This window comes from Dermacentor variabilis, chromosome 5, assembly GCF_050947875.1.
Source record: "Dermacentor variabilis isolate Ectoservices chromosome 5, ASM5094787v1, whole genome shotgun sequence".
In the NCBI taxonomy this organism is placed as follows: Eukaryota; Metazoa; Arthropoda; class Arachnida; order Ixodida; family Ixodidae; genus Dermacentor; species Dermacentor variabilis.
Window position 1 is genome coordinate 75776871 of NC_134572.1, and position 111863 is coordinate 75888733.

The 111863-nt window shown below is 47.2% G+C and overlaps 3 protein-coding genes and 1 long non-coding RNA gene across 5 annotated transcripts; 2 read left to right on the forward strand and 2 right to left on the reverse strand.

Moving 5' to 3' along the window:
* Positions 1-20066: 20066 nt before the first annotated feature.
* Positions 20067-84335, reverse strand: LOC142582825 (uncharacterized). Of its 2 annotated transcripts, none has more exons than XR_012828495.1 (3): positions 84107-84335; positions 68142-68287; positions 20067-20248 (listed from the first exon to the last, which is right to left on the reverse strand). It is a non-coding gene; the product is annotated as an uncharacterized LOC142582825 (long non-coding RNA). The 2 variants fall into 2 exon arrangements; XR_012828494.1 differs by lacking the exon at positions 20067-20248 and adding an exon at positions 50250-50368 and having other exon boundaries at positions 84107-84332.
* On the reverse strand, positions 37198-50211 carry LOC142582090 (neprilysin-1-like). The gene is made up of 5 exons (XM_075691500.1): positions 50089-50211; positions 48448-48555; positions 44381-44485; positions 41092-41507; positions 37198-38959 (listed from the first exon to the last, which is right to left on the reverse strand). Exons 1-5 carry the CDS (start codon positions 50182-50184, stop codon positions 37198-37200), a joined length of 2487 nt encoding a protein of 828 aa, XP_075547615.1. The 5' UTR covers positions 50185-50211.
* LOC142582823 (neprilysin-1-like) lies at positions 72302-79290 on the forward strand. Its single transcript, XM_075692883.1, has 2 exons — positions 72302-72905; positions 76789-79290. The coding sequence occupies exons 1-2, from the start codon at positions 72694-72696 to the stop codon at positions 78515-78517; spliced, it is 1941 nt and encodes a 646-aa protein (XP_075548998.1). The 5' UTR covers positions 72302-72693; the 3' UTR covers positions 78518-79290.
* Positions 84336-85143: 808 nt separating the features above from the next.
* On the forward strand, positions 85144-91390 carry LOC142582824 (uncharacterized). Its single transcript, XM_075692884.1, has 2 exons — positions 85144-85388; positions 89791-91390. The coding sequence occupies exons 1-2, from the start codon at positions 85314-85316 to the stop codon at positions 90247-90249; spliced, it is 534 nt and encodes a 177-aa protein (XP_075548999.1). The 5' UTR covers positions 85144-85313; the 3' UTR covers positions 90250-91390.
* The last annotated feature ends 20473 nt before the right edge of the window (positions 91391-111863 follow it).

Here is a 111863-nt window from a genome sequence, read left to right on the forward strand (position 1 = left end):
CCAGCCCGCCAATTAACGACTACTGCTATTGGCATGTTTGGCGGCAGTGGTGGCGTAGTGAAACTCGTCGTGAAATTGGTTTATGGGAGTTCAATAGAAGTGACAGGAACCACTCAGGGGTTCATGTTATACTGGGTAGTTCACGTAACTTAAGCAATCTTTGAAGAATACGAAATAGATGGATGTGTCTGTGTTTATATTGTTTGCAATTGTTCTCTGCAATTCAATGTATCTTTCCAGTGCCAATATTTAGCTAACTATAGGTTTGTTCTATCATGCAAATTTGTAGGTGCTTGTTTTATAAATACATTTTGTCATCATCATCATCATGGCATAAACGGTTTTATTTTGTAGCTGTTTATTGATCAACCGCGCTGGATTAGCGGCTGTAGTGTTGCGCTGGTTAAGCACTAGATCGCCGTTTGTAATCTCGGCCGCGGCAGCCGTATGTCCGTGGGGGTCTAAATGTGAAAACGCCCGTGTCCCGTGCTTTGGGGGCCCATTAAAGGTCAAAGGTCCGCTGGTGGTCACAATTACACTGGAGTCCTCCACTACGCCGCAACTCATCACCAAACCGCTATTTTGGCACTTAAAATCCCAGAATTCAATATGGCAGTTGAAAAGTTGCGGGCTCGTACCCGAACACCTAACGAACCTGTTTTTTTTTTTGCGTTTTCAATGAAATTGCTTCCGCGTTAACGTTTTTGCTGCGCTTACTTCTATTGACTCCGACGAACAAGCGCCACATATGAAAAGAGTGACACTACGGCGCTGTGCCTGGCGCACCTAGATTGCACCGCTTTCAATTGGCTTTCCAACGGGCGAATCCCACATGCTTGTAGAAAACTTCCATCGGCCCCGGCGTCAAGTGTAAGTCATTCAGTCATGTCAGCGTCTTACTTGGAAAGCTGGAAGGTTGCCGCGGTCGAAAATTATAAGCTATAGTTAGATGCTAAACCCCACTGGGTACATTTGTGGTCGGTTTCAAGATGCTATAGCATTTATTTGGGTACCTCGCAGGCAGAATGTCGTCTTCTCGCACAACGCTGCTCTGGTTTTGCACTAATAAACGAAGGAGTGTAAAAAGTTTTTGCGTGCTAAAACCCCGGAACTTTACTAACTTTGATTTAATCATCGTGGAAGTAAATAATTAAGAGATTTCTCAATATACTAGTCTGCGTCTGCATTGAAGGTATTGCTTTGAAATCAATAATTCAGTTAGCTAATTCTTTTATGAAACAATGACCTAAGCTCAAAGCATAATAAAAATGATCAGCCCTTCCCCTCTGTGAAGGACGAGCAGCGAAAGAGGAGGAGGAATAAACTTCTGTGGTGTTTTTACCTCAAACGGTGAATATATGCATATATAGGTATTATTATTATTATTATTATTATTATTATTATTATTATTATTATTATTATTATTATTATTATTATTATTATTATTATTATTATTATTATTATTATTATTATTATTATTGAAGGACACAAACAACCAAAATATATTTTGACTGCGAAGTTTTTTTTTTTATGAAGTCAGCTGGGCAAGTACCGCCGCATGGCCAGGCGGGAATCGCACAACATTTACAACTTCATTGTGAGGTACGTAATTATTCGAAGTTTATGAAATTCGGCGTGATGTTAGAGTCGTCTTAGCGGCTAATTGCCATGCAATTTGTTTCGCGATAGTTCCGATAAAACAAGTGTTATAGCCGCTTTCTGTAACCATACTCTCTCCGTAGACGGCCATGCATTGACTGCAGACAGGAATTCTGTAATGTTCACAAATTCACTATGAACTAACTAATAACGGCAAGTAAATCAGGTTCGGCGTAATGATAGAGTAGTCTTAGCGGCATAGGCGTAGCTGTAGTCTGACACCCTGGAATACTTCAATCAGCAACTTTCTACACAGGCTGTGATGAATCTACGCAGAATAAACATTTATCGCTTCAGTGAGAACATTGATTCACACTTAGAATAAATATGAGCACCGTGCCCGTTATGCAGATATATATTGCCGAGGATACCGAGGCAAAACAAGTAAATGCCGAGTATAACACGGAAAGATAGGGAAAAAGTGTCCCAAGAGAAATCTGCGTTTCACATATTTTATACTTTGAAGGCAGCATTTCAATTGTTAACGTTTCCGACTTATTCAGAAGCACTAAGAATGATTATTGAACCACCCTCATCTTTTTTAGTTTTTTTTCCCTTCTTTATGCATGGTTTTTCGTGCGTTTCGCCTGCTACCCTAACTGAAATAAAGGCGGCAGATTCGTTTTGATCGGTGACTCTAACGACAAGGTAATGGGTGAAGAGTAGGTGAACATGAACTTTAAAATACATGTGTAGTTGCAGCTTTCGCAATAAATTACGTATGCAAGCACTCTAGATTGTTATGAGCGTGCCTAACGAGCAGGAGAGAATTGAGCCCGCTGTCCTGGCAGAACTATAAGAGCAACCAAGACCAAATTTAGCGAAAATTTGTGATATGCTATGGAAACTCTCTGTACGAAGTTAAGTATGGTTTCATCATGCACAGCCATCGTAAAAAAATTCTTATTTAAGTGTTGGAGCATGTGATATGACTGCAAGCAGCTATGCTTGACAGTATCCACACACAGCTCTAATTTACAACAGGTTTATGCTTTGTGAAAAGCAGACGGGAGACATGGTAACTGCAATGCGCGACAAAATTTTTATGTTCCTGTTCCAGTTAGAAGCGTTGCAAATATTACTGAGCCGTCGTTTTTCTTTCCTTATTTTCAGGCATCATAACATGATCTGACAGAATTTCAGCGATGCCCTCGGTGAACTAAACGAAGCATTTTATTTATAATTGGCGAAAATAAAGGGCGCGCTTTGGACGATACGCAGGTAAGCTTCAAAGACGAGGGGACTAATTATGGCATTTGCAATAAGTTACCTAAGGACCTTAGGGAACCGGAATTTTATGAAGGTGTTTTGCGAACAGAGAATTTATGTCACCGCCCTGGGAGAACTGTGAACTCAACCGATATCAAATCTAGCCGAAATTGAGTTGGGGGGAGGGGGACAAGGAGGGAGGGAGGACACCATGGTAAATGTTACGGTGAAGTAACATGTGTGTTGATAAATTACTGGATTTTAAAAATTTTTGAACGAGTGCACCAAAGCATTACTTGTGGGCAAGATTTAAAATGAAATAATCATATATAAACGGGCAACTGTGATACAACTGTTCGAGAGAAACAGCTTCACTGGAAATCGGGTTGTAGTTCTCTCAAGGTCGCACACGTCTGCTGCCTTTAAGAACGCAGCTCTTTGGCGCCCGTTCCCGAGTTTCGCGTCGCCGTCGGATTCGCCGTCGTGCCTCGTCGTAACCGAGGTCATCGTACGCGCGCTGCTCTATCTGCGCGCGCTCCTGCAGCCATTTTTCGCGCACGGTGCGAGTCTTGCTCTCCCCTTGTTTTAGGGTTTCATGCAATAATTACTAGAAGGAACTCTGGCACTAGTGCCTACGGGAGCTGCAATGGGAGCGCTTGTACCAGCATGGGAATTATGGGAAGTACACGGATTTGCCTAAATTTCATCCTTGTGGCTTCAAACGGCTTTGTGACTTTGTACACTGATTTTCAACTATGTAGTGTGTAATAAGTATTTAGGTAACCATCATTAAAACTGTCCGACGGCAGGATTTGAACACAGGACCCCTAACACAGAGGTCGGATATTGAAAATATTGAGCCACGGACGCATGCATCAACAAGCGCTGTGAAACACCCTTATGGATTTATCGCGGGCATCAGACGCCTTGAGATGCTTGGCGCGTTTCGATTTAGCCACCTCGACAAGATGTCGTTGCAATCAGTAGCGATTGTGCATGTTCGTGGCGTCTTCTGCACTTCGAAGAGTATAGATTGCTCTGAAATTTACGACAATAAGTTTTATATAGCGTAACTTACAAAGCCACAAGAATGTCTGAACCCACAAGCATGAAGATCAGACAAATCCATGTACTTCCCATCATTCCCATGGTAGGACAACGACCGCAGCGCCAGATTTATCTCTAGTATATTGTTGGAAACTCCATGCCCCTTGTCCTCCAAAGTCGGATCGCGTGTTCTCGCCTATCCTCTCGCCCGCTTCCTCCGCGCAGCGCCGTGCGGTGACTCTCGTCGCTAGCGTCCACTCCGCCCTCGCCGTCCCTTCTCCCGCTGTTGCGGCACTGCCACCGTGCCGGCGGCGGGCACTCCTTAGGGTCCATACATGGTCAATCCGCCCATCCGATCTGCCCTCGTCCGCCCGTGTGCTGATGGCTCTCTAGTGGTGAGCGAGGAGCGGTCGCAACTTTCCCATCCGCACACCCCCTCGTCTCTCATTGGCTGGTAAGAGGCGGACTGTGTCGGCTGTCGTCACAGCAAACATGGCGCGTGCTCGAAGCAAAGCGAAAAGCGGGGACGCAAGGCCTAAGCTACAGCCGCGTCAGAAAGAGTCTATTTTTTTCTCCTTTTTGTGATTTTTACTAGATATATCTGGCACCCACAGAGAGCCATCGAAAAGAGCAAGCTGGTGTACCCTTCCAGACCTCATCAGTGCGTGCGATCGCGAACAGAAACAGACGGAGCGCAGGAAGTGTGTGTTGTGTTTACGAAAGCGTCGGAAGAAATATTTGAAGCCGTCGACTTCGTGGTTTCTTGTGGCTCACCGCTCCTCCGTCTCCGCGTCGCGTGGCTGTACGGCTCTTGTCTCTCGCTTCCCCGTTTGCGGGGCGCGTTTCCACACTGGCATTTGTCGCCTCTGGCAGTGCTTGCGCCTGGCTGTCCTTCTCCCGCCTCCGCTCTGGCCCTATGCCTACGCTTACCTTGCACAGTGGTGCCGCACGCTGCGGTGACTCGAAAAGGGTTTTGGCGTTTCGTCCCCTTACCTCTACTTCCCACGCCAACCTTGTGCGTCCACATTGATGCCTGTCTGGGAGTGAATGAGTGTGTGACCTCTACTCAATACCCCTGTTCTCCACCCGTATCCTCATCGCACCTCAGAAGAAACGTTAAATAATAATTGCAACCCCCCCCCTCTCCGTGTCGGTGACCCACTATAAGAAGGCGCGATGGCGCGTCGCCGGAGCGCCGGCTCGATAGCGGCGCATCGTGGTGTGTGCTGCCCAATGCGAAACGCAGAACCGCCTCCGTTCGGCACTGCCTGTTCTGTATGCGGTTGCCTGTGGTTGAAATAAGGCAGCAGCTGCGCTCAAAGATCGCATCACTAAGAAGCGTAATCGTCGGCCAATTTTTTTTCTTGCGAATATTGCAGGTGGAGCTTGGAACAAGGGGCACTCCACAGGGCTCGGTGATCTCGCCCACTTTGTTTAACCTGACCATGATCGGCCTTTCCAGAACACTCTCACGAGTCGAGGACATCAGGCATACCATCTATGCGGATGACATTACCATTTGGTGTGTGGGAGGAAGTGACGGACAGGTTGAGAGTGTGTTACAGGAGGTCACGGAGGGCTATCTTCGACCCACGGGATTAAACTGTTCGGCTAAGAAGTCAGACCTTTTACTCTACCGCCCCTTAAGAAGAGGTCGTAAGCCCATGGGCTGGAGACCACTGTCTGACAGCACCATTTGTCTTCGCACGGGCAAGGGATACAAGATTCCTAGGGTCGACGCAATAAGAATACTCGGCATGGTAGTCGAATCTACTGGCTCTAACGCGCAAACGATGATCAAGCTCACGACCAAGACGGACAACGCAGTACGTCTCATCCGAAGGGTGGCTAACCACCATCATGGCCTTACAGAAGACAATCTGTTACGGTTGATTAACGCCTTTGTGCTTTGCCACTTTGCCTACGTGGCGGCTATGCACAGATTACAAAGAGCAGAGAGGAACAAACTCAACATGTTGCTCAGGAAAATAACTAAGCGAGCCCTGGGTATACCGATCTTCACCAACACCAATCGCCTCCTCCAGCTAGGTGTGCAGAACACTATGGAGGAGATTGCAGAGGCCCAGGAAAGAGCGCAACTTGCCAGACTCTCCACGACCGCCGCCGTAGGAGGATATTACAAGAGCTCGGCTACCCACCATCTGCAGGAGCACCAAGAAAATGCCAGTTACCACGGGACATACGAGATTTGATCTCGGTATCGCCGATACCAAGAAATGCACACCCTGAATATAACAAGGGTAGAAGGAAAGCAAGAGCTTCAACCATACTCAAACAGATCCAGACAGAGGGGCGTAGAGCCTGCTTTGTTGACGCGGCCGCATATCGGAAGGGGTGTTCCTTTTCTGCAGTAGTGGTGGATTCCAAACAGCGACTCACGAACTGTGTATCTGTACGAACCGGAGATCCGGCGATAGCCGAGCAGGTGGCCATTGCCTTGGCGATGCTTGATGACAGCAGCGACGTCATCTACAGTGACTCACGGTTGGCCATTAGGACATTTCAGTGTGGAGTGATCTCAGAACAGGCTTTTCGGCTGCTTCGTAAGGCAGGTCCGGATAGAATCAAGTATCACTTGCTTACTTGGTTCCCAGCCCACGTTGGGCACATGGCGGGTGTCCCCACGAACCTGAATGAGATGGCCCACGCTGCCACGCGCACACTGACTGACCGTGCTGGCGCTGTAACGGCCGAAGAGAGAGTTACGCATGGTAGGCACGCGCCTGCCATTTATAATGAACTTCTTAAACACTTCTATCTCTCGCGGCAACAATACCCTCCTCGTCTCCCCAAGCTCACTAGGCCTCAGGCACTGACATTCAGACTGTTTCAGACGGAAACCTATCCCAACCTGTTCACGTTACATGCGATATATCCGGAGATTTACACTGATGACGCGTGCCCTGCTTGCGGGGATAGATCAACACTTTCGCACATGCTCTGGGGATGTATCTCTATAGCAAGCCCTAACCTCAGCTCAGCTAGGTGGGAGGCGGCCCTCCGCAACCCACTCCTGGCTGAGCAACGTTGGGATGCCCAGCAGGCCCACGATGCGGCTGGCAGGCTAGGCCTGTCGGTCCCGACGTGGGAGCGGCCCGCGACGTGCTAATACGCGTTCTGCAGGACTGTAAAATAAAGGTTACTCAATCAATCAATCAATCAGTCAATCAATCAATCAATTGCAGGTAATTTATGTTGATTGTACTTCACTGCGTATAATTTCGACAATACACTTACGTAAACTAGCGATACATTAATGATGTAGACTTAGACATCGCTACAATTCTTTGTTTAATTATTAAAATTGTTTGTATCAAATGCGCATTTCTTATGTGCACTGTACGGCAGCTACTTGGCGGGATCCAGGACCTCTGTGAGGCACTAAATGCCTTTAGTCCATGCATTATCTTGAGATTTTACATAGTTGCAAGGAATAGATGCAAATTCAAATAATTTTTCGGGCCCCCATGGTTCATTACGTGTGTATATATATATATATATATATATATATATATATATATATATATATATATATGGAGAGAGAGAGAGTTAGAGGTCAGATAGTTTGCGGATTGCCTCCCCCCCAATCGAGAAACAGTTGGTACGCCACTGCTTAGCGGCGAATTTCAGTATGATTTTTCAGAGCTGCAGAGCATTTGCAAGAAGCTGGAGACGAAAACGCAGATGGCGTCTTTCGCGGACAGTCGAGGGGAAAATTCGAGTTTTGTGTCGACACACGGACACGACCCTGGAGGAAGCAGCCGTTAACAGCTTCGCTGTAAAAATACTTGGAGTTGCCAGAAAGGGAACGATACTTAGTTGGTTGCTTTCCCGTGGCGCACACCTGATTAATTTATTTATTGCAACCTAGTTAGCCAATACACCCGGTGTTCGAACTTACATGAATTGCGTATATAAATTATGAACTTCTTGCGACACACCTTATGTACACATGCGCTTTCTCAGTTATTCCTTCCTCGGATTGCTTAAATGATATTGCGCGACATAAAAACGACACGGACGTGAAAGAAGACGACACACCAAGCGCAAACTTTCAACTAAGTTTATTGTGCCACTGCGTCATTTTATACATGGCAGGCAACGTAGATCGCGCATGCGCTTACACGGAAATGAAGTGCGAAGTCATGTAACATGGTTACGTGTCATGTGACGCCGCGTCCAAGTAACGTAATTCTTTTTCTGTGAGAGCCAGAGACGGGAAGCTAACACACGCATCACCCAATTTCGCGATCATCTGCGCTTCAGATATCTCACGGATGAGCTGCGTTCTGCCACGGGAAACAATTGTGCATTGATCCTCAAGAGGCTTGCACCCATGATCGCGACAGTGGATCGCCAAGAAACCACCCGAGCCGTTTTTTACATTGTTGCAGTGTTCGCGGAGCCGATCAATCAACAATAAACAATCAAAAACGGCTCGGGTGGTTTCTTGGCGATCCACTGTCGCGATCATGGGTGCAAGCCTCTTGAGGATCAATGCACGATTGTTTCCCGTGGCAGAACGCAGCTCATCCGTGAGATATCTGAAGCGCACATGATCGCGAAATTGGATGATGCGTGTGTTAGCTTCCCGTCTCTGGCTCTCACAGAAAAAGAATTACGTTACTTGGACGCGGCGTCACATGACACGTAACCATGTTACATGACTTCGCACTTCATTTCTGTGTAAGCGCATGCGCGATCTACGTTGCCTGCCATGTATAAAATGACGCAGTGGCACAATAAACTTAGTTGAAAGTTTGCGCTTGGTGTGTCGTCTTCTTTCACGTCCGTGTCGTTTTTATGTCGCGCAATATCATTTAAGCAATGGATTACCAACTTGCCCGGAATGCTGCTCTCATTAACTTCCTCGGATGTCAACCACAGTGAAACCACCTCGCCCTCGATCTCACGAAGGCATTCGACACCGTCTCGCACCGCTTCATATTGGAGTCTGTGGCAGGCCTCGGCCTCTGGCAGAGATTTCAGGAGTACGTGCGCTCCTTCCTAAAAGACAGAGAAGCCCGACTGCGAGTCTCACAACTTAAGTCGGACCGCTATACGCTGGGCTCTGTCGGAACACCGCAAGGCTCCGCCATCTCTCCATTACTATTTAACATAGTGATGAAGGGACTCGCCGACAAACTACGAGACATCCCGAACGTTAATTGCGCTCTATATGCAGATGACATCACCATCTGGAGCCCGGGAGGCTCCCTTGCAGACATGGAGCAGGCATTACAGTCTGCCTTAGATGCCACGGAGGAGTACCTACTAGACACAGGGATGAAACTATCCTCCAAGAAATCGGAACTCTTACTATATCGCAAGTCTTGACAAGGAGTCCGATACCTAACTCCTCTAGACGAACTTCCGATCGCGCTACACACAAGAGACGGACAACAGATTCCGCGAGTCGACCACATACGCATTCTTGGGCTCCTAATCGAAGCCACCGGATGCCACGGACACACGATAAAACACTTAACTGCGAAAACCGAAAACATGATCAGACTCATCCACAGAGTCTCAGGGTGCCGAAAGGGTCTCTGCGAAGATAACCTTCTGCGCGTATACCACGCGTTCCTTATGAGCCATATTAATTACGTCGCCTCTGCCCACAATTGGACAAGAACAGAAAAGACGAAACTAAACACACTCATGCGCAAGAGGATCAAACAGGTCTTGGGCATTCAGCAAAGAGCAAGTACAGCAAAGGTTGATCAGCTAGGCATGCACAACAACATCGACGAAGTGATCGAGGCTCAGACTATGGCGCAAATACTCCGCCTATCCTCGTCCAAAGCCGGTAGACTAATTCTAAGCGCAGCTAATGTCTCCCCATTTCCCTATCTCGAGCATGCTGTTACCCTACCGAGTGAAATTAGAGACAACTACAGAGTCTCACCGTTTCCCAGGAACGTTCACCCACTATACAACGTGGGTAGGCGCCGGGCCCGCGCCCGCGCGATTCTCGACCGCTCCGACGCGGATCGTGAAGCCACCGCATTTGTGGACGCGGCCCAGTACGGCAATACATCAACTTTCGCGATAGCAGTTGTGAACGGTAACGGAACGTTACGATCATCGGCATCGGTTAAATCGACCACCAGCGCTCAAGCAGAACAGATAACCGTAGCCATCGCCATGGCAGACCCCACATTTACCCATGTCTTCACGGATTCGCGTGCTGCAATTCGGGCTTATGAAAGCGGCACCGTATCGAAAGAGGTAGCGCATATGCTACTAGCAAGCTCAAAAGAGTGCAAACGATGCCTCTCCTGGTTCCCCGCTCACATGGGGAAAGACATTCACCCGCAAAAACCCAACCTCAATGAAACGGCCCACGACCGTGCGCGAGAACTTGCCCGCCGCGACGGTCCCACGGCCTCCGAGGGGCTGGACATTCAGTTTAATGACCCGCTACTCACTTACCAAGAAATCACCTCACACTATCGAAAAGGCAGAATGAAATACCCGATTCCGCACGCCAAACTCGAGCGCGCGCAGGCAGCCGCGTTTCGAATGCTGCAAACGGACTCGTATCCGTCACGAGGCCTATTAAGCCACTACAATTCAGAAATCCCGGCAAATTGCCCAGACTGCCCAGAACTCTATTGCCCACTCTCGCACATGCTTTGGCAATGTACCGCGTTACGAGAGGGCCCTCTCTCCAGTGAGCCCGAATGGGAAGAAGCCCTCAAAAGCCCGGACCTCACACTCCAACTCAAGGCCGTCCAGAGGGCCCAAGAACTGGCGGAGCGTCACCACGTTCCCGTCGCGACTTGGGTGTCGCCTACCGTTTCGGCCCAAGGAGCTCCCCGCGTGCGATCTCCAACGGCTTAAACCCCCTCAGGACCTCAATAAAGTTCTTGACTGACTGACAAGTAACTGCTATTTCTGTGACGTATTAGCCAACAGTCCTTAGAAGAGGGTAATTTTATTTACTGATACATCACTTAGTGTTCTCTGCAATAGTTATTCTTGAGGTACTCAATGAGAGAGGGAAAGAAAGAAAGACAGACGGGGACGCTTCGTAGAAGTCTACAACTTACTACCCTACAAGTGCAGAGGGTTAGTGAAGTAGACAGAGAAGACGGGAGTTCAGGTCAATCACGTGCCCACAGTTCGTACCTAAGTGCCCAGTGTATATACCCGCTTTTATTCCTGATTAGTTTGTTACTTTTCTTCTTGTAATTCTTGCTCTCTATCTCTAGCACCTTGAAAAATGTCAAGAATAAATAAATAAATAAATAAATAAATAAATAAATAAACATTTCGATCAATTATTTAGGCTTATGTTGCATTGTAGACCGGACGAACACGCATTTTTCATACAGCGCAGCAGCGAACGCCACCGTGATGGTTAAATGCCTTCGCAAAATATATACCTTTGCCAGAACAGACCACCGAATTTGCAGATTGCATTAGCTCGTTAATTTTTTCTGCGTCACTGATTTGCAAAGAGAATTGTAATAATAGACCAAAGAATTGATTATGAGATTTAGAAACATTAAATAAAAACAAACAGGCAAATACAGCAGTGAATATCAACGGCACACACAACATGATAGTTAACGTTTTAATATATGTGCTGCGCATTACTCTCATGTAATAGGGCAGTGGGGTTGGGGATGTTGCGTCGGTACTTACTGTTACAGTTAGTCCCGCAAAAATAAAACAATTTCAGATTTCTTTCACGTAATTTGTACCCCCACGAACGCGATCATAATGCAACGATGGGCGCAGTTGCTGGGAAGTGTTGTCAATGGCTTCTATAATAATAGTAAAGAATAGAAGGCAAAATGAGGGTAAGTGTAACTCCGAGCCTCCCCCCCCCCCCCCAAAGGAAAGTAAATAAATAAAAGCCACTCACACTTAGGCCAGTCAATAAAACAGCAAAAAATAGAGAGGAACAATACTAACAGGGCACTCGGTATTACTACATGCAAAGGTTTTGTTTGTCCAATCACCTATGAGAAAGCTAAAAAATACTCACGAGGGCAAGTTCTTTTTCTACGCTTGTGGAACAATACTCGCACAGCAGTAGAAACTGCAACTGGCACAGAGCAATCGCTGCAGGGCTCGTTATGCAGTTACTGCTTTATAGCTCAGCACGCCATCGGGCCTCGTACACGTCACACCTGTGCTCGTAAAAACAACCTTGCGACAAGCGATGCACATAGATATAACTGCTGGCTTTTGAATGAAATTCGGAAAAAGGAAGAGCGCATTAGCCCAATCATGTATCCAGCTAGCGATCCTGCTCAGATTAGCGAGGACGCAAAGATAAGGCCTTGTGTCTGCAGTTCGCAGAATTGCAATGTCATGTGTAAAAGCGGAGCGGCGCCCTTTAGTGCCCCATGTGAAAAATATAGTATAATCAAAGTAAACCACTTGTACAGGTTTGGTATATTAAGTTTATTCGTTTCTGCATCAAATACAATGAAAAACATTTTAATATCTCTCTCATCTCTGACACCTAAGGATGCTGATTGGCGTTGTCAGGATTGGGGGCTCATTCCCATCGCTCGTGATCCGTTGTCAAGATTGGAGTCCGGCATGAATTCGAAGGTAGCTGGCCCATGCCGCCGTCCAACTTATCCCCGCTGAGGACGTTGATGAAGGGAAGTACTGCTTCTCATCGAAAACGAGGAATATGGGTTTATTTACAGTATTTATATCAGTCTAACATGACTGTTTGAGAAAGTACATCAGCCTAACATGACTGCTTCAGAGAGAGTGTCAAGCATCCGCACAACAGCAGTTTTTAAACACTCGGTCCTCCCGCGATCCAAGGTGACGCGAACGTTCGTTTAGTCATCGCAAACTAGCCGCCTCTCCGCAGGACGGTTTACAAACACGCATGCACACACACACGTGTTCACGGTCCGAAACCGACACCACACTAATTTCGTAGAACTCGGAGCCGTTCCGGGTAGCGCGTTGTCTTGCGTCTTGGTCGGTGCGTGGGAAGGAGCCTCCGTCGGCGTTCCCGCGGCCACTCCCCCGCGTAGGAGATCAGGTCCGCGTTGTCGTGTTGCTCACAAAGCCTGCTTCGTCGAACTCCTTCAGTCACAACGCATCCTAGCTGAAGCGACGGAGAGTGGAGGATGCGCGTATTGTTATCGACACAAAGTCGACTAAGCCACGCCGTGGCTAGAAGTTGGCGGCGGCATACCAAGATGAGGTTGCCACCGCTGGCGTAACAGGCTGGCAAACTTGCACTGCAGCTGGCCGTTCTTAACAGCGCCTCCATGGCCTGGGAAATCTCGACTGTCTAGCGCAGATAACCGCTGGGCAGGAAGAGAACGGCTGGAGGCCAGGGGGTGATGTCTTGGCTCGTAGTAACCACTTGTGCAATGATGTCACCGCCCGAAAACATCCAACAAGGACAGACAACTGCAAAATGAACCCCACAACACGACTCTGCGCCGAGATTACGTACCTTGGCTCTCACTTTAGACCCGCTAGGCTTCAAAAAAATAACATAAGTGCAGGAACAAAAAGAAATGCTGCATTTCGCTATGCCAATTTCAGAAGCAATTTCGTGCTGACAAATTCAGCAATCATGGAGGGAATCCTGCTAAATGAGAGGGGATCTCCTTGACTTAATAAAATTAACACTAGTAACCTTAAAATTTAGGCCGGACCCTCAAACGCAGAATTCAAATTAGCCTGCTCAAACCATCCGCATTGCTATGCAACTTTCCCTTCTTATATCTAACGGAGAAGTTGTACTCTTGGAGAGTGAGGCTCCATCGGAGCAAGTGGCCATTTTTTTGTGACATTTCATTGAGCCACATCAGAGGACAGTGGTCGGTCTCGAAGATGAACTTCGCTCCGTACATGTAACACGACAACTTCTGGGTGGCCCAAACTAAACAAGCGCATTCCTTTTCTGCAGCGCTGTAGGCTTCCTCTCTTACATTTAGTTTACGGCTGGCATAGAGGACAGGATGTTCCTCGTTATCGTCGGCGACCTGACTAAGTACCACGCCCATACCTCTGTCGCTTGCGTCGCATTGAACTATGAATTCCTTTGTGTAGTCTGGCGCGCGAAGCACAGGACGAGAAACCAATAGCGTTTTCAAACTTTGGAAAGCGTTCACTTTGTCCTTATCCCAGTGTACGTTATTGGGTGCTCCCTTTCGGAGGGCGTCCGTTAATGGACTTGCCATTTGCGAGTAATTCGGAATGTACCTTTGATAGTACCACACAAGTCCCAAAAATGAACGAAGGTCTGTTTTTGTGCGTGGGTGAGAAAATTCTCCAATCGTAGCTATTTTCAGCTCCGCCGGCCATCTCATGCCGTGGCCACAACATGGCCCAGATCAGTAACCTGTGAGCAACCAAACCTACACTTTTCCTATTTCATCCTTAAGCCGGCTTCCCTCAACCGTGAGAACATCTGTTTGAGGTGCGATACGTGTAGTTCCCCGCTGTTCGAAAAAATTGCTACATCATCAGGATAGAGCAAGGCGAACTCCTGCAAGTCTTTTAGAACAATATCCATTAACTTTAAACGGCGCGTTCTTCAGCCCGAAGCTGAGTGCGAGAGGGCGAAAAGTGCCTACAGGTGAGATGAATGCGGCATAGCGGCTGGCACTTTCTGAAAGGGGAACTTGCCAGTACCCCCGCACGAGATCTATAGTTGAAATGTATTTAGCAGCGCCAACTCTTTCAATTCGTTCCTCAATGTTGGATATCGAGTACAGCTGATCCATAGTGCTGCATTTAACTTCCTGTAGTCAACGCACGGACGAGGGTCCTTGTTAGGGGTTTCTACCAGTATTAGCGGTGACGTGTAGTCACTCTAAGCGGGCTCAATGACTCCCAACTCTAGCATGTGCTGTATCTCTGCCTCCATAATCTCTCTCTATCTTGGAGACACCCTGTAAGGCTTTGATCTTACTGGTTCGGCTGATGTCAGCTCTATTTCAGGCGTTATCAGTTCGGCTCTACCTGGCCGATCGCTGAATCTGTCGAAATATTCCCCTAATACCTCTTTTAGCTCATCTAGCTGCACGGGTCTTAGAGCGTGCGAGCGTACCGAGTGTTCTACTACTTCTTCTAGGCCGATTTCAGAGTTGGAGGTCGCCCTATACTCCTTAAACTTGGTACTAGTGCCATCCCGCTCTTTGATGGTATAGTTAGCAACTCCGCTCCGCTCTACATACGGCTTCATCAAATTACAGTGATATATCTTCACTTCCTTCCTGCGACCGGGCATTTTCAGAGCATAGTTAGTATCTGAAAGTTTGTGCAACGCTTTAACGGGCCCGTCCCAGTGAACTTCAAGCTTGTTCTTTCTTGAAGGTTTGAGGGTCATTACCTGGTCTCCGGCGTTAACTGTACGAAGCCTCGCATTTTGTCGTAATAGAATTTGGCGTTCTTTTGAGCCGCTCCCATGTTCTTTTCGACTAGTTCTTGAGTTGCGCTTAGCCGTTCCAGCAAATTTGGCACGTATTCAATCACTGTTGGACTCTCTCCTCTTTCTACCCACATCTCTCTTAACATTCTCAGTGGAGAACGGAGTGTCCTCCCATACACTAGTTCTGCTGGTGAGAACCCTGTCGCTTCATGTGGAACCGTTCGCAAAGCAAACAAAGTTGCCGGCAGACAGTTCTCCCAGTCCTCCTTGTGCTCGTAACAGAGCGCACGCAAAACTCGCTTAAGCACTGAATGCCACCTCTATACACTGTTTGACTGAGGGTGATAGACGGAACTTTGTATTAACTTTATCCCGCACATTTGCAAGAATGTGGAAGTCAGTTCGCTGGTAAATACTGACCCTTTATCCGCCTGAATTTCGGCTGGAAACCCAACTCGTGCAAACACTGTCAAAAGCGCGTCTTATACTTCGGTGGAGCTGAGCTCTTTCAGAGGGATTGCTTCTGGAAACTTGTAGCTGGACACAGCATGGTAAACAAGTACCTGTAACCTGATTTTGTTTTTGGTAGAGGCCCTACCGTGTCTATTTTAAGTCGTCTGAAAGGCTCTGTTGTTAAGGGCACTACCTTTAGTGGAGCTTTCCATGTCTCTCCTGGTTTACCAGAACGCTGGCAGGCGTCGCATGATCTTACTAAGTTTTCTACGTCTTTGAAACAGCCAGGTCAGTAGTATTCCATCAGCAATCTTTCCTTTGATTTTTTTATGCCTAGGTGGCCGGACCACCCATTTCCTTGACAGAGACTCAAAAGGTCCTCCCTATACTTAGTAGGTACGACTAACTGTTCTAAAATCCTACCCTTTCGATCTCTGTAGTGCCGATACAACAATCCTCATCTCTTATGTATCGTCACGTTGCGCCTAGCAATCCCTTCTTTAGCTGTGTCATGTAATTTAGCTAAGCTCTCATCATTCTTTTGCTCGGCTGCCAATGACTCTCTATCCACACGTAAGAGCTGATCAAAGTTCATTGAGGCCGGTGATAATAACGACCCTGTCTCACTTGTGAATGCGTCAGCTTGCTCTTCCTGCAGGCTTGAACTTTGACACTCTAGTGCTACGCTCTCATTGAACTTGTCAGCTGGCAGGCTTTCCTCAACTGTTTTTTCATCACTCGAGCCTAGCTCGGATTCGGTTATTGCAGTTATCTCCTTTGCTACTTCCGCTGGAGCAGCTTGTGCATTTTCGGCCGAAAGCGACGCGATTTTACGAGCTTGGCCTCGCGTCAATGCCTGTACTACGCCCTCTCCCAGTTTAAGCCCTTTTTCACGCAGTAACTGATTTGAACGATTCGAAAAGATGTAAAGGTACTGCAGTGACAAAAACTTGGAAACTGCAGCCTCAGTCTTTATCTCCCCGAATGGTCCACTGATATTGACTTTGGCCATGGGCAGACACACGCTGTGTTCTTCTACAACCTGTTTGATCCATGCTACTTCTCCAGTAAAGTCACCTACCGTCACGTAAGACGGATGGACAGTGTCCATCGTGGCGGCGCTGTCTCTCAGCCCTCGGCATGGTTTGCCATTAACTTGCAGGTTGTGAAGATATGGACTTAAAAGTTCCATATTCTCGTCTTTTCCCTCTACGTAGGAGAAAACTACGCTAGGCTTCCCGCAGTTTACAGCTATATATCCCAGTTTGTGGCATTTGTAGCAGCGAATTGGTCTAAAAGATTCGAATTTTCTTTTCTGTTCTTTTCGTGCGGTTTCTCCGTTAAGTTTCTCCTCGCTCTTGTCTGCGGGCTTTTCCTCCATGTCTACGGGATCCGATCGTTTAGTCTGCGAACCCCTTTTGGATGGAAAGGGTTTCCGCGGTCCATTTCGACCGTCCCAGTTTCCGTCTTCGGCGTTCAACTTTGTACGCGTTGCGTACTGTTCGGCTAATTCAGCCGCCCTTTCCACAGTGTCTACATTTCCTCTGTCTTGCACCCACAGTTTCACAGCTTGGGGGATGGTTTTGTAAAACTGCTCTAGACACATGCATTCAATGATCATGTCTGTGCTGTCGTACGCTTCCGCGCTTTTAAGCCACTCGACTAGGTTGGCCTTTAAGCTATATGGAAACTCCGGATATCCCTCGCTATCTTTCTTTCTTGTGCTCCTAAACCTTTACCGAAAAGCTTCGGCTGAAAGTCGGTATTTCTTCAGGAGGCTAGCCTTAACTTTTGCATAATCATATGCATCCTGTGCACTCAGTCTGGCGATTACTTCCGCTGCCTCCCACGGCAACATAGACAGCAACCGCTGTGGCCATGTACTCGGGCCGAAGTTCATCTTCTCGCAAGTGCTTTCAAAATTGCTTAGGAACAAGCTTATGGCGGTCCCGACCTCAAATGGCTTTAATAGCCTGTCCATGCGGTACGATTCTGCCTCACTTGATCGTCCCAGAGCGCCTTCACTTCCTTGAGACAACTCCAAACGTTTGCTTTCAAGTTCCAGTTGCATTTTTCTTAACTGGCGATCTTTATCGCGTTCATCTCTCTCTCGTTTTTCTCTGTCCCGTTCTTCTCTTTCTCTTTCCCGTTTCTCTCTCTTCTTTAGAAGTTACAATCCCATTTCAATTTCTTCCTCACTGGCCTGATGGGAAATTAGCTCCAATAACTCCGATTTTAGCATTTCCTTCCGTACATCTAGGCCCAGTTCCTCACCAACAATCAACAACTCGTCTCTCAGCAGTGTCCTTAACTCCATGATTGCTGCTTTACTGCCTTGATCCTGCTCTCTAAATCTAGCTAGGAAAACACAACCTAGCTAACGCTCAACAGTCTTGCTTCCCTACTGTTCTAAACAGAAGAACCACAAAATGAAGCCTAGAGAGTCAAAGCAAGAACCAAGCACTCACCGCAGTCAGAGCACCTCGTCGCAAAGTCCGTCTCACCGCTGTCAGCCAGTTGTCAGGATTGGGGGCTCAATCCCATCGCTCGTGATCCGTTGTCAAGTTTGGAGTCCGGCATGAATTCGAAGGTAGCTGGCCCATGCCGCCGTCCAACTTATCCATGCTGAGGACGTTGATGAAGGGAAGTACTGCTTCTCATCGAGAACGAGGAATATGGGTTTATTTACAGTATTTATATCAGTTTAACATGACTGTTTGAGAAAGTACATCAGTCTAACATGACTGCTTCAGAGAGAGTGTCTACCATCCGCACAACAGCAGTTTTTAAACACTCGGTCCTTCCGCGATCCAAGGGGACGCGAACGTTCGTTTAGTCATAGCAAACTAGCCGCCTCTCCGCAGGACGGTTTACACACACACATGCACACACACACGTGTTCACGGTCCGAAACCGACACCACACGAATTTCGTAGAACTCGGAGCCGTTCCGGGTAGCGCGTTGTCTTGCGTCTTGGTCGGTGCGTGGGAAGGAGCCTCCGTCGGCGTTCCCGCGGCCACTCCCCCGCGTAGGAGATCAGGTCTGCGTTGTCGTGTTTGCTCACAAAGCCTGCTTCGTCGAACTCCTTCAGTCACAACGCATCCTAGCTGAAGCGACGGAGAGTGGAGGATGCGCGTTTTGTTATCGACACAAAGTCGACTTAGCCGCGCCGTGGCTAGAGGTTGGAGGCGGCATTCCAAGATGAGGTTGCCACCGCTGGCGTAACAGGCTGGCAAACTTGCACTGCAGCTGGCCGTTCTTAACAGCGTTCACGCAGCACAGAACAATGGTTGGTGCCGCGATTCCGAACTAACTATAAGTTTCAGGCTCTACACTTTAATATTCGGGCCATTCTAAATGAAGATACACATACACGTGAATTTTCACGAAAAATGTTGCGGCAATATTTTGTGAATATGTATGTTGCTACACATTCGCTCTTATGTGCTGTTGTTTTTATTTATTTTGGTGTTGCCCTTGTTTTATGTCTGCTTTCGACTTTAACATTGTTTTTTATTATTCCTATTCATACGAATTGTTAATTTTTGCATGTAGAGTCCTTGTATAACGTTTTGAATTCTGCTGATCTTTTGTATAAATTACGTTGCAATGGCTCTTCCTTGTTATTTTATAAGAGTGACGTAACTATTATGTTCTTGAACCTTGCCACGTCAAGGCTTCCGGGCCCATGTCAAGCTGCCTAGTGCAGGTTTTAGCCTGGAAGATCTTCCAGTTTCCCTGGAGAAAATAAACATTATTATTATTTTTATTTAAAAAAATTGGCTCCAATCCACGCTGTGAATGTGGTTGGCAAGCGAAGCTGCGGCATCACCTCATCCGACAGACCAACATGACGTAGCTTGGTACACTTGAGCAATGCACTGCATAAAATGATTGACAGCAAGACTATTGAATGCACTGTACCTAACTAAAAGGTAAAGTGTAAAAGGCATAGCAACCGTACGTGGCTGCGTTGGGCAGGAACCGCTGCGTCCGGCTTAGCCTGAGTACGATGCCGTTGTACATATTAACGTTGCTGTTCCCTTCGCCGCTCATTGAGTTCACGCTGTTCTTCAGGAGTCCTAACTGTGCGTGGTCTTCCCATAGCATTGTCACAACACAAACGAAATCAGTTACAAGGCGGGTTCGTCTATTCCATATGAATGTGTAGTGACGCCGCTGCCTACTTCGTATGCCACAGTTGCCGCTTCCCGACGAACTGCAGCTTATGTAACCGTAATCTTCACCGGCAAATCTTCACGCTACGTGCTTCGCATTGTTCGAACGCGCCTTATCCTATATTATGTGGTATTGACACTTGTTTTCTGCTCTTCTTTATTGAAACGAATACTGGGGTCTGTCTTGCATGCGTTATTCCAATGGAGATAGGAACTGTTCGCTTCTATTTCTGGAATGGTTTTCTTGTCGACTGTTCTGCCGACGGAGACGAAGAAATCCCGGGATCCGAGCCGTGCGCAGCTTCGCTGTAAAAAAGCACGGGATCCACATCACATATATATCCATCATCATCATCATCATCATCATCATCATCATCATCATCATCATCATCATCATCATCATCATCATCAGCATCATCATCATCATCATCATCATCATCATCATCATCATATCATTATATATAATCATATCATGTATCCATATCATCACATATAATCCTGTGCAGATCAGCGCTGGCGAGAAGGCCAATCCATTTAACTACAGCTCGCAGAATCGCGTTATCGCGCGTGCAAGTGTTACGAAGTCTGCCTGCAGGCTCCTTGCAAATGCTTGAGAAGGCTGTCGACAAGTAGCTGATGATACCATGCCTTAAATAATTTTATATTCGCGGCCCAATAACCCCCGACGTTTGAAAGCAGCCTCTGATAGCAGTATGTCTGATATGTTATGCGCTCTATTGCAGAATGCTATGCCGAATAACAGGCAGCTGTTCTCACTAACCTAAAATGTCCGCTAATACTAACGATGCCGGTGTATGGCTTTGGCAATGAGATTCTGTTAAAGCAATATCAAGCGAAATTCATAGAACGCTTGTCATTTTCAGTTAGCTGTAGTACGAGTGCCAGAAAGCGATAAAAGCTTTATGCAAAATATCATCGCTGTGATTCCGTCAAAGGAGTGTTTAGAGAATTTTCAAGATTAGTTTATTACATAGTAGCACCAAGCGCTAATATGAACGTTTAACATTATTGGTTCAGCTCAAGCAAAGCACGGAAACGGTTACGTTATTTATTGACTTTAATTTAGCAGCCAGACAAAAGTGATCGACTACGTGAACCGATTTCAGATCTGTATTAATATAAACAATCTTATGGATTCTCGCAGATTTCTTTATTAAGTTCTTATTGGAAATTACTGCCTGTTTATTTTTTATGTCGGTAAAATTTTCCCAAATCTCAATGCAGACAGTTGCAGTAAAGATTTTGGAACGAGCGTTGTCTGCCGCATCCAGTCGCAGACGCAGCTTCGCTGTAAAAAAGACATGTCTTCCATCTTTTCCTGTGGCATAATTTCTCATGCAGTGTGCAACAAGTCTATATACATAAAAAAAAACGCGATACCCAAGAAGTCGGCGCATTTCTTCGTTTTTTATGTTAATCAGTATTTGTTTAGTACAGTTTTCATCATTCATAGCGCCTTAGCTTCTATAGCATGAGGGAAAAGAGAGAAGCAAAAGGCGCATACTTCGAACCTCTCCAACTGATCCCTCAGCTAAAACTACATCGTGTTAAAATTTCGGTACGTAGCTAGCCTAACAGGACGATTTTTCGTGCTCGCCCGTAATCTACAGCTAATCTACCTGTCCAAGGTGAATGGCTCGTCCAGTGGTGTGTCAGGTATTTTCCCTATTTTGTGCTCATGTTTATGGTTCTCAACAAAAGTTGTTTTTGCTCTTTGCGTCGTCCTTGGTGGCTACAGTTCTAAAGTTGAAAGTTCCAATGAGGCTGCTAAATGTTTCACGCAGTGCGTTAAGTCTGACATCGATAGCTTGCGTAAATCAGTAGACTGGCGCTGTTAATCTTCTTCTTTGTTTCACCTTCTTTGCTCAGCAATTTTTAGTATAGCGGTTCCACGACTAAAGACTACAGCTGTGCTTCAATACTCGCGGGAGATAGCAAACAGCCCGCTACGGGGACAGCGGTCACCTCGTCCGATTTCTGACGAACTGGCATAATTTAGGCACAGCTTCGCGAAGCGAGTCCCGATGCCAAAAAGCAATACAGGCTACTTTGCTGTTCAAACAAGATGACATCAGGGCCGGAGGCTTGAAAACTCGACGTGAAGGTCGTCTGCTCAAAGGAAAACGTAGTCACGTACGCTTCCATATGAGATTAATGTAAGCTACGTTGTTTTTTCTTAGGTCCGCATACGCAAAGCGGTAAGTTACAGTGATATTATGAGCCCTTAGCTTTTTCTTGTCAACGCGAGGTGGCGTTACGTCCCGGAGACGTCCTCAGATTGTTCCAGATGTGTTAAGTTATTTGTGCTCAAAACTGTCCTCTTAGCTGTTAACGTATACGCTGACTCCGATGCTGGCTAGAACTGGAACACAGCCTATATATTTTGCAGCGTATAACGTTATAAAGATACAACCCAGTGACTTGTAGAGAATACATGTTGCACGATGTGGACTGTTAACCCAGGTGCACTTTTCCTCTTCTTACTATTTTACTCCTTTTTAGTCTTTTACTCTTTTTACTCTTTTTTCTACCATTATGCGAAGAAGTTTATCGTTCTTTCCCAAATATCTCTTTGGATCCGAAAGCGTAGCGACAGGACGTTTAACGATGCGTGATCATAGAGGCTTTTGTGACAAAGTTAGGCAGCGTTTGATTAGCGTGAAATTTAAACTTCACTCGCATCAAGTAGCACTTTATGAGATGCGGGAGGACCAGCAATATAGCCGTCACGAATGAGAGCGTCATGAAGCCGTGGGCTCCGATGCACTGGCAGAGAAGTTGAGGGCAAAGAAAGGAAGAAAAAAGGAAGTCAGGATACAAGTTGGTCATTCTACATGGTGTCATTGTACATAATCTCAGGATGAATATCTTAAACAACGAATTGCGAATCGAAATTGGGCGCACGCCAAAAAACAGGTAGCATAAATCAAAATAGAAATGTAGGTAACCCAAATCAATACCACACACCAATGAGCATATAAGTGTGATGTAAGAATGTGATACACGAGAGGTAAGAAATGTAACGTAGGGACCCAAGTAATAAAAATAAGTATCACACAGCAAACGGTATACGAGGGAAAAAAAGGAATACAAATAGTACAAGCAAACACAAGAAAACGAAAAGTAAATGGTGCAGTAGTTATCGATGATACCAAAGGCAGACCATTTATAGTAATTGACAAAATTTTACGCAGTTCTTGAAAAATCAGTTTCAATGTATATTTCTCTATATGAACGCGGTTTAACTCATCGATCAGGGGCCTCAAAGAAGTGCGTCGTAATGCTAAAGCACTTCTCTCGCATTGACCGCAAAATCGCCGCTGAGTTTTTTAATGAGATAAGGTATTATGCAAATGTGTCCATTTAAAAATTAGAACACGCAGTTGCTCATACTAAGATGAAAGCTCTATTGGAGCGGTGAACAGGACACTTAAATCACCTAAGGGTGTTTCTTAGAATCCTTCATGCCGACACATTTTATCTCCTCATTAATTCAAGAATTTTTAACTCAGTTTTTACGTCACGCACTTGCCAGTGAAAGACCAAGCGCAGATGAGCTAAACGAAATACTCTCAGCCGTTTGTTTGTGAATCGGATCCACCACGAATGAAGTTCGTCCGAAGCGACCAGCGGCAAACGTATTACTTTCTCTGTAGAATATAGCCCGCCTCTAAGTCAACAGGTAATGACAGTTCGCACCTGTGCGTGGGGCTCCACACCGCCTAACTGACTCTTGCTATACACAGAAAAACATACTAACCCACCTAACCCACCAACCTAACCCACCTGACAATTACCAACGCTGCACTCTCTGGGCTTTATTTTTAACCTAGCGTCTCGGTTGCTCCACTAATCGCAGATAATTTTAGCCTCTAACTGGCGCACTCTATGTGGAGGAAATTTCCCCACCATGAAGCATAGATGACGCTTGCGAACGCCGAGTTTTCGTAATTCTCGCGAACAGAAATCAGAGGACTGGTCTGGGTCCAGCGACCGCGAACGTAGGTCGCATAAACAAGGTAACGACAACAACGAAAGAGATGGTCGTTACATGTATATAAAAACACCTGTAGAGATACACAAAAGTACAAAATATATACAGAAAGGCGTGTAGGAAACGCAAGGTTTGTCGACAGGAATCGTAAACATTCCTGCAACATCCTGCCGCCTGCTTTGTAGCGTTCTGTAATTGAGGCTCTACGCAGCTCGCTGCAGCGTATGGTTCATAGCGTATACGGTTACGATTTCCGCTCGCGAGTCCAACCAGACGAGAGTGCAGCGCTAGATCATTATTTTTTACGCTGTAAAATCAGTGACAGGTGAGGGCTGAATTTGCGATCACCTTTCCATTATTACCACGAACAGTGGAAGCGAAACTGAAAGAAAAAAGATAACTCACTGCCGGTGCTAGCCAAACCTGCAACCTGCGCAAATGCATGTGTTGCTCTACTAGCTAAGCTAAAGCAGTCCCTCCGTCCCATATCTAGCGTTATTATATATCAGTACTTATTCGTAACGTAGCCTTGGGTGTGTCAGCCAGCGCCACTCTCGACCGTAGTGGTGGATATGGAACATCCGTTAAACCACATGCATCATTTAGTACATGAAATAATAGGAACGGGAAACTTGCCAATAAACACTCGTATGATGCCTCAAAGCTCCATTGTAGCGGTAAACGGGAGGCTTAAATAACATAAGGGTGTTTCTTAAAATCCTTCATGCCCACACATTTTTCATGTTCTCATTAATTCAAGGATTTTGAACTCAATTTTTACGTTGCTGATCTGCCAGCATGAGACTAAAGGCAGATGAGGTAAACGTAATAGCCTCTTAGCCGTTTCTTGTGAATCGAATCCACCACGAAAGAAGTTCTTCCGAAACGACCAGCGGCAAACGTATTCCTTTCTGTGGAGCATACAGTCAGCCTACAAGTCAACCAATAACGAAAGTTCGCCTCTCTAAATGAGGCTCCACGCTGTCTAACTGACTCTTGCTATATCCAGAAAAACACACTCTCGCGCATAACGCACCTGACAATTACCAATGCTGCACTCGTTGGCCTTCATTTTTTACCTTGCGTGTGGGGTACTCCATTCATTGCAGATAATTTTAGCCTCCAACTGGCGCACTCTATGTGGTAAAAATTTCCCCACCATGACGCATAGACGACTCCCGCGAACGCAAGGTTTTCATAGTCCTCGCGAGGAGAAATCTGACTGGCGTGGGTCCAGCGACCGCGAACGTAGGTCGCTTAAACAAGTTGAAGATATCAAGGACGATAACAACTCTAAAGGAGAAGAAAGAGATAATCGTTATAAAAAAAAACTGTTGAGATAGACAAAAGTACAAAAGACATGCAGAAGGACGTTTAGGAAACGCAAGTTTTGTCCAAAGAAAACGTGGTGTACTCAAGCTAACTTTGTGAGTCAGAGAGTCTAAACATTCCTGGAACTTCCTGCCGCCTGCTTTGGAGCGTTCTGTAATCGAGGCTCTATGCAGCTGGCTGCAGCGTATGGTTCAGACTATGAACTATGAATATGGTTGCGATTTGAATGCGGTTACGATTTAGACTGCGAATTAGTTACACTATGAATATGGTTATACTGTGAATATGGCTTGACTATAAATATGTTGACGATATTTGCGCTCGGGAGTTAAACAAAATAAAAACGCCGTGGTAGATCACTGTTTTTAAGCTGTAAAATCAGTGACAGTTGAGGGCTGAATTTGCGATCACCTTTCCATTATTACAACGGACAGTGGAAGCGAAAGTGAAAGAAGAAAATAACTCACTGCCAGTGCGAGCCAACCCTACAACTTATACGCAAATACATGCGTTGCTCTACTAGTTAAGCTAAAGCAGTTACGGTCCCTCCGTCTACTTTCTGGTGTATTTAGATATCAGTACTTATTCGGTAACGTAGCCTAGGATGTGTTAGCCAGCGCCACTCTCGACCCTGGTGGCTGATATGGAAGATCGATTAAACCGCATGCATCGTTTAGTACATGAACCTATAGGAACGGGACACTTGCCAATAAACACTCGTATGATACCTCAAAGCAGCAAGGCGGCCACAGTCGTTACCCTCGTTGTAGAATGAACCGGACGAATTCGGTGAACCGTGGACCTCAACTTTCAGCAGCAACCACATAAAACCAACGTACGACGTGTAGTAGGTTATTCGCAGTTTTCTTTGCTTGGTGACAGCGTCTACTGGCTTTATGTGATTGTTACGTGGCGAAAAGACGAGCGCTCTCGGTTTTATTTCATTGCTCCTAACACCCGTTCCCCTGTATAGGTCTACGAGCAGGCCACCCTTTTTTCTAATAGAAGCTCTCTGTTGATATTTAAAATATGTTAATTTTCAATGAAGTGGCCAATATTTAATCATTAGGAGGCAGAATCGACTACCGCATCATATCGCAGCTTCAGAGTAGGGGAAATTTTTCGTCTAAAGCAGAGTTCTTGTGCTTTTTCCAATATGGGCATTCTTCCAGTGGGTAATGGGAAACTACTCTTCCCAATATCAGTTGCAAATCTCCTTCGATATACGCTTCGAGCAAACACCGCTCGGGTCCAGCTTATTCAAGGACATATAAAATGCGCTTTACTCAGCCAGGAAGGTCGCAATATATACTTCTGCGAAAATTTTCGCAGATGTACGAAGAAAACCTTGAGTCCCCTGTTATGTGTAGAAAATGAAGGTATTATTCAATAAGCGTTACTCATAGTGACTAATTATTCACTATAGTTACTCATAGTGAATAACAACCAGATCGTTCTTATAAATAATAAACATATTAGTTACTTGAATATCGCAGCAGTCAAGTGGCCAGTAAACCTCCGTACGCTAATTCACTGACATCAAGGTTTCCAGAGCAAGACCCCCTAAAGAAAACTTCTATTCAGTACTTATAAAAAAAAGGCCCCAGGCTCGCCTTTTTCTCGGGCATTGCATAACAATGGTCTAGGCTCTGTTATTCTCGATGCCGCGAGGTTAGCACTCGCAAGTTTACTGGCCAGTTTCCTGATTCTAAGATAAATTACTGCGGGATGCCTATGGTTTAACGGATGTCCGTAAAGGTCCCTGGTTTGTACCTGGGTTTCGGTACTACTTTGAAGGGACGGACGCATTCGGTGGTGGAATTAAGAAGTTTGTTGAGGAAAAGAAGTCGTGCTGATCTTCAGTTATAGGTCAAGCCGATTGGCGGATAGCATACGTTGTTGTTGTTGTCGTTGCCTTAAACACGATACATGTACCCATGATAAGCGGGGGAGGGGGGGGGAGGATTGGCGAAAGTTCGCAACTTCGAGCGCCAGCGAGCGACAACTTCTTCTTTGTCAGAAATCGCAACATGTTCCACATTCACCACCAAGGCTACGAGGGGTGCTGTCGAACACCCCCAGGCAGGGAGCCTACATTTTCTTGCACGTAGGCTGCTTGCTGCCAGGCTATGCTGTGTATACGTGGATATAAATGACACGGAAAGCATACGCAGGGACAGCTGCGACCTTAGCTTATTAGGGGAGGCAGTGATCTAGCGCGTCACGAGGAGGGTGTGGGTTCGGTATCCACAGGCAGTAGAAGTCATTTCTTTTGCTTCAATTCATATTTTCATTTATTAGGAATGTGTACTCTACCGCGAATTTATATGCGTGTACAAATAATTATAAGTTTAACGCTTACAGCAACAGCAAGAGCAACAAAAACCGCAACAAAAACCGCAACAAAAACTAATACTTTTATGCTTCCCTTGACTTCGCTATCGGTTGCTTTCCCATGGCTGTCACTAGAGGTCGAGCCCATTGGTTTCCTTTCTTCTTCCCTCTAAGCTTTCTTTAGTTCCTCTATGTGTTTGAGAATTTCAGTAGCTTGTTGTAGTTCCCTATTTCTGCTCTTTATAATTCGGTAGTTGTACACCATTTAGGTTTAAAATCACTGGTTCTTGGTCGCTTGCAACGCAGCCGGTACCAAAATGCCTGCCGTTAGACGAGTGCTGAAACAAACAATAATCAAATTGAGATCGGTAAATGAACCGTTTGGAGCGCTTCAGCATATCTTCTGCAACAAGAACGTCCAGTAGCGCGGGAAAGTGCAGCTGACGGACAAGCATGCTTATTTTTCGCACACTTCATCAGGAAACTACAACTTCAACGATGTCATTGCCACGACGTAATCCAGTTTTCCTAGCCATCGGACTATCAAGGAAACGTATACATACCGTCACCCGTTTACAAAACGAGGCGGCCATTTTCCCCATTCTAGCTGCTTCAAAAGGCCTAACGAAGAATGTGAAAGAAAAGGGGAGTAAAAGAAAAATTCATGAAACTGTTGCACCACATTGTTTCGCACTTTCGGACTCCTGCGATTCTTGCTATTTAGGGAAAAATATTATACTGCGCAAAACAGAACAAGGACGTGGAGTCACAGGCACTGACTATAACGGGAACCAGAATTCAATTGTCTGCGCAGTAAAGTATCCCGCATACCACAGCGGGCTCGGAGCTTCGGGTATCAACGAGGAGAACGAGAGTGTTGTTGCACGTCCCCATCGGACTTGGTATACAGACGTTGTTGCGACTAATAACTGGCGCCATGCAGCAGCTTGTGCCTCGCTCGAATCGACACCTGTGGCGAGAACAGCCGTGCACAGTGCGCAAGCCACAGATGTTTTTTTCTGGCGGCTCCCCAGTAGCCTATACCCCTCTCTGCCACGGTGGATGTGCTGTGAAGCATACAAGTTCGGGTTGCACACGAACATTGTGTACCAGCACGTGTTCCATACCTGGAACGTGTGTGCATCTGCTATTATCATCGCCACCACCACCACCACCATCATCATCATCATACCACCTTCGTTTTCCTACCATATCTTTGTCGTTCCTCCACACCCATTCCCCTGCGTCTAGCAGCAGGCCGAACTAACATGCCTCAGGCTGACCACTCCACCTTTCCGTCATTAAAGTTTCTGTCTCTTCCAGAGAACACTAGAAACACTAGAACACTACACTAGAAACACTCAACACTAGAAAATGGGGTCCACTAAATGGCCTACTGAAATTTTCCAAGGAGTCAGCGCTTGCGTAAATTTTACGGTAAGCGACAGTCTTCGTTCGCTTCTTGCGTATCCATTTTCCCTACTGTGGCTCTGAAAAATGACGAGTGCAATATTGTCTGTTTTGCAAGATTAATCTACATGTTTGCGGGCTGATGCACTGTTTGGTGCGGAAGGAGGCGATGGCGATATGCCGGCAGATTATGAGGAAATAGGATGACGAAAAAGAAAACGTATCTGTGGCCACGTTACGCAGCAGCAGAACATTCATGCAAAATTGAAATATTATCGACAATACAAATAAGCGTGCGCAATGATGATAATTTGATAGACCTCTTATACGAAAAATTGTCTTTTTATAACCATGTTCTTGTGTGTAATCAGTCATAGGTAAAGCCGCAGTTCCATGGTATTCAACCACAGAAAATCCCACGGTTTGCCAACACGCTTTTTGGATGCTCATGTCATTGCAGTATTCAAATCCTGAAATGCACACCATTTCGGAAACACCCAACTGCTCAGGACAGCATACGCATATGGTACCCCTGCATCAGTTACCAGAGGTTGTTTCATTGCCTTTGTATTCACTCGAAGGGATTTATACTCACAATAAGACTCTTCCGATGGACAAAGAATATATTTTTTCTTGCTTTTTGATTTGAAATATTTAAAACCTTTGGTACCTTTGGCAACGGTAGACTACGGAATCAACGGCCGAACATTTGCTTCTCTGGACATCACCGTAGGGCATAAATACAAGGACAATTTGCAATGCATGCATACAGAACGTGCACTGGCGTGTACTGAACAATGTCATTATGGCGAATTCGTTCATAGCCTACGCGGACCAGCTGTATAACTAGGATGCAGATTTTGAAACCGAAGACTTGCACCTTCGGTTTCAAAAATTCGCTTTATTTTTTTAACGCCTTTGACTCTGAAGGATGTCTCACGAAGGCTGTTTCAAGCACCATGCCGTAAGGTCTAAGAAAGATGAGTATGTCGTAGGCGAAAGAAACTAGCGGTACAGTGGTGGGCGTTCTCTGGAGGAAGTCAACTCTCTCTTCGCTTGTGATGCGCCTCAACAGCATAGTGATTAAGATAGTGTAGGCATTTTAGATGCTGACTTGAACGCTGAAGTACACACACACACACACACACACACACACACATATATATATATATATATATATATATATATATATATATATATATATGTATATATATAGGTCCTACATTACATTTCCGGAGAGAGCTTCAGAGACCCAGGCTTCAGAGATGCAGATGATAAAAGCTTCAATAAGCTTTCCTTAGCAATTTACAGGTTTTATCAATCCTTATAGCTATTTAGAACTATGCTGTTGATGCAGGGTGCGTGGTCAATGCTAGATATCATTGCTCGTCACTTCCTAGCACCCATATTTAAGACTTAGTTTATTGACTTCAATCCTGAAAGTGTTTCACCGTATATGGTTGGTACACGCATTTTACATAAACGCTGAATTTGCTTAACGTATATAGATAAAATAACTATGCAAGTCATAGCGTGTTGTAAACACGTCCATTGGATACTTTTGTTTTCTCTCCGTCAGCCTGCATATAAGACTTATGCACTGCAAATAACAATGAAAGTGCCCGTAATCAGTCGTATTGGAAAGGCTGGTTAGTCGCAATACAAAAAATACACGCCTTTCTCGAGGCCATTTCCAAGAACGCGCCTTCGGTCGCATAACATATTATGACATACCACCGTAGCACATTTCTTTGAGAGTTTAACCAGAGTTTTGTGAGTTAGTTTAGAAGCATATGGCGCTATGTTTTTTTTAACCAAGGTGCAAGTGCTAAAACGTAACAGAATCTGGCACCTGCTCCAAGGTGAATGTGCAGGGAAAGAGTGAAACGAGAAAGAAGTTCGTGCGGCGGGCACAAATGACTCGAAGCGATTGTGTCACCAGGCCTTGCTCGTCAACACCGCTAATAAAGGAAATCAACTAATTGCACATGATGATCACGCACACGTTCACATGGACAGGCTTAACGCGTCTACTGAACAGGCAGCAGGCGTGATTTCTGCTTCGGGAAAGGTATTGCCGAACTGGGAACAGCTGCGACGAAATCAAGTTTGGCGTGCCCTACATCACTCTTGCGCCTTTCTAATTGTCGCTATCGCAGGCATTGCACGGGCGTTGCGCTACAATATTAAGTAATGAGAAAACTTGGTTGAGCGCGCTTGCTGGGCTGCGATTTTCGCCTCCTTCACCCTGTTACGCGATTGCAGCTCAAGTTGCGTGTTTGAGGAAGGCGTAACGAGTTTCACGTGCTCCGACTTCAATGATATGCTGTACTTGTCGTATCTACTCGTCTCACCCCCTTTTTTTCCGGGTTCCTTTTTTTTTTTAGAGTCGCGCCACTTATTTTCTTTCTCTATGGTCGCACGCTGCACGGGCACTGATGTGGCGCAATCGCCGCGAGGGGTGCCTCTCTAGCGCCATCGCGCTCCTTCTTTCACTGCGCCTAATGTCGTCACGCATCGAAGCTATCAGCCACGAAGCAACAAAGCCGGTTCGCGGAAGTCGCGGCCTCTCCAATTTAATAGCCCTCGCGCTTAGCTGGACGTAGGCACAAGGATGTGACGGAAAGCTCTTGCGAAACAGACAAAACGGAGCCTGGGACACACCGCGCTCCCAAGCGCCGTCGCGTCTTTCTTTGTTCATTAATTGTTGTAACGTCTGTTTGCGTAGCAGCACCAGGAAAGCTCAGGTTGGTGCAGCTACAGCTGCCGATCGATAAAGCGGACGCTGGTGTTGCTCGCATATCAATAAAGTCACGCCCAGGTCAGGATCCGTGGCGTTCAAGGTGGGCCAGTGCAACACTTCTCATCGGCGAGAACGTGATAACCTGTAAGATTGCGCTGCAGCTTCACTTGGTTCCGTTTATCGCCGACTAACTCAGGGCAGCATTCCGACACTCCGTGCGTGGATTATCCTCCTCCTACTTAAAGGGGACGAATAGGTCCTGCTTGAGAGAACAGGCGCCAGACTCAGAGCAGCCCAGCTCGTTTACCAGGATTGCTGACTTGAGAGAAGAAAGCTAACCACAGCGTGGAAAGATGCGCGCGTTCCTTATATCTATTGTCGCCCTGGCCATACTCGTCTTTGCCTTAGTTTGTGGCAAAGCGCGGGCAGTACCGAACCCTGAAAGAGAAGAGACAGCTGTGGCTGAATCACCGCTCGGCGTACGACGTGCACTGGACCGGGGCATCGACATCCTGGACAAGCTCAACGTGAAGCTCCTCAAGGGGATCGGTGGCACGAAGCTCGGCATCGACGGGCCGTCAAACTTTCAACTTCAGCTGAACAAAGCGACGCCAGTCGGGCTGCTGAGTAGGCTGTTCGGCAATTCCAGCAGCCAGCCTGAACGTGTTTGATGGCTCTTGTCACGTTGGGAGAGGAGCGCGTCTTCGAGGATGCACCATGATTGGACCGATGGCGCAGTTCGTATGAAGCGCCAATTCTTACTAGATTTATTATCATTTCTTTTGCTACTGATTTGACCTTTTATTGAACGTTGGCAGAAAGCCACAGAAAATGGACGAAAGAGACGGCGGAATGTGAGCGAATGTTTTTGTACAGAAGGTGTACCCTGTCGCCGAGATAAAAAAAAAAAAATCAAGCTTATCTGTGCTGAGAGCTGTAACAAGGGTGTTCGTTTTGGATATTTATATTTGTCTTTCAGTGTGCTGTAGCTGTACATAAAACATGGGAGCTTGAAACTCGACTTTAACTAGGCTTCTTTAGACAAGCTTTATGTATAGACAACTTTGGGGAAGCGTCACCGAGGAAGATGCTTTAGTTCGGGAACAACTAAGATTTCTCTGTTCAAAAGCTATAGCTAAATATTTAAATATTAAGAACTCGTGCACACAGACGCTTAGTTTCGGGCCCGACTGTTTTCTACACGTACTTCCGAACGTCCGTAAGTTAAAGACAATTTGAAGCACGAAGCTACCACTTTGTAACTCTGCCTCAATAACAGGTAACACAATTCTGTAAGCCGTGTATATTAGATTGCATGTGATCGTAGAGACATGTGATAAACTTGTTTACAGATTTCGGGAAATTGTCACGTTGTTTACCTAAGATTTGCAACCCACATAATCACAAACTATTGTTGTAATTCAGAGTGCTGAAAATAAATCACCTTTGTCCACTTTAGGGGTTCAAATATGTGTTGTTTACAGAACTCTGTGACATCGTTTTTAATGCAGAATTTCACCGTTTAAAACTTGACCATTTCGCAAAAATTTTTCTGACTCTCGGCAATTTGTTAAAAACATAATTGGACTAAATAGGAAAGTGCGCTTCGAGTGGTAAGCACATTAAATTTTTATGGATATTGTAAACCTAATAAAAAGCAGTTAAGCCGAAGAAAGTGTTTTGCTGATTTTCATAAATTTCAATAAATGTAAAGAAAATACCGAGAGAGAGAGAGAGAGTGAGAGAAAGAGAAAGGGAATAAGCATCTTAACAGCTACTTGGGTGCCTCTGCCTGACGTTCCTCGTAACGTAGCTGAGTCACAATTTATATGGGATGCGGGTGATTTATAAGCATCGGAACGGTCGTACAGATGCGTTGGGTGTTTTGCAAATTCGCTAGCTCGACGACTTCTCGCAAAAGAAATATCGCTTTTTTCCGTATAGGAAATATATGTAAGCATTAAATGGTTCTATATATATCATCAGCTCAGTGTATGTGCTTTAATCTACTTCTGTAGTGATATGTGATGATATCAATACCTGCACGCGCGAGAGGCGTTTGCGCAGCACTCGATTTGGAGGGTTGCCCTGTATTGTTAATGACTTTCTGTTGGATTGACACTGGACTTTATATCAATATTATTTTTTTGTAACAAAGGGTTCTGTTGAGGGATTCCGCAGGATCGTGGATTCTCGCTCTCAAGTCGGCCCCAACGAAAGGAAAAAACATGTAACGCCTATAATTGAACCTGTTTGCGCTACAACCGATTGTGAGAGCGCAGCTGAAACCCAAATGCTTGAGTGTAGGAGCTTTCAACACAAAATAGATCATCATGTAATTCAATGAAAAAAAAAAAAGGCTGATGCTGTCAAAACTTGCAGGTAGTACACGCAGAGCGTGCAGCCCGCCGACGATCACCTGAAATGATGTTGCGACACAGATACGTAAAAAAAGAAAGAAACAAAGCAAGTGAAAGACAGGCAAAGTCCAGTAGCTGCCCGGGTTTCACCGCACTGGCAAACGTCGCCATCGGTTTTCATATCTGTGGCGAGAAAGGCTTGCGGATTGCACTCACTACGCGGTTGCTAGGGGCTTCGCGCTGGCGCGTTTCTTCTTTCTTCGGCCGGGATGATTCACGCCCAGGCACACCTTCGACGACCAGCGCGGTGATTCCTCGTATTTTGGTGTATCGTTCTCGGACTCTTTTTTTTTTTCTCCGTATATCGCTGGTCAGCGGGGGGTGCTACTCGATGTGACGTCAATTGCGCTCCACACTCTCTGCTTCCCTCGAGTGCCTCCAGGTCCTTCGTTGTAGTAATCGTTTTCCCCAAGGTCGGGTGTCGTCATTTGCCTTTCGCGCTGCGCACTTATTTAAGGCATGGCTGTTCGGTGCGCGTGTGTGCCGACCACTCTGTTGCCGGCAGAACGTAGCGTCTCTTCGGAGCTCTCTGACTTGAGAAAATTTCTCGTGCTCCAAGAGTTTGCTAAACGCGCCGGGAAAGGTGCACTCACTCGCAATGCGCGGCGTCGTTGTGACCGTCTTGCTCGTCGCCTTTGCTTTCGCCGCCGTTTTGTCGGCTCCGGCACCTCAGGACGACGTCGTACCTGCCGACGGACCTGTGCGTGGACTTAAGGATCCGTTCGACCTGGGCATCAACATTCCGGATATCTTCAACTTGAAGCTGCTCACCGGACGTAGCCGTGGCACTGACCTCGGCATCGATATCCCGTCCATCCTCAACCTTAACCTGGACCGCAGCCGCGGTAGACCAGGCGGCCTGTTACTCAACTTGTTCGGAGCCTCTGGTAGGTCTGGAGGAGGCCGATCTCTCTTCAGGCCGTCTGAAGCTGAGAGCACATCTCCTGACGAGGCCTCCTAGGACTTGTGACCGAACCTAACACGCAGTTCGAAAGAGGAACCCAGCTTTCCTGTCGCTCGAATGTGTGGACTGAAGCATGCCTGTGATGATTGCTGTGACTCAGGTGGTTAGTTTTGTTTTTTGTATTTTGTTATCATGCAATGCGTTGGTAGCAGAAAGCCGATCTCCCAAATTACCTGAAGGAGCATGCCATAACGAACAAATCGCAGTTGTTGAATTAAACGTCTTTCTATCGTGAAGACGAGCTGATTGTCTTTGTTATAGTGGTGTCCTGCGTTCGGCAACAGCAAAATATCAGTTTGTTTGGCTAAGGCATGAGAACATTTTCACACGCTGAAGGTCGTGTTGTCTATGTGATGTTACCACTGCTAGCATGGTTTTCTTATATGCAGCGTTCATAGACCCGTTATTTTGGGTAGATTGCACCGCATTCCTTTATTACAGGGTTATGTTATTCAGAATTTCACGGGAGTATCAGTGCGACATCGGTAGCACTAAATAGTCATGGAAAAAGATGAAGTTCTATGGTTTCACAATAGCATCCCATATATAAAAAATATTTCTATATCTGCCACGTAAATCTATATTAGTTAACATGAACGTTATACTTCACCCGATTTAATTTTACGTTGAAGTTTTTCTCTCCCCTTCCCTTTAGCTTTTAACCGCCGGCTTCTTGGCCAATCCCCCGTAGTGGGTAAGCGCTACAATTGAGGAACAAGCAAGCAAGCAAGCATCTCATTCTATTATTATTGGAGGTGGAGAGGGGTTTGCTTCTTTAAAGCAAGAGTGTTGTTTACTTGCGTAGCTACGGGCACTTCCCGCTATAATGAGCGATATTTAAGTTTTTTTTTCGTGCCTTGGGGCATATCTTTGAAATTATTATCGGCGATTCGCTGTTTTCAAAGCCCTGGCTCTAAATATATTGAAAAGATGCCTTTCAGAGACAGGAAATTGTTCAGTGATTTAACAGTTAAGTACAAGCGCTTGGTTGGTCAAAGGCAGGGAAAGGAAGCCGATTACACGACATATGTAATGGCAACTTGAACACCGAAACAGCAACTGGTGAATATCAGAGCCAAACGCCGCACATATATCCCATGACGGTAAACGGAAATGACGTTAAACTAAGTGCATACTCTATTTATTTTGTTCCTGTCATATGAACAAATGTAAAACGAGAATTGCAGTTCAACGTCTGTTAATTATGCTAATGTTTTCCGATGGACTACTTGTAGTGGGCAGCACAATTAAAGAAAAGCCTTCCTTGCACCACGCAGACTACACTGCAGAAATATATAAAAGAGGGTACATAACATTGGGCGTGAAATGCGGCGCCTTTTCATGACTGCAAATTGTGCACGAGAAAAAATATCAAGAACGCATAACAAACTTCACTCAATAAGCGCGCCAATTCAGCACCATGGTTTCGAGAAGGCACAGGTCGAAAGAGAGAAAACAGAAAGCTGAGAGGTCTGCCTGCTGCTCAGGATTGAGAAAAGGAAGTCACAAACATGTACATGTTAAAATAAAGGGGAGTGCTGACGTTTTTTACGCCCCACAACACTCTTCTGGAAAGTACGACCATTAAAAACTCCTGAAATTATTATTCTTTATATAAGCCTGTGGTCCAGCGATATTGAGCGGCGGAAGAAACAGGTGTGATAAAAGATAAATTTGAATGTGAAGCATAAGAGTGCAGACACGCCATGCATTGCTCAAAGCGATATTTATACTATAAAAAAAACACAAATTTCAACACTTAAAAGCTAGGCGTGAAAGCGAGTTCCAGGCTAACTGCTTATAACATATTCATACATGCCAAGCAGAAAACATGTTTACATGTCGCTCCATGCCCGCGTTTCCAGAATCTGCGTCTAGGAAACGGTAAAATCTCTTGTCACTGAACACCATCACTCCACATGCAATAAATTTCATATGAACTGGTTCAATTCTATACTGACAAGTAAACGGACCACAAATAAATTTCTTCCTGCGATAAAAACGCGACAAACATGCAGCTGTAGTATGGCAGAGGTTCTAGTCACACTCGCGCCTTTTCGTTTTCCTAAAGGCGCTGTTACACTCGAACAGATCGCACTGTTGGCTCGATGCCATGGCGCTTCCTTTTTCGCAGTGGAACGCTGCCGCAAAGCGGTCGAATCCCCTGAGGACCTCGTTACACATGGTAGCCGCGACGTCCGTGTCGCACTGAATGAGACACCAGAAGAAAAAGAACATCTGAACGTCCGTCATTTCGGCGCGGCTGCTGAGGTGCAAAGGGGCAGTTTTCTGAATGTCCAGGTGCGTGAACGCCTCGTAAAGCAACCGCACGGACGTTGCCCTTCGTAGAAGCAGCAGTTTGCCAGAGTCTATCTGGTGACCACTGCCGTTGCCAGGCTGATATTTTTCGGCTACGCACGGGATATCCGCCGCTCGCCAAGGAAAGTTCTCGTCGAGCTCGGCGATTCGCGCGAAGATCAGCGACGACAGTTCGTCCGCGATTTGGCCACCGAGCGCTCCGTACTTCACTCCTTGAAAGGACGGCCCGTGGAGGAAGAATGGCATCTCGAACATCAGAGGAAGGAGCACCACGTGACCTGCAGGGTCGACGTAGAGGAAGCGCACGTTGTTATGGGCCATAATACGGGGCATTCTCGTGTCGACTGGCGTGCGGCGACGGCCCTGCGTGGCCAGCACGATGTTTGTGCATAGCGAGTCGGTCATGTCGGGAAACAACCGGTATGCGTCATCTAGCTTGGCGGGATCACTCTTCTCAAAGATCCAGCGCGATGCGTCGATACTGTCCGCCTTACTTGCACTCTTCAGGACACTCATAGCATCAGGCCACTTAGAGAGAGCGAGCCTTGCCTGTGCTTTTTCTTGGATGTTCGCAAGCATATGGGACAACTCGTCGGTCATACCTTGCGTGACTTGGTCCCTTATGTAGCCAGCGTAGAAGGCAAGACCCATATATCCGTGCGTCGTTGATGCGCAGTGCAGCGCGCTGCCTCGTCTGTAGTCAGCGTCACGAATAAAAAACAGCTTGGCCAGATCGACGTCTACAATCACAGACAGGGCCTGGATCACTGCCCAGCCATGGTAGTAGGCCATCCTCGCCTCGCCAAGTTCTTTTACGAGCTGGAAGAAGGCGGCGAAAAACTCGACGTTTTCAAACAACACCACTCGCACTGTGTCCACCGTAGTGTTCAAGTGCCTTTGAAGAACGCTGTCCCAGGTGAGGCGGCCAATGGCATTCTTGGCTGCATCGATAACGGTTCTCATGCTCTGGTTGCGAATGTTCGTCGGCGTCGGGAGCGCGAGTGAATTGTTCAGGCTATTGATGGCTACGCTTTCAAGCGCGAGAAGGTCGCGGTATGCGAGCGGCTCTTTGTCTTTGTTAAATGTGCGCACCATTCTGTGGAAGTAGTCCTCGTACGTAGTCTTCGCTCCTGTCCGTACTTCGAGCATGATGCGCCTCCTGCGCAGCGTTTCGGCGTAGAAGTTCGCGGGTCGTATAGTGAGAAGGCCAGGCTGGTCCATGATGAAGTAGATTATGGCACCCCAGTTCAAAGTAGCCGTTATCGAGAACATAGTGTCGAGCAGGTTGGAGGCGTTCGTAAGCGCTGGCCAATGAACGCCGAACTGTGACAGCATGGATTTTACCGTGTCCATTTCGCTGACCTGTCCGGAGCTGACCGCGTTGCACGACTGGAAGAACTGGGCCCCTTTCTGTATGGCGCTCTGTCCACTGTCGGGCACTGTCGTCTTGAGAGCACTCGAAGCCACTTTCATTATAAACCTGGAACGCGATGAGAAATAACGAAGTTCTAAGCGCCTCATTCTTCGCTCTAATGTCAGAGACAGCGTATGTGTGTGCTTGATACTAATGCTTCCTACATTGTATCGCGAACATGATTTCACCACTGGTCATCTAAAGGAGTGTTACGGCACCTAAAACATCGCTGGTTCGTCCGCCATGTCTAGCCTAGAGTAAACGCAGCGAATATGTCAAAGTGAAAAAAAAGTTAGTAGACTTGGCTGTTCGTTTATAGGTAAACGTTCATGTAGTCACGCCAAAACATTCTTATCAAATCGTTAACAAATGCTCATTTGTTGATTAACACATGCTAATTAGAAAAGACGGTTATCATAGGATGCTGAGCGCATGCCTGTTAACACGTGAGCGAACACTCCTGTGTTCTAATGTGCATGCCCTAAAATCCGTGTAAGGTGCGAACACATATAAAATATTGTTTTGTATGTTCCGGATATTTTTATCTGCTCAACTTGAACTGACACCAGTGGTGCTATGTCATTGCACAGCATCCTGCTATTATACGCAATTGTTCTTTGTGACAATGATCAATTTGTTTCAAGGTATGAACATTGCATTTTTGGAAGAAACGAAACAACTTCTTTAGTAGTTAAAGAAAAGTCACCGGCATTACGCTTCACACGGGTGACTATAATGCGCTAGTATTGTGAAATACTTCCATTTGAAGATTATTTATCGACATTTGCATGTCTTTTACGGGATGGTCGTCCCCACGGTGGTCGTCCCTGTGAGCTTACGCGATTTGAATCTATTTTTTGCCTGCTCTTGTGTACAACTCAACGTCACCTTTGATCAACCAAAGCACAACAGTGCGGCAGAGTTTTGTTTGTTTCATTTAACTGTATAGTATAAACCACAGTTATCTATGTAACATAGACCATGCAGGCAGCCTTCACTATAGTACTGTGGCTGTATAACCGCACACATTATGCGGAGCACAGTTATCGCTTTGTGAACAACATCAACACAGAACATTGCGGCAGGGAGCATTCCGCATCCCAGAGCGGCCGCCGCACACACTCACGTAAGCACAACCTGTTCCTTCTGTTACGTGCTTCTGCACGTCATATGACTCCGCTACTCCTATGTCACTCTTATGCCGCCGGTTGTTCTAAGGAGGTCATACCGCCATTCATCGTCGAAGGCCATCTTTTTATCTGTACACATTGACCAGATCAAAACGTGTACACGATACGCATCAGTACACATAAGGCATACTGATACATATCGTGTTCACGTTTTGATCTCCTGGCTGAATTCAGAGCGCGAACTGCTGGAACACAAGCTAAGGAACAAGAGAATACAGGACACGTCGTTTTGATCTCGTCATTGTGCAGATACATATGTCGCGTACCAACGCTTATTACACTGCTTCTGGGATCGGCCCACCTCAAAACCTGCTTATCCAGCGCCCATCACTAAATCTTGATCTGTATTAAAATGTTAAGATTTGCGAAATCCATAACTCAATATTTCAAAAGTTCATCGATACCTGTTTCTCACAATAATCCCAACGAAGAACTTGCAATATTGGGAAAGATGTCAACTAGTCATTAAAACAAATACCATACCCTCTAAACATCATCGGTTCGTCCGCACTTTCGGGGTAGAGTAACGCATCGAATACGTCAAAGTGAGTGGATACGTCCGAGCGCGCTGACGATGTCAGTGTTAGCAATGTCGATGCGTCTATGCGTCTAACGATGTTAGTTTTCTTTTCTTTTGCGTAGCGAAGCTCGATATTTGTGCCGACACCGAAATATATATGGCTAATGTTAAAATCGGGGTGCAGACGAAGACGAACGAGTGTTGTGGTTCAGCCTCGTTGGCAAGACACACATGTATGTTTGAGCGCCATGTCATACGGTGTTCAAGCAAGCTGTCACTGCGTCTGAACATCCCTAAGTACGAAAGCGAGTGGCAGAACTCAGACCGCTGACCACAAACTAGAAATTGGTGGTACTGCTAACCGTGCTGCCATCGTGCCCAATTTTTTTTATGCTCTCCGCTAAAGCTTTCAGCAAACACGATGTTACGAGAGCGGCCGGGCCACTTCGAAATTTTTATCCCACGTCGGAAGGCGCTCCCTCACTTACTCCTCGTACAGGGCTTGCTTGACCGAGCGCCAGTCGCGAGACACCCAGCGAGAACAGACGTGCGTGTAAAAGTCTTGGCACGGGTCGACCGACGTGTTCGCGATGTCGTCGAGGTACTGGCTGTAGTAACGGCACTCGAGCGTGTCACAGTGCAGGTTGGTTCGGTCGCTGTAGGCGCTGCTCAGCCAGAACACCAGAGTGAGAAGCAGCATGATGGCGCCGGCAGCGCCGAACATGGACACGAGCGGTCGCTCCGCGCACAGGTCCTGCGCCCGATTGCGGGCGTTGATGACACTGCTGGCGGCTCCTGCACCCTTGACTCGGGAAGAGGGCGAGCTGGAGGCCGGCGTGTGCAGGGTACTCAGGAGGTTCTGGAGACCCCTGTCGTCGAGCCGCTGCCGGGGCTCTTGAGAGTGCTGGCGAGGGAAACAGTGCGCGAGATAATCACTAGGATTTAACTGTCGTCCGAGCCACCGACAGGTGGCGTCCAAAAGCCGATATCTATGACGGGCTTGCAGCTGCACCAATCGCTTCCGCCGCATGCAGTCAGTAAAAGCATAGTCTTCGAGATTCACATTTTGAACTCGGAGAGCACCACCACTGCGGCGTGCTTTTGGACAACATACGTTACAGCGAAATTCAGAAATCACTTTTTGAAAAAGCGGCATAACCCATTATATTTCGGTCGGTTGGTGTATGGAAAACAGTAGCAACAGGCCTAAGAGTGCAACGGCACTGGATGGGTTGCTCGTCCTACTCTTTTCTTGCAGCTGGCGCCGCCTAAGCGCTGTTGCTTCGGGTTGGAATAGGATGGACGGACGGACAGAAAATTTGGACACTTCACATCATCTAGCCTGTGTATGGTCATTCTCTGACTGTGCTGTGCAGGCTTCCGGCACGCATTTCCGTCAGTGCTGTGCACCATTCCTGCATGCATTCCAGCCTCGTAAATGTAGCTGTAATATCTTGTGTAATGAACTCCATGAATATATAAGCGAAATAATTTGTTCACGAGGCTTAACGACTATAAACAGCTGGGATATGAGGGACGACATCGTGGTTGAATTTTCACCATATGGTATTTGTCCATCGTGCGCCTAAAATGTAAAAATAAAGGAAGAAAAACGCAGTTTCAACGCACACGTTGGAATCTATGCGAAGCGAAGCGTATTCAAGTGGAGCCTATTCAATCCAATTAACGTCGATACGCGCAATTGTGTTGAGTTTTATCCTATGTCGCGTGAAACCGCGTGAAATGTTTGTCTTCCCACCTCAGAAGTCACAAGCTTCATCTCATGCAATTTTTGCGCTTATGCAATACGCCACTGACAAGCTCTGCTGAAATAAAGGCACCAATCAGGCGGACGCGCAGTGAGACGTCTACGAGGACGCCATGTACGATGTTTCTCGTGGAAATAATGGTGATAACAGGAGCATAACAGAGAAGTGCGACACGCAACTAGCTACATATAAGGATTCTGTAATTCTTACGCTACAGAGGCACATACCAAGTCTGCAGCATTGGCCTATATGGGGCACACACCAAGGGGCATATGCCGAATGGCTAGATCATTCAGAACCAAATCAAAGAATCGGTGCAATATATCGCTCTATTTCACGAGGACGTCCGTGTGCTTTAAAGATTCCTACAGGCGACACTAATGTGTTCAGGTTATTATGCAATAATTTAAGTGTCTTGTTTTATTACACGCAACATCGGTGACTGTATAAGTCAGCATACTGAGGTTTTATAAGCTAGTTCGCTTGCACGTAGGGTACTAAATAAATAAAGACTGACGCTGATGTTCTGAAATATTAAAATTATTCATCGGTAATTTTAGCCCTTTCTGTATGTTCCCCGGTAAGAAATGTACTCGTCCTGCCTTTTCTACCAAGCTTAGATAGCGTGACTATGAAGCCATATTTTGACACCTATACTTAAAAATCGCGTCCGATGTCTTAACTATACCTTGTTTTATGTCAAAGCAATGTCCCTGCTTATCGTGAGGTACATAAAGGACCCCAAGAGTGCCACATCTGAACTGTAAAATGGTTAAGTGGATTGTTGAAATGCTTCGTAGGCCGGCAAAAAAAGAACTACATTGCTTTAAGATGAAACAGGACATGCAATCAGTCGTAGAAATGCATCGGAGGCGATTTTTAAGTAGGTTCCAAACGATGGCCTGACTCTTGTTATTCAGGCGTGGTAGAAATGATGCGACGAGCGCATTTCACTTACCGGGGAGCATGCAGGAAGGGATACCCAAATAATAATTTTCAAAGATTAAGATTTGAAAGCACCAGTCTCGCTCTTTATTGAACAAGCTATATATATAAGCTGGCTATCGGCACAGCGCGTATCATTCGTGTATATATAATATATACAAATGGCTGCAGTAGAAGCCATTCCAAACCCTGGATGGTAAACAATAAAAAAAAGCTTCTCTTCAATAACGCTTTTGCATTCGTACCCAATCGAAGCGGGGCCTCACGGTCGCCAATCGAACCTGCGACCACGTACTTTGTTGCAGAACGCCATTGTCACAGAGCCACCGTAGCGGGCGAGCTGCAACTTTCCCGTTTTATAATATCTAACATAGATCGCATTTTGCCTCCTTTTTGTAAAATTATCATCCTGAATTATTGATGAGCTTGCTGGTTGAACCGAAGAGGCATTGTTGTGCGCCACCGGGACGAAACGTTAGGAAGAGTCCAGTTCTTCAACGTTAAGGAATGGGGCTGCTATCTGCCAGCAATAGTACCATGGCGCTGCGGTATTTCTTACTTGCTTCACTAAACTCATGTTGGTCTGTTGCGTCACCATTCCACTCGTTAATATAGCTACTTTTCTCGTTACAGCATACAATAACTATTAGTTCCAACAACATCAAAACCAAAGCGACAAAGATAGTAGATTTTTGAATCTGATCGAACGCAGTAACAAGCAGAAAATGGAACCTGAGTTTCTTGTACTATGTTTATTGGAGCAGTTCACTCAATTTCCTCCACAATTCTCGAATTTTTCTGTAATGATTTGACGAATTTGACGACAGGTTTCTTTTCAACTACATTACAAGAAATCACAAGAAATCAAGACTGGCGTGAAGACATGGTTTTTAAGCGGACTGACTGACTGACTGAACGAATGAATGACTTGTCCCCCGCAAAGCGATAGCCATAGCCAAGCCAAGCCAAGCCAAACCAAACCGGTCGCTGGGTCAGCTAGCTTAACCACAGCTCCACGCTCTTCTTAATAAACCGCAGCAAAACTTATAAAAGTTATTATTACCGAGCCGGAAAGTGGGAATCTTCGTTTCTCAACTTCAGTAGCTGTCACAGTCAGCCTGACGGGTGCCGGCGACGGCGTCAATCTGGCGAAAAAGTCCGCGAACACCTGCAATGCGTTGGGGCAACAAAAACGCACGATAAAGCTGACATTATCGAGGAACCTGACTCACAGCTTCGGCTTTGGTCGCTAAGAATGCGCCCAGATTAGTAGCTGTTAATAAGCTGCTTGTTATGGGCCAAATGCTGACCGCGGATTCATTTTTTACAATGTTTAGTTTTTCTCCATATTTGCACATGCTTGCTTTTGTTCTCGCCGTTTTCCTATTGCTGATGTTTAAGACTCCCTTCACTACAAACGCGCATGGACCACGAAAATGTGTGTGCTTTGTCGATCTTCATCTTCAGAGGACTGACTATAGAGGGCTGACTATAACGCGGCGAAATATTCTTTACATGAGGACACTGAATGAAACAGCATTAAAATAAAAAAGCACATACGCGCACTCACACACACACGGGCGCACACACACGCACACCTGGTTTATTCAGTCACGTGCTTTTACTTCATATTTCGCGCGCTTTCTTTAAACGCACAAAAAGAAAAATCACCATGCAGCATGTACGCCGCCACAAAAAATTGCATCGGTCGTTCTAGAATGCCCTCCACAACGTAACAAAGCGCACTTGACCCTAAAGTGAATGTGAAATTTTTTGCAAGCATGATCTTAGTTAACTAATTAAGCGCAATATAAAAAAATATAAGAAAGGCCACATGACGGCAAAACCATAAGTCGTTGGTTTCATTCATTTGCGGTTGACCAATTATTTAATATCCTTGGTTCATGTTACGTGAAGCAGCCTGTATACATAAAGCATATATTGCTTTCCGCACAACTGAAAGTATTGTTTTGCACACTTTTGTTTGGTTCTAGGTAGTCTGCAATCTCTGCCTGTTGCCACTGCACAAATTAGTGTATTTTAAAAGTTTTCATCTAACCTAAAAATTGATTTAAAAACTTGCGGTGCCTTCATGTTGCTGTAACGACATTGCGCTGGGCTGGACTATTGAGGGCATCGTGGGATGCGTCAAATTAAAACATCACGTTTTCTCGTAATTCGTGGACAGTGTCATGAACCCATATGGCCAAAGCCATCATTATCATGCTATAAAGAAGCCTAGAGAGGAGACGTTGACTTAGTGTGCTCCTCCGACGACCAATAAAAAGACGTTACTTACTTTCACTTTTAATTCGTACTTATGTTGCAGTTATCAGCACCTTCGCGCGCCTTTATTGTAGTTACTTTCCCGCGCACCACTGGCCTCCTCGTTTTGTAGGCGGAGATTACGTCCGCCCATCCCGCTCTGCTCTCAGAGACAGCGTAAAACGCTTTCGCTCCAAGTCCGACAGGGCGGAGGTCCACGACCTCCGAGATTTGGGTGGCGCGAATTGCGGAGACCTTTGTAACGTCGCAGGTGTTTGGCGTGTCTGCCAAGCGCCACTGCTCTCGCAAGCGTAACCATTAGAGTAGCGCTGCACCGAGTCCTAGGTCTTCACAGTTACTTCAGAACTTTGGGTTTATCGAACGGCATATAAGTGGCGGTTCCCATTAAGTGGTTATCACTTTTACTGCGAACGCAAGTATATGTACACTGCAGGCAAATTCTCGCCGTTAACGTCATGTTCCGCAGACACTTAGGTAAGACTATGGCCTATATATTTACCAATGCCCTGTATACAAGATAGATGATATACTGCTAAACCGCCAAACTTGCTGAAACAAGGTCTATGTTCTTTACTGATTACTTCCTGTCTCTCTCTCTCTCTCTCTCTCTCTCTCTCTCTCTCTCTCTCTCTATATATATATATATATATATATATATATATATATATATATATATATATATATATATATATATATATATATATATATATATATATTTGTTAGGATTGCAGCGCGCAAGCAAAAGTCTTGACACATTTCATCCACAGCGCATGCATTTTAGCCTAAATATCTCGACCATTAAAACGCAAAAAGAAAGCAAAAAAAAAACTTCAATGTCGCTATTCTAGCTATTACTACTGGCACCGTGGTGACACCTGTGCGAGGCCATTACAGACTCTATGCACAGCGTGTTGAAGCTTTTAAGGGCGCCATAAATTTTGGCGGACCCGCGTATGTCGCATCCGCTTAGTCGCAGCAGTGCATTGCTAGAACACCGCCCGAAGGGTTGAAGAGCAGCGCTAAACTACGCTATCGCTGTCAGTTCTTCGCGCTTTGGGTGAAATTGCCATTTTTCTTTCCTTTACAGCTATCTCGATGGGAAACCAACCAAACGATCGGGGATTGTTAGCCTGTGCTCAGATTTAACTCAATGGAATGCACTTTAAAGGAAAATTACTTTATTTACCCTTGTGACTGCACCTGCAAAGTCTATACAGCCACAGTAATTCCACAATTTACGTGCATGTATATATAATATATATAGGGAATCAGTGTCGTTATTCGAAACCTAATACTTTTCGACAACCATATCAATTTTGTACTGTAGAAGTCGGTTGAGCTATCCCACAGACTTTTGGACAGAAACTCACTTTCCGATATGGCCGCGCCCAGCCTGCGTGCTTCAGCTTAAACAAGTTGCGATTTGTAATCCATTGAGCCCCTTCGCGGGGAGGGAAGACTTTCCAATCCCTTCCTTTCATCTGGCCCTGGTAACAATGTGCGGGCTTTTTTTTTTATTCCTTTTTGGGCGATTTTCTTGGTGGTTCTCAATACCGAAGAATAAAGGCCTTGCTTGAAGTAACGTACAAGCACCTATTTTAATGGCTCGAATTTGTGCCGCTTCAGGCAGCACAAATTAGCCTTACAAGCTTTTGTTCGCTCCCTGCATTTGGTACTTCGAAATGTTTGAAACGCTGATTTGAAACGCTGATTGGCACATAGAAACACGCGGAAGAGGCAGAGCGCTTAACTGTAATAGACGCAGTGGCAAGAAGCTAACGTGGACGCAAGGCAGTGTATGTGTCTGTGTTCCGTTATTTCGTCCCATTGCACATGTTATAGATATGCACCAATTATACGCCAAGCTGCAGTACTAATTGTAAAACTTTAGCCACGGAGCTTCGGAACACGTGAATGGTTATGACCGTTACGGCTCTCTTTCAATCGTGGTATAGCTCGCTCTCTAATGCGATTAACATTTCTCATTAATTACAGTTATTAAAAAAATCGAAGCGTTCTTTGACGCTCACAAATGCACGAACGCGTCAGAATGCTTCTACAGACATTTTCCACTCATAATCAACGATTTGGCAATGAATCGGCCCTATCCACGCAAGTGTCAGTTTCAGTTCTCGATATCTGATTTTGTAAGCTAGAAGGTGGAACCCTGTTCGGTGATGTCTCACGACGATCCGGGATGAATCTCTCGTGAAAAAAACGTTGCGTAAATGGCAAAAAGCATGACCTATGGTGACTTTATACATACATACATACATACATACATACATACATACATACATACATACATACATACATACATACATACATACATACATACATACATACATACATACATACATACATACATACATACATACATACATACACACACACACATACATACATACATACATACATACACACACACATACACACACACATACATACATACATACATACATACATACATACATACATACATACATACATACATACATACATACATACATACATACATACATGTCCCACCGGACAGATTTCGGCGGAATGGTGGGAGAAAGCGTCAGACCTTCGAAACCTTCGATGCCCCGCCTAATTGAGCCCATCCGCCGAACGCACGATGCACACAAGCAGACTCTCTAGCAGTTCGTTCTATTCGTTCCTGGAGTGGCAGCCAATCTGAGCTTCTGCATGGTGTCTCAATAGTTTGGCTTGAAAATCCAATAAACCTAAAATTCCCGAAACTAGTTGGCCACAGCAGGAAACAGTGTCTGTGTGCGATCAGTTATAGGCCGCAAATGTATGTATCGCGTACATTAAGTATAGGTAACAAACAACGCTTACCGATGGCTTCCTTATCACTCTCCCCGCTCGGTGCCTGTGCCTGTAAGGCGACTGTCGGCCGAAGGGCGTCGAGGCGCCAGAGTTGTCCGCCGTCGGGGCATCCACTTCCTGGCGAAATCAAGCGAATCAAAGAGGATTAAAACCAGTGGCTGATACCATTAAGTATATACACAACTCAAGCTTCCTGTCTGTAAAAAAGAAACCTGTGACGTCATTATCACGCAGGTGCATGGACAGTATTGAGCAAATTTTTTTTTGTTTGTGTTATTTCTAGTCGAGCTCCTCCAATTCGTAGGCGCAATGACGTGCGCCTTCCTGCACGTACGACGATTAAAGGCTCGGGACCAAAAGAATCATATGTGTATCGTGCGCCTACCAGAACCGGCAGAGTCGAAATAGAGTCGAGGTACGCAATAGTACGCCGCCATATTGATGACGTCATGGTCTTGAGCTGGTCTATATCTGTGCGTGGAAGCTCGACAGACTTTGCACCCACGTGGCTTTTTAGATTATCGGTGATTGTTTAAATACGTGTATTCGACATTTTTTTTCTTTTTTCTTTGTTGGATCAGTTCGGCATGTTTTCCCTGCTAACTTTGCTTTGTTGCAGGTTTCTGTTTGTCCTATTATTTATATAAGTGTATTATTTCTGTAAACCAAACCGTTGCGCAACGGTTTCCAATGCCGCGGAGGGATTTACGGTCCGCATCTATAATGGCACACCTGAGCGAAAATGCCAGAGCTGATAAATGAAATGTTGCCATAATACCTGGTAAAGGTAACTTAGTCGCCGGCAGTTAATTTACAGCCAATATATGCCTGGCCTTATTATGCGCATTCAAAAACAGGCCACCGACAGCCTGACCAGACATTAAAATTTACTCGCACATCAAGCAACTTCAGTTAAAATAAGTTTTTTTTTCGGTTATAAAGTAAATGTAAAATAGCCCACTCCACCTGACTACAACAGCGCATTCATGTAATACGACATGCTCTATTCGTACAATAACACAGAAAACATATTAGAAATATCGTAATGCAATATTGATTATTTTTGTCGTTCCAGGTTTACAATAACTGACCTTTAAACGTGGAACAAAAACGTTAGTAGGCCAAATAGAAATTTGTTTTATAAGCTTTCTTACCATAACACTGCGAACAAAAACATATATTATTTGGGTAAAGAGAATATTGCTCTCAATTCCTAATCCATAAAGTTACACGTGAACATTTATAAGCGTTCGCTGAGAAGCACTTCAGATTATGACGATCTGCAGAGCTGCGGTGAGCATTCGCTTTCGCGCAACAAAATATGAAGAGTCACGAATGCTATTTGAGCGCCAAGTGCGTTTGTGCTCCAAGCTTCCCTGCCATCGAGCACAGCAACACGTTTCGAGTGAGGTGAGCAGTCTACCGAATCACTGAACCATCAACATATCATATTGACCGCAAATAAAGAAGGGGACAGCGGAAGAGAATACAAAAACGACACGGACGTGTTCTCTTCCGCTGTCCCCGTCTTTATTTGCGGTCAATATGATATGCAGTAAACACTAACTAGGCCAAACTGAAGTTGCTCTGAACCATCAAGTTGGGGCAGAGCGCTTCTCCGCCATAGTGGCACGCTGTTTTCGAGCTCACCTCTTCCACGCCCTGCGTCCTCACGCCAGTGGCGGCGCTTGGAGACATCGACGTCATCGGTGGAGATTTAGGTCGGCTGTGGGACTGCTGTGCCATAGTCAGTATTCCAGGAAAATCGCGATTTAAGGAAGCGTTGCGAGAAATGCTCGTCAACGGACGAGCTTCTTCTTCTTCGCTACACCACGTGGCACGCGCACGTAAGAGCGTAAGATAGCGATGGGCGTTGTTGTTGGGTGAAAGGCGGCGGAGGAGCGAATCGATCGAGCAAGATAAAAGAAATCTAAAGAGAGAGAGAGAGAGGTTACAATATATTTAACTTATGAACGAGGGCTATTTGGCGAAGTGTGCTAGGTAAAAAGAGGCCACTGTGGTTCACTATGCAAGCTTCCCGCAGACAAGATTGTCTGACTATGTACGACGTGGTATCGGTTGTACACGGGACAAATTTTAAACAATTTTTTTTTCGTCATTGAAGGGCGCCACATACCCAGCGGCGCATACCGAATCCCCCAAGTTGGCATCAAACAGGGCATCGTTGGCGAGCTGTAAACATGCATAGCGGCACGCATACCCGGCCACATAGAGTTTCTCACTATGTAGTGAGAAACTCCATGCCCGGCCACCCAAGGTGGCGTCGAAGAGGTTAATTGAAGAGTGGCACATACCCAGTGACCCAAGTTGGTCCGACAGATGGTTTCCAATCCTGTTCCCTCAGAACAGCAGCGCGATGCGCTACGCATTCGACCATAGACAACCCATGGACCTGCTGGTCCCTACGTGGAACCAGCCGGGTGCGCGCGACGTGTTCGCGTCTTCGCTGGACGATCGATCGATCAATAGATAGATAGATAGATAGATAGATAGATAGATAGATAGATAGATAGATAGATAGATAGATAGATAGAGAGAGAGATAGATAGATAGATAGATAGATAGATAGATAGATAGATAGATAGACAGATAGATAGATAGATAGATAGATAGAAAGATAGATAGATAGATAGATAGATAGATAGATAGATAGATAGATAGATAGATAGATAGATAGATAGATAGATAGATAGATAGATAGATAGATAGATAGATAGATAGATAGTGTGTGAAAGATCCTAAGTATGCTAATTGCATTAAGACGTTGTAGGGAACATGTCCCTGTAAATAAATGCAGCTGCACACTCGATTTATCAACGAATTCGTCTGTGGCAAATCGTAGAAAATGTATGTAATACCGTCGTTTCCACGGTGGCTGGAGGACAGTAGAACAAATTTTTTTTTTGGTAACATTAAAATGAAGCCCTACTCCTTAAAAAAAAACCCTGTAATCTTCGCCCTCACTCAATCTACCGAGCAGTGCCTGCGAACTCTTGTGCATCGTGGATCAGCCACTTCAAGACGCCCCACCCCATCCGCGGTGGACATTTCGTCACGCTTATAAAGACTCTTCTGTGTGCATGAACGGACGGATAACATGGGTGATGTTAGATCCCGTTGTTGAGTGACCTGCACGCAAGAGAGAGTTGCGCAGTCCACAGGTATCCACTGTGTGCCCTGCGACTAGCTTCATTTCTCAGAGTTTGTGGTCAACGCAGAAAGCCCAGTAGGAAGGCTTAACGGCGGCCCGTCTCATACATTGTAAATAATACGAAGCAGACCCACTATAAGCGAACTCTGACTCAAGTGGGCGCGCATACGCTTGTAGGTATCGGAGATGACGAGTGGTGGCGATGATGCGAGTGGCACTGCAGGTCATGATGATAGTGGCCAAATTTACGGCAGCTGAGAAACAATTGGTGATGATTATGATGCCGGGCTACAATATCACTCCGTCATTGAGCAGAGCCTCGATTTTCCTGTCAGATTCGTTTCCAATTGATATTCTTGGTTTTCTTGCCGACCATAGTCCTTTACCTTGACCATACGGTGCCAGCCGCTATATTTAAACGCTGTTTGAATCCCACCGATGGCAACGGTTGTTGTGGTCGGACCGATGGTACCACCTGTTGGGAACTCGGCGCTGACGCCCGTTGTTGCACCTGGGTCGCAAGCCCCAAGGGTAGCGTTGGCCTGGCGGCCTGGGGTACAACTGGAAGCATCCGAAGGTCCCGGCAAAGCATGAGTCGACTGGTAACAACAAAACAACTTGTTTATTTTAACATCGCAAAGAGTTGGCGGTCAGGTTGACCGAAGTAGAGAGACGGGAGAGCACTTTACTCAACAGAAGAAATCGGAGCCCTCTTTTTTCGTCCGGGGGCAGCTGTTTTTATACTCTCGCAGTTGAGGGCAAGAAGGAACCCCTCAATAGACGAGCACGTGATTGTACAATGAGATAAGGTGACGCATACTGTCGTAGCGCCGCCGGTCGGGCACAAAGACTGGGAGGAGAAGGTAACTTCTACTGTCGTAGCGCCTCTGGTCGGGCACAATGGCTGGGAGGAGAAGGTGACTTCTACTCTCGTAGCGCCTCTGGTCGGGCACAATGGCTGGGAGGAGAAGGTGACTTCTACTCTCGTAGCGCCTCTGGTCGGGCACAATGGCTGGGAGGAGAAGGTGACTTCTACTCTCGTAGCGCCTCCGGTCGGGCACAATGGCACATACACTCACACACGCACATGAAGGCACGTGGCATCGGAACATGCCTGGACGCGCTTGGCGGGGAGCGTAGCGGCGACGCCGAACGGGCCAAAATGTCTGCCGCTTTGTTGCAGTCGCGCCGGCTAAACCGCGCGTCGTAGGCGAAACGTAACAGACCGCCCCGCCGGGGGAAGGAGATCCCGATGGACAGGGGACTGCATCCGCTGTCCGGAGGGATGTCGCTCGATGATGCTCATAACCGAAGTCGGGCGTCCCTCGACGTTTCTTGAGCGCAGCGCACAGAGAAGGCCTCGTTCTCTCGTTCAGGTTCGCACGGGACACTGCAAAGTGACTTCGGGAGAGTTCACATTTTTGTTCTCGTTCCCGGCAAGCGTTAGAACTACGCTGAAACTCAACCGCTCAGTCAGCAAGCACGGCACAATCCTCACTAAGCCCTGCCAGGCTCTTTCCCCTTTTATACCACTGCCTAGTTCCTTACAGTAGTCTAGCATCACTCAGAACGCGTCCACAAATTGGAAAATTGCACTAGAAAGCATATCATCACTTTGAAACACTAAACAAAAGCAATATGTTAAAAAAAATCCTGCCTCAGGAAGAAAAACATCAGTAACAAACAATTTTGAGGCTGATTCCTACGTTAGGGGCTTCGACTTAAGCCATCGGCGTTACCGTTGAGACTCCCCTTTTTGTAACGCACCTCAAAGGAATATTGTTGCAAAGCGAGGCTCCAGCGCAGGAGGCGGCCATTTTTGGGAGAGATGGTCTGCAGCCATTGGAGAGGGCAGTGATCCGTCTCAATGATAAACCTCGAGCCGGCTAGATAGCATGACAATTTCTGAACGGCCCACACGAGACATGCACACTCTTTCTCGGTGGCGCTATACGCCTGCTCACGACTGGTCAGCTTACGACTAGCATACAGGACGGGGTGTTCTACTTCTCCATTTTCCCGTTGGCACAGTACAACGCCCATGCCTCGCTCACTAGCATCGCACTGAACAACGAACCCTTTTGTATAGTCTGGCGATCGTAGCACAGGCTGGCTTGTTAGGGCACTCTTTAGGGCGCTAAAAGCTCTTTCCTTTGTCTCGTCCCAGACGACTGTTTGGGGCTCTGTCTTTCTTAGAGCATCCGTCAGGGGAGCCGCGATATCAGAGTACCTGGGGATGTACCTCTGATAGTAGCCGGCGACACCTAAGAACGACCGAATATCGGTCTTCGTGCGCGGTTGCGGGAAGTCTCGCACAGCGGCCACCTTTATTTCAGAGGGGCGGCGACGACCCTGACCAATCACGTGACCGAGGTAGACAACCTCGGCCTGTGCTAACTGGCACTTAGGAGTCTTGACTGTCAAGCCCGCTTCGCGCAGGCGGGTTAGCACTGCCCGCAAGTGTGCCATATGCTCAGACCAGGATGCGGAGAATATCGCTACGTCGTCTAGATACGGTAAAGCGAATTCTTGCTGTCCCCGCAACACTTTATCCATGAGGCTTGAAAAACAGTATGGCGCGTTCTTCAAACCAAAACTCAACACTTTAGGACGGAATGTTCCCATTGGTGAAATGAACGCCGCATACCTACTAGCCTCTTCTGTAAGTGGAACCTGCCAATAACCCCTGACAAGATCTAGGGTGGAAATAAACTGAGCGCTACTAACTTTCTCAAGGCGCTCCTCGATGTTAGGGATCGGATAAATTTGATCCTTAGTGATGGAATTAAGCCTGCGGTAGTCGACGCAAGGACGAGGTTCCTTGCCCGGTACCTCAACTAAAATCAAAGGGGAGGTATAATCACTCTCACTTGCCTCAATAACACCGAGCTGTAGCATTTTCTTTACCTCAGCCTCCATAATATCGCTCTGGCGGGGTGACACCCGGTACGCCTTGGATCGTACTGGCTCTGGGGAGGTAAGTTCTATGTCATGAGTAAGGACAGAAGTCCTACCAGGCCTCTCAGAGAACAGACCTTGAAACTCTTGTAATAGCTGGTGTAGTTCGGTTTTCTGCTCAGGCGACAGCGGTGCTTTACTGATAAGGTCACTAATGACTTGACCGGTGTCTTCCCTGTTCGTCACTGAGCCTAGTCCCGGAAGCTCGACCGGAAGCTCTTCAGGAACGTTTACCATCATGCACACCACTGCTTCCCGTTGTTTATAGGGTTTGAGCAGATTACAGTGGTAAACTTGCTGTGCTTTCCGCTTTCCTGGCAGACTTACCACGTAGTTAACGTCCGACAGTTTCTGAACAATTCGTGCTGGGCCCTCCCACTGCACGTCTAGTTTGTTGTTTAGCGATGTGCGCAATATCATGACCTCATCGCCCACCTCAAAACGATGGGCCCTGGCGGTCCGATCATAATAGACCTTGGCCCTCTGCTGGGCCTTTGCCATTGCTTCACCTGACAACTCCTGTGCCCTTCTTAAGCGTTCGAGGAGCTTAAGCACGTATTCCACCACGACTGGGTCGTCGCCCCTGCCTTCCCACGATTCTCGAAGCATGCGAAGCGGAGACCGAAGCGAGCGACCGTACACCAGCTCAGCTGGCGAAAACCCCGTAGCCGCATGCGGCGCGGTCCTTCATGCAAACATCACCCCAGGCAGACACAGCTCCCAGTCAGTTCGATGTTCAAAACACAATGCTCTCAACACGCGCTTCATGACAGAGTGGAGCTTCTCAACGGAATTCGACTGTGGGTGGTACACTGAGCTGTGTAGCAGCTTTACCCCACACCTTTCGAGAAAAGTTGTCGTCAAAGCGCTAGTAAACACTGTGCCCTGATCTGATTGGATTTCCGCAGGAAAACCAACTCTCGCAAATATGGACAGTAGTGCGTTGACTATCTCAACTGAGCTGAGTTCTTTAAGCGGCACTGCTTCAGGGAACTTCGTCGCTGGGCAGATCACAGTCAAAATGTGTCTGTACCCCGTGGCCGTTACCGGCAGAGGTCCCACTGTATCAATAACGAGCCGTCTAAAAGGCTCCGTAATGATAGGTACCAATTTCAACGGCGCCCTTGATTTGTTCCCTGGTTTGCCCACCCGCTGACAAGTGTCACATGTCCTCACGAAATGGTCTGCGTCCCGAAAACACCGTGGCCAATAGTACTCTTGCAAGAGACGGTCCTTAGTTTTCTTAACTCCCAGGTGTCCGGACCACGAACCCCCATGCGTCAAGCGCAACAGATCCTGACGATAGCATTGAGGCACGATCAGCTGATCGAACTCCACTCCTCTGCGGTCTAGATACTTCCGGTACAGGACTCCACCTCTTTCCACAAAACGCGCATTTTTCCTGGCGATACCTTCCCTGACATTGCAGCGTATGTTTTCTAGGCTACCATCCTTCTTTTGCTCGGCTATCAAAGCCGACCGGCTGACTTTTCGCAACCTATCAAGTCCGTCTGACGTAGGCGCGATGAGCAAATCTGCAGATAGCTCTTCTAACTTTCCCTTATCGGGCATTTCCTCTCCAATATCTGGCGCCTTCAACGCTACAGACTCAATTTTATTCAGTTCGGGCGTGCTCTGAATATCAGCTTGCTGCGCCTCTGACCCTTTCTCATTGTTCGATAACGTCGGCCCCGCAACTACCGCCTTTGCAGCGAGCTCCCGAACCTTCGATCTGGTTAAGGCCTGAACACTAGCTTCACCAAACAAAAGCCCCTTCTCGCGCGGGAGGTGATCGGACCTGTTTGAAAATAGGTACGGGTACTGGGGGGGCAGCATAGATGACACTGCCGCCTCCGTCTCAAGCGCTCCGAAAGGTCCTTCAATAAGCACTTTTGCTACCGGCAGACACACGCTATGAGCTTCCACGGCTTGCTTGATCCATGCGCACTCGCCCGTGAACATATCGGGTTCTACGTAGGAGGGGTGAACTACATCCATCGTAGCTGCGGAATCGCGAAGCACTCGGCACTCTTTCCCGTTCACGAGGAGGTCTCGCATGTAAGGCTCGAGAAGCTTCATGTTCTCGTCAGTGCTGCATAATGAAAAAAACACGACTTTTGGTGTTGTTTCCGGACACTGCGCCGAAAAGTGACCCGGCTTCTGGCACGTATAACAAACGCGCGCTTGCCTCATCTCGAACCGCTTTCTGCGTTCGGCTTCGGCTGCCGCCGTCTCTTTACGTTTGGTCGGACTGCTTTCACTCGCATCCTCACTACGCGTGTTCCCCTTTGCTCTCATGGGTGTGAACTTCGGCCTCTCAAACTTCGAGCCAAATTCACCCTTTTGACCGTCCTTAGCTCCGCGAGCCCGACGCGTCACAAACTCCTCGGCTAGCTCAGCGGCTTTAGCCACCGTACAAACGTCTGGCCTATCCAAGACCCAGTACCTCACGTTCTCAGGTAACCGACTATAAAACTGTTCCAGCCCGAAACACTGCAGAACTTTATCGTGGTCACCAAACGCTTTCTCTTCTTTGAACCACTCCTGCATGTTTGACATTAGCCTGTACGCAAACTCTGTGTATGACTCACTTCTGCCTTTCTCATTTTCCCGAAACTTCCGACGGAACGCCTCCGCTGACAGCCGGTACTTTTTTAGAAGACTCGATTTCACTGTGTCGAAATCCTCTGCCTCCTCTCTATCCAAGCGAGCGACTACGTCGGCCGCCTCGCCGGGTAACAAAGTGAGCAAGCGCTGTGGCCACGTTTCCCGAGAGAACTGTTGCGTTTCGCCTGCGACACGTGGTTTTGCCGGCGCGACTGCGGAGGGGCGGCAGACATTTTGGCCCGATCGTCGTCACCGCAACGCTCATCGGCAGGTGTTTCCAGGCGCGACTGCGGCGATGCGACCGCAACGGATAACCCTCGCATTCCAGTCATTGTGCCCGAAACAGGCGATGCCAAAGCAGGGATCATCCTCTCATTCCAGTCATTGTGCCCGAAACAGGCGATGCCAAAGCAGGGATCATCCTCTCATTCCAGTCATTGCGCCCGAAACAGGCGATGCCAAAGCAGGGATCATCCTCTCATTCCAGTCATTGTGCCCGAAACAGGCGATGCCAAAGCAGGGATCATCCTCTCATTACAGTCATTGTGCCCGACCGGCAGCGCTACAAAAGGGTGCTACGAGATCGTGCTCGACAGGGTGCTACGAGATCGTGCTCGACATGGTGCTACGGCATCGCTACGACAGTGTGCGTCACCATTAGCCCATTGTACATTCACGTGCTCGTCTTTTGAGGGGTTCCTTCTTGCCCTCAACTGCGAGAGTATAAAAACAGCTGCCCCCGGACGCCAAAAAGGAGGGCTCCGATTTCTTCTGTTGAGTGAAGTGCTCTCCCGTCTCTCTACTCCTGGTCAAACCTGACCGCCAACTCTTTGCGATGTTAAAATAAACAAGTTGTTTCGTTGTTACCAGTCGACTCTTGCTTTGCCGGGACCTTCGAATGCTTCCAGTTGTACCCCAGGCCGCCAGGCCAACGCTACCCTTGGGGCTTGCGACCCAGGTACAACCACGGGCGTCAGCGCCGAGTTCCCAACAGATCGTACCAGCGGTGCGATCCAAACATCTGGTTGGCAGCGGTGAGATCACCTCCGACTTCAAACAACTGTCTGCCAGCGGTGAGATCGCGACAACGGAGGCCAGCAGCGAAGAGATGCAGTTGACTGTACGCTGAGCAGCTCAACAACGATCCGGGAGCAGTGCAACGAGCCCTGTGTGATGACTGGTTGCCTGCAGCGGAACGACTGCGCTGGACTCTTGGCTGCGAGGTTTGGTGAGTGCGGGACTTTCTTCTTCTGAGCTTTGCCAGGCTTTTTGTTAGTGTCAGAAACAGAGCTGGTAATTGTGGTTGTCGTTGCTGCCGGGTTAGTTTGCGGCAAGACAATAGTAAGCAGTAGAGAAAGCAGCATTCAGAGCAGCCATGGATTTGAAGTCGTTGCGCAAACCGAAATTGTTGGAGCTTGCAAGAGAGTTGGGTCTGGATGTCTCGGACAAACTCAGAAAACCAGAACTGCTAAAGGCTATTCTTGAGTTAGAGGCTGAGGATGACGAGCTGTCGGAATGCCTTGAGACTATTGAGGAGAGGTCAAAAAGACAGGAGCGCGAACTTAAAGAGCAAAAAGAGAGACAGGAGCGCGAACTTAAAGAACAGAAAGAGCGAGAGCAACAAGAGAAAAAAGAAGAGCGCGAACACGCTTTGGAAATGAAGCGTCTCGAGGTAGAGATGGAACGCGCTCGTAATGGAAGTCAGGCACACGGTGCAGGAGAACGAGTATTGTTCAAAATGACTGACCTGATGCGGCCGTTTAAGCTTGGAGAGGACATTGGTTTGTTCCTGGTTAACTTTGAGCGAACGTGCGAGAAGCAGGGGTTCTCTCGGGAAACGTGGCCACAGCGCTTGCTCACTTTGTTACCCGGCGAGGCGGCCGACGTAGTCGCTCGCTTGGATAGAGAGGAGGCAGAGGATTTCGACAAAGTGAAATCGAGTCTTCTAAAAAAGTACCGGCTGTCTGCGGAGGCGTTCCGTCGGAAGTTTCGGGAAAATGAGAAAGGCAAAAGTGAGTCATATACAGAGTTTGCGTATAGGCTTATGTCGAACATGCAGGAGTGGCTCAAAGAAGAGAAAGCGTTTGGTGACCACGATAAAGTTCTGCAGTGCTTCGGGCTAGAACAGTTTTATAGTCGGTTACCGGAGAACGTGCGATACTGGGTCTTGGATAGGCCAGACGTTTGTACGGTGGCTAAAGCCGCTGAGCTAGCCGAGGAGTTTGTGACGCGTCGGGCTCGCGGAGCTAAGGATGGTCAAAAGGGTGAATTTGGCTCGAAGTTCGAGAGGCCGAAGTTCACACCCATGAGAGCAAAGGGGAACACGCGTAGTGCGGATGCGAGTGGAAGCAGTGCGACCGAACCTAAGGAGACGGCGGCAGCCGAAGCCGAACGCAGAAAGCGGTTCGAGATGAGGCGAGCGGGCGTTTGTTATACGTGCCAGAAGCCGGGTCACTTTTCGGCGCAGTGTCCGGAAACAACACCAAAAGTTGTGTTTTTTTCATTAGGCAGCACTGACGAGAACATGAAGCTTCTCGAGCCTTACATGCGAGACCTCCTCGTGAACGGGAAAGAGTGCCGAGTGCTTCGCGATTCCGCAGCTACGATGGATGTAGTTCACCCGTCTTATGTAGAACCCCATATGTTCACGGGCGAGTGCGCGTGGATCAAGCAAGCCGTGGAAGCTCATAGCGTGTGTCTGCCAGTAGCAAAGGTGCTTATTGAAGGACCTTTCGGAGCGCTTGAGACAGAGGCGGCAGTGTCATCTATGCTGCCACCCCAGTACCCGTACCTATTTTCAAACAGGTCCGATCACCTCCTGCGCGAGAAGGGGCTTTTGTTTGGTGAAGCTAGTGTTCAGGCCTTAACCAGATCGAAGGTTCGGGAGCTCGCTGCAAAGGCGGTAGTTGCGGGGCCGACGTTATCAAACAACGAAAAAGGGTCAGAGGCGCAGCAAGCTGATATTCAGAGCACGCCCGAACTGAATAAACTTGAGTCTGTAACGTTAAAGGCGCCAGATACTGGAGAGGAAACGCCCGACACGGGAAAGTTAGAAGAGCTATCTACTGATTTGCTCATCGCGCCTACGTCAGACGGACTTGATAGGTTGCTAAAAGTCAGCCGGTCGGCTTTGATAGCCGAGCAAAAGAAGGATGGTAGCCTAGAAAACATACGCTGCAATGTCAAAGAAGGTATCGCCAGGAAAACTGCGCGTTTTGTGGAACGAGGTGGAGTCCTGTACCGGAAGTATCTAGACCGCCGAGGAGTGGAGTTCGATCAGCTGATCGTGCCTCAATGCTATCGTCAGGATCTGTTGCGCTTGTCACACGGGGGTTCGTGGTCCGGACACCTAGGAGTTAAGAAAACTAAGGACCGTCTCTTGCAAGAGTACTATTGGCCAGGGTGTTTTCGGGACGCAGACCATTTCGTGAGGACATGTGACACTTGTCAGCGGGTGGGCAAACCAGGGGACAAATCGAGGGCGCCGTTGAAATTGGTACCTATCATTACGGAGCCTTTTAGACGGCTCGTTATTGATACTGTGGGACCTCTGCCGGTAACAGCCACGGGGTACAGACACATTTTGACTGTGATCTGCCCAGCGACAAAGTTCCCTGAAGCAGTGCCGCTTAAAGAACTCAGCTCAGTTGAGATAGTTAATGCACTACTGTCCATATTTGCGCGAGTTGGTTTTCCTGCGGAAATCCAATCAGATCAGGGCACAGTGTTTACTAGCGCTTTGACGACAACTTTTCTCGAAAGGTGTGGGGTAAAGCTGTTACACAGCTCAGTGTACCACCCACAGTCGAATTCCGTTGAGAAGCTCCACTCCGTCATGAAGCGCGTGTTGAGAGCGTTGTGTTTTGAACATCGAACTGACTGGGAGCTGTGTCTGCCTGGGGTGATGTTTGCTTTAAGGACCGCGCCGCATGCGGCTACGGGGTTTTCGCCAGCTGAACTGGTGTACGGTCGCTCGCTTCGATCTCCGCTTCGCATGCTTCGAGAATCATGGGAAGGTAGGGGCGACGACCCAGTCGTGGTGGAGTACGTGCTTAAGCTCCTCGAACGCTTAAGAAGGGCACAGGAGTTGTCAGGTGAAGCAATGACAAAGGCCCAGCAGAGGGCCAAGGTTTATTATGATCGGACAGCCAGGGCCCGTCGTTTTGAGGTTGGCGATGAGGTCATGATATTGCGCACATCGCTAAACAACAAACTAGACGTGCAGTGGGAGGGCCCAGCACGAATTGTTCAGAAACTGTCGGACGTTAACTACGTGGTAAGTCTGCCAGGAAAGCGGAAAGCACAGCAAGTTTACCACTGTAATCTGCTCAAACCTTATAGACAAAGGGAAGCAGTGGTGTGCATGATGGTAAACGTTCCTGAAGAGCTTCCGGTCGAGCTTCCGGGACTAGGCTCAGTGACGAACAGGGAAGACACCGGTCAAGTCATTAGTGACCTTATCAGTAAAGCACCGCTGTCGCCCGAGCAGAAAACCGAACTACACCGGCTATTACAAGAGTTTCAAGGTCTGTTCTCTGAGAGGCCTGGTAGGACTTCTGTACTTACTCATGATATAGAACTTACCTCCACAGAGCCAGTACGATCCAAGGCGTATTGGGTGTCACCCCGCCAGAGCGATATTATGGAGGCTGAGGTAAAGAAAATGCTACAGCTCGGTGTTATTGAGGCAGGTGAGAGTGATTATACCTCCCCTTTGATTTTAGTTGAGGTACCGGGCAAGGAACCTCGTCCTTGCGTCGACTACCGCAGGCTTAATTCCATCACTAAGGATCAAATTTATCCGATCCCTAACATCGAGGAGCGCCTTGAGAAAGTTAGTAGCGCTCAGTTTATTTCCACCCTAGATCTTGTCAGGGGTTATTGGCAGGTTCCACTTACAGAAGAGGCTAGTAGGTATGCGGCGTTCATTTCACCAATGGGAACATTCCTTCCTAAAGTGTTGAGTTTTGGTTTGAAGAACGCGCCATACTGTTTTTCAAGTCTCATGGATAAAGTGTTGCGGGGACAGCAAGAATTCGCTTTACCGTATCTAGACGACGTAGCGATATTCTCCGCATCCTGGTCTGAGCCTATGGCACACTTGCGGGCAGTGCTAACCCGCCTGCGCGAAGCGGGCTTGACAGTCAAGGCTCCTAAGTGCCAGTTAGCACAGGCCGAGGTTGTCTACCTCGGTCACGTGATTGGTCAGGGTCGTCGCCGCCCCTCTGAAATAAAAGTGGCCGCTGTGCGAGACTTTCCGCAACCGCGCACCAAGACCGATATTCGGTCGTTCTTGGGTGTCGCCGGCTACTATCAGAGGTACATCCCTAGGTACTCTGATATCGCGGCTCCCCTGACGGATGCTCTAAGAAAGACAGAGCCTCAAACAGTCGTCTGGGACGAGACAAAGGAAAGAGCTTTTAGCGCCCTAAAGAGTGCCCTAACAAACCAGCCTGTGCTACGATCGCCAGACTATACAAAAGGGTTCATTGTTCAGTGCGATGCTAGTGAGCGAGGCATGGGCGTTGTACTGTGCCAACGGGAAAAGGGAGAAGTAGAACACCCCGTCCTGTATGCTAGTCGTAAGCTGACCAGTCGTGAGCAGGCGTATAGCGCCACCGAGAAAGAGTGTGCATGTCTCGTGTGGGCCGTTCAGAAATTGTCATGCTATCTAGCCGGCTCGAGGTTTATCATTGAGACGGATCACTGCCCTCTCCAATGGCTGCAGACCATCTCTCCCAAAAATGGCCGCCTCCTGCGCTGGAGCCTCGCTTTACAACAATATTCCTTTGAGGTGCGTTACAAAAAGGGGAGTCTCAACGGTAACGCCGATGGCTTAAGTCGAAGCCCTAACGTAGGAATCAGCCTCAAAATTGTTTGTTACTGATGTTTTTCTTCCTGAGGCAGGATTTTTTTTAACATATTGCTTTTGTTTAGTGTTTCAAAGTGATGATATGCTTTCTAGTGCAATTTTTCAATTTGTGGACGCGTTCTGAGTGATGCTAGACTACTGTAAGGAACTAGGCAGTGGTATAAAAAGGGGAAAGAGCCTGGCAGGGCTTAGTGAGGGTTGTGCCGTGCTTGCTGACTGAGCGGTTGAGTTTCAGCGTAGTTCTAACGCTTGCCGGGAACGAGAACAAAAATGTGAACTCTCCCGAAGTCACTTTGCAGTGTCCCGTGCGAACCTGAACGAGAGAACGAGGCCTTCTCTGTGCGCTGCGCTCAAGAAACGTCGAGGGACGCCCGACTTCGGTTATGAGCATCATCGAGCGACATCCCTCCGGACAGCGGATGCAGTCCCCTGTCCATCGGGATCTCCTTCCCCCGGCGGGGCGGTCTGTTGCGTTTCGCCTGCGACACGTGGTTTTGCCGGCGCGACTGCGGAGGGGCGGCAGACATTTTGGCCCGATCGTCGTCACCGCAACGCTCATCGGCAGGTGTTTCCAGGCGCGACTGCGGCGATGCGACCGCAACGGATAACCCTCGCATTCCAGTCATTGTGCCCGAAACAGGCGATGCCAAAGCAGGGATCATCCTCTCATTCCAGTCATTGTGCCCGAAACAGGCGATGCCAAAGCAGGGATCATCCTCTCATTCCAGTCATTGCGCCCGAAACAGGCGATGCCAAAGCAGGGATCATCCTCTCATTCCAGTCATTGTGCCCGAAACAGGCGATGCCAAAGCAGGGATCATCCTCTCATTACAGTCATTGTGCCCGACCGGCAGCGCTACAAAAGGGTGCTACGAGATCGTGCTCGACAGGGTGCTACGAGATCGTGCTCGACATGGTGCTACGGCATCGCTACGACAGTGTGCGTCACCATTAGCCCATTGTACATTCACGTGCTCGTCTTTTGAGGGGTTCCTTCTTGCCCTCAACTGCGAGAGTATAAAAACAGCTGCCCCCGGACGCCAAAAAGGAGGGCTCCGATTTCTTCTGTTGAGTGAAGTGCTCTCCCGTCTCTCTACTTCGGTCAAACCTGACCGCCAACTCTTTGCGATGTTAAAATAAACAAGTTGTTTCGTTGTTACCAGTCGACTCTTGCTTTGCCGGGACCTTCGGATGCTTCCAGTTGTACCCCAGGCCGCCAGGCCAACGCTACCCTTGGGGCTTGCGACCCAGGTACAACCACGGGCGTCAGCGCCGAGTTCCCAACAGATCGTACCAGCGGTGCGATCCAAACAGAACCCCTGCTTCTCGCACGTTCGCTCGAAGTTAACCAGGAACAAACCAATGTCCTCTCCAAGCTTAAACGGCCGCATCAGGTCAGTCATTTTGAACAATACGCGTTCTCCTGCACCGTGTGCCTGACTTCCATTACGAGCGCGTTCCATCTCTACCTCAAGACGCTTCATTTCCAAAGCGTGTTGACGCTCTTCTTTTTCTTTCTGTTCTTTAAGTTCGCGCTCCTGTTTCTCTTTTTGCTCTTTAAGTTCGCGCTCATGTTTCTCTTTTTGCTCTTTAAGTTCGCGCTCATGTTTCTCTTTTTGCTCTTTAAGTTCGCGCTCCTGTCTTTTTGACCTCTCCTCAATAGTCTCAAGGCATTCCGACAGCTCGTCATCCTCAGCCTCTAACTCAAGAATAGCCTTTAGCAGTTCTGGTTTTCTGAGTTTGTCCGAGACATCCAGACCCAACTCTCTTGCAAGCTCCAACAATTTCGGTTTGCGCAACGACTTCAAATCCATGGCTGCTCTGAATGCTGCTTTCTCTACTGCTTACTATTGTCTTGCCGCAAACTAACCCGGCAGCAACGACAACCACAATTACCAGCTCTGTTTCTGACACTAACAAAAGCCTGGCAAAGCTCAGAAGAAGAAAGTCCCGCACTCACCAAACCTCGCAGCCAAGAGTCCAGCGCAGTCGTTCCGCTGCAGGCAACCAGTCATCACACAGTGCTCGTTGCACTGCTCCCGGATCGTTGTTGAGCTGCTCAGCATACAGTCAACTGCATCTCTTCGCTGCTGGCCTCCGTTGTCGCGATCTCACCGCTGGCAGACAGTTATTTGAATCCCACCGATGGCAACGGTTGTTGTGGTCGGACCGATGGCACGACCTGTTGGGAACTCGGCGCTGACGCCCGTTGTTGCACCTGGGTCGCAAGCCCCAAGGGTAGCGTTGGCCTGGCGGCCTGGGGTATAACTGGAAGCATCCGAAGGTCCCGGCAAAGCATGAGTCGACTGGTAACAACAAAACAACTTGTTTATTTTAACATTGCAAAGAGTTGGCGGTCAGGTTGACCGAAGTAGAGAGACGGGAGAGCACTTTACTCAACAGAAGAAATCGGAGCCCTCTTTTTTCGTCCGGGGGCAGCTGTTTTTATACTCTCGCAGTTGAGGGCAAGAAGGAACCCCTCAATAGACGAGCACGTGATTGTACAATGAGATAAGGTGACGCATACTGTCGTAGCGCCGCCGGTCGGGCACAAAGACTGGGAGGAGAAGGTAACTTCTACTGTCGTAGCGCCTCTGGTCGGGCACAATGGCTGGGAGGAGAAGGTGACGTCTACTCTCGTGGCGCCTCTGGTCGGGCACAATGGCTGGGAGGAGAAGGTGACTTCTACTCTCGTAGCGCCTCTGGTCGGGCACAATGGCTGGGAGGAGAAGGTGACTTCTACTCTCGTAGCGCCTCCGGTCGGGCACAATGGCACATACACTCACACACGCACATGAAGGCACGTGGCTTCGGAACATGCCTGGACGCGCTTGGCGGGGAGCGTAGCGGCGACGCCGAACGGGCCAAAATGTCTGCCGCTTTGTTGCAGTCGCGCCGGCTAAACCGCGCGTCGTAGGCGAAACGTAACAACGCACAAACTGTCACCGTTGAAAAAAAGGCAGAAGAAGCATCAAGAATCGGCGAAATGGAGGATGACACGATGTCTGTAACTAGAACGAAGTCAACGAGACACCACGGCACCCACAGTGGTAAACGGAATGCTTCGCTCAAGTCGAAACAATCCCGTGGTGTAAGTCTTTCGGATGTCTTTTTATCTGGTACCCGAGTTACACGAGCAACCTAAACATGATTGAGGTAGTGCACTTATGGACTAACCTCGCCCAGGCGAAATTACGCGGGGAGAGTATGGACCATTTTGTTTGGAAGCTGTGCCTGTCCCAAACAGTGGAAAGCATGACGAACCTGCGTTCGCGACCACAAAGGAAAAGCGGCCTAAAAAAAGATACACGCAGAATCTTCTCTGGGAGTTATCTAAATTATGTCTAAGCATTTGCTACTAATCACCTGCTCTTTCGTCGTCATATGCTGCTGTGTTTGGTATGAGCTTGAGAAACACCGTGAAATAATCGTGAAACGGAGAAGCGCGGTTGCAACACCGACATGTAAACTGAGGCCGGCATGAGACAACGAGGGAGAGACTACTAGTAGCAGTGTTCACTCATGTTATATGATGGTACGTTTGGATGATGGCGCGGCCTCGTGGAAGATGAGCACTGGGCGATGCGTGCTGTAATACGGGACGTAACTGGACAGTGTCACGTTTGGTAAACCTCGTACGTAGACGCGGTCGATGACGCTGCTCGTCCGCAATGCGAACCATTATTAACCATTATCAACCGTACTACGGGGGTGGCTGCGTATGGCGCGGCTGCGTGGGTTAATACTGAAAGCGGTCTGCGGTGGGAAGAGAGTGCGCTGTTCTCGCCGCTTAGTTCGCACTGAAGCGAGAGGCAGCACGAATGTCAATTCGCACGCTGCTACGGATCCTATCTTGCAAGTGAGTCTTACATGACGGACGGACGGGTTTCCTCCTTGGGTAGATATAGAAATTCTTACGCAACTAAAGAGACTCTCCAAAAGCTTGTCAATACGCCGTGCAGGTTTAGCCTAACTTTTACGTGAATTCATCAAACTATTTCTTTTTGCAATTTTCGTGAGTATCCCGCACTTTCTGTCCTCTTATATGTCACAAATTTTAGTTCTTGCGCATTATGAGAACAACTTAAAGGGACACTAAAGCGAAACAATAAGTCAGTTGAGCCTAATAAAGTATTGTTTGAGAACGCTGCCGGCAGTCATTTCAAAATAATGGTTTGATTATTAGATGAGAAAATGAAGGCCGAAGTATCAGTACTTGAATTTCGCTCCGAAAACCCGACGCCGGTACGTCAGTGTGACGTCAGGGATTCCAAAGTATCTTTTCGCATTTGGGCAGCGTTGGCTGAGTAAAGGTTCCCAAAACTTGCGATGTTTAATGTTTGGTTCCTTTAGAACACGATGTAGTCAATCTGTAACGCTACATAATTAATTAGGCCTTAGAAGATGCCATCAAAATCCACGACGTCACAGCGACCAGATGCGGGAACTTCAAGCAGGCGTCGCCACCCATCGTTCGTTCTTGCACCTCTTCTGGTTTACCAAGCATCTTATCGTGGTAAGAGTGATGTTTTTGGTGTCATAGAAAGGTAATTTACTGATACAGAAGAAATCATTTTTCTCTGTAGTGGCCGTTTAAGAATTCTCCGAGAACCTGAAATAGCTACCCGTTTGAAAAAACTATTTTTCTGCGCTGCGTAAACTTCATCCGCACGAATTAAATGACCTTATTAAAAACAAATTCAAGTGCGTCTTCTCTTACTTATAGCTGTAAGTTTTATTCAGGTTCCAAAGGAGAGCACCATCTCAAGGGTTTCCAAGGGTCTAAAGTCGTCGCTATCTGTCGATAAAATGCCCCCCAATAAACGTTCAAGCCAGAAGCCAAATTCAAGATCACGTCCTTCATTACGCTCTGCAAGTGAAATAAAGCAGGTATGTTCTATTTTCGTCAACTATAAGTCAAACATACATACCGCAGTCGTATAACAACCAATGCGACACTTTCAAACAGCTACTCGAAGAAAAATAAGAATGTCCATCGCATTATACAGCATAATAAAAAGAAAGCATTCACGCATGCGCTGCCTAAACGGCATCCACACGAATAAATGACCTTATTAAAGACATATCACTTACGGTTGTACGTTTTATTCAGGTTCCCAAGGAGAGCACCATCTCAAAGGCGTCTGTGGGTCTAAAGTCGCCGCTATCTGTCGATAGAACGCCCCCCAATAAACATCCAAGCCAGAAGCCAAACTCAACGTCACGTCGTTCATTGTACTCTGGAAGTAAAATAAATCAGGTACGTTCCATTTTCGTCCAACATAAATCCAAACATGCCGCAGTCGTATAAAAACCGATGCGACACATTCGAGCAGCTCCTCCCAGAAAAATAAGATTATTATCCCTAGAGTACATAACGATTTATTGCGATAGCAATAAATTATACACTACAGACCGTGATGTTCCGTCGCCGTGATGTTCCGCATGAAGTCCAAGTGCGATAGCATCGCGGTGGCGCGGTATGCTGTGGGTTTGAGTTAAAGCATACAAAGGAGACCAGAGAAAGATGGTGCCGCGAACTCGCGCGCGACAGGGAGGAAGGCAAGGAGGACGCGCGCCGTCTTTCATCGTGCGCAAGGCAGCGGGGGAGGGGGGGGGGTGGGCTCTACTCCGGTGGTGGCTGCGTGTGGCGCGGCCATGCGGGCCCTGTATTGAAAAAGAACTTCGACGGGTATGCAGAGGTTATAGCGAACTGCTGGCTTCGTGCGCGCTGTGTTCTCGCCGCTTAGTTCACATACTCACAATTTTATATGGTCGATAAATATACATTTACTTTGCATAGCTGTCTAATCATTGGCTTTGCCTTTCTGGCGAAAGTGCGACATTTTGGGTTTGATTCGCAAATAGGTACGCTCAACATTTTCAGCCGCTTACGCCATAATATGTGGGAAGGCTAGGGGGATGTGCAAACATACGCGCGCGAGAAACAGACAAGCGGGGAACAAGCGCCACTGGCAATTGAATTTTATTCTTATCTACTTGCCTATGTCAAATTTGGTGTTGTCCAGAATAAAACTCAGTGGTGAGAAGCGTTTGTTCCATTGTTGGTCGTTTGTGTGCATGTGTAGTGTTAAGTTTGATCTACTACATGACATCAAAGCACACTCGCCGGACAAAAACAACTGCTGTTCATTATTTAAGTTTTTACAGCTGCCAACCTGTGCGTATCATATTGACCGCAAATAGAGACGGGGACGGTGGACGAGAACAGAAAAACGGCAAGAGCGGGTTTTTTCTTTCTCTTTTTTTAACTTTCAACTGCTTTATTCACGACAACCCGTGACAATATATAGACAAATAGAACATGCGCAGAACGCAGCAACAAGAACACTCATCAGCCTAGCGAGGCAACCAATTATCAGAAAAATCTTTCTCCGACTCAAACAACCTAGTGGAAGTATCACTAACACAGTCTTGGCCTTTCTTTTTTATGTGATATGACTCCATCAGTTCGCGTACCGTCAAGTCCGGGCTTCTCCCCAGAATCTTTATCTCCTTGAAAAGTGGTTCACAGTTGCAGGCATTTCAGTGCGTAGGCAAGTGCACCAATTCATCTTTCGTTAACTTTTGTTCATGTTCCCAGGCTCGATGATTCAGGCACCGTCCCTTCAGCCCTATTTAAGACTTGCCACACGCCAGTGGGATTTCGCACGCAACTGCTACATTGCATTTTGTCTACGGCTTGGTTCTTGCCACAACCTTGCCTTCCTTTAGGATCACCGGAGTTGTGAGGGCAGAGCCGCGCCACCTTAAGAGGGCTGAAAAGACAAGGGATATACCAAAGCTGCCTGCCACCTTCCTTAGGTTGTGAGTGACCCTGCGAACGTATGGTACCACATTAGGTCTTACGGCCATAGCAGTCGTCCGGACTCTTGCTTTGCTCCTAGAGTCTTTTACCTTCTGCAGGATGGTTTCCGCCACTGGCGTTACCATGGAGTCAGGAAAGATTCCATGGTAACGTAAACATTGACGCAAACACTGACGTAAACATTGACCCATGCGTGCCGTTATCGCAAGAAATGTTATATTGTTAGAAACAATATTTCCCGGAGCGATGAAACTGTATTCCGTGCGAAGCGGTCTAAGGTGGCTGCAGTTTACTAGCGTCGTAGTCTCGGAGAAAGTGTTTCATACCAAGATCTAGGGGAAAATCTGGCGCTGCAATCGTTCAGCGACCGTCAGAATTATGGTTATGTACGTGGATTTGTCTACGATTTAGCATCAATACTTTGAGACAGCAACGTTGCAGACGCCTTTATTGTGATGCTTACTTTACAACGTCTCGCTAGAGCATTTTTGCCTTTACAATAGTTAGTTTCATTAAGTTAATATCAGCGCGTAACTTGCTTCGATTCCGAACATGCAAGTCATTATATGAAGATTATGATTGGTAAATAATGTTCATCATGCGTACTGGCTCTATTATGATACAAACAATTGCTGCTGTTTGCGATCGTCTTGAAATTCATCGAAAACTAAATGGCAAGAATTATTGGTATAAAACAATGTTGCTGTGATAAATAACCATCAGGAAAATGAATATATGTATATATATATATATATATATATATATATATATATATATATATATATATATATATATATGAAGCCATAAGGTTGCTTGAAGACAGGGGACGATGTTCACGCAAATATATGTACTCCCCGTCATTTGCATGGAGCTTGAAGCCCCGCTGAAGAAACTTCGTACGTACGGACGCTAGCACCAGATATTGGTCTAGGGCATTTATTTAGCAACTCTACCTATGACTTCGGGCAAAAGATGTTCGAAAACTATAGTTTTTTTTTCTTTATCAAAAAGTTTCAAACAGGCACGGGACCGTTTAAAAAACCTATCATTTGTAAAATAATCTACGTGTTGCAGCACCCATAAGTTTGAAACTTCCTTATTAGCGTTGTAGTCTTGTCAGAACATCTCGTCCTACGGTAAAGCTCGTCAGAGCCGCATTTGACTACGATACTCCACGGCTTCCTGCCGTGCAAGTGAAAAACGGCTGTCATTTAAGGACTTTGCACTCAAGAAAGCAAGTTCAATCAGCCGAGTGGAATGGCCTCTACATCCGGCTGCGGGGTCTCCTTGACTCTCATTTTTGTGTTGTTTGTCACGCAGATAACGAAACGAGCAAAGCAAGAGAAGCTGATGGAAATTTTGTGGAGAGCTACGTGTTGAACCGATAAGGGAGCCTGAAAATGTATCTTCTTGACTTGACTTTTTTTTCGTTTGCGCTGGAGCTTAACACGGAGAAGGCGCCTCGAGGCACTTTTGTTTAATAGTATGTTTAGGTCCAGTGCACTGTAAAATAAACTGCACCTCTTAACTGAATAAAGGCGTAAATCGGTGTATAACTCACATCCTTAGACACGTAAAGGGTGTCCGGGTGAGAGTTATACAGCCATTTTCACCCTTTTTCACTTTTAAAGCTGTAAATTATTTTACAGTGCATTAATTCAGCTTTAGTTAGTTCATAATAGACAATAAAATTCAGAAATGTCACTTCTACAGGATTACACTTCCAACATTATAGATCGTTTTAATATTGTGCTATGGCACCCGTGTTGACAAAAAGGGCACTTGTACATCGCATCACTTATAACCGCAATAGCATCGAGCACTATGAAATAGCCGAACTGGCCATCCTTCAAGTACTATGGAGCTGACGACAACAATGTCAGCCTTAGATAGTTAAGAGGTTGAGAGTAAACTTTTCTTGTTATAGCGTTAATCCTGTCCTACGTTACGTAATTTTTCTCGAAAGATCTTCTCTCGGCAAAAGGGAAGCGTTCAACATTTAGGAACAGTATTATATCTCTTTAACTTGTTAACGTTTAATATTAAGGTTCGGTTACATGCGTGTGTCACTAAATCCGGGTGGTACATTTGCAACAAGAATTATGATTGGTAATTTGTTGTAAGGTTTTTGCATTTTAAGCCTTAAAGACTTGTTCGCATTCGAATTCGCAATTGTTGGACATTCTATGAGAGCGACAAATGCACAAATTCCTGAACCCAGACGGTGGACTTAGGCGTCGAAGCTAGTGCTCATCCTTCCCAAAAAATTGCAGGCCAGAACGTTGGCAACCACAGTGCACACAACTTGCATAATGGCGGCCCACCGGCACTTGTCGTAGGCTTCTCAAAACTGACCTCTGTAGGCTTTTGTAGACCTTTAATGCAAATATTTAAAGGGCTCAGAAATTAGCACCCTCACGTAAGATTGTTTGGTCCTGCTACGAGCACATTGGCCTGGAATATTTCGCAAAGCCCAGACTTCCTATCATTTTAACGCCTGTTCGCTTCCATATTATCGTCCTCAGTAGACGCTGTTGCCAGGTATATTTCTAGAAGTCTTACATTGACGTACACTATTCGAACGAAATCGCCATTTGTTTCTTAATTTCTCGTTAATGTGACGGGTTTTGTCTCTCTAAGGAATCCCAAAGGAGTGACGACCGCGAGAAGGCGAAGACAGATTGTGTCCCCGAAATCACTCCTTCGGACGACCCGTCACCACGGCTGCCACCAGGGCCTTGGTCTTCGACCACGAGCGGAACTATCGGCAGCACCTTCAGGCGGCATGCGCAGGCATTCGTGCTCACGGCCGTGGCAATGGTGATGCTGACGCTGATCGTTGGCGCGCTCTTGGTTCGCCGGCGCCCGATCGCCGTTGCGTGCACTTCTCCGGCCTGCCACTACTACTCCTTGCTGCTGCAGGAGACGCTGAACGAGTCCACGCCGCCTTGTGCGGACCTGTACGAGCACGTGTGTTCCCGCTGGGACGCCCGTCACCCTTACTCGGTCAAGACGTTCGTGTACAACGAGTGAGTGTGAGCATTACTATCGGGTGTCGTAACACGCGATTGTTTTTTCGACAGTTGCAAACAGCTCAACAGGAGCGCGCTGCTCCTGCTTTCCCAGTGCGGGTCACATCGTGAAAGCAACCCGTGGCCTTCATATCTGGTGGAGCTCACGTTGGCTGAGTAGACCACAAATATGATCGTTTTGGCCAAGCAAGGAAAGCCGGAAGGGAACAAAGGGAGCGCCGTCTTTCCTTGATTGGCCAAAGCGATCATATTTGTGGTCTACTTAGCAATATGAACCCGACTAGCCCAGCAACATATACTTCTGCAGCTCATGTTTGCGCCATTAGAAGACAGCAGTGCGTCTGTACTTGCATTCCAGTGTGAAAAGCTTACACGTGTTTTCTCGGTGATTAAAGATTCAGTCAGGGGTCAGCGCTGTCGGTGTCGTTCACGTGAAGCCTCGCGCCGTTATCATAGTTAAGGGTCACCTAACAAGAATGGTGTCACGCGTGCACTGACAAACAAGAAGATTATCACTCGATGACCACGTGCAGGGGCTGTCACGACGCCTGTGCGATGATGGAAAGCCGGCAGCAAACGGCACGCGTGCTTGTCCCAAAGCGAGCGCTTCGTGATGCCAGCCGCGTAAATATTTGAGTTGTGCCGCGTCTACAAAACTCGCATTACGCGACCTCCGACAATTAGGCGCGTGGGATTGAGACGGCGCGCATCAAATCGCCACCCTTCTCGGCTCACCCTCACACGCTTGCCCTCACGCCCGCAGCACAGGATCCCCACTCCCCAGTGTAGCGCGGTTGAGGTGTCCTCCACTGAGAAGACAGTTCCTGCGCTGCTCATCACCCAACCTTTCACCTCCCCCAAACCAAGAATCACTCCGCGCGGGCCGCTTATTCTCTTCGAATTCGGACTTTATTCGGCATGTCACGATGGCGACGGTTTAGCGAAAATTTTCCTGGAGTGTCCGTATAATTACTATCGTAATACACCTTTAGCTTCTTCCTCTTGTTTTAGATATAGTGTCGCAGCTAGCTTTAGCCAGAGTTTAAAAGTATGCGAATGCCACGTAGTTGGACGGCACCAAGGTAAGGTTGTTTGCCGTCGCTTGGAGATACTCAAATAGTTTTTTTTTCATTCCGCCTAATTAGATAACTAGATTTAATTAGTTAATCAGCTTCTCAAATATTATAATTAGATTAAAGTGTCAATGAGAAAATTGTAGAGCGGCATGAAGAACTCCCAATACGGCTTTCTGGTGCTCAATACATGCTACATAAAGTTGTTTTTCCGAACCTGAAGGAAGCTCGCGAATACACGCAAAGTGCCTCGAGCGGCCAGTCGCGCGACAATTTCGCGTGCGTCTGTGGGCTCCTTTCACGCTCGGAAAAACTTTTATGTAACACGTATTCAGCAACAGAAAGCAGTATCGGGACTTTTTCGTGTGCTTCTACAATTTTCTCATTGATACTTTTAATTTAGTTATGACATGAGGTAGGTTGATTAATTAATGAAGACTAATTATCTAACTAGGTGGAATGAAAAAAAAATGCAATTTGAGTATGTTCAAGCGACGGCAAACATTACCTTGGTTTTGTCCAGCTACGTAGCATTCGCATAGATTTAAACATTGGCGAAAATTAGCTGCGACACCCCGTATATTTGTGGTTGAACATGTCTTCCCTTGCTTTTATGGTGGACTCGATATATTCTTATGTAATTAAGTCCTTGTGTTTATTTGCTTATTTTGCAGATTGCGAGAATTGCGCCGGTCAGTTCGCGATAATATTTTTCACGTTAACGGTTTTCTTACGCAGTAACTAGCCGCAACAACACAAATTGTGCCTGGGTGTTCTACTTTTTCTGTCCTCCTTTTGATCCTACACTTCTTATAAGTTTTTCTTGCGCGCTCGAAGGTGTCTTTGTCTCCCAGAAAAAGAACGCATGCAGAAATGCAGTCATATGCACGCCTGACCATTCGTTAGATAAAGTAGCATGCTTTTGCCATTTCATATTCTTTGTTTTGCTTATTGTGGGGACAACTTGAACTGAATACGCATCTGGTACAGCGCTAACTATATATTATTGCGATAGCAATTATACGGGCACTCCATGTGCATTTCTGCCGTCGCCGTTGGCGTCACTGTGATGTTCCTTATAAAGTCCAAGTGCGATAACATCGTTGCCGCGCCGCGTGCTGTCGCGTGAAAGCGTACGAGGGTGAGCCGACGTTGACGGATCAATCTCGAGCGCGCAACGGAGGAACACAGTTAGGAAGCGCGCCGTGTTGCATCGCGCGCAAGGCGCCGTGGAGAGGGGGGCATGGGCGTTCTGCTCCGGCGTTTGCTGTGTATGGCGCGGTCGCGCGGGCCATATCTCGAAAGCGAGCTGCGAAGAGGACAGTGCGCCGACCACTGATGGCTTGGTGCGCGCTGTGTTTTCGCTGCTTAGTTCGCGTTGAAGCGAGAGGCAGCACGAAGGCCGATTCGCTTGCTGCTGCTGCCGCGCTTCCACACTCCAGCGTTTTGACAGTGAGCTCCCGCGATGATTGAGTGAAATGTCTTCCTGTTTGCTTGTGCGTGCATGACACCATACTTGTTAATTTGGTTAGTGAATGTTTACAAGTTTAAGCGGCCGATGAAGCTACTATTCGTACTTCGTAAAGCTGTCTACTAATGTACTATCGCACTCGATGCTTCGCGTTTCGGGCGAAACTGCAACTTTTTCAGCCCATCGTTATCCCTGCAATGCCGACGCTGTAAGATGCATAGTGCTTCAAAGCAGTCAAACTGAATATATGAGCACTTGACTGTATTGAATCAATTACTTAGGTAGTTCGTCACGCCGTAGTACTGCATGAGCACAGCATGACCATTGAATTTTCACTTTTGTCTTAAGCTGGTCCGTCAGCACTGACAACAGCTCTGACGTAATTGACTGCGCGTTAGGTTTTCTTGCTCATTTCCAGTCTGCTCTAATCAAAACACACAACTGATCAAACTGGTCAGAGTTAACCGCAGTTGATACGAAACGAAGCAAACTTATCATGCTCATTAGCACATGCATATCGCGGTGCACTATTAAAGGGAACTTATGACTTCTAACTCTTCCCTCAGGAATGTGAACAATCGCCCTGGTTTGCAGCACATGACTTGTGGTTGGTGGCAATGGCACCTTTCACACCCCTGTTCAGTGCGCTGCTGTAAGTTCAGCCGGTACGGGCAGCTAGATCTTCAGCAGGGTGAGAGAGAGCCACACATCGGAGTGAAGCTTCTTTTAACAGAGGAACACAGTGTACGCGAGGGACATTGCGAGAGCGTACTCCAGACGTTGGTTGCTACGCACATGCACCAACCTCCAATGTGGATGATGACGTGCGCCGGACGTGAGCCTCCCAGGTGTCTGACGCAACCATAAAGAAATGTTCAGCAAAAATTTGTAGCGATGCGATAGCATCCACGAAGGAAAGAGATAAATTTCCTCTGTGATAGCAACGCTGGGAGCTTACTTATGTGTAAATTAAAGAAAGTAGCCTAAATCTATGTATGAGATTTGTTTCTTCCCGCATCTTCTTATTCCTTTTTCTCCATTCCCTTCTTTCTTCCGTGCCTTGCTTCGTTGTTTTCTTCCCTCTCGTTCTCAGTGTTTACTGCTAATTTACTCGCTCACTCACTCACTTCTACATCTACTCTATATATACTCTAAATCTACTCTAAATCATTTCTAAATCCGCTTTCAATTTTATCCCTTGCCGGCCAACATGTCATTTTTTTGTCTTTTTTACCTAAGCTGGTCATACTTTCACAATAGTCGTCAGGACTCCTATCGACAGAACTTTTAATTCACTGTAACCAAAATATTATTTTCTTTCCCGAATTTTAACTAGGTTCCTGGCGTCTGTGGCATCGATTATGGAGGACATGACCATACCACAATCTGGAAGGACTGCAATACAGGACGCAGCTATGTTTTACCTTTCTTGCACAAGAGTCTACGCAGACGGCAAGGAGAACGTTGGGGAAGTCAAAGCGATGCTACAAACATTCGGCATACTGTGGCCAGAATGGAGCAGAGAATCCAACATACTGCGCATTCTTTCCACGGTGTCAGCCGCGTGGAACTGGGGAAGCATCCTGCTTTTTGACATCCCAGTTCAAGCAAGGCTCACCATCGCACCTGCCCCCTACTTTCAATTCCTCGTCGAGCGACACATTCAAATCGAGCAGCACCTAGACGCAAACGCGGAACAACCATACAGGAGCTTCTTCGAAGCCGCAGTTCAAATGTTCGCTCTGCCTGGAGCCGAGCGAGCATTGTCTTATTACGAGCACCGGAACATCGAGAGCACTGTGTTGTCAGCGCTCAAGGCTGCATATGACGAGTACGATTGGATGAACATCGAGAATGCCACCCTCAACGAAACTGTCGATTTGGCGGAGCGAGCAAAGCCGCGTGATGCATGGGTACAAGAGATCAGCGCCGCGTTCAATGTCTCCGTCGACGATAGCTTTTCAGTTTCCATCGAGAACGTGCACTATTTTCAGTCGCTTTTCAGTCTCGTCAGGGACCAAGGTGAAAGCGACTTGGCTTATTATGTTGGCTGGGGCGTTGTGCAGGCGCTGTCGTTTATGTCGAGCTCGATTCTTATCCGCCGGTACTTCGCCACCGATGACGAAGCCAGGCAAGGTCAAAGCACGTTCTGCGCTAAACTGACCAACATGTATATGAGCCCGGCTCTTCACGCGATCTACGTGAGGGATGAGATCAGTGTGCATGTCCTAGCGGATGCCGAGGACACAGGACGGAATATAGAGAGTGTCTTCCGAGACGATGTTAACGCGATTGCCGCTTGGCGAGATGCTCTGCCAAGCGGTGCATTTTCAGTAGCCGGACTCGTCGACCACCTCTCCACCACAAGGAAAGCCGACGCAAGTTCAAGCGACCAGGAGTACGAGTACTTCCATGAGATGGGCGACAACATCTTGAATAACATGGAACTTGCTGCACGCAGGCACCGGAGTATCAAGACAGGCAATAACTCGGCGGTGGACATGGTCGTCAACGGGACCGTGCAATTGTTTTATTTCCTGGACGGCCATGTCGCACTGCATCCTATCATCTTTCAGGAGCCGTTATACAGCGGCGACGCTCTGCCGGCGATCACCTACGGCACACTGGGCGCCGAGGTCTCCTATGCCTTGGCCACGCGGTTGTTCGACGTAGTCCTAGAATCCAAGAACGAGCTTCGCGTGCCCTTGAGGCCCATCCTGACGTGCGTGTTCGGTCAAGAGATGCTCGTGAGCGAACTCGATAGCCGTCGGCTAGAGTTCCTTCGGCGCCTTGTGTCGGTACGTGCAGTTTTCCAGGCGTTCGCCCGCGGATCGCGTGCAGCATCGGGCTCACCTTTCGGGTTGCACAACTATGAGCATTTGTCAAGCAATCAGCTCCTGTTTATATTCTGGTGTTTCGTTCAGTGCGGGTCCAGGGACGGTAAACTAATGTGCAACAAGGCTGCACGCTTGACGCGGGGATTTTCCGGTGCTTTCCGCTGCAGGAAGGGCAGCCCTATGTACGCTGAAAATGACTGTCCTCTGTTTGAGAAGGAGAAGAAGTGATTGTCTTCAGAACAACGCAGAGATACAAGCGTTCTTCCAATATGCACGACATATTTTTGCTGCCTGTAGGCCAGAGTCTTCTCGTGACAATGATGAGCTGTAATTTTGATATTTTAATAGAAACAACAGAACACGCTGCTCGTACAACAATGCTTTAGAAATCTTTTTGTGGAACGCTTTCATTACTACATTAAGCAGTGGAACCGGCTGAGCTTGCGCGTTACTTCGAAAGAAGACTCGTAGTTCTTTGAACCCTCTTTCACGCGCAATAAATGTTTTGTGATTCCGGCAGTTGCAGCAGGCACATGTGGTATCACGTCTTAGAAATCTGGTTGCAATAATTAATTAACGTCTTCGCTTGACAAGTTCATATTATATTACTATTAAATCTTTAACAGAACCCGATACACGTTGCTATTTCTTTCGTACGTTATATGCTACGAACTTAGGCGAACAACGTCAGAAGTACATCACCTTCACCCAGATGGAAGGTCTGTTCGACGTTTATCCAGCACATTTAAAAGTAAAATATCAGAAGACGCACGCATCGCTTTCCTCACAGTCACGTGGTTTTTGTCACACACTTAGAACTCTGGTCATAGTATTTTGGAAACATTTATGGTCAGCATGCTTGTGTGCCCTGTCCTGACCCGCTTTTCTACGTTTGTGGCCAATCGCGATGCCTATTTCCAGATGGCTTGCGAAAAGAGCATTGTGATGTTTCTAGCGGGGCTTTTTTTTTTGAGCTGCCATTCATTTATAGTCTGAGTGATTCATAGAAAGCTGAAATTGAATTCCGTATACCTTATTCAGTAGCGGTTATTATTATTATTATTATTATTATTATTATTATTATTATTATTATTATTATTATTATTATTATTATTATTATTATTATTATTATTATTATTATTATTATTATTATTATTATTTGCTACTTCAGTTATGGTGGGACTGTTTGTGCTGGTGGCGCAGCACAGCTTATTTTCGAAGGTGAACTTTTTGGTCTGTCAACTTTCTTCTTTCGAGAGTTGAAGTAATCTTTCCATTACGCGAATGTTCCATGCCTTTCCGTTCTGTCATGTACACGTTGCCAAATGCTTTCTAAGCGACAAATTAATATAACGTTCTTTTGTCGAAGAACAGTTTCTTTGGTCGTAACAACGTTTCTTTTACATTAAAGTTAGGAAACCATTCTGGCTAGTAGACCTTAGCGCAACAAACAATTTATTAAATTTGTTATGCTGAAGTCGTGTTATAATGAGGAAGTTGTCTGGCAGCATAATTACACTTAACGCACGCAATATAACTATAGAAAAGGGAGTTCGTCATGCTGCTTCAGATTTATTTGCCAATGTTTTCGATAATGTACGTTAATTGTTGCTAACGAATTATCTCAAAGTTGTATCATCTCAAATTTATATTGTGTAATAAGGGCGGAGATCGAATAGAGAAATGGCACATTTGTTAAATGTTTATTGCTTGCTAGCTTGAAGCCTACAGCGTTTCTAGAGGATTTCAAATTTACAACGTTACGAGGTGACAACCGCAGAACTCCTGCGGTTGAAGCTTTGCATCCACGTATCGCTTGCGGCGGCTGTATTGTTCGCATTTCAACAACACTTTTGTATTGATCTGCATTTGTGGCGGGCCTCTACAAGCTCCCCAAGCTTGCCTAAAACCCCCACCTTGCACCATTTGACTAAGGCAACCAATACCAAAACGCACTCTACGCAAGTGTCACAACTCGCGCTTTTCTGTGCATTGGCCAACCATGGCCTCTGAAGATCGTAGCAGCGCACCCTGCGAAAGGTACGATCTTGGAGAGACCACATATACGTATATAAGTGTGAGGATTTTCGTTTCTACAGTCGCATTGTCACAACCTGATGAACTGAAGGATAAGAAATTAAGCGTTTAAGTTGAGTGCCGGCATACGTCGCTTCCCGTTGGAATTAGAAGCATCCGGCGCTTGATTCTCCTGCAGAACCGTCATCAACCTCAAGAATGTACGATGGCTTCGGAGCACCTTGAATACTTTCACCATAGGGCGAACTCCGGCAACCCTCGAAAGCGTGCGTTGAAACATATTCTGGCTTTTTTTTTCTTTCGGAAAGGTGACTTTACGCTACGCAAACCCAGTCAAGGATGACCGCTGCAGCCTTGAGCGAAAGTTCTCTTCTAGAAACATTGCCACCGAGCTAAGCGCCAGGCGAAAACTTCTAAGGTTCCTTCTTCAAAATGACGCGCAATGTAGTTGCAGTCATGGAAGCAGGCACCCTATTAGAAGTAATGAATAAAGAATAGAACTTTATTTTGTATTAATGCAATTGCACCAACAAGGCGAAACTATACTTGATAACACCTATCTCGCTGGTTCAGTGGTTATGACGTTATGCTAAGCATCAGGTCGCTGGTACAATTACCGACCACAGCGGGAGCATTCCCCATGTGGGCAGAAAGAAAAAAGAATCGCTGGTGTGTGGTTCTTTAGGTGCAGGTTAAGTCACCCCTCAACTGTGTTGTACCTCATAGTCAACTGGCAGGCTTCGAGACGTTAAGCCTAACAATATTGCCGGATCTGTGACAATCGAAAACGATTGTTGTGCATCCATTAAGCAGTTATCAAATGTAATCGCACCACTTGAGTTGGCCGGGTATGTTGGTCGAGTCAAGTTGGTCAGAGCAACCTCTGGGGCTCGGCTGAATTCGAGATTGTAGAACACGGTTCGAGCGGCGCGAGTAAATCTAAATTGGACACACCTCTCTTGCTATTTAATGAGCGGCAACGTTCAAGCAGTATTGAATATAGTAAGAGCGTCTTGCGCGATAGCTCTGATTTGATATATTACAGCAACCGTTCTGTGCACGGAGATTCGGTGAACGGGATCGCACACAGAAAAATGAAACAATTCGTGTGTGGAAAGATGTTTCTGATGTATATAGAGTCTTTTCAATTTGGCCAGAGTTTCCGAAAAAGTTTTCCATAGTGAGTTCTCGAACACGTGCGCGATGCTGGACGTCTTCGCGTCCTGCAAGGGCAACGCAGCACCTACATGCGCGCCTCATGGTCCTTGCAAATCGTGCAGGAAAGTGCAGCAACGAACCAGCTCTGCCATGCGCTACGGGTGTTCAAGCCCTTTCGATAAACGCGCAGATAGCAAAATATAGGCTATTCCATTTTTGTTATTGCACTAATCATTACCATGGTAATGTTACGTGGTGGCGACAAAAAATAGTGGCCTTGGATGCTATATTTTTTTTTGTCACTAGCCCCAACAGAAAGCCGTTTGAACGAAAGCAAGTTTCCGCTTTACAATCCTTAACCAACCTATCCTGACAACTATACAGGCATCAAACTTGTACATCAGCTCCCTTAGCCATCTAGTGGGACTGTTGTAGCAAAAGTGGGATATGCTGTATTTATATCCGCGCACGACGAGTCAACTAATGCTGCTCCACGTCGTCTGCTACACGTTAGGAACTTACACGTCGACTGAACTTCCAAAGTAGCGAGTGCAGGAGAACCGTGATCTATATAGGGCTGAACTGGCCTATAAGTTGAAAGCGAAGCGCGCAGTGCAGGTGGCACATGCTGAAGTGTCAAATGAAGGACACGATTGCTGCGCTTCCTTAACTAGCGCAGACAGTGCAGTCAAATTGTAGAGGTATATCGTTCCACTTACGCTCCGCACGTGATGCGTCTGACGTCACGGCGAAACGAAGCGAAGCTGGGTTGATAATCTTGCCAGCGGTATTACGCGCACCAAGAGCGCTAGTCATATTTTCAGCTGTTCACTGGTCCTCATTGGGATTAACATTGGCCTCCGCAGCCTTTATTCCTTGTTTTCAATAGAGAGCTTTATAAAGAAAACCAGATACTTTGAGGGACGCAAACTGCCGGGCATGGAAAAGAACAACGACAACAAAAAAATCAAGGAGAGCGCGAAACATCGCGAAGAGCATACATGGGAGTTTGTGTGCACCAACGCTTAGATACACTAATCTGAAACTCCCTAGCGTCTCTCCTGGTCGACGAGTGTGCCACAATGTAAGCTTCTTGCTCACGGAACTGTCTTCTGAACTGGCCTGCAACTTTGTTGAGCCAAACGTAACAATATCCGCTTATGTGTCCCGAACTGTCGTCCACAGTATGATCGCTTAATTAATGCGGGCTGAACGTGCATGTTCGTGGACCAGTTCACCCGTCAAGACAGCGACAGCCGATAGTATGAAGAAGCAGCCGTTGATTACTGTCTCGACTGTGATTGGATTGCCAACGCGTAACATGAGTACATCATGGCAAAAAGTACAAATTTCAATTGATACGTCACAGTGAACAAGAATCGTTGAACAAGTAATGTCGCTGGCACCAATGCTTCGACAAGAGGAGTTGTCGTCAGCTTGGTCAACAACTGCTTTCTTTTATGGCATTTACATACGTGTAGTGCAATTCATTTTACACACCTACATAAACGCTGCTAAGAAAAACACTTGCTGGCCTGACGATGACAAGTCATGCTGTCTTAACGTTGGCTTGGGCGACATTACTCGTTCAACTACTTTATTCACTTCAAACCTCCGTCTTCTTATGAGCTTGTCTCATTTGGACTGATATACGTCTTATTTTATGGCGTTCTCGAGAAAATGTCGCGTAATACTCTTGGAACCAAAACTAGGCTTCTTGAATTAAGAAATAGCAGGTACAGCAGGGGCAAGTTTAAAAGCAGTTACGGGAATGCCGTAAACTGTGCAATGCACTCACGTCAAAAGAGAATTTAAAAAAAACCGAGCCAACAGCAATCAACATTGAAGAAAGACAAGGTTGCTTTGGGCGCATTAATGCACTATTCGGTTTTTTGTTTGGACTGCACTACTTCGGGGTCGGCCCATATGTTTTGTTGAGTAAAGCCACACTTCAGATTCTGATTTGAGACGCCTGCAGAGTTTGAACAAGCGCATCGGTGTTGCAATTCGTCTTTCTTTTTTCGCTAATTACGCATTACTACTGCTCTGTACATAGGTCTACGCTGACTTGGTGCGTCTTTTTTATTGCAAGCTTCATTTTGGCGCCTTTTTTTTTGTGGTATTACGTGCACCAGAAGGCCTCAAACCGTATAAGTTAATTGACGAGACGAAAATAGTCAGATACACAGATCCGATGAACCCCATCTGAAGTCTCAAAAGACGTTGTTTGTAAAAACTTCTACCAGTAGTCTGCAGGAAATTATTATTACCAGGCGACTCTGACATGAACGGGAGCCTAGTTTTTCAAAAGATCGCATGCGAGCGAACGCGCGTTCGCAAGCAAGCTGTTCGGTGTGTTTTATCTGTGAAAAGCTCCATCGGCCTGGCGTAAAAAAGTATAATTGGAGCAGCGGGCTCTTCACATCTATATAAAATATGTCAAAAACTTTCTAATTCTTGAAAACTATAACAGCGCAAACACACGAAATCACATAGGAACAAGGACGAGACACAAGCGCTGCGTCTCGTCCTTGTTCCTTTGTGGTTGCATGTATTTGTGCTGCTATAATTTTCAAATCAAGTATGCACCAACTCGCCCAGAAAGAAGTTTTAATGAAGTACCTTTTTAATTCTTGGGATACTGAACTCGAGGTCACTGGTTCGATCCTGGCCGCGGCAGCAGCCTTTCGATGGAGGCGAAATGCAAAAGCGCTGGTGCACTTAGATATAGGAGCGCGCTAGGTAAACCGAGGTCGTCTAAAGTTATCCGGAGTCACCTCCAATCCGACGTGTCTCTTAATCAGATCACTTGGCGCGGAAGACCCCAGGATTTCATTTAACTTTATAGCATTTTAGTTCTCGCTTCAGTCTAATCGAGGTTTGATCTTCGTCCTCTGCGTTCAACCTTTGCGAATCATAGCCTCAGGACGTCAGCACTTCGCAGCGAAAGCTACAGCACGACAGGGCGCAAGTTCATCGACATTGTCACAGGCAGGCATCGACACGTTCAGCAGCTGCGAAACGCCGTTTGTGAAGTGAACAGTTACGACCGTCCTATGCGCATTAGGAGGAGTGTATCGGAGCTTGGTGTGTGTCCTTACTCTGCGCCTGCGAGTGGCTCAAGGACAGGTACACCATCAAACGTACCATAACGCGCAAACGCACGCACTCACGCAAGTGTGAAGATTGACGGTGAACGAACGGCGCACTACGCTGCAGGTCGCCGCGCTCTGCACGCTCGAAAACATTGCGCTTAATGCAAATTTATTCCCAAGGTTGCGCGAGTTGTTTTCGGGCCGAAAACCGTGGAGCGTTGAAGAAGAAAGTTACACAAGCCATCGTAAGCACGGTTCGAGCGTGTGGCTCCACTTTATCCAACACTTCTAACCAACCGTCCTGGCTGGCTCCAGAATCCTTTTGTCACATTTTTCTTTTCTTCCGCCACTCCCTGAATAATAAAGATTCTTCCTCCCGTCGTCCGCACGACGCCCCAAACAGTGTTTTTTGTACTGTCTGGCTGAAGGACCCACCAAACGTCCAGCCACACCGGTCTCGGTGGTCGGGCTGGCGGGGGGGTCAAGGGGTTGTCGTTGGACCATCAGCTGACGTCAACGCCACCCATGTAGCCGGCAGTGCGACTGATGTGTTTCTGACAAGATCCGGCGGAGGTGGCGAGGAGGCGCAGCGAAGGGAAGGTAGAGCCGGTTTGTGGCTTTTTCGGAACCGCTACCACCCGCGGGACCAGCCCCAGCTGCGCCACCGCCCCACCCCACCCTCTGAGGCGTCCCCGGTCGCCAGCTAGAGCATTCCTCGCGGCGACACTGAGAAGATGCAGCCGGTTCCAGCACGCTCAGCTTCGCGGCTGCTCCTCGCCGCTTCAGTGGCGGCCATTCTACTGGTTCAGGTCAGCCCCTCGCATGTCTCTTTTGTTGGACCAGCCAGGCGCTACCCACGAAGTTGTTCGAAAGCGGTTTCTCGAAACTGTGCATTTAAAATTGTATTCTGCACTGTCAGAGCTTTCTGCTAAGAAGACTATAGGTCGGTTGGTAACCGTCGTTCTTTGCGGGGATATACGAGGGCCGATAGAAAAGTTTCAAAACTGAGCTGTTTTTCATTATCAATACAGATACAACAGGTACCACATTTCGTCCTTTATGTTTGTATTACCCTTTGCTCAGGTTTCGTTTCTACAAGGTTCTGAGGAAAAATCAAGCTCCTGAGTGCACTGTTCAGGGGCGATCATATATAGTACCACAACGGTTATTGCTGCATTCACGTCATGGTCTGCGGATAATCAATCACTTTCGGTTGTTGTTTTATCAATGTTTGTAATGCTTAGAAAAGATAATCGCTTTAGTGCCCGGTTATGGGTATATTTTTTTAGTTCAACTCGATGACTCCACTTAGGGCTGCCAGTAACGCGGTAGTAATAAGTGACAGCGCATTGACATGTAGCTATACAAGATTACCGTTTCCGAAACAGATCCAGTGCTGTCTTCTTCATGGAGGCTCTCAGTTTGGTTTTCAGAAAGTTTACGCTAGATGGCTGCTTGAACACGAGAAACCTTGTGTTACAGGGTCCTTCTTCGTAAACAAAGAAGCAGCCGATTTACGTGTTTACCTACTTGTTCAATCTACCTATACTCAGGCAGAGTACCTGAATTATTGCCGTGGTGGTAAATATAACTACTTTTCTGCATCTGACCATTGCTCGTATAGGATTTCATGATGGTCACTAGATGACTGGTCATTACCACCTTCGAAATGCCGAATTGTCTTTGACTTACGAGCATTCTTCGTGCACACTTGATGAGTGAGCACTGTGAATGTCAATTTGACGCGCATGTGCAGTATTTCTGTTCCAATCTCTTCAGTACCCTAAAGGCCCTGATGCGCAGTAAAGCCAAACCGGTGCATAATAGCCTCCGCTCAATTTCCAACACGTTTTCAGCTTTCGCAGCACTGACAAAATTCGCTGCGGTGGACGGCCAGTCCGAATGGGCCTTGTCGCTGACCCTTTGGGTGCTCGTCTTTCAAGGGCCTCCAGCATTAAGCTGATCGATACGGCTAATTCTTACGTTACCATAAGCTTGACTGTACAGGGCAAATGTTTATTTGAAATCTTCCCAAGCATAACAAAAAAAAGGAAGAAAGAAAACTTGCCGGCCCACTTTTTCATTTACTCACAGGTGTGTACGACCTTGACAAACATGGTACGGCCCGACTAGATCTCGTGATTTGAAATAGGCCTTGCTTTCACCGAGTAGCTTCTTTCTTTCTTTCTTTCTTTCTTTCCTTCTTTCTTTCTTTCCTTCTTTCTTTCTTTCTTTCCTTTCTTTCGTTTCTTTTTCTCTTCGACTAAACGCGGCGCTTCGGCACGTCTGTCAGAGGAATGTCTAGGTTTTAGAGAAATATATTCCTAAGCTTATTTCGATATAGCACGATGAAACTGGTTCATCATTCTGTAGAGTTCGTCACGTTATATTGTTGTTACAGTTATACAACTCAAGGCTCTCAACGAATCGAAAGCAAATATTTCTCATTTTTATCCTGATGCATAAAGACAAATATTACGCAAAGTATGAAACAACTCGAGATGTTTTCTTTTAATGTGCATTGACTCGACGGGACGCGATCGCGGACTAATCAATCACGTGACAGATGACACACATCAGATGATTTCGCAGCTAGCATACGCAAGACAGAAAAAAGCAGACGACAGCGCTGACGAGGCGCGGACGACGCATTTTGCCGTCAGTACTTCATTATTGCTGGCTTAAAGTCAGTGGCTTGGCTTTCCGCCGTATCGCGAAGCGCATCGCGCGGATATAGGAAGCATCGCAGGAACGACCCGCCGTGGTTGCTCAGTGGCTATGGTGTTGGGCTCCTGAGCACGATGTCGCGGAATCGAATCCTGGCCCCGGCGGCCACATTTCGATTGGGGCGAAATGCGAAAACACCGGTATACTTAGATTTAGGTGCACGTTAAAGAACCCCAGGTGGTCGAAATTTCCGGAGTCCTCCACTACGGCGTGCCTTATAATCAGAAAGTGGTTCTGGTGCGTGAAACATCATAATTTATTTTAAATTTAATCGCAGGAGCGGGTGGCGTATCATCACGCGATCCGCAAGCTTGAACCGCGATTTGTTCCAAACAGTAGTGCAATACTTTGGCGCATTGACCGTGGGATAATCCGGCTGGGCTTTGGCTTCGTTAGCGGGCAGAAAGATAGCTTGTCGCCGTCGGGTACCAAACCCAAAACCTTTGCATACCCATGTGACGTATTACTAATTATTCTTTTCACTTTCTTTTCCCCTTCATTAATTTCTGCATTTTATTTGAACTATAGCTAATTGAACACCCCTGTGGCTTTCTTTGTCTTCATTGCCCGCTGGCTTTATATGGTCGTGATTAACAAAAATCGAGCCCCTCCGTTACTTTTCTCCTGGTTCATCCATAGCGAGGGTCTCGAATCTGGCAACCTTGACGCCTAGGGTTTGTTAGCCACATGCCTGCTTTCATAAGTAAACGTGTTACGTGACGCTATCAGACAAAAAAGGGTGTTTGTTCTACGTTCGCCTACTATGGATCTGAGTGGCGTTGACTAACACTCTTAGGGGTAGATCTAGTACACATAAGTACCCAGATTAGTGGATGGATTGATGGCCGGACGTCGTTGTAGCACAATTGGTAGAGTATCGCACACGCAATCTGAAGTTTGTGGGCTCGGTTCTCAACGGCGACAAGTTATGTTTTCGTCCGCTTTCCTTCCCCTTCATTATTTTGTGCATTTCGATTTCAACCACAGCTAATTGCCCCTATGTTTTCTTTGGCTTCATTGCCTGATGGATTTATATGGTCGAAGCCGAAGGTATCTCGTAGTTCAGAGACGTCTATAAAATTCGTTCACCGTCAATGCAGGGCGACGTCCACGCCGAAAATCAGTCGGAAACTTGGTTCGGACTTTACAGTAACTGAATAGCAGGGCAATAACAGCGCAAGAAACGAGACAAGGAGGAGCGACAAGGATAATGCTGGCGTTCAATTGAAGGCTTATTTTGCGCGACGCAAGGTGTACACACGGAAGAAATTGCAGTACCGGATTGAAGGGAACGAAAAACAACCGCAACAACGAGGAAGGAGAGGGCGTTTAGTCTAGCCGCGACGTCCACACAATGTGCCACCCATCTGAAGGTAAACAGAAGAGGAAAGCTTGGGGCCCTCCACGCTGTTCTTAAAAGTTTGAAGGTTACGTTTTCGACTACGAAGATTGTACGTTGTGGCTGTTTAACGTCCCCCTCAGCCCTGGACCCTAGTTCCTACCGCGTATATATTTTTCTTCGCGAAAAATAAACCTTCAGTTGAAAGTCAGCGTTGGATTCGTCTCTCTTCCTTGTCCCTCCAATTCGGCTGTTCTTGTTCTTAGCATCCTGTGCCAACTAACCCAGCACAAATATCTCTTGTTGCGCGTAAGTTCTGAAATATACTATGTTGCCTTTAACGTAATGATGAGGCGCAGAAAAGGAGGCGGCTCCTGCGCTATAATTACGCAAAGATAAATTTAACACCTTCAAGTCAGGAGTGAAGGGAAACCGAGTACATGCCCTATTTCCCTGAGTTGTCGTGTGAGCAAGCAGCAGTTGTCGATGTTGCTGATTACGTCAATGAACTCGCTTCTTCCTCATTACCAACAGAGAAGGCACAGGAAATACCTTAAAAGTTCAAGTGTGGTGCGATGGCAGAAAAAATCTTCGAAGTGCGCGACATTTTCAGTTTCAGACTTCGTGGAATAAGACCACGTTGATCGAACGTAGTCTCTCAGTTTTGGTACAAAAAAGTGTTGAAGCTGTCTGGACACCAGACTGTGTTTAGATGGCAAAGAAAGAAATGTGAGTACTGCTGGATTTCCTTCTTCTTCTTCTTCTTTTTTTTTTTGTAGCATACTGGCCAGAGTGACTGTCTGAATAGGCACACTTTGCGTCAACTTGTTTACGACTAGTGTTCAATCTCTCTCCCTCTTTCTAGTTTTCTTTCAACTTTTACGGACGTAGGGTGTCAAGCCGGACACCTGTCTGGTTGATTTTCGAAGCTTTGTGTGATCGCTTATGGTGCATTGAAACTGAACTATTGCAACAGAATTAAAGCAGGCGTTTTATGGCAACTTGGTTTCGATAAGCTTATCTCCGTGCTCTCGCATAGCACCAAAACTGGCCAATCGGTTTGCTGTGAAACGAATTTTCTACTCAAACTACTACAAGTGTTCCCAACTCAGCTTATTTTTCATGTACACCGGCACATTTCGCAGGTGCTGGGTGACGGGGCCCCGACGACGGCAGTCCCAGCTGGCCAGGACGGCGACAACGCAAAGCCTGAAGTACCCGTACCTCCCCCAACGTGTGACAAGGACAGCGCGCAAACGGCAGTGACTTCGAAGAAGCCAAAGACCGTGGGTCATCCCTTACGCCCCTTTAACCTGGGCATCAACATTCCGTACTTCTTCAACATGCGACTGCTGACGGGATCAGGTGGCACCGGCCTGGGCCTCAACATACCGGCCATTCTCAACTTTCAGCTGGACACCGCGCACCGAAGGCGGCCGGGTCTGCTGCTCAACCTCTTCGGAAACAGGGGAAACCTGTTCAACCGTCGCAAGCGCCCGGGAAATCCGCTACTCAGCTCCCCGTTGCAGCCGCCATTCACGCAAGCTCCGGAACAAGACAACGCGATCGACATCAAGCGAAAGCCTTCCCAGAAGGCATTGTGAGGGGTATATGCGCGGCGTGCGAGAACAGCTCCTTAGCCCTACCAGTTTCACAAATTAACGTGGCATAGCAGCTACGGTAGCAGGTCATTATGTTGGTTCACGTTCGAACATGTATGTCTTCTTAAGAGCACTAGAAATGCGGCTTCAGAAGCGCTCGTTTCGCAGACGTTGCCATTGACTCAGAATTAAAATTATCGTATGTTACTGCCATTAATAATGGAGGCCTATTTAAGGCATGTCGTATACTCCTACATAAAAAAAAGTTTATTGAAAAGAACAGACGTAAGTGTCATATTTAAGGCGTAAACGAGCCGTCACATTTGTTAAACAGCTTTCATTTTATAGACAACTTGACGTCATACGGCTCGGATGAGAAAATACTCGACTGGCTGGTATAGCTCGTTTCTTGTAGACAGCAGCGAGCGGAAGGCAAATGCTGTGTAGTGTAAGAGGACTAAACAAATAAGAAAATACGGGGCTTAAGCCTGGTAAAGCGACTAAAACAATAGGTAATTGAGAGGAACGCATGACGTCGCGCGCCACTGCTTGCGCGGGAATCGCAAAAAAAAAAAAAGAACAAAATGTGCCATCTGCGTGCCGAACGACACTTTTATTTTAGGCTAATTTGATCATCATAGCTATTATTACTTTCTTGTAAGCGAAGCTAAACGCAGTTTCTGTCTTTTCAATAACGACATCTTTAAGCTCTTCATCTTTAATCATCGCTCGCTACGAACGAATCGCGCCAGCGTGCACATAAGAATTTCGGACAATTATCAGTGTCAAGGCCGCATGATTAGTGCTCACGTGGAGATCTATGCGGGCAGTGTAGGCTGACGCATGACGCTTTCAATTACTCTATAAAAGAAAAACGCAGTCGCAGAAAAATGTTTTAGATATGTAAGCTAAACTGATTAAACATGGTTACTGTCTCTTTGTTTCATTGCGCATACAGTGGCAAATATATGACTAGGTTTGCGAAAATGCAATGCGAGAATTGTGATAGCGATTGAAAACGCTTGTTAGTTCTAACATCCCCGCCAGTGTTTTATATAGGCATAGCGATACCTTGGGCATAGAGACCTTGCCTGAATGTTGCGTTTGTGTGTTTTTCCAATAAATGAGCGCCACCTAAATTGTATATCTACTGCTTGTCATTTCTTATTTGTTTGCTTTTGAGATATTTCGAGCCCTTAGGGGCGCTGGGCCTTTCTGCAACATCATGCCTAAAAGAAGTTGGCGTTCTTATCGTGGTTAGCATGTAGCAGCTGTGTCGGAGGCGCAGGGCATGCTGTAGCCTCTGGCATTGCTTCGTAAGAGTGTAACCAGTGTGTGTTGCAATGTCAGCAATTTATCAGTCTGCAGTGTTGCCGCATCCAGATTATTGCAACAACCGAATTCATTGTCCTAACTAGATTCGCTGTATCTGGAGGAACCGGGACTGACTATTGTACCGCGAATGGCGATACTCGAATACTGAAACCGACGTTCGAGACGCCTCTGTCATTTCCTGACAGCTCCAAGGAGCTGTCACGGCAGTTAGCTTCGTTAAGAGATGTGGTCGCATTCTGTCAGTGGGTCAGCCTTTTCACTTTCCAGCCAGGGCGCGGCCGGTATGAGGCGTATCTGTGTCAGGGTGTCATAAATGACGTGACGAGAAAAGGCACTCCCAGCCTGTTTCGGATTCCATACTTTGATTCTTGATTCAATACATTCCTTATTGTTTATGTTGTTTATGTGTAAACAGTTCTCTTCTGTGCCTTCTACTCTCTGTTATCCTGTCTGCCTGTCATTCTACTCGCACCCCCCCCCCTCTTCCTTCACCCGGCAGTCTGCCCTAGACTGCTCCAGTGTGGCCAGCAGTTATTTCCGTCCATTCCATTTTGCAGCGAAAGCTGTATATGACTGACCTTCCGTAGTTTTTTCGGCGTCCGGTAACAGAAGAAACCATCATGTGGGCCGATCCTGGTGAAAGTGCAGAAAAAGTCCGAGCTCAATGGCACACACCCCTGTGGGCTCGGGAACCTGTAACGCACCCTTGAACTATTCTTGTCGCACGTACAAGGAGCGCCGGAAGGAACAGCAACGAAAATGTAAACGGTGCCGGCGCGAAACGACACAGTCCACCACTGGATAGAGAGGAAGAAAGAAGTGTTCGCCATGATTCGTCAACTGGGCAAACCCACCGCGTTCCTCACGATACATTCGTCCGAGGTGCACTGGGATCGGCTTATCGAGCTCCTGGAATGCCTGAGAGTGCAGGGCAACGACGAGTGACGGATATCGCTAGGGGACATGCATTACCTCCACAGAATGGAACTGTGCAACAACGACCCGGTGGCGTGCGCCATCTACGCCAACAAAGTGTTCGCCGTGATCCTGAACATTCTTAAAGAAAACAAGGTGTCTCCGTTCAAGCCGTACGATTTTGTGTACTTCTTCAAGTGGGCGGAATTTCAGTAGAGAGGAAGCGCGCACGTCCACATTTTACTGTGGCTGAACAACGCGCCGAGCGAGGAATTGAGCATGAACATGCCCGAGACGATCAGCATGGCCGAGTTTCTCATTTCGCTAGAGACGTCGGTTCTGTAACAGAAGCGGACGCAAATTCACCAGCACACCACACGTCCTTCAAGAAGAACAAGGAGAAGTGCTGGTTCGGCGCACCGTTCATGCCCAGCAGGAGAACGATGGTGATCATTCCGTTCCCGCCCACCGAGAACCTCAACGAAATGTACAAGCACAAGGCGCTCAAGGCCAAGTTTATTTATTTATTTTTTTATTTACTTATTTATTTATTTCATAATACTGTGAGCCTTTCTCAGGCTCTGACAGGAGTGGAATGAAAAATAGGTGGTACAACAGGTTTGGTGCTCCGGAACATGAATGAAAAGACACATAAGTTATACGAATAATCGAATCAAAAGTGTGCAGAGCTCTAGAATCATACAATTCATGGCTCATAATCAAGGAAGCTATGGCTACAACAGATTTACAAAAGGGACTGCTTTTCAATGGAAGATTCAACATGCGCAACAAGAACATCAAGTGATACATCAGTCACTATATGGCGGGGCAGGTTATTTCTTAGTTCCATGGATCGAGGAAAAAATGAAAGTTTGAATAAATCCCATCTAGCAGCAAATGGCCGTATTCACATGTCGTGGTTGATTCTTTTGGAGCGGTGGTGAGGTGACTTTAAGTACGCATCTTTAGTTATGCTGATGCAATCATGATATAACAGGAAAAGAAATTTCATACATCCAGTTAGTCGTCAGCATTCTAACGTCGATAGGCTAGCCCTTTTACGGAGAAGTATCACGCTATCGTAGCGGGAGTAACGGGAACAAATAAAACGGGAGTGCTAGGCTTCGAATTCTTTCAAGTTTCTTTTTCAGATAAGACTCGAGAACGGGTCTTACTAGAGTCATAAAAGCGTTTAGTTTTACATGCGCGGGTGCAGCTGACAATTTTCGTCGGATGAATCCAAGTTGCCGGTATGCTTTTGTACATATGTTATCTATGTGGGATTCCCAACTCAATTTTTCAGTAAATATTACCCCCAAGTATTTTACTTCATTATTACGCGTCACAGCAGATCCTGATAAAATGTAAGTAAAATAGATGGGCGTTTTTTTCCTTGTTATGGTGATAGATGACGTTTTGCTTACATTTATTTTCACATCCCAAGTTTTACACCAAAAATCAATGTTACTCAGTGTTAAGTGCAAATTATTTTGGTCATCTTGTGAATGAACGGCAGTGTACACAACGCAGTCGTCTGCAAATAATCTCAGTACAACACTTGGAGTGACACAGGAAAAAATGTCATTTATATAGATTAAAAAATTGTACGTCCTAATACTGATCCCTGTGGAACACCAGAGCAAATGTCTAGGCTATTGGATTTGGCATATTTTATTTCGACGTATTGAGTACGGCCTGAGAGGTAAGCTGCAATTCAGGAAACTATGTTTGCATTAAGACCAATAATTTTAAGCTTCTGAATAATTTTCCATGTGGGACAGAATCAAAAGCCTTTGCAACGTCAACGAACACTGCATCCACTTGCAAACCAGAGTTACTAGCGGCCACGAAGTCATAAATGCACGCGGCTCCTGACAACCATTCCACTCTCTGAAGGTGGAATGGCAGCGAAAGCACCTTGCTTTTTGTTTGAGAACTTCGATTGTCGTCGGCTTTCGTTGCCATTCCATCTTCACAGAGTGGAATGGTTGTATTTTTTTATTTCTTACCTATTTATCTATTCATTTAAGAAACAGCTACAAATACTATTTCCTAATTGGTGTCTCGAAAGCAGATCTAGCCTCACGAATTATGCTAAGCATACCAAACTTCTTTACTGCTCGGCAAGAATTTCCCTATTGACACTCGAGCCCTGAAGTGAATAATTAGAAAAATAATTAGTGAATACCTTTAAATGGCTATCTAGACATTGCGATTTCTTATAGAGGCAATTTCCATCTCTTCCAGAAATTCTGTGAAAACGCAGGATAGCTGTCCCAGGCTATTTCAGAAAATCTTTTGATATTATTACGATTTCATCGAGGGATGCTCAAAAGACGGGCAGCCTCGAGAACGAAGATGAAGTTGGTCGCTGCCCTTAGCGCGAGAGAGGGTCGTCCTGGCTGTCTGGCTCCATGCAGTGTAGATAGCCTGTAAATAGCCTGTTTCGTCTGTGCCTTTTCACACGCAACAATATAAATAAAACAGGTATATCTATGCACCACCGAGATAGTATGAAACAGAAATGTCTGCGTAAGAAATGTAATCGGGCCCTTCTTCAAGCGTTGGAAGGTGCAACCGGGCAGAAGTAAAGACAATTTAAGCTCTAGTCGACGTCGATGAAAGACGATGTCTTCCTCCGCAAGTTGTAGGTGTGAATGGGGTGTATGAACTACTGAATTTGTTCTCCGGCTCGTAGCGTCTAAGTCATGAGCGTCGCAACGACAGCGTTTCAAAACGCCAGGTGTCACGAGGGAATAATGGGAGAGCACATGGCGCACCCCGCCATGTAGTGTCATCCGCATGCGTATCGCGTGTTGGCACGGCACGGTGGTACCACAGTACGATATCTACCTACGGGATCGGTGCATATGTTTAATATGATTGCCCTATCTCCAGGAAACATTGCGCACGAAAAAAGCTAGAAATAAGATACGTCATGCGAAAAAATAAAGCGGGCGGGGGGGAGGCGCGGAACTTGTCAAAAAGACATTGTTTTTTAAAATAATAACAGTTACTTCCGACTGCAGGTCAATGCTTTACCGCCAGTCTTACTGTTTCTGCGTCAAAGTGTCCGAACCTTTCACGGGGAAGGCGCCTCTCACGCGGAAGACGCCTGTCACGCGGAAGACACATTTCACGCAGAACACACCTTTCCCGACACTTGAGTATATCATTGCCTTCCACAGATGAGAAAGGTCGTTAAACCTGTGCTTCTCACTCCTGGTATTTCTGGTGTGGGCCCTTCTGTGCACTTTTCTTTTCTGCGTGGAAATGTGAATCCAAAAGCAACATGTTTTTCTTCAATTAGAAATTTCGTCTTGCTTCCAGGCTGTTGGGAGCAACAGTTTTTCGTGCGAATGGGCCCGAAAGCGAAGTTATATCAAGTAGACATTATCCTTAGCTAGCCACAGTAAATAAAAGAAACGGGGCCTAAAAACGGCACGTTTTCGTTCAAAGGACACAGCACGAAAACGAATAAACGCAAGCATTATTGGCGAATACTTCGTTTAGTTTGCATGATAGCCATGAAATCTTCAAGGGCTCACAAAAGCAGCAGATCTAAACATATCTACCTAAGTTTCTCTTGATGATTCCACGTGGGAGGGACCGGATTGTATAGATAATTCACGCCTATAGGGTTGGTGTTATTGCTGGGAGACCTGCGTGCGCGTTTTCTCAGTCCGCCGACAACGACGTAAATGAAAAAAGCCTGCCAATAGCGGACAGTTCCGATGAGTGAGTAGCTTATAGAATAAGGCCTGAAACTTTCTGTGAGTGCTCACATGCATTTCTCGCAGAAAAAAATAACAAGGTGTCTTGGGAAACATAAAACAAATATAAATAAATGTTTGCGGTCTTACGTGGCAAAACTACGATCAGATTATGAGGCACGACGTATGGCGGGGCATCACCTGGAGTTGTTTAACCTGCACCCAATGCACAGTATACGCGAGCGTTTTTGCATTCCGCCCCCGTCAATATGCGTCCGCCACGGCAGCGGGATTGAACCCGCGACCTCCAGCTCGGCAGCACATCGTCATAGCCATTGGAATTCCACGGAAGGCAAGGTAAGACAAAGATTCTGCGCAATACAATATAGAATTTTCATGTTAGAACTTGATTTATCAGCGTTATGGTAGACCCCCAACATGCAGGCTTCAATGCACAACGTCGCGGTTTTTTCCACTGTCGCGGAACAATTTACAGTTTTATAACGGCTCATGCAAGGTTTGCCAACGTTTTAATTACAACTGGAATCACTCAAGCATTTATTGAATTGTTTTTGTGTGTGAAAGTACATTGGCATTTAGACAAAGTAAATAACCACAGACGGTATAAATAACGCGGTGACGGGCACCACGGTGTCCTTCATAGCCCGCTGTGCAGCGTTGTGCACCGTTAAAGGCTACAATTCGATTATTGTTATGCGTGTCATAATAGGCTGACTGCACACGCTTCGTAGGTACTCGTCTGACGAAAAATGTGGGCCACTCCCGAAAGCAGTGAGCGTCTTCGTTTTTCTCCGGTTGCTTCGCCCACCGCGCTACGCACTTCCGCCGGACGTTCGTTTTGCTCGGGCTGGACGGTTCTGGCTACCCGCGGGCTGCCAGAACCTGCCAGGACGATTTAGGTCTGGCTGCTCCTGGAAGTTATCTGGCTAGCAGACGACTAAAAGAGGCGATGGGCGCTCGCCGCCATCTTTACGGGGTGTTACGTTTCGCCTACGACGCGCGGTTTAGCCGGCGCGGCTGCAACAAAGCGGCAGACATTTTGGCCCGTTCGGCGTCGCCGCTACGCCTCCCCGCCAAGCGCGTCCAGGCATGTTCCGATGCCACGTGTCTTCATGTGCGTGTGTGAGTGTATGTGCATATTGGTGCCCACGCTTGTCGAAGCGCGGCAGCCGGGGAGAGGAGCTCCCAACAACTGTGAAGCGAGGGGGTCTGACAGGCGCCGACACGACAGTGTGAGCCACCTTCTCCTCCCCATTGTGCCCGACCGGCGGCGACAAGACAGTGTGAGCCACCTTCTCCTCCCCATTGTGCCCGACCAGCGGCGACACGACAGTATGAGCCACCTTCTCCTCCCCATTGTGCCCGACCGGCGGCGACACGACAGTGTGAGCCACCTTCTCCTCCCCATTGTGCCCAACCGGCGGCGACACGACAGTATGAGCCACCTTCTCCTCCCCATTGTGCCCGACCGGCGGCGACACGACAGTATGCGTCACCTTATCCCATTGTGCCCGAGCGGCACAGTCACGTGCTCGTCTATAGAGGGGTTCCTTCTTGCCCTCAACTGCGAGAGTATAAAAGCAGCTGCCCCCGGACGCCAAAAGAGGGCTCCGATTTCTTCTGTTGAGTAAAGTGCACTCCCGTCTCTCTACTTCGGTCAACCTGACCGCCAACTCTTTGCGATGTTAGAATAAACAAGTTGTTTTGTTGTTACCAGTCGACTCATGCTTTGCCGGGACCTTCGGATGCTTCCAGTTGTACCCCAGGCCGCCAGGCCAACGCTACCCTTGGGGCTTGCGACCCAGGTGCAACAACGGGCGTCAGCGCCGAGTTCCCAACAACTCGCGCCAGCGGTTCGATTACAACAACTGTCTGCCAGCGGTGAGATCGCGACAACGGAGGCCAGCAGCGAAGAGATGCAGTTGACTGTATGCTGAGAAGCTCAACGACCCTCCGGGAGCAGTGCAACGAGCCCTGTGTGATGACTGGTTGCCTGCAGCGGAACGACTGCGCTGAATTCTTGGATGCGAGGTTTGGTGAGTGCGGGACTTTCTTCTTCTGAGCTTTGCCAGGCTTTTGTTAGTGTCAGAAACAGAGCTGGTAATTGTGGTTGTCGTTGCTGCCGGGTTAGTTTGCGGCAAGACAATAATAGGCAGTAGAGAAAGCAGCATTCAGAACAGCCATGGATTTGAAGTCGTTGCGCAAACCGAAATTGCTGGAGCTTGCAAGAGAGTTGGGTCTGGATGTCTCAGACAAACTCAGAAAACCAGAACTGCTAAAGGCTATTCTTGAGTTAGAAGCTGAGGATGACGAGCTGTCGGAATGCCTTGAGACCATTGAGGAGAGGGAGACTGCAAAAAGACAGGAGCACGAACTTAAAGAACAAAAAGAGAAAGAAAAAGAAGAGCGCGACTACGCTTTGGAAATGAAGCGTCTCGAGGTAGAGATGGAACGCGCTCGTAATGGAAGTCAGGCACACGGTGCAGGAGAACGAGTATTGTTCAAAATGACTGACCTGATGCGGCCGTTTAAGCTTGGAGAGGACATTGGTTTGTTCCTGGTTAACTTTGAGCGAACGTGCGAGAAGCAGTGGTTCTCTCGGGAAACGTGGCCACAGCGCCTGCTCACTTTGTTACCCGGCGAGGCGGCCGACGTAGTCGCTCGCTTGGATAGAGAGGAGGCAGAGGATTTCGACAAAGTGAAATCGAGTCTGCTAAAAAAGTACAGGCTGTCAGCGGAGGCGTTCCGTCGGAAGTTTCGGGAAAATGAGAAAGGCAGAAGTGAGTCATACACAGAGTTTGCGTACAGGCTTATGTCAAACACGCAGGAGTGGCTCAAAGAAGAGAAAGCGTTTGGTGACCACGAGAAAGTTCTGCAGTGTTTCGGGCTAGAACAGTTTTATAGTCGGTTACCGGAGAACGTGCGGTACTGGGTCTTGGATAGGCCAGACGTTTGTACGGTGGCTAAAGCCGCTGAGCTAGCCGAGGAGTTTGTGACGCGTCGGGCTCGCGGAGCTAAGGACGGTCAAAAGGGTGAATTTGGCTCGAAGTTTGAGAGGCCGAAGTTCACACCCATGAGAGTAAAGGGGAACACACGTAGTGCGGATGCGAGTGAAAGCAGTGCGACCGAACCTAAGGAGACGGCGGCAGCCGAAGCCGAACGCAGAAAGCGGTTCGAGATGAGGCAAGCGCGCGTGTGTTATACGTGCCAGAAGCCGGGTCACTTTTCGGCGCAGTGTCCAGAAACAAAAACAAAAGTCGTGTTTTTGTCATTATGCAGCACTGACGAGAACATGAAGCTTCTCGAGCCTTACATGCGAGACCTCCTCGTGAACGGGAAAGAGTGCCGAGTGCTTCGCGATTCCGCAGCTACGATGGATGTAGTTCACCCCTCTTACGTAGAACCCCATATGTTCACGGGCGAGTGCGCATGGATCAAGCAAGCCGTGGAAGCTCATAGCGTGTGTCTGCCGGTAGCAAAAGTGCTTATTGAAGGACCTTTCGGAGCGCTTGAGACGGAGGCGGCAGTGTCATCTATGCTGCCCCCCCAGTACCCGTACCTATTTTCAAACAGGTCCGATCACCTCCTGCGCGAGAAGGGGCTTTTGTTTGGTGAGGCTAGCGTTCAGGCCTTAACCAGATCGAAGGTTCGGGAGCTCGCTGCGAAGGCGGTAGTTGCGGGGCCGACGTTATCAAACAATGAGAAAGGGTCAGAGGCGCAGCAAGCCGATATTCAGAGCACGCCCGAACTGAATAAACTTCAGTCTGTAACGTTAAAGGCACCAGATACCGGAGAGGAAAATCCCGATGCGGGAAAGTTAGAAAAGCTATCTGCAGATTTGCTCATCGCGCGTACGTCAGACGGACTTGATAGGTTGCTAAAAGTCAGCCGGTCGGCTTTGATAGCCGAGCAAAAGAAGGATGGTAGCCTAGAAAACATACGCTGCAATGTCAAGGAAGGTATCGCCAGGAAAAATGCGCGTTTTGTGGAAAGAGGTGGAGTCCTGTACCGGAAGTATCTAGACCGCAGAGGAGTGGAGTTCGATCAGCTGATCGTTCCTCAATGCTATCGTCAGGATCTGTTGCGCTTGACGCATGGGGGTTCGTGGTCCGGACACCTTGGAGTTAAGAAAACTAAGGACCGTCTCTTGCAAGAGTACTATTGGCCAGGGTGTTTTCGGGACGCAGACCATTTCGTGAGGACATGTGACACCTGTCAGCGGGTGGGCAAACCAGGGGACAAATCGAGGGCGCCGTTGAAGTTGGTACCTATCATTACGGAGCCTTTTAGACGGCTCGTTATTGATACAGTGGCACCTCTGCCGGTAACAGCCACGGGGTACAGACACATTTTGACTGTGATCTGCCCAGCGAAGAAGTTCCCTGAAGCAGTGCCGCTTAAAGAACTCAGCTCAGTAAAGATAGTCAATGCACTACTGTCCATATTTGCGCGAGTTGGGTTTCCTGCGGAAATCCAATCAGATCAGGGCACAGTGTTTACTAGCGCTTTGACGACAACTTTTCTCGAAAGGTGTGGGGTAAAGCTGCTACACAGCTCAGTGTACCACCCACAGTCGAATTCCGTTGAGAAGCTCCACTCCGTCATGAAGCGCGTGTTGAGAGCATTGTGTTTTGAACATCGAACTGACTGGGAGCTGTGTCTGCCTGGGGTGATGTTTGCATTAAGGACCGCGCCGCATGCAGCTACGGGGTTTTCGCCAGCTGAGCTGGTGTACGGTCGCTCGCTTCGGTCTCCGCTTCGCATGCTTCGAGAATCGTGGGAAGGCAGGGGCGACGACCCAGTCGTGGTGGAGTACGTGCTTAAGCTCCTCGAACGCTTAAGAAGGGCACAGGAGTTGTGAGGTGAAGCATTGGCAAAGGCCCAGCAGAGGGCCAAGGTTTATTATGATCGGACCGCCAGGGCCCGTCGTTTTGAGGTGGGCGATGAGGTCATGATATTGCGCACATCGCTAAACAACAAACTAGACGTGCAGTGGGAGGGCCCAGCACGAATTGTTCAGAAACTGTCGGACGTTAACTACGTGGTAAGTCTGCCAGGAAAGCGGAAAGCACAGCAAGTTTACCACTGTAATCTGCTCAAACCTTATAGACAAAGGGAAGCAGTGGTGTGCATGATGGTAAACGTTCCTGAAGAGCTTCCGGTCGAGCTTCCGGGACTAGGCTCAGTGACGAACAGGGAAGACACCGGTCAAGTCATTAGTGACTTAGTCAGTGGAGCATCGCTGTCGCCTGAGCAGAAAACCGAACTACACCAGCTCTTACAAGAGTTTCAAGTTCTGCTCTCTGAGAGGCCTGGTAGGACTTCTGTCCTTACTCATGATATAAAACTTACCTCCCCAGAGCCAGTACGATCCAAGGCGTATCGGGTGTCACCCCGCCAGAACGATATTATGGAGGCTGAGGTAAAGAAAATGCTACAGCTTGGTGTTATTGAGGCAGGTGAGAGTGATTATACCTCCCCTTTGATTTTAGTTGAGGTACCGGGCAAGGAACCTCGTCCTTGCGTCGACTACCGCAGGCTTAATTCCATCACTAAGGATCAAATTTATCCGATCCCTAACATCGAGGAGCGCCTTGAGAAAGTTAGTAGCGCTCAGTTTATTTCCACCCTAGATCTTGTCAGGGGTTATTGGCAGGTTCCACTTACAGAAGAGGCTAGTAGGTATGCGGCGTTCATTTCCCCAATGGGAACATTCCGTCCTAAAGTGCTGAGTTTTGGTTTGAAGAACGCACCCTACTGCTTTTCAAGCCTCATGGATAAAGTGTTGCGGGGACAGCAAGAATTCGCTTTACCGTATCTAGACGACGTAGCGATATTCTCCGCATCCTGGTCTGAGCATATGGCACACTTGCGGGCAGTGCTAACCCGCCTGCGCGAAGCGGGCTTGACAGTAAAGGCTCCTAAGTGCCAGTTAGCACAGGCCGAGGTTGTCTACCTCGGTCACGTGATTGGTCAGGGTCGTCGCCGCCCCTCTGAAATAAAGGTGGCCGCTGTGCGAGACTTCCCGCAACCGCGCACGAAGACCGATATTCGGTCGTTCTTAGGTGTCGCCGGCTACTATCAGAGGTACATCCCCAGGTACTCTGATATCGCGGCTCCCCTGACGGATGCTCTAAGAAAAACAGAGCCTCAAACAGTCGTCTGGGACGAGACAAAGGAAAGAGCTTTTAGCGCCCTAAAGAGTGCCCTAACAAGCCAGCCTGTGCTACGATCGCCAGACTATACAAAAGGGTTCGTTGTTCAGTGCGATGCTAGTGAGCGAGGCATGGGCGTTGTACTGTGCCAACGGGAAAATGGAGAAGTAGAACACCCCGTCCTGTATGCTAGTCGTAAGCTGACCAGTCGTGAGCAGGCGTATAGCGCCACCGAGAAAGAGTGTGCATGTCTCGTGTGGGCCGTTCAGAAATTGTCATGCTATCTAGCCGGCTCGAGGTTTATCATTGAGACGGATCACTGCCCTCTCCAATGGCTGCAGACCATCTCTCCCAAAAATGGCCGCCTCCTGCGCTGGAGCCTCGCTTTGCAACAATATTCCTTTGAGGTGCGTTACAAAAAGGGGAGTCTCAACGGTAACGCCGATGGCTTAAGTCGAAGCCATCGGCGTTACTGATGTTTTTCTTCCTGAGGCAGGATTTTTAACATATTGCTTTTGTTTGGTGTTTCAAAGTGATGACATGCTTTCTAGTGCAATTTTCCAATTTGTGGACGCGTTCTGAGTGCTGCTAGACTACTGTAAGGAACTAGGCAGTGGTATAGAAGGGGAAAGAGCCTGGCAGGGCTTAGTGAGGGTTGTGCCGTGCTTGCTGACTGAGCGGTTGAGTTTCAGCGTAGTTGTAACGCTTGCCGGGAACGAGAACAAAAATGTGAACTCTCCCGAAGTCACTTTGCAGTGTCCTGTGCGAACCTGAACTAGAGAACGAGGCCTTCTCTGTGCTCTGCGCTCAAGAAACGTCGAGGGACGCCCGACTTCGGTTATGAGCATCATCGAGCGACATCCCTCCGGACAGCGGATGCAGTCCCCTGTCCATCGGGATCTCCTTCCCCCGGCGGGGCGGTCTGTTACGTTTCGCCTACGACGCGCGGTTTAGCCGGCGCGGCTGCAACAAAGCGGCAGACATTTTGGCCCGTTCGGCGTCGCCGCTACGCCTCCCCGCGAAGCGCGTCCAGGCATGTTCCGATGCCACGTGTCTTCATGTGCGTGTGTGAGTGTATGTGCATATTGGTGCCCACGCTTGTCGAAGCGCGGCAGCCAGGGAGAGGAGCTCCCAACAACTGTGAAGCGAGGGGGTCTGACAGGCGCCGACACGACAGTGTGAGCCACCTTCTCCTCCCCATTGTGCCCGACCGGCGGCGACACGACAGTGTGAGCCACCTTCTCCTCCCCATTGTGCCCGACCGGCGGCGACACGACAGTATGAGCCACCTTCTCCTCCCCATTGTGCCCGACCGGCGGCGTCACGACAGTGTGAGCCACCTTCTCCTCCCCATTGTGCCCGACCGGCGGCGACACGACAGTATGAGCCACCTTCTCCTCCCCATTGTGCCCGACCGGCGGCGACACGACAGTATGCGTCACCTTATCCCATTGTGCCCGAGCGGCACAGTCACGTGCTCGTCTATAGAGGGGTTCCTTCTTGCCCTCAACTGCGAGAGTATAAAAGCAGCTGCCCCCGGACGCCAAAAGAGGGCTCCGATTTCTTCTGTTGAGTAAAGTGCACTCCCGTCTCTCTACTTAGGTCAACCTGACCGCCAACTCTTTGCGATGTTAGAATAAACAAGTTGTTTTGTTGTTACCAGTCGACTCATGCTTTGCCGGGACCTTCGGATGCTTCCAGTTGTACCCCAGGCCGCCAGGCCAACGCTACCCTTGGGGCTTGCGACCCAGGTGCAACAACGGGCGTCAGCGCCGAGTTCCCAACAACTCGCGCCAGCGGTGCGATTACAACAGGGGACTTCACGGATTGCAACGCGGGCGCTTGAGGACTTACATTTACCTCGCTCAGCCAACTGTCTACGGTCATCTTCGGATTTCCTTACTTCTAGCGTTATCTTTTTAGGTGCTAACGCTCCGTTCCGCATCGCGAAGCGGTTTGATACGAGCCGCGGTGAATCGTTTGAAGCTTTTGCGTGTGTGTGTATGCGTCCCCTGATGGCTTCTTCGCGGCGGTGATCAGCGCGCCGCACTCTCATGCGTGCATGTTATCTTCATCGTGTTCCACGCAAGTTTTAGGCGCTCATGCCACACACATTGCGGTACATTTTGGGTTCGTCTTTCTCTGGTGTTGTTCCTTTTCACATATCTCGCGTATGTATATGTCTCCTTTTTCTGCATTTAGCAAAGTCTGCAGCTAGCCCGTGTTCGCTCCGTCTCTCCGTCGTATGCAATTGGGTGGCAGCTCGAAACTGATGTGTATTCGAACTGCAGGTCATTGATCTAATGCACTGATTGATTAATAGGCACACGTGCATTGCTTATTGCTCTCATGATCGCGACCAATGTTGTTTTTCGCGTGAAACGTCTCGCTGGTCCCAGGCGGCGTGCCTTTTCATGCGCTAGCCGCATCCCCACCTCCTTAGGGTCAAAATGAGAAGCCCCATCAGCCACAACAAAGATTTCTGAAATCGAAGCCCAAGCAGATCGGCACGAAATTTTATGCGCATGAAACGTACCCGATAACTTGCTTTTTAATGTCCTGTGATGACACAACCCCAACTCATCAATGTCGCCGGTGGGCGACGTGATCGCTGCGAGCAGGGATCCTCGAGCTATCACTTTCGAGTATACAATCACGCGCGATTTCGCGTCTTGTCATCTGCCGCGTCGGAGGCCATCTGTTGCGCTGCGCAAGGTGAGGTTGGCCCAGCGCGCGTCCTGCGCCAAGTCGCGCGAAGTCGCGCGAAAATGATGGTATCCCTGAATGCAACTACGTTTTCAAGCTGGCAACGCATAAATGGGCCGACTACGCCGAGCGCGCGCGGGCCTCGCCGCGCGCTGCCATGCTGGTAGCATGTTTACATTCGCCGGCGGCGCTGGCATTCGATTTTGCCAACTTCGGGCAGGTTCGGGTCGTTTTGGGATCCTAGCCCATGTGACTTCCTATCAGAACCGGAACTAGCTGGCTGCCGGCTGGCTGCCAGTGGGCTGCCAGAACTCCGAAAATCGAAGAGGCCCAATGCCGTAAAACACGGCGCAGGACTGCACTGCCGATGTACTTGGTGGCAGCGAATCCTTTGAGCTACTGAACGGACTACCCGACTTTCTCGCTGCGACGTTGCTGTTGGTATTATCGTTGTCGATGTTTCGGACGTTGTTTTGCACTAACCACCTTATTTTCGGCGCTCGCTCTATTGTGCGTATCTGCAATGTTTGAGGCCCATCCTCCATCGTTGAAGATGCAACTGATGGTCAAAGGCGCAGTATGGAGCAGGGCGCCAATTTCAAAATCTCTTTTCTCGTCTACAATAAAAATTTTAGCAATTAAGCTTTGTGAAACAAATTGTTCGGTGTCCTTTTAGAAAACACGTAGGTGGACCACCGGTGGACTCATGTGGACCACCTCATGGCAGAATTCACGAATGAAAACTGCGCACACATGCAATTTTCGCAAATTTAGGGTAATTTTTCTTCAATGTTTCGTGGTTGTTGAATTCCAAAATATCTTGACCAATAGTTGGACACAAAACCGCTAGGAATAGTTAAGAAAACTGCCAGAAATAAAACTCAGGCCAATATCCAATAAATTGATCTCCTTGATCGCATATGTGTATACGTATGAACAATAATGCTGGGGCCCACAAAGGAGAGTGCATAGCAAAGTACACCATTTCTAAGGGGTTTAGACGAGATTTCCGCTTTCATCTAATTAGGAATAATTTATAAATAATATTTTCTTGTGCACCATGTTCTGTTGTAAAAGGTGGAATTCAAATGACTCTCAGGCTAAAGAACTTTTTTTTTTCTACAGGAAATATCTTAGGAATGCGAATATATATAGATCTAGGAAATACGCACAATTAAAAGAGAAAGGAGAATGTGAGAGAGTAGAGTTTTCAGCTGGTTCGTTTGGCGTGGAATGGCTCGTTAGCTATTCCTTCCGACATTATAATCGTTCTTCCCAGCGTTCGTTCTTTAAGCATATCGTTCTTCGTGTTGGATATCGGGCAAATACAGTACAAGCTACGTCAATGAGGGGGTGGGAGGAGGATGGCTGTGAGCTTTCTTTATTTATCAATTTACCGGCCTTAACGGAGGGGAGGGTTGGTGACGTAAAGTTGATAATTTGCCAGTTACCTTCAATCTTTTTTTCGGGTGCGAACTCTGCCTGTGCGGCGGTGCCCTCCACGAGAGGCGTACCTCAGGGCAGGGTGACCCACGGCAGGGTGACCCTGGTGCATAGCGATTCGAAAGCGCGTCTGTGCTACTGACATACCACAAGTGTAAGACAGTGACGCATGCAAAGCACTTTCTACTAAAGAGGTCGTGTAAAGTGCTGAGCGTGTACGAGTGGCGATTGAAGGAAACGCTGTGAGTCTTAAAAATAATAAACATATGACCACGTCTGCCGGGCCCCTTTAGAAATGGAAAGGGCAATCGCAAAGAAAGGGCGCGCAATGTAAATGCACTACAAGTAATTTTCTTTGACTAACAAGATGTCAAGCACATGGGTGCGCTTCTTAAAATCTGCTTACTGATTAGAATATCAGTCATGCATGGACATTTCCTGATACGCTGGCACTTTTAAATGTACTGCCATATGCACGAGAGAATTTCATGTCCTAAGCTGTTAAGAAAGCTTTAAGATATTCCTGTCTGTGTTGCAGAACTATAGTGGAACAACAAGCAAATATTTTTTTTGTCATTTTTCATCTGAAATGTACCCAAATGTTCACGTGCTGTCTTCTCTTTGCTTTTGCGCACAACTTTTTAGGTACAGCGTGGGCTTGGAACTTCGCAGATCCCAGAAAGGTATGAGATGTCTTCTTTATTTCATTTCGCGAGCCTGACCGCCTTATCTTAACATTCGTGTGACGACATGTATGTGAAGTTTCACAGCGAAACTGTTACCTTTAAGGCAGCTGGAATTTGAGTTCGAGTTTCCGCGTAACATAATTATGTTTTCTAGTATACTTTACTTACAGCTTGATGCTATCATGCCTGCAGGCAGTGTAAAATCATGGTTTGCACGAATTTTAGAGGAATTTTCCTTTGGGAGATTCAATCAGTTCAATGACCCACTGGCGCTAGACGTAGGGCCTACAAGAATGAGGACGTACGCTGCGATAGCGGTACCACCACCTCGCGGCCGCGGCCACTCTGAGAGACATCAAACGGCAGCTGAAGCGGCAGCTGCAAAAGGGCTTCCCCTTTCCCTTTCCGCGAAACAGATTTATGTTTTCTCGTACATTAGAATAATGATCCGAAGCTATCATGTCGGAAGCGAGGGTCACGCTGCAGTCATTGATTGTGGGACCCTCGTCTGCATACTATCTGTTACCTGCTCGTTGTCAATGAATGGAGAATAAACTGAAACTGAGACTGCAGCTTGCGTGTAAGTCGTACTTTAGGCATTTTTCTGACGCAATTTACTTCTAAAGATTCACTTAGTTCAATAATGCACTAGCGCTTGGCGGATGGCCTAGAAGGATGAGGAGGCGTACTGTGACGTAAGCAGCTTGTGGCGGTGGTGCTTGCCTAACGTCGGCAACACCTTCAATCTACATCCACTTTGACAGGGTGGAACGGGGCGTATTTTTTTCTTCGTTTGTTACAACGGGGTTTTACAGAATCGACTATATGTTGCGGTACCGCTTCTATGGCTTGGCTCTATAGACAGGTTGACATAATTTGCGAGAAAATTTTCAGGGATCAGCCGTTTAAAACAGCATCTCGGATTTACATTCTCATTCCTGAGTTTATCAATTTATTGCCTACGTGAGAGTGTGCGGTTAAAGCCTTCCACTCCAAAATAACTATGTGAAGTTATTATAACACGGTCATAATTGTTGAAGATGCAATTTTATCAACCCATTAGGGTTTTTACATGAACTGAGCTCTTAGCAGCATTTTTCGGTACTGCATGAGCGGATATAGGTAAAAATACCAAAGTCAACACATCTACCCTCTCCATAACATCAGCACATGGCATTCTTGCAGGCTAGTCCATGTACATGGAAAACCGTTTAAGCGCGAGTTCAGTGGATGTACTTTAGCCAGTCGGTCGATTTAAGAGCAGTGATTTGTCCCAGCGTGGAAATATAATCAGTAGCATAATGATACGGACATAGGCCGACTTTTTTTGTGAAAATATTACACAAGATGACATTAGTGACCATAGAATCTCGACATATTTTCGTGAACAGAGCTAAAATTACTACCAAGGTAACAGAGTTCCCCCGTCGCGTCCACCGTTAAACCAATCCGGAGATTATCCAGACTGGTTTTGAGAAAGGCTGCACATCCAACGCACTTCAAGGCACCGTGAACAACGTCACTTGGGATGCCGAGTTCCGACGAGCACGCGCCTTTTACTATCGACTAGCGAGGTTTAGTAACTGGACAAAGAGTAAATAAGTCTGTGTCATGTTCAGTGTTTTCCGTTTCTTTAAAAAAAGATATGGGTTGACCTTTATTCGCTTTATACATGTGTGAGTGTGTGTGTGTGTGGGGGGGGGGGGGGTGCGTGTGCCTGTGCGTGTGTGTGTGTGTGTGTGTGTGTGTGTGTGTGTGTGTGTGTGTGTGTGTGTGTGTGTGTGTGTGTGTGTGTGTTTATGGGCGTGTTTATCACAAAAATGCCGGCCTATATTCATCGCGTCCGACTGTTCGACATATTTTCGTGTAAATGCGGTACTTCAAGCTGGCTACTTCACGGAAATGGCACAATGTGTCGAACGATAACAGACGCAAGCCTGTATTAGGGTATGAAAGAGTGCTTTGGGCTCATGTGATCCCTCGGTATGCCGAGCTGGTGCCCCGACAGTGCAGAAGATGGACACATGGGCCTAAAGATGAGCAATTAATTTGTGGACTCTAAATCGCAACTTGTCCTACTGACAACTACTAGTTTCCTACTAGCTTTTCTTGGCAGGCGAGGTCTCAGCACCGGTCGTCCATGCGATATCACCCGCCTATGTCCAGCTTCGACCAGTGTGAATTGCTGCTAGATTCGGAAAGAAGTGAAAAAGGCAATCTTTGGCGTGCTACATTTAATAAGCAACCACAACAAAATAATCTTTTGAAGTATGACGAAAATATAAGGTGATAGGTTTAAAAGGAAATAATGATAAGCAATATTGAATTTTTCCGAGGCTATGTTCCTCGTTCGGCAGTACACGTCAGCCTGCAGAAATACTTTCTTCGGCGATGCTTGCAATTGCATTTCAAAAAGATTTTGTGCTTTGCCGGTATAGAAAACTAAACAAGCTCTGCCTACATAGAAGAAAGCACGCTGACGCTGTGGCGAAATGCAGCTTTGAAAATGAGTGTACGTCGCTATGTTCCTCTGCTTTTGACCACAGCGTGTCCAGGTTTCAATTCTGCTGGCGGTCTAGTTTGTCAGCCGGTGAGTAGTTAATGGCAGAATGCTTTAACCCTGGTAAAGGTAACCTATATTATCGCAGGCTATTGATGAGGCAATCATCCTGTCTGCGTTATGCTATCGAACGAGTCAATGCGCTCACAATATGCGAACCAAAAGCACGAGGTCTACAAACAGCAGCAAGTGCGGTTTCAGACAAAAATGATCAAATTGGCTCTGCTGAAGTTATACTAGGACATCTATTTGCGCTTAATGTGTTCCCCGGAGCAATGATGTGCACCAGCTGCTCCATCGCGGATCTACGACGAACAGATCATTCAAGGACGCAACATGAACGCGATACCAATGGTGAATGGTGAATCAGTGACTCGCCAAAGCTTCAGCATTAGTACGTGTCATACCGGTTTCTATAAACCGAATCGACAGAAATAAATTGTGCATCTCGGCCGATCATCGTCATTTGCCACACGTTCTGTGATTCTGATTAGATGATGCATCTGACTTTGTAATTAGACAACGCATATGCGTTTAACATAGATTTTGATAAATATACATTACTATATTTCCGCGTGGCTACGTCGCATGACTTACAAAAGTCACGATTATTTTAGACTAATTTTGCATATTGGTTTTCTATCTTTCAGTCTATTGGCGTCGTTTCCCATTGCTCAGCATTTTGCCCCCATGTGCTATTTAGCCTGACAATGCGCTCTATTGTATTATTTAGCATTCCTCAATCCCTAAGAAATAACGGGCAGAGAATTGAATATTTCACTGCGTGTAGCACAGGCCACTTTCGGCCACAGCGCTACCAAGTTTGCGTGCAACCTATGTCCACGTTACCGGCATGGGGAGCCTCAAGCTTTCACCTCAGCTTGGGCTCTGCCCTGAAGTCGCCTGTCATTTGAAGGGCTTTACGTGGCAGATGATCAATTTAGGCACGGCTACTAGTATTTACACAGCTACAGACTCATAATTGCATGCACATCTCTTATTAAGGTATCGTCATGTTGCAGGAATAACTCTCCCAATTCGACGATGTTATCCCGCTTAACGAAATCAAAATTATTACTACAGTGTCGTTCAAGTTCAACGATAATAAAAAATTCCAAAAATTTTGTCTCTTACAACTTCTGGTTTAATTACGTGTACGTTCACCACGATAGCGGACAATTACCGTTGTTATAAGTAGCACTGCTATAGGCTGCTTGCAAACTGGAAACTGCTACGCTTGCACATATTCAAAGTGCAAGTGTAGCCCATTGAACACTCAGACATAAAATCTATTTGCAAGTATTCGTTCCTGCTAAGTGAATGGTAATAAAACATAATTAGCATTGTTATGCGTGTAACACGAGGTAAGTTACTATACTTGAGAGAAATAGGAGAAAGACATAGAAGTTGATAGACAAGAACCCTCTTTTGTATGAAAGTAACAAGTTACTGGGTATTTGAGGCTGAACAAGAAAGATATGCTATGCGAGTAGCAGCGCGAAGGTCTAGACGTGTAGACTGGGGCAGACGAAGCGCCTCGTCTGTTACTCTGCACGTGTCGGTCTCCCTTTTGTCCCCTTTGATTACATGGGAAAGAAAAGAAAGGGATAAGTTGCAGCTGTAGCAAAACAAATGGGCCCTATTCATTACTTATCGTAATATTGTTGTTGAACGTCACGTCATTACCTAGCAAACGTGAGCACCGACAGGCTTCTTTAGCCGCCGTTCATTCATCCATTCTTAAATGTCGGCTATAATGACTGTAATATGTTCATGCGCAGCTGGGTTCCTTGTCAAGATAGTGACAAGGCATGGTTTTAGAGCCATATGGCTACTCTGATGCTTTCAGGAATTACTATATAAGGCATGCCCCTTGCAGGTCACGTGCTTGTAGGAAGTTAAAGGAGTTTCTGGACTGAACGAACCGGTTTCTGATCCTAACCAAAAAGGTGCAGCCAGGAAGGATGAACAAAGAGCAGCATGGTGCTACTTGTTAACACATTCGGTTTCTCTAGAAGTTCAGCACTTTCGAATACTTTAGAACCTTCGCGCTTCAGGTGCAATTACAGACGTTTTATTGCTC

Bases quoted from the DNA above. Each gene is read 5' to 3' on its own strand.
- LOC142582090 (XM_075691500.1), bottom strand. From the start codon at position 50,184: ATGGCACAGCAGTCCCACAGCCGACCTAAATCTCCACCGATGACGTCG. The intron at 48,556-50,088 runs GTGAGCTCGAAA...TGATTTCGCCAG, and splicing joins GGACGCAGGGCGTGGAAGAG to GAAGTGGATGCCCCGACGGC. The intron at 41,508-44,380 runs GTAATAATAACT...TTCCCTCGCCAG, and splicing joins GATTCCCACTTTCCGGCTCG to CACTCTCAAGAGCCCCGGCA.
- LOC142582823 (XM_075692883.1), top strand. From the start codon at position 72,694: ATGGTGATGCTGACGCTGATCGTTGGCGCGCTCTTGGTTCGCCGGCGC. The intron at 72,906-76,788 runs GTGAGTGTGAGC...AATTTTAACTAG, and splicing joins AAGACGTTCGTGTACAACGA to GTTCCTGGCGTCTGTGGCAT.
- LOC142582824 (XM_075692884.1), top strand. From the start codon at position 85,314: ATGCAGCCGGTTCCAGCACGCTCAGCTTCGCGGCTGCTCCTCGCCGCT. The intron at 85,389-89,790 runs GTCAGCCCCTCG...CACATTTCGCAG, and splicing joins CGGCCATTCTACTGGTTCAG to GTGCTGGGTGACGGGGCCCC.